The sequence below is a fragment of the Pyrus communis genome, chromosome 9 (assembly GCF_963583255.1).
Source record: "Pyrus communis chromosome 9, drPyrComm1.1, whole genome shotgun sequence".
Classification (NCBI taxonomy): domain Eukaryota; kingdom Viridiplantae; phylum Streptophyta; class Magnoliopsida; order Rosales; family Rosaceae; genus Pyrus; species Pyrus communis.
In genome coordinates, this window is record NC_084811.1 from 3,059,058 (window position 1) to 3,196,061 (window position 137,004).

Sequence of the window (137,004 nt, forward strand, 5' to 3'; positions counted from 1 at the left end):
AGTGGGCCCAGAATCTGGTGAGTGGTGGCCATGTCATTTTCGAAGCGTAGCGTCTTGATGGCGCTTCGATCAATGAAATCCTTGCACTTGTTGCACTCGTCGGAAAGCTTTGAAATGAAGGAGGCCATTGGTAGAGAATAGAGAAAGTGGTTTTGAAAAAGGAGAGATTGCAGGAAGATGAACTTGAAGGCGTTGCTTGAACAAACAGGAATGATAAAAGGAAGATTTCGAAATTTCTAAAGGCGTGGGATGCGAATGGCAGAAGTTTGGGTATTTATAGGCTTTTCAGAATGAAGATCAAACGTTTGGTATTCGAAAAGCACTGGTTCGAATTGGGGGGAAATTTAACCGGGAAAGGGTCCCCAATCATTTCGAATATTTTGGGAACCTGCGAGGATAGGATCGAGGTTTCGAGGATCCAGGACGCACGATTGCGTGCGGCGGCGGTTTTAATGCATTAATGAGGAAGAGACGCTTCGGTGGGTGCACATTTTCGAGGGCCATGATTGAAAGCTGTTAAGATCGGCGGAGAATCGACACGTGGCTGTACGTTGGGGGTAACGAGGAGAGTGCAATCATGTCTCATAAATGTGCATAAGTAATGGTCATCAAGGAAAATAAAGTCCGAAAAGCAATAGGCGTTTCCACTTCTTCAAGGTCGAGGCCCGACCAAAGGTTGACAGTCGGTGACCTCAGAAGTAAGGGGGCAATGTTTGGGCCCAAAATAATATTGTTGGGCCGAGCAGCAGGTTGTGCTCGGCCCAAGGCTGTGTCGAATGCTATGGGCCGAGTGATAAATCTCGGGCCAGTTGGCAGGGTTGGTCAAGTCCTATCCTAAGAAGTAGTCCAAATAAACAGAAAGGGTCGAGGAAGTCCTGGTGCGACCAGGATTCCCGGCCGGCAAAGAATAAAGCCTCGGAAAAGGGGAAAGTTCAAAGTCCTAGTGGGAATAGGTTTGTTCGAGGTAAAGTGCAATTCGGTCTCAAGGAATGGGGTGCTATAAATACAAGAAATCATGCAACAAAAAAAGACCTTCAATTCAGCATACAATTGCCCTGCGCAAAACCTCTCAAATACCTTGATATTTTTTTTCCTTTTCTTTTTCTGCCGACACACCTTCAATTTGGATAAACAGCACTGTGGAGGCACCCGGCGAGCACATTCAGTTTGGATAAACAGCACTGTTGCCGCAGAATCAGCCGACCGAGAAGCACCTTCAGTTTGGATAAACAGCACTGTTGCCGCAGAATCAGCCGACCGAGAAGCACCTTCAGTTTGGATAAACAGCACTGCGTCAAGGCCGACCGGTTACCTATCTAAGTCTCAGCTGAGAAGGGTTTTCGAACCCTTGTTGGTAGAGGTCACCTTGCTAGCCTTCCCGGGGTAGTCAAGTGTTACGAATTGCGTCATTCGGCGTACTGGACGCCGAATGATTTTATGATTGGATACTCACAAGTAAGTTTCAGAGTTCGGCATTCCGACGGCCGAACTACATTTACCATCAAGACATACATCACATTTGAGTACCTGTGTCCATATAGTTTGGTCTCGATTCGACGTGCTTATACTCTTACGAATATAATTACAGTGACCCAATTAGGCTCTGACGATTTGTGAACTTCGCAGAATTAGTAGCCTTGTCTTCAGGCTATAGAACCCAGAGACCGAGAGTGTTCCTTCCTTGGTCGCAATCGCAAGATAGAGAAGTCAACAACGCGCTCAACGCGACATCAACGAATTTTACTCCTCAGCCGAGCTCGGCCGACGAGTTGGCACGCCCCGCATTCAACCGAAGGACGTAGTTAGCTTATTAGTTACTCGGCCTGCGCGCCACATAGGTTTTGTAATTTTTAAAGTCAACATTATCCTAAAGAAATAGAAGAGATGATAACAACTATATCAGAACTAACTTTTGTATGCAAAGCAGGTATAACATTGAAAAAAAATGAGAGCAAAAATCTTTATATTTTCCAGACCTTTGTGATAGGCGACTAACTTCACCATTATGAGTGACAGAATTATGACCACAGATTACTATGTCAAATCAATAACTAGCATAAACTAGTCAGTGTTTTTGTGATTTATTTGCTTTTGGATTGTGGTTTTGGTTCAATTTTTTTGTGGATTTGGGTTGCTTTTTAGAAGCAACTCATAGGTGCGTTGTATAGGTTAGCCGTATACTTATTTTTTATAAACTGTGCATAGTATTTGTTAAATACTGTGGCATTTTAAAGTCTTTACTTCTGTAACACTTATATGATACTGTGTATTCGCTTTATTTAATTACAATTTAGGTATGATGGAAAATTTTAAATTTGATTTATGCGTGTTTCATTTTTCTTCTTCTCAGATATCAATCTATCGGTTTTTGGCTGGTGTAGCTATTGATTTGTTCTTTGGATTTTACAATTTCTACACATGATGCAAAAAAGAACTAGGAATAACAAAAAGAATCAGATGCTACAAAATGAGAGTAATTTTGGCACTCCAATTAATGTTTACTGAAAATGTTTGTCATACTGATGATGAGCATACGTTGCTTGAAAGCCTTACATTTGCCGAACAAAGTTTTGTGATGTAACAAGAGTGCGATTCTCACGCTTCAGATATAGATGGCCTTAAAAAAAATTCTGAAGCCCAAAACAAAAGGCAAAAGAAGAAAAGAAAAAGAAAACGCATCCTGCAGCAATATGAATACAGCTGAAGCAACTGTTAGATGAGATCGAATTTGACAATTTTAATCAGACGGATAGGGGTAAGTAAAATGGTGTGTTGATAGCACATCCCAATTATTTTCTCAAGCTAACACACCGCGGAGTAATTACACAACCGCAAGCGAATCAATCTCTTCAAAATGCGTTGCATCGTTACATGAAAAGGAGCCAGTAGTGATCATGTTCTTGAGACGTAATTTTGACCTGAAGTACATGGGCCGCAACCACTTTGTCACCCAAATAAGAAACCGAATAGTGTGCATTACACCGGCTATGACCAGCAAAGCAATCCAAATATAAAAGAATATCAGGTAAATGGGTGTATCCACAGTAGTGTCAGGAGGGGCGATCAAGTTCAGCACAATTAGGTATGTGAGTGCCATGAATGTGAGAGTGACGCACATGGACATCGATAAGAGCCAAGTGCACAACCGACTGTGGAGAGGAAATCCACTAAAGAGCAAAAGGGTGACAGTCAAAGAAGCAAGGAACGAGATGGTATTGCATGTTATGAAACCGGGGAAGTAATTGTTGGGATCATCAGTACCGTAGCTTAACACGGCAGTTCCAGCTTTACATACACTCGTTTCATTGCAAACTGTTATATTACCAAAGGTCGTGTTTGTATCATTATGGTCCCAGACACCACCAGGTGGGTTGACTACGGCTTGAAAAGTCATGGTCGAGATCATCGTAGCCACGACCATCAGCATGCCACGTGTCTCGACCACCCAATTACTCGGATATCTCAACCATTCCATCAATTTTATCCAGCACCTCCTTGCTGGCGTTGATCCCTTTTCCGATGATGCTACTCGTTTGTGAAGCTTCTTTTTCTTCTTCACCCTTCTTGGATTTGGTGATACAACAGCAGTAGCGGCAACATCTGAGTTAGGCTTATCATTTTCATTATTTTCCCTTCTGATTAATCCTGCGTCTATCAAAATCTGTTGAATTTCTAAGCTTCTGCTAAAGTCCTCTCTGGCAACGCAACTGTACTCTAAGATATCTAACATGGTCAGAGACATCCCATTCACACCAATTGCTTCTGCTCTTATAGCATCAACGGAAAGCAGGTAACGTATCGTCTGTAAATAATATATACACTTTATTAATTTGGTGGAAATTATGCTCCTAAGGGGAGCAAACAAAAGAAAGTACACGCATAAATTTGGATTAATCTCAATTTCTTACCTTGAATTTTCTTGATTTTTAACATTTGACGCATCTAGGGGTTTTTTTTTTTTTTTAATCTCAGTTTGGTACTTAATTAAAGTCATAATTCTGTAACACTTTCACAGATTCGTTAAATTTTCCATCAGAAGTTTCGTTAACTGATGATGAAGTGATATCCATGTGGACAATAATTAAGCGCTATGTGTCAATGTGGATCCATACGGATATTAAAAAAATTTAAAAAAAAAAAACACTAAAAACCTAAAAGGGTGAAGGTCATCTAAAAGAAAAAGGAGGTCGTGCAGCTGACCATGAAGGTCTCCGACGACAACCACGGTAGATTCCAGGTCTAGCTTATCGACGTTTGCCTCTTTGTGAAGGATCTTGGATGTGCAGAGGACCAAGCTATCGACAACCTCTACGGGAAACAGGTCGGGCAATTGGGTCGGGTCCAGATTTCTAGATGCCCAATAAAAAACGAACCTGAGGTTCCTAACCCATTCGAGACTAAGCTTTCCGTCGGCCGGCCAACCAACTGGGGTTTTCAGATTAGGCTTTGGCTACGATGGGTTGTCTTCGGATTTGAAGTTGGTGATGGCCGAAGATGCCGAATCGATGACCGGCAACAGTTCTGCTGCAAATACTTCTTGCAACTTTTTGAGATGCAGATCGAAGCAATTCTCTTTTATTCCAGTTGAAAGGGAGGTAAGGTCATCTCCAACTGAAGGGTTCAGAGGATCAGAAGATTAAAAATAGTTTGAAAATCGTCTCTAATCGAAGATCAGGCTAGAGGGTTCGTTAGTCCCACGGAATCTGAAAGGACCAGAGGATTGGCTCGTTCCAACTCATCCCGGGCTGGTCAAAATTTTGCTTAAAACTATCGGATATAACTGACAGGAATAATTTTGTTTATCGCAATAGTGTCGGTTATAACAGACACGAATAGTAACGGCTACATATGAATAATTTTGATTCATCACAACCATGTCGGTTATAACCGATACATATAGTATGAAGAATTTGAATACAACAGCTAGCCATTGTATTCAAATTTTTTATTTATTTATTTTATTTTTATTAATTTAAAGCCTTTTTATTTGTATAACTTCTATTTTACAAAATTTGGTTCATATTTTTTTTAAATTCTATTTTTTTTCCTATAACTTCTATTTTACAAAATTTGATTCAAATCCAACGACTAGTTGACGTCAACTACCAATGGCTAGCTAACGTCACTTAGCCATTGGATTTGAATTTAAGTTGTAGTTTTTAAATAATAAATTATGTTTGGTCCTTTGACCCTCAGTTGAAGACGGTTTTTTGTGACATGGCTAAAACGAGTCTTTTGGCCCTCAGTTGGAGATGAAAGCAAATATAGTCTTGTACTGTTTATTAAAATATTAATATCATAGAAGGCCAGATGGGTAAAACAAGCCCTCTGGCCAGCCCTCGGTTAGAGATAACCTAAGGAAATGGAGTGGGTGGCAGATTTGCGGAAAGGAAACCTATATGCAGAACAAAAAGGAGTGGATTCATTCTACCGCTGCCCCACATGCAGTCGAAGGGAGGGAGATAGAGGCTCAAATTTGCTCATTTGCGATTCCTCCTTAATGTTTATCAGATAACTTAGTTTTTTATTTTTTTTTATTTTTTTAAAATCCACGTGTGTCATATTGACATGTAGCGCTCAATCATTATCCACGTAGATGTCATGTCATCCGTTAACGAAGGTTCTTATGAAAAACTTAACGGATGTGTTAAAATATCCTAGAGTTATAATTTTAGGTATCAAATTGAGACGAAAAATACTTGATGTATCAAATGTTAAAAACCAAAAAATTTCAGAAAACTGAGATTATTTCCATAAACTATATAAAAAGGAGAACAAACAAAAGAAAATTTGCACTTGAATATATCTAAATTACCTATTAATAGAATCTTAATTATCAATCAAAACTATATGAAATTACTATTTTAATCCACTTATAAAAACTAAACAAAAATAAAAGGGTTCATCTCAGTTTACTACCATGAAGTTTATTAGTCTTCAATATTTAGTACATCAAGTTTTTTTTTTCGTCTCAAAATGGTACATAAAGTCATAATTTATGAATAATTTCATACATCTGTTAAGGTTGCTGTTAAATCAGTCGTTAATTAGTGACGTAACAATGGAGCCCACATGAAAATTAAAAAATTAAAAAAAAAGTAGAAATTTTTCAAAAAAACCCATCGTCTTCACTCAATTCCAACCCTCCCTCCATTCTCTCCTGTATGCTCACCCAACCCTCCTTCCTTAAAATGTGCACGATCTAGAACCCTCCTGGATAGGCGAAGATGAACAGGATCGCGGTGAGATCGGTGGTCGGCGGTCTGTGCTGTGCCCAGAACTACACCGTTGCATTTCCATGGCTGTCGTTGTTAGGCTGTTGGACAGTGCTGAGTTCCTGACCCGCCACAGCAACGACGGTTTTAGCAAATCTGGGGCTGGCTTCGAAGTTTCTGGGTTTTGTCTTCTTAAAACCAAATGTGAAGGTTTGAGTTTCAATCGAAGCTCTGTCAGCGGCATGGCTAGGTTTTGTATCAAATAAATTGGAGGTTTGGTTTGTTGATTAAGGGATGTGTGGTGATTCTCAAGAGGGGAGGGGGTAAGGTAGGAGATAATGAAGGAAGGTTGGCTGGGATTGGGGTGGTTTTTTTTGGAAAGGGGGTTGGGGAAAGAGGTAGGACATGATGGTTTTTTTTTTTTTTTTTTAATTTCTACGTGAGCTCATTTTGACGCGTGACATCCAATCATTGTTCACGTATGCGTCGTGTCACCAATTAACGGATGATTTAACACTAACCTCATTAGATGTATAAAAATGTCTCAAAATTATGATTTCAGATACTATTTTGACAGTGACGGAGCTAGAAATCTATGTTAGGAGGAGCCTTTAAGCTAGATGACAGAAATTAAAAAATATATATATATAGTAATATAGTTATTGGAGAACAATTAAAAGTTAATTTTTCTAGCTTTTTAGTTAAAGTCAGAGCCTTAATATTTAGATAAAATTTAGTATTGAGATGATTATGTTATAAAAATAGAGCTTGCTTACAAGTTTCGGTAAAAAAAAAAAAGGGATTTCATATGTTAGATTCAAGTAAAAATTAAGATTATGACTAGCTCAAAAATATTGTAAGATATTTCTTTCAACATAACGTAAAAATTTAAGGTTATGACTAGCTCAAAAGTATTACAAGATATTTCCTTCAACATAACTGAATCTTATTCTTGAATGTATAAACCTTAATTTATATGAACTGATAAAAAAGATAGATGGTTTTTCGTTGTCGACATCTATTATTGGGAGCTTTGAAAATCAATGGCGTCAGCATCAAAGCTAAATTTTATATACGTACCTTAATTTGCCTTAGCATCAAAGCTAAGTGCAGGATGGTCACACTACCATCACAGCAGCCAGCTCTTGAGTTGAGGAACTCGCCATTGCTGTCGTCTCTTTCAACCAACAGTTTCAAGCACTCTAACTGGTTGTGTATAATACACAAGTGCAAAACTGTTTCTTTCGATCTGTTTTCAACTTTGACATAAATGGACTCAGGATTTTTATCAATCAACTTCTGCAGCGCCTCAACTTCTCCATTCATGGCTGCATAGTGAAGAGGGATTCTTCCCTTTTCATCGCAACGCAAGCACGCATCAGCATACACAGATAACAAAGCTTCAACAGTCTCCTTGTGGCCCTCAGCAGAAGCCAAGTGCAGGGCCGTGCGTCCATCGGCGTCCACCCGCTCTGCAAGTTTGGGATTTTTAGTGCAAAGGGCTTTGGTAAACTCAGCGTGGCCGAGCAAAGCCGAAACATGCAAGGGGGTTCCGGTTTTTCTGGTCTGCAGGGATATTCTCCTTAGAATTTCTGGGTCTTTTTCAATCAATCTGTTTAAGTATTCCACATCCCCACTCCGTGATGAATCGTACATTTCTTCTTCATCATGCCGTGTGATCTCCATTGTTTTTTTTTCTCTCTCTTTCTGAACCTTGCTTCACTTAGAAAAATTTTCTGAGAGCGATCGATTATTTGTAATAGCGAACAAAATGCGCGTATATCAAAAACACTCTTATAAGGTTAAATATAAAAGCAATTACAAAACGACTTTAAGGTGATTCGTGCATGGAATGATTCAAACCGTTGAAGCTTGTGTGGAGCTCGCAAATTATCGACGACCAGGACCAGTCCCCATCCTGCATGCAAGTGGCTAAATGTGATACGTATACGTAGCAAAATTATTTTTGTGGAGAAATTTGAATGGAAAACAATAAAGGTTATCCCGAAGTAGTTGATGAACCAATATTTATACTATCTATTTCGTTCTTTTATATTTCCTTTCTTGTAGAGTTTAGTTGGACGTTTTAAGTATTTGTGATAATTTTACCATATTGTGTTTCTATGAGTAGCAAGATCAAATTTGGTAGAAAAGTATGCAAACGATGAAATTTTTGAGTGATTTCAGTTGGAGATGAAAAATACGCAAGGAAACTGTTCGATGAGAGATCAAGAAAAGTAAGGAACAAATGTAATCTACCAATAACAGTAGCAAGAGGTCCGTTATGTTGTGTTTGGTTTGATAGTGTAACTTTCTGAATGCTACAAGGAAATGGCAGCAGCCATTTGTGACTTTGTGTGTGGCTTTCGTTTGTGATAAGGAAGTCTTTGTTAGATTAATGGCCAAGTGGCCAAAACCAACTTTGCTAATAGTGAAAGACAAAAAGAAGGTGGACAACATTATTGTGTCAGCTTTTTAGTTAAAATGGTCTTTGAGATATGCATAACTCCTCATTTTGGTCCTTGAGATTTTAAATCAATAAAAGTGGTCCCTGAGATTGTCCACCATCCATCATTTTGGTCCTTCCGTTAAAAACTCCGTTAAGTGTCCCGAAACTTTTGGCCAGAAGTTTGGGCAATTTTCAAGGGAGAGAACATAGAAGTATCCAAGGGGGAGGGCATCTGGCTCTCCCATGGGAAAAGTTGAACATGGGTTGACAGAAAATCAAGAGAGCTAGAGTGAAAAGTATCCTAGTGAAAGAATTCTTGGGGTAGAGTGAGGCTCTTGGGAAAATTCTGTGAGTGGGTGTACAAGGGATTTGGGACTGGGTTATGTCGATTTAACTCATATGTAGTGAAGAGCAAAATCTCTCCGAGGACGAAGGCAGGATTTTGCCGAGCCTCATAATTTTTTTGGTGTCTTTATTTCTTGTATTTTATTATGTTCAACTGTGGATCTGTATCTTGGTAAGGTAATCTGAATCTTGTTTCTGCACTAGCGAACGGGCCAAGGCACAGCACGTTAAGCATGTTGCTTGAAAGATCTAGGCCTGTTAAGCTTGTGCAGTTCGCTACACCCTGAGGAAACTGGCCCTAGAGTCCCAATTCCAAAAGCTTGATATTTAAAACTTTGCTCTCGTGAGGGTGCCACGAGATGGTGTTGTATCTTATGAAATTGACGAATTTCTCTTGCCAAAGGTAGCCTAACACTGCAGTTCCAGCTATACATTTATTCTCTTCACTGCAAACTATTTCCGAATGAATGGTAGAGTTGGTATTATTACTTTCCCAAACACCACGAGGTGGGTTAACTACGGCTTGAAAAGTCATGGTCGAGATCATCGTAGCCACAACCATCAGCATGCCATGTGTCTCGACCACCCAATTACTCGGATATCTCAAGCGTTTCTTCAATTTTATCCACTACTACCTTGCTGGCATTGATCCCTTTTCCGATGGCTCTACTTGTTTGTGAAGCTTCTTTTTCTTCTTTATCCTTCTTGGTTTTGGTGATTCAACAACAGCAGCAGCGGCAACAGCTGATTTAGGATTTTCATTTTCATTGTGTTCTCTTCTGATTAATCCAGCGTCTATAAAAAATCTGTTGAATTTCTATAAGCTTCTGCTAAAGTCTTCTCTTGCATTGCTACTGTACTCTAAGATATCTGACATGGTCAGAGACATCCCATTCGCACCAATTGCTTCGCCTCTTATAGCATCAACGGAAAGCAGGTAACGTATAGTCTGTAAATAATATATATACATTATTAATTTGGTGAAAATTTTGCTCCTTGGGGAACAAACAAAAGAAAGTTTACACATGAACGTATATTAATGCACGCACCTTAATTTGCCTTCGCATCAAAGCTAAGTGCAGGATGGTCACACCACCATCACAGCCGGCTCTTGAGTTGAGGAACTCACCATTGCTGTCATCTCTTTCAACCAACAGTTTCAAGCACTCTAACTGGTTGTGTATAATACACAAGTGCAAAACTGTTTCTTTCGATCTGTTTTCAACTTTGACATAAATGGACTCAGGATTTTTATCAATCAACTTCTGGAGCACCTCAACTTCTCCTCTCATGGCTGCATAGTGAAGAGGGATTCTTCCTTTCTCGTCACAACGCAAGCAAGCATCAGCATAAACAGATAACAAAGCTTCAACGGTCTCATTGTGGCCCTCAGCAGAAGCCAAGTGCAGAGGCGTGCGTCCATTGGCGTCCACCCGCTCTGCAAGTTTGTGATTGTTAGTGCAAAGGGCTTTGGTAAACTCCGAGTGGCCAAGCAAAGCCGAAACATGCAAGGGGGTTCCGGTTTTTCCGGTCTGGAGGGATATTCCCCTTGGAATGTCTGGGTCTTTTTTGATCGATCTGTTCAAGTATTCTACACCCCCAATCCGTGATGCCTCATACACTTCATCTTCATCATGCCGTCTGATCTCCTTTATTCTCTTTCTCTCTCTCTCTCTCTCTCTCTCTAAACTTTGCTTAACCTAGAAAAAAGTTCAGAGAGTGATTATTTATAACAGCGAACAAAACGCGTTTTTGGTCGTTAGAACAACACCCTCCAATAATACTAGTTAAATTTTTGTTATTGTAGCTAACTAAAGGGCTCAAATTCTAATTTGGCTAGCCACCACTTCCAAGAACACTAGCTATTTTAGCTTAAGTTAAAATATTTTCAAATCTTTGGGTAATACTAGGGAGATCAACTAAAATCTAAAAAGGGTGACCCCGAGCCAACAAGGCTCCCTACTTTGCGAGGGTCCAGGGGGAGGGGGGAAACGTCTATCGTACACAATCTTATCCTTGTTTTGCAAATATGTTGTTTCTACGACCTGAACACATAACCTTTCAGTCACAAACGAGCAACATTTCCACTGCGCCAAGGCTCGCCCTCTACAGAGACTAATTATTTAGACCAAGTTTTGTAAACCATATGACATGGTTGTTGGTGATTGGTTTATCATTTAAGTGTTAATTAACGTGTTTATTTCCTATTGGTAACACATCACAGAGTTTACAAATTTGGTCTAAAAAATTGGTATACCTATATTACAATCTTATAATATATAATTAATAATAATATTCTTTAATAATTATTTATAATATATAATCCGAAATACTTTCATATTTAATTAATAAATAATTTTATTTAGAATTATTTCTTCCTTCCTACCTGTTGTTTCTTGCTCGGTGCTTGTCGCTTCTTCTTGTTTGTTGCTTTGCTTGCTCCTTCTTTCTGCAAGTAAGGAGCTCGGTGGGGAAGGAGAGTGAATGCAGCTGCCAGTTTAGCTTCTTTCGGTTGAATGAGTAGACTACCTTTCCTTTTAAATCACTCGAGTAAACTTCCTAGCTTCTTGCTCTTGTGTTTTAGCTATTATCCATCAATAAAGCAGGTTTCGTCTCATTTTCCGAAAAATCAGTCATACTATTTCACTATAGCTAAGCTAATGATGATACAGGATCTGGATTTGTCTACAGATGATGATGATGTCCATTCCTGGCTTCGATTTATCTATCTCTAGACTTGAAATGGGAGCAAGTTTGAAAAAAGGATCTTAGAGTGTCTAGAGTTGGGTCAGGAGGGTCTCTTAACGCCTTCTTTTTTCTTCTCATCGAAATTATTTCACAAAGACTTACTATGGTACCTAAAATCGGGGCAAGTTTAACCCTAAACTTAGAAACCCAAATTCATCTTCTTCACTTGAAGTCCACAAACAATTCAATTTTATAGTTTTTAATGTTTATCAAAAATTTACCTCTCTCTTTCCTCTTAGCTAAATTTAGATACTCATTTAGCTAGCTCCATAAAGGTTGTTTTTTCTGCATTTTTTGTTAAATTAGCCAAAAAAATCTCATTTAGCTAAGTCGTCGGAGATACTGTCACCCTTCCAAAAGCAGTTTTTTTATAAACACCCAGCCTAAGGTGATTCCCAAATGTCGACATGACTTAATGTGTCTAGATCTTTCAAAGTCAATTAAAAAGGGACAGTTTAAAGAGATTCGCGTGTTTCTGCGTGGACCCCTAAAAATAACCCACTCTTTCACATTTTAAATCCTAGCAACTTGGGCTTTATGTTTGAAAAAATCATTCGAGTCTAGATTGAGCAAAATTAGATGAGCTCTTTTTTAGTTTAATTCTAACTTGAAAGTTGGTTTGAAAGTACTTTTAAAGTAACTCAAAGCGGCTTTCAACTAATTAATTTAAATACAATTCCAAACAAGTCCTGATATTATTTTAGCTATGCTTGAACTTGGTACTCAACTTAGTTTGGCTCAACTCATTTATAACTGGAGTTCATCGTAATTGAACCCATTAGCAAGCTCAACCATCATATTTTTCAAACCTAACAACAATTTGGGGCTGAAATGCAGTTGTACAACTTGGAAATGCTTCTTCTCCAAGACCCAATCCAATCAACGAACTTAGCCACGGACAATCGTGTACAGAGCCAGCTGCTAAGCCAGAAGCTAGTCGCAACCAAAGAGCACAACCCTCTACGGCGGTGGTACAGGAGGCTGGCCTACTTCATGGAGGACAATTGGAGGAGGATTTGGGTCATTGCCCTATGGATTTCAATCTGTTTGGGCTTGTACACTTGGAAATTTGTCCAGTATAAGAATCGGGCCGTCTTTGATGTAATGGGCTATTGTGTGTCCACTGCTAAGGGTGGAGCTGGGACCCTCAAGTTCAACACGGCCCTAATTCTTCTACCAGTTTCTAGAAATTCAATTACTTGGCTAAGAAGCAATACGGTAATACCAATTTAGGGGTTGTCCCCTTTGATGACAATATCAATTTTCATAAGGTAAGATGCTAAAAATTACTATATAGGTGTCCTCGATTAATGTGATCAACAAATATGATACATGTCGACATATTTTAGTGGTTACAATGATATTGACGCATTATCGATAACACTTGCAACATGTTCTTTAATAAGACAAAATGTTTATTTCATAGTATGACTAATACAGTTGGTCTTAAATTATTAGGTGATTGCATTTGGTATCCTGGTTGGAGTAGGGCTACATGCCGATTCACATTTGACATGCGACTTTCCAAGACTATTACACTTTACTGACAATGAATACAAGCCGATGAAGCCGTTTTTCGGGACCAAACGGCCAGACGACTACTGGTGGTTCGTGAGAGGCACTGAGGGCTAGACTGGGGTGGTGATGGTGGTGCTAATGCTTGTGATCTACATGTTAGCAAAACCATGGTTCCGTCGCAACAGGCTTACCCTCCCTAAAACCCTAAAGAAACTAACTGGGTTCAACGCCTTTTGGTACTCCCACCATCTATTTGTCATAGTCTACATCCTCTTTATCATCCATGGATACCTTCTGTATTTATCCAAGAATTGAGAGAAGAAGACGGTAAGTGACTCATAAGTTACAAGTGTACTACCACTCAAATAACAACAACCATAGTATGAGTATATTGTCACTGTGACATTTTGTACCAGTGATCTATTGACACGGATGGTACAATGGCGGTATAATCATGCAATGTCCATGTCTAGCTAGCGCATGAATTGAATTGTAGTCTGCAGGCTTTTGCTTTTTCATTGATGATTTATAACCTTGCTATGTTCATGTATTGTCACAGACGTGGATGTATTTGGCTGTTCCAATCCTACTCTACGCATGTGAGCGCTTAATTCGTGCATTCAGGTCTCGCTATGAAACTGTTAAAATTTCGAAGTTACGTTCGAAAGTTGATCAACTTCTTTCCCACCACGAACATTTTTATGAAAAGATAAATACACACCTACTTCAATCTAAGATCACAATTTATTGTTTGTGTCAAATCTTGGATTGTGTTGGTGGAGATATTTTTAAGTGTCTACGGAACACGACATGCTATATTAAAACCATCTCCAACCTTTGGCTTAAAACCTAAAATTTTTAGCCCAGAAAATTTAGGTTTTAACTCAGAAATAGTTTTTCTACTCTAACCATTTTGGCCTAAAATTTTAGCCATAGATTATTAAAGAATGAATTTAGGCTAAATTTTTTTTTTAAATTTACTTTAAAAAGAATTATGTAGACTATCCTAAATTAATTTTATGAATATTTTAACCTAAAAATATTTAAATTCCGATAAACATTGAAAAAAACACTAAACCAACACATGAAACTCATGAAACAGTATAGAAGAATATAAAACACATGAAACACATAATTTTAACCGTTGAATTTAAATTTGGACCATTAGATCTTTCTTTTACCGTTAGATTTGATCATATTCGATCTCAATCATTGGATTCAATAAATATATAAATATAAAACAAAAATATTAACTAAATTAAATGTAAACCGTTGGATAACCAACGACCCATTTAAATGTGTGCCGTTAGGCTCAATTTTATTGGCAGACAAGTGGGAGAGTGGGTGGGGGCTTCACTACTAATCTTGGTCTAAATCTGGCTTTTTTTTAGGTTTTAGGTTTTAGGTCCAAATTAGAACTTGGGGTGGAATGGATTGGAGGAGGAATAAAAGGGGAATTATAGGTTTTAGGTCATGGGTTAGAGTTGGTAAGTGCTATAATTTAAGTGGGGGTAATGCAGGAAATCAAAAGTTTAAACTAAATTTGTAAACCAAATAACGTACGTCACCAATAAGAAGCAAACACGTTGATCGTTACTTTGTTAATAACCCTATCATCTACAACCACATCATTTGATTTGCAAATTTGGTTAAAAAAAATTTTGTCTTCCTAGCATTACCCTTTCAATGATTGGATATTTGAAAAATAAAATTTCCAACTACTTCTATTTATGACACTTTATGTATTAAGCTGTGTTTCCAACACACAAAAATTTCTCTGTGTTGGTGAAGAATTCATATCTTTGATTAATGTTTCAGGTTGCAGTTTATCCGGGGAATGTTTTGGCCCTGCATCACTACTGGGGAATATATCTATGTGAAGATATCTCCCCATTTCAATGGTAATTTTCGGTACATATAGTTTTCGTCATCGTTAATATTTAGTCTTCCAGTACTTAATTAGTTTCAAAATTTTTAGAGGAAATTTTAAGCTCAAATCTTATGAACGATAATTGTTGATAAAAAACATAAAGCTGACTATTGTGAGAATTGACGTGTGTTTTATAGGCATCCCTTCTCGGTTACTTCGGCTCCTGGAGACGACTACATAAGCATTCATATTCGAACAAATTTTCTCTAAGGTAATTTCATGTGTATAAACATCACTGATTTGGTTGATTTCTTGTACATATTGTTAGAAAATACTAGTATTTTAGGTATTATATTGTTTGGGTTTTCTTATAAGTTTAGTTTGGGCCTAACCTGTTAGTATTAGGATTAGGTTTGTTCGTTATAAATAGCATGCTTGTTATTCAGTTGAGAATAAATTAGTCAAGATGTAGCCTATTGCGGTTTTGTAACCGTTTTGACATTCTTGTTTATTAATATATTCTTATTATTTTGTAATCTTATTTGTAGCACACTTTGATATTCAACTTGGTATGTTTGATCCTTTGGAGTTGAATCTGTTCTTGGTGGCTAGTTTGTTTTTTAGTTTGCTCGGTATCAGTTTTGTTTTAAAAAAAAATGGTTTGCGTCTGTTTGCCCCAGCCTGCTAGTACCATCGGTGCTGCTCAACCGGCACCAGCCTGACCACTACCAGATCGACCCACCTCTGACCTACACTGTCGCCCGCCTCATCTATTCTTGCCTGTACCACCGCTGCTGCTCGACAACCACGAACCAGCACTTGTTTTTGACGAAGTCCAGACCCGAGAACCACAAACTCGGATCGAGTTCGTCTTCGCCCTGCACTTTGCCGTAGTCTCGTACCCGCAGTCGACTCCCATGAGTCGGATCTGTCGAACCACTGCAATCCTACCGCTGCTAGTTTGAAAACCTTCTTCTTGCTGTTTTTGTTGGTCCGATGATTGCTGCACTAGTTTGCAGTTGCACAGAAGAGAAGCGAAGAAGGATACAGAAAAAAGAGCAAAAAAAAAAAAAAAAAAAAAAGTAGAAAAGAAAAAGGGAAAAAATGGTTAAGTTTGTTTTATGGTCACACAAGTTGTTGGCTTGTTTGATATTGTTTTGTGACCGTAACTCGAGTGCTTGGAATTGTGATCACTTGAGTGATAGTGTTTGTGTTTATTCGTTCATTGCTAATATTGAGATATGAATATTGTATTTTTTAGGTGTGTCAGCTTCCATCTATTGAAAGCAATATCAAACCTAGATAATTTTGCAGTACTTGTATTTAGTGAATAATAAAGTTTGTCGTTCATGAACACATAAATTTCAGAATTTTATCTGTATATTATATCAACAACTGACAACTGCACACAATGACTATCAATTTTGTTGTCGGATTTAACTTAAGCATGTATTAGCAGGATGCCTGGACTCCTGATTGATGCTCCATATGTTGCATCAGCACAAGACTACAAAAAATACGAAGCCCTCCTACTTGTAGGCCTTGGCATTGGTGCCACTCCACTAATAAGCATTCTCAAAGACGTGCTTGGCAACAATATTAAGCACCAAAAGGAAGTTGAAGATAATCAAGGGATCAAATACAACAAAAGGACTTTTGTCACCCAAAGAGCTTACTTCTACTGCATGGATCACGAGAGAGCAAGGCTCGTTTGAGTGGTTTAGGGTGTGATGAATGAGGTGGCTGGAACTCATATAGATGGTGTGATTGAGCTCCATAACTACTGCACAAGAGTGTATGAAGAAGGAGATGCTCGATCGGCTCTTACCACAATGCTTCAATCTCTTAATCATGCCAAAAACGGCATCAACGTAGTTTCGGGTACAAGGGTTAAGACTCATTTTCCTAAATCGAATTGGCGTGACATTTTTAAGCGTGTCGCAATTAAGCACACTGATCAACGAGTTGGTAAGTACATTTAATATAACTTTAATGGAACGTTGTCTGGTTAGACTATCTGCTAATCATGGGGTTTAAGTGAATTGAGATCATTAATTATATTAGTTCATGCTAAAACGTATGGTTTTACCTAACATGTGTGTTACTTAAGCATTGTCTTTTTATTAAAATTTAACAAAAACAAGGTTAAAAATTGTTTTTCTTGCTTTGCTTTTAGAAAAGTGATTTCCGCATATTTCATATTCTCAATTTATCCTTCTGCAAGTCCGTGTGTATCTTTTAACTTTTAGATTGAACAAATAAAAGAAAATTGTATCTTTTAACTTTTAGATTGAACAAATGAAAGAAAAATTAACATAAAAAAAATAGCAAATACGAATAGAACGAGAAAAAACGTGTGTAACTCTCCCTCTTTACTGTAAATATTCGAAGTATTAAGTTCGTTTTCATGTGTCCTTTTGCTGAAGGAGTATTTTACTGTGGTGCACATGGATCAGTAGGGGAGTTAAAGAGGTTAGCTCAGGATTTTTCCAGAAAAACCGAGACCAAGTTTGATTTCCATGAAGAAAACTTTTAAATTAACTTCCTTATTGAACTTCCCCTTTTGGGTATAAATGTAATGGCCAAGCAATTAAGTAATGATCTCAGATTCATATAAATTAATTCTATATTTTTATTATTTTTAATTTCAATTTTCCAATTGTATGGTTGCATTTTGGGCGTAACGATCCTCACCCATTCGGAGGAAGGTAGGTGCTTCACACGTGACCATTATTAAAGAGCTAATCTCACCTAATTTTTTTTAAGTTCATTTGAAAGATAATAATAATAATATTACGCATGATGAAGTTTTGTTTAAGTTTTATACTTGTAAGTGAAAGGTCTTAAATTCAATTCTCGTCAAAGATGAATTTGAACCAAATTATTGCTAGCATATTGTGATGCTTAGCTGACTCCCACCCCCTCAATGTATATAATATCTCATCTGTTAAAAAATGCCTAATTCTTGCATTATTATGATAAACCGTTGGCAAATTAACTCTAAACAAATGTTTTGGAAAAGCAGATTTAAAAGGCATTCTCAGTGCCTTCTAATTGGAAAGCTGTTCCTACAGCCCATAGGTACCAAATTAAGCAATTCATGTTAAAAAGCTTCTTGTTTTATTTATTTGTTTGTAAAAAAATAGTATCCTTTTCTTCAAGCTAACCAATGGACCACTAAAATATGAGATAATGATTTATATGTAAAGAGTTTACTGTCACCGTGATATCTGATCAATCCAATAGTAAAATATTATGTGTGAATTTATCTTCTTATGACATTGCATTTTTTTAATCGAGACGCTACATGACAATAAATGCGTTTAATATAAGTTTCTTTCCAAATCTAAGGAGTTTGTTGTAATCGAGAGATAACTCCGATAATATAGTATAATCTCTTTAAAAAAAAAGACTTGCATGAAACAAGAACGTCGATATAACTTGGTCTCAAACCTGTCAAGGTGGTTATGTATATGTTAAAACACATTGTGACACCAACACGTGAAAGATTAGAACAATATCACATTGACAGTCATGTTTTATATATATAATCCACCCTACTCTTAGAAGCTAGTGTTGAATAAGAAGAGTATCCAAGATAACTCTAATGATCCCAAGAAGAAGAAAATAGAACACACTCTTAAAGAAAGCTCACAAAACAAACTAATTAGCAAAGCTTTTCTTATTTAGCTCTAGGCTTTGTTTTTCCTTGGATGATTTACAATGCTTGAGAACTTAGGTATTTATAGCAAACCAAATGATTAAACTAAGATTATTTATTACCACACAAAACACATTAATTGCACCTAATAATTTTTATTCAACCATACCTAACATTGCCTAACTTTGACATTGATTTTCAACACTCCCCCTCAATGTCAGCTCTCATTCTTTGCACTGTGCTGAGCAGACAGCGAAAATTTTCGAGCTTGCCTGTACTTAAACTTTTTGTGAACAAGTCCGCAACTTGATCATTCGTCTTGACTTGTCTCATCTCAATCTTTTCTTGTAGAACCTTTTCTCTGATAAAGTGGTAGTGCACTTCCACATGTTTAGTTCTTGCATGAAAGACTGGATTTTCCGCCAAGCGAATGGCCGATTGGTTATCACAGTACAATGGTACTGGATAATATACTGGTTGATGTAGATCACTCATCAACTGTACCAGCCATGCATTCTCTTTAGCTGCCATTGCTGCTGCTCTATACTCTGCTTCTGTGGTTGACAAAGATACCGTTGGCTGTCTCTTGCTACACCAAGAGATGGTTCCAGAACCAAGCTTAAACACATACCCATTTGTTGATCTCCTGGTGTCATGATCTCCCGCATAGTCAGCATCACAGTAACCAACTAACTTGCAGTCTTCACCTTTCTTGTACAAAAGACCATAGTCAATTGTACTCTTCACATATCTCAGTATTCGTCGAACTGCTTCCAAGTGAGGCTTCTTTGGATTTTGCATGTACCGACTCATCACACCAACTGCATAAGAAATGTCAGGTCGAGTCAAGGTTAAGTAGATCAGACTACCTACCAATTGTCGATACATCGTCGCATCTTCCAAATCTTTTCCTTCATGTGCACTCATTTTGACATTTGGCTCCATCGGCGTAGAGATCAGCTTGCATTCGAGCATTCCGAACCTCTTCAATAAATCTTTGGAATACTTCTATTGACAGAGAAATATTCCTTCTTGTGTGCGATCAACCTCTAGACCAAGGAAGTGCTTGAGTTGGCCAAGTTCCTTCATCTGGAAACGGACTGATAAATTCTCCTTCGTCTGAAGAATTTCTGCCCCATCATCACCGGTTATCATTAAGTCATCCACATACACTAGCACAATAGCTAGCTTTCCTTCATTGGTTTTGACAAACAAGCTGGAATCTGCAGGTGTTACTGAATAACCACTTTGTGTTAGAAACTCTGCAATCTTACCGTACCACGCTCTTGGTGCTTGTTTCAAACCGTAGAGTGCTTTCCTTAACTTGCACACGTACTTAGGATGAGCTTCGCTTTTAAAGCCCATTGGCTGCATCATGTAGATCTCCCGATCCAGCTCTCCATGAAGAAAAGCATTCTTTACATCCATCTGCCACATATTCCAGTCTTTGTTGGCTGCAAGTGCAAGTAAGACTCGTACTGTTGTAAGCTTCGCCACTGGACTAAACGTTTCATCATAGTCTAGTCCGTACTGTTGAGAGAAACCACGAGCTACCAATCGTGCCTTGTACCTCTCGATTGACCCATCTGGACGACGCTTTATCTTGTAAACCCACTTGTAGGATATGGGTTTCACATCTCTTGACTTTGGCACGAGATCCCAAGTCTGATTTTGCTGAAGTGCATCAAGCTCTTCTTTCATAGCTGTCATCCACTCAGAACTCTGTGATGCTTCTTCGAACATCTCAGGTTCTGTTGCTTCTTCAATTATGGCTGCATTGGCGTATTTGGGATTTGGTCTCCGTGCTCTTGTTGACCTCCTTAGTTGTGATCGTGGAGTTGATACTTCCACTTCACTAGGTCTATCTTCTTCTGGTTGTTGATATATGTTAGCTTGGCAAGGGTTTTGGGGCACTGCTTGCTTAACATCATCACCATCAAGCAAATCTTCAGACTCATCAGGTCTCGACTGGATTCGAACAATTTGCTCCCCTATCTTTTGCTGCAACTTATCTTTTATCTCTCTTGAATCAGGCAACGCCTCCTTTTCTGAGCACCACCAAGAAGATGCTTCAGCATCCCATTCTTCATCCATAGCTAGATATGCTATGGCGTCCCAATCATCTTCACTTTTCTTCTCTAAGTTGACAACATTACTTTCTGCAGGCCTTTTGAACCAGCAATCCTTCGCCATGTGGCCATTCTTTCCACAATTGTAACACTTGCCCTCAAATCTTTTATTATTCTGGGACTGACCACGGTTGCCGTGATACTTCGGAGCTCCCCCTGGCCGAGAACTCCCTCCTCCTTGATGACCTTTTTCCTTGTCACCATTTCTTTTAGATCCACCACCAGCACGCTGCTTAAAGTTGCCTTTACTTTTGGTGTAGAGCGCTTCCTCCTCACCTTTTAACGAGACCCCTCCCATTTGCTTTGCCAAAGCTTCTTGATCGGCAAGCAAATTCTCGAACTCAACAAGCGATGGTTGTGTCGGCCATCCTTGTATAGCGGCAATGAACCCTCGATATTCGGGTCTCAAACCATGGATAATTATTCTCTTCATCCTGGTTTCCCCAATAGGAGTTGTTGGATCTAATTCTGAAATTTCGCGGCATATCGACTTCACCTTGTGAAAGTACTGGGCAATCGTCATATCGCGTTGTACCATCGATAGCAGCTCATTCTCGAGAAGTTGCAATTTTGTATCGTTCCTCTTCGAAAAGAGTGTAACAAAAGTGTCCCATGCTTCCTTTGGCGTTTTAGCATCCCGAATGTGCTCCATCATTTCTTCTTCTATTGTGGTCTTTAAGACAAACATTGATTTGCCTGCTTTAATTTTCCACTTCCGCAAGACGCCGTTAGCATCTTCCGCTGCCGGTTGTGTAACTTCACTACCACCGACAACTTCCCACAAGTCTTGACCTTGAAGGTAAGACTCTATACACGTTGCCCACGTGTTATAGTTTTGGTTGTTGAGCTTCTTGATTCCTCCAACAACTTGAAGATCACCCATCGTATCGGCAAGACTTTGACTACACCGAACAAGCTTGAGTGACTACCGTGCAGAGTAATACACTACTCTCGACACAAAGAAGCTCCCTCTCAAGGTTTGTGATAACCCCAGCAATAATCTCAAGAAATCTTTTCTGATGTGGAAGATCAGTCAAAACTGCAACCACAGAGCATACTCGGGATTTCAAGAGACTTTACAACCAATGCTCTACCAAGAACGATCCCTGACCGACTTGGCTCTGATACCAATTGTTGAATAAGAAGAGTATCCAAGATAACTCTAATGATCCCAAGAAGAAGAAAATAGAACACACTCTTAAAGAAAGCTCACAAAACAAACTAATTAGCAAAGCTTTTCTTATTTAGCTCTAGGCTTTGTTTTTCCTTGGATGATTTACAATGCTTGAGAACTTAGGTATTTATAGCAAACCAAATGATTAAACTAAGATTATTTATTACCACACAAAACACATTAATTGCACCTAATAATTTTTATTCAACCATACCTAACATTGCCTAACTTTCCTTGCCTAACTTTGACATTGATTTTCAACAGCTAGATCATCAAGAAACATTTCACTATAAAATTATACTAAACTGTATCTCTATTCTATCGCGCGTGTTGTATGAAAAGAAGTTAAAACCCATAACCTAATTAACACAAAATTTTGTAGGACACTTTGCCAATGGCCATGGAGAATCAAGCTTCTACCCAGAAGAAAAAAGCATGCAATTGACCTCCATCATTGGCACCAAAAAGTGTAACTTGGGTTAATGATGATTTTTGCTAGTTATCTCCAGTCCAGCATGATGGTTCAGATACTTCTCCCCAAAAACCAAGACCCAATGATAGAATCTTCGCAACCGAGCCAAATCACTCCATTCTTAATATCTGATTAAAGTTTTAATTGCAAAAAAGAAAGATTTGGTAAGAACATTGAATGTTTTATTATTCTGAACCTTCCTCATTTCAATGACAAGTAATATGATTTGGTATTAAAAAATGGACAAGTACTAACTAGTCAGTACCTATTATACTCACTATAATTTGTGACCCAATAAGATAGTATTTTCCCAAACCTTTTGCTATGTTGATAACCAAACACCTGCCTTTCTCCTACCATTACCCCTGCCTTGGCAAATCTGCAAACTCGAAGCCCTTCGTCGATCCCATCGCAGCCTTCTCCTCCAACCTCCTCCGTCGAATCCATCCTCGTCGTCTCCACCCAACCTTCTCCCTCATCTCTCTTCCTCTGAAAATCCGACACCTTCGTCTGCAAATCCCGACCAAACCAGCACCTGACCCTCGATTTGCCGCGGAGAGGGGCTGGTGGAAATATTCGGGCTATAATCGACGGAAAGCTTGCAGGAAGGAGTATGTGTGCCTTCACGGAGGAGAGACGAAAAGGAGTCTGAGGTCTGTAGCGTTGGCAGGGAGGAAGAAGAAAGGTTGTGTTTGGCCACAGGTTTAAGAGAAAAGTTTGTGTTTGGTTACAGTGATGTGAGAAAGTATAAATAAACAGGTGTTGTAATTTTATTTGGCCACATGTTATGATGAGTAAATTGGTTACTGACTAATCAGTATCTAAGTACTTTTTAAAAAAAATTAAATTCGACCAAAAAAGTTTAAAAATTTTAAAATTACAGTGACACCCCACCGACTCGCACCGAGCACCAACTTCAAGGGATCACACTGTAATTTCCAATGTGCGACTCAATTCCCCCTCAGCTACTCGATCTTTCCCTCCATCATAAATCCCCGTCACTTCCTTCTGAAGCATTATCAGTTGCCACACTCATTGCAAACCCCCACCCCACCCCTCTCTCTCTCTCTCTCCTCTCTCTCTCTCTCCAAAAACCAAGAGATCTCTCTCAAAAAACCAAGAGTTGCTTACTCTTTCTGATTCTGTCCAATGCCTACAGCTGAAGCTAAACCAGAACAACCGAAAGGAAGTGAAGAAGTTTCCCAACGCCCTCTCAACTACAAGGTAATTAGAAATTCTAAGAACACCAGCTCTGTTATTTTTCAGAAAAAGGTTTCAACTTCCAGATTTTTCTAACTTCTTTTCTGTTTTGCAGATTTGGGTTTTGAAAGTCCCTATCCACTGTGAAGGCTGCAAGAAAAAGGTCGCAAAAATCTTGAAAAAAATCGATGGTAAAAACCTTAAAAATCCCTCTGATGTTATTAACCTATTTTTGTAGTTTTTTAATCGTACGGTTCTTATTGATTCGATGGTTTCTGATTTGCATGTCTCGTTTCATCAATTTTTTCAGTTACAGACTTACACTTCAGCTCAAATTTCTCAATTTTTTCAACATGGGTTTTGATTTTTATTGTGTTTTTATTGCTTTAATTTAAAATATATGTGATTTTTTATGATTTTTTTTGGTGGGTTTTCAGGGGTTTACAAAACAGAGTTTGACGGGAACATCGGAAAGGAAAACAAAGTTACAGTGACTGGAAACGTGGAGCCGGAGATTTTGATCAGGAAACTGGCTAAGGGAGGGAAATATGCAGAGATGTGGCCTTGTCAGAAGGCTAACAACAGCAATAATTCAAATGACAAGAAGAAAAATAAGGAGAAACAGCAAGGCGAAGATACCCAAGGGTCCGAGGACGGCAACTATGGCGGAACTGGAGGCGGCGGTAATTGTGATGATGAAAGGGAGACGGTTGAGGCTGAAGTTGTTCAAGTTCAGGATAATAGTGGTAAGAAGAAAAATAAAGGTGGTAGCGGCGCGGGTGGGAGTAAGACCGCTGAGGGGGTTAATGCTGTGAAAGTGAATGAGGGGGGTGGTGTACCGGCGAAATCCGGCGGCGGTGGAAAGGGTAAAGAGGTGAAGGTTGAGGTGGTGAAGCAGGGGAAGCCTGTGAACATGTCTGAACAGCCGGCTGCGGTGAAGAAGTGTTTTGGTGGGGATGACGATGAAGATGACAGTAATTGTGAGGTTGATAAAAGTGGAGGCGGCGGCGGCGCTAGTAGCAGTGGAACTAAGAAGAACAAGAAGGGGCCAAGTGGGAAGGCCAATCCTGATGATTCAGATGAGGTTGAACAATGTGGTGATGCTGCTCCACGCACTGGATCACCACCAAATCATGGTAATGTACCACGTGGGCCTCCTATGCCTCAGGGGCCTTACCCTTACATGCTTCCATCTGGTACTCAAGGCCCTAATTTTGCTCCAGCTCTTGCTCCGGCTCCGGCTTCAGCACCAGCTCCAGCCAATCACATGGCTCCACATCAGCAGATCTATGAGTACCAGTACCCCAGGCAGAACTACAACGGGCTTCCCCTCCAAGCTATGAACTTCAATACGGCCTACCCCGCCAGGAGCTACGGTGCATCCCAGTATGCTGCCCCACTACCTCACGCACACTCTTACACTTATGCGTCTCAAAGTGTGGCAGCTGAGAGTGAGCTCAGGTCCTATCATTCGGACTCGTATCCGCAGTATTACCCGTCGTCGCCGGAGTATAATTCGCCGCAGCAATCCGATTCCTTCGTGCTGTTCAGCGACGAGAATCCGAACGGGTGCAGCATTATGTGAAGCATTGTGTGGCAGCGGCAGCATTCTGGCAGCGTTCTGACAGCATGGTGTTGGAAGTGTTATACTACTTGTACAAGTGCTTTTGGAGAAGACTCTTGTAGTGGGTTAGTGGGGAAGGATAAATGGGTTGTTAATTAAAACAACAATATTACTTTCACTTCGGTATCCTATCACGGAAATATACATTATTGTGAATATATAGAAAGAAAAAAATAAAATAAAGATGCAATAAATTACAGGAGATATGAAGTCATACTCTAACAAGAAGTAGAAAATTATTAGGAACAAAAATCAATTAATGCAACTCCTAAGATAAACAAAAGTTTGAAAGCTCCGAAAGATTATGTGCAAAAGCTGCAACTGTAAAAGGCAGACAAAAATTTTGCCCAATGTGAGAAAAACGAAAATATATGGAAGAGAGAATGGTACAATAATTTGTCCAATCAACTGATAAACGTCAAGGCACCTTTGAAGGTTCGTTTGAAAGAAAATGCAATGCCAAAGAAGAATTACACTCAATATAAAGAGAATGTCAGCCTTTCTTCAAAGCTGTATAAACAGCATGAATTATAGCTCTAGTGGTTCGTCTATTAGGGTTTTACTGGTAGTTGGTCTTTATATCCAACTCTAGTTTAGTTATCTACTAGGGTTTCAGTATCCATATTAAAAAAGCTGTTAACTTGCAGATAATGTTTTACCTTAGCAGTAGAAAATAATTATGCGTATGTATCCTGGTTCAAGTTTAATTTTCATCGATTTCTTTCCTAACAACTTAATTCACTAACTTTATTGTTTATAAAAAAATAGTTGTTAACTTTGTAATATTCGGTTTAATTAATTAAGAAGGGTCTCTAATTGTGTCTCAACTCTGCTTTCTGATGTGTAGAGTATTTGACAATTTGGCTTATTATGCAGTTGTTAGTTTAATCACGCATGAAGAGAAAGAGGTAAAATGAATTTTGACCATTCGAAATTGAAACAAACTTACTTTGACCTGTCCAGTTGCAACAAGAACCCTTTCTAGGTTTCTTTGAAGCAACGGCTACAGCACGTTCGAGGAGAACTTATCATGTCATTGTAGTGATTGATATGTTTTAAGCCTATAATGTATTTACGTGTTTTAACATTTTTGCATGATAGCATATGATTAGAATGGAATAATATAAGCAACATTCTTTTTGTAAGTTATATCACGTATTGACATTAATTTTAACATTTTCATATGGATAAATATGATTAGTTTTGAATATGATCATAGTGATATTTTTTGTTGCATGGAAGTCCTTGGGTCAACCTTTTCAAGCAAAATCCATGGTCATGGGCTGTTTTATAGAGGGACAAGGGTAGTTGCGGGAGCACCTGAGGTATTGGAAAAACACAAATGGACTCATAAATTGAGTGAACATATATATATATATATATATATTTTTTTTATATAAATGACCTTACTAAAAAAGGGCCTACGATTTAGACTTTGTAACTTATAATATTATTTTTGAACCTTTTACATTAAACTTCTTGACCTTAAAATTCTGAATTCATCATTGTCCATGAGGCACTTTTTCTTGGTTAGTTTGTAGGACCATTTCAATCTTTCAATCTTTGGAAATACTCTCTTAATGATTCGTAAAGCGAAAATTTATAATGGAGAAAGTGGAAAGATTAGTTAAAACTATTTATTAGAGATGTCCTTTAAAGGGAGAGATTTTTCAATGTGATCGGTACAAAGGTTGTACATCAAGTGTCATTATACAAATAATAGGATATGTGTGCTAAAAAGTTAATAACTTAAAAAATAAAAATTTTCACCATTCCTATTAAAACATATGATGTACTACTTGCATTCTCAATACAGCTAAAAATTTCTTCTTAAAAGGATGCCAATCACATTGTTAACTGGAAAGAAATAATTTACAATTGTGTAATGTCCTAGATTAATTTTGTCTCTTTCTAAGTTGTGGAAACCCATTTCTAGATTCCAATAAAATATCCAAAATATCCAAAATATCGAGCTAGGGTTTTATAGATTTTCTTAGCTGGTTTTGTGAAGGAAGAAAATGTTTAAATTGAAAAAGTCTCTTGTTCTTTAATTACTATAAAACTTGAGATATTAAAATAATTTATCTCCTTTGAAAGTTTGTACTTTAAAAAGCAATCTCTTACTTCCATTAATCCTTTGGAGTTTGTGGTGGACTGTCCTCTTTATTTTAGTTTTCATTTTTTTTATTTCCTTCTTTTAATCTGTAGACTACTGCTTTTGGATTAAAAGCACTTTTTTTCAGATTAATTTAAAAGCAGATTTGTACGAGTAGCATGTAGGCCTTTTCTTTAATTATTGCTTTTGAGACATGCCTCCTAGGGCAAGCAACCCCACAAGCAAGCAAATCATGTTCAGGATCGAGTCGGAAACAGGAGCACGATGCTTTTGCTTATTAGCGTAAAAATATTTAAACGTCTTTTTAGCTAAAATAGATTAAGGGATTCGTATAATTATTTATTTTGATTTTTAAGATTTAAAATCGATAGATTTGGTATATGAGTTTGTTCACAATAAATTATTTTAGTTTTTTCATAAAACCTCTTCATAAAATAAGGATAAAATAATATAAATATCCTTAATTTTTGTCAAATCATTTTGACCTATTATTTATTATATTAAGGGTCATTTTGTCATTTTGATTCATATTTAACATAATTTTTCACCGAGCGACCAAAATGATTGATGATGAACAATATCATGGACCATTTCTATTAATTTCAAATCTCATGGACCAAAGTGAAAAGGTAGGCAAATTTAAAGGATCATTTTGGCTAAAAAACCTATTTAAACACGTAAAATTAATCACATTGTTAACAAATTCTCTAATACACGTAGATTTTTACATAAACTGATGGAGTTTACTTGTGAAAAATTTTGCTTTAGCAATGTGATTAGTTTTAGTAATGTTATTTGAACACGTAAAATTGAAACTCACCACATTGATGACATGCCTTAGTTTTACATGCAATGATGAGGCTAGTAGGTAGAGCATCAACAGTGTCTCTTTAAAAGGGAACTATGTCCCATACACTTTGCATTATATGGGATTTGAGCCACATGGTATAAGTTGGTGTAAAGTTATAAGAGTAGTTAGCCATGACAAAGACATTCACTTCGGATTTTTGTGTCCGGAGTTCAAATTTGGATCGTTCAAGAGAGAGAGAAAGAGATCTAGGCCATTAAATATTCAGGTTTTCATGAAGTAGACTAGTGAGATGAACTAATAAGCATGGTGAGATTGAAATTAAGTAGCCTAAATCTTTTCTAGAGCTTTGGACACAAAGATCCGGAGTATAAAACGCAAAAAAACATCATTAAAAAATGATATAAAACGAAAAAATATATATAATGAAAAGTTGCACCTTTCACAACCTGAGACACTAGTTCAAAAGAAGCAAGTAGCTCGAAATGAATGGAGGTTGTAACTCTAAGTACATATTTAACTAATGCAAGGTTAGTATCATTATGCCTGCGACAAGTTTGATGGATATCGATTCTAGCTAGTGCCTACATATTACAAGTGTTTTGCTGCCGGTAGTTGTTTGCACGCGAGGACATGACGTTAACATTGAATTTATATTAACTTGTCACGAACTCACTGTAAAGCATGAAGCTAATAAAGGGCCAGAAATTTATAATTGTGCTAGTTTTATGTGCACGAACAATTGATGCTAATATATCTTTCGTAAAATCAAATAACATAATTAAACCCTACCCAACAAATTGTTTGATAATATTCATATGTTTGTAGCCTAACAAGCAAAAGAAAATTTGTCTAGTAAAACACAAAACGTAAAATTGCCATAAAAACGTCAAACAACACGCCGTAGTACAGAATTTGTGTGGAGAGCGACCCGAAGTTAGTGATTGATATTGTTTCATGATCGTGCAGTGTTCATTGGCGCCTCATGTCTATCGTTGATAATATCAAAGATATTGCAAAATTCTTTGATTTTATTTTTAGGACGCATGTGTTTTAAGAAGCGAATTTTTTTTACGGACGCTGTTACAAGTAATGGCTTTCGTCATAATAGCCTTCATATTTGGAATAGATCTCTTTTGAGTGTGGCTCACAAAACCGTTATATTTGATTGTATAAAAACTAGTTGTAATCGTCATCACTCTATTTAATTTAATAGTTGTTTTGCATATAAATAAATAAGTAGTTGGAGGCTTGCGTTTGCTTGCTGTGTTGAGAAATGAGATGTACGCAAAGGTAATGGACCACTGCGGAGTTGACACAGCAGCCTCATCACATTCAGAATCACATAAACGCAAAGGTCAGGAATCAAACGGGTCAGCTTCCAAGTTAATAACAAATCGTAATCACGGATCCGCATCATTGTTACGAGTAACTTATATAAAATGAATTTACTATTATTGTATTGACATGTAAAGAAAAACTAAGTTATAAGATTGATATATCATGTGACGGAAAACTGTTTTATATAAGTCTTCTATGACAAGTTTTAAGTATAAATAATTCATTATTGGGTGGGTTAGTTCTGTATCGCCGTCCCCCAATTATTTTCGTGATTTAGGCTACTTTTAATCGTTTTTACTTTCTTTCTTCTAGCTACTAAGATGTTTAAGTTGCAAACCGTTAAACAGTTTAGTCTCAAGATGATTACTGAAGTTTGTCGATTTCAACTCATACGATTAAAATTTAAAAGGTATGCTACAGTCAGTCGCTTACGCGTGTAAGAGTGACTTTCAATACTTAAACTTTAACGGTTGATACATGTGGAACCCTTGATGCATCAATGAATATAGGTCGCGGGTGCAAAATTTTTGAAAAATTCTAAAAACTATTCTATAGGTTTCTAAGAACTATTCTCCTTCTAAGAATTATAAGGATTTTAATTAAATCTAAGCTTGTAAAGTTTGTTTTTTATTTCTTTCAAAATCAAATGCAAGCTTTATAAAGTGAGAGGGGCCTATAACCCAACAAACCCAACTAAGTAAATTCCCACCTGGGCCTAGTAACTCCCACCCAGTTCTCTTAATCAAGGTCAACGTCTCCTGCTTTTGGTTTGTTTGACCTCAATGTTTGTAGATAATAACAGGTCAGTGTTTTGAGTTGCTTCTTGTAGATAATAACAGGTGTTTCTTTTGAAAATCACTCACAGTGTTTTGAGTTGCTTCTTCATTAAAGCCCTTATGCTAGAAGTGATTTTGTCGTAAACAGAGTCATTGCATGATGAAATATGATTCTTCATTTGATTCAAAATCATTCTCTTGACTCGTCATTCTAGCTTCCACCCTGAAGAAAATGATCACATGGAAGAACCTAGAGGTATGTAAGAAAATATTTAGGTTAATCTTGCTTGTTTTATACAACTGTACTAACTAAAGCTTGCGCAGTTTGGTGCTTCCAGAAGGTCACAAACGGCGGTGGTTTTCACACCATTCTAGTAACTGGGTAGATGCAGATGAAGACGACAGCGATGAGGACGAAGGGAATGACCTTTGTAGCAACACCACCGTACTATGAAGAACAGTAGGATTCGTGGCTGCAGTGATGGTTGGCCAAATTTCTTTTCTTTCTCATGTTCTAAGTTCATCTTTCTCCTTCAACGACATGCTTTATTGGCTTTACTTATTGAGCAAGGCTGCTTTGTGCTTTTCTTTGAGTGAATATCCATGTAAATAATATGAAGTCATCCACAATTAGATCAGAAACGGAAATGTCATTCTATTCAAACTGTGAAACGATTTCTTGGTGTCAAAGTTACCGAACTTGTACGAAATAGGTCATAGAATTGGTGGGGTTGGAACAAGAATTCACGCACGGGGACTTTGATCCATCACTATCACGCAGCAGCTTATAGGACCCCTAATGAATTTCTGTCTGTCTTGAGATGGTTTTTCCGGACGAGTGGTAACGAAAACGATAGGAAAGACTCAGTTGCAGTGATTTCCTTTCTTTTAACTGCAATATTGCTGAGACAGCCAATAGAAATGCCAAGTGGGAATATCTGATTCATTATTCATTTTACTCATGGCCATGAATCCATAGAGGACACACAATGCGTGATGTAGAAACTCGGTTTAAGAAGTTTATTATTAGTTTGGAATACTGTCACCATGACATCTAAGAAGTCCGTCTCCAATTTAGGACCTTTCTTTAGATTGCTTATTCACTTTAGGACCTTTCAAGTTGTTGATAGTGAAATCTTAAAAACCTGCAGGTAGGACACACTTACACCTAGTTGGCTAGTTATCTCAAGGAGTTTGGGGCAATTTGTGTTTTTCTCGTTAATGTCAGCATGATGCCTGAACATATAGCTTACATTAGGGTTGGGCAAACGAGCCTAGGACCCGCGGGATGGGCCGAGTTCAGTCAGTTCGGGGCGGGTACAAATTTTGTAAACTCAAAACGGGGCGGGGCGGGGAGAGTCCATGTAATTGGCGGGGTGGGCCGGTTTTAGATTTCGGAAAAAAAGGGCCCCCGGCCCGGACCGTTGGTACCGTCCATTATATGGAGATTAAATCTCCACCATTGATTTAAAACAAATCTTACTCTCGGTCTCTCACCCCACTATCGATATTTCCTAAGTCAGTGGACTCTTCTGTTTTGATCTCAAATCCCCAACTCAAGCATCAATTTGAAGGTCTCTCTGCGGACTTCGACTACCACCATTCGTCGTCGTGACTCTGGCAAAGATGATCAAGAAGGATGAGGACAACACCACCTCCCTCGACGGCCTCACGGAGAAAGAGATCGGTGTCCTCGCCAACTGGGAGAAAAATTTCAAAGCTTACCCAGTTATTGAGGTCTTCCATTGGTGGCTTGAACCACATCGCGGCACGCGCTTCCATGGCCTCCGCCATAGCTCGGCTCATATAGCAGTTGTCGGCGACATCATAAGTCTCTCTCTCTCTCTCTCTCTCTCCCCTTCTCTTCCTCCCTCTGTGAATTTCGAAAACCGTCGCGAGTCGATTGAATTAAATTTTGTATTTATATTCTCTAAATTTTCAATTTTTTTGTTTTGGGTTTGTGAAGCATGATCAGTGGAATTTAGGGTTTCTGATTTAGGAATTTTGCAAGTTTTTTATTTGGTTTTGATTCGATGTAATTTGTAATGGCGAGGGTGGAGGTCTTGGATCCGTGAGGAAGGTGACGTATCTAGTTCGATTTGTGCGTCAGGGTCAGCGAGAAATGCTTGAAGACAATGTCTCTGGTTCTCATATGGATTCAATTTTATTTTATTTTTTGATGAATTCGAAATTGTATTTGAAGATTTTGTATAGGAGGTGCTTGATGGAAGTGGCAGGGATCTCCGGGGTTGTGAATGTTAGGGTTATGGTTTTGCCCTCCAAAAGGGTCACGAATAGGTTCTAGGTGTTGGATTTGGCGATGGTGGATACTGGGAAGAATCTGGATACTGAAAATTAGCGGAAAAAAAAAAAAAAAAAAAAGTTTGTACCCATTGGACCTGTAGGAACCATCCCGTTTTATACGGGCCGAGTTAGGTCCGTTTTATTATTAGTTTGGAATACTGTCAACGTGACATCTGAGAAGTCCGTCTCCAATTTAGGACCTTTCTTTAGATTGCTCATTCACTTTAGGACTTTTCAAGTTGTTGATTGTGAAATCTTAAAAACCTGCAGGTAGGACACACTTACACCTAGTTGGCTAGTTATCTCGAGGAGTTTGGGGCAATTTGTGTTTTTCTTGTTAATGTCAGCATGATGCCTAAACATATAGCTTACATGCCAGGATGTTATTATTTGCTCTTTCCCTTTGATCTTTCGGCGTGCATGGACTGCGGGTTGTGGATTTCTCATGTGCTTTTTAGCACCTGGACCTGGACCTAATTTTAGATATTAATTAAAAAAAATAAAACTTTAACAAAAAACTTTCGATACTGTTTATTTTAATAAAAAAACCAAATTTTTACACTAAAAATTCAATCATAATACTATTCACTCTATCCTTTATTTTGTCTTTATCGTTAAAACTTAAAATTTTTAAACATTTTGCATTAGTTATCCTTTAAAAATACCATTGATAATAATTTGGGGTTTTCATCTCTGTGTGGGTCAAAAAATATCAGGATTCTTGAGGGCACTTCTGTCCATCCGTGAGAACGTCCCTTGTCCTTTAGAGCAAGTCCAGCCCGTGGAGGATGGCCCGGCACCAAGTGAAGAAAATGGTCCGGCACTGAGTCCATCAGCTCCAGCCCGTGCCAGTCAAGAGGCCAGCCCAAAATGGACAGACCCAAAGGCCGGTCCGTTTCTTGGCGCGTGCACAACACGCGGTGGAGATGGCGAGTAGCCGATAGCGTCTGCAGGCAGTGGGGCCCGCGGTGCAGGGCAAGTGGACTGAGTCTGTCAAAGGGCTACGTGGCCCTCCTCAGAGCCGTTGGATTTCCAACAGTAAAAAAAATTTAAATTTCACTTTTAAATTGGACCGTCCGATCACAGATCAACGGTCCACGTTTTTTTCACCAAAAATTAAAAAAAAAAATAAAAAAAAAAGGCCCAACGGTCAGAAATTTGACCGTTGGCCACGTGGCGGCGTGTTGGCTGTTGGATTTGATTATTTTTCAAATCCAACGGTCCAGATTAATTACAACATTAAAATTTATTAAAAAATGTCAAAATTTTTTTAAAAAATACAGAAAAATTTTAAAAAATTAATTTTTTTTTTCTATAAATACCTAACCCTCATCTTCCACCTTACACCACATTTCAATATTTTCTACACTTTCTACACTTTCTACACTTTCTACATTTGAATATTTTGTACACTTTGAGAGAAAAATCTTATCGAAATCTTGCCTAAATTATTGTAAACAGGAAGTGACATGTGGGTTGTCGGGATTGGTTGAAAATCTTAGCAGAAATTTATTCAAAAAATAGTACGTTCGGATAATGACACGTGGCGTGACGAGATTGGTTAAAAATCCTATCCAAAATTATAACTATTTTTTTATTTATTATTTTATAAAAAAATTATTTAATATTTTAAATGGACTGGGTGCCAGCGCATTTTGTAGGGGTGGAGATCGTTTGTGCTAGCGCATTTTTAGACTAGGTGCCAACACATTTTTTTTGGGGTGGAGATGCTTTAGCCTATTACTGTTCATTGGGTCTATTACTGTTCAATTAAGTGGATAAATGGGCTGGGTGCTGGCGCAAAGTGGATAGGGGTGAAGTTGCTCTTACAACCTTTTAATTTGTTTATTAAAAAAATGTCACTTCAACAACTACAAAGTCTTACTTTATTAAACGTGGTCGGCTGTGTGGATGTTAAATCCTATTAAGTTAATTTTGTGTTCGGTTTTCTGTTAACTTCAAGTACTTCATGTCTTTTTTTAAAATCTTTTTTCAAGTCTTTTATGGTCTTCTTTGCCCTGAGACTTTACCTTATAATCGCATTTTTAACCAAAAACTCTATAAGTTCTCATTTCACATGTTCAAACCACCTTAACCTATTTTTTCCCATATTATTGTTATTTACAGTCACTCTTACTTTATTCTAAATATCCTCATCTTATCTTTAATTACAACTTTTGAATTTGTTTACTAAAAAATGTTTACTTCCAGAAACAAAATTAAAAAATGACGAGGGAAGATTCATGAATCATTAGAAAAGACGGCTTTAATTATAAAATTGCATAAATTATTTATTAGAAAAAAAAAGTAGAATATAATAGTATACTTTGGGGAAAGAAATTAAAAATATTTGTAGGGGGAAGAGATTGTTAAGGGACCAGCTGGCTTGAGGGGAACTGAGGATCTGGTATTGGGACGCGCAAACACCGTCCTCGCGATCTGCGGCGGGCCCACGACCTATTTAACGGCTAACGCCGCTTATTTAAACACACTATCCGTTGCTCCTTTCAAATCCCGTAGCTCTATAATAAAAAAGCGCGGGTATTTAATTTAAAACAATAACAAACATAGAATCGAATCTGCATAGCTTTATCGAAAAGAAAGGAAATAGTGCTTAAATCAACTTTATTGTGCTATTTGATCCTCTCTGGACATAATTGTTTCGAGTACATGGATCATAAAATACGGACTTTTGGTTTGTGTGGAGGGAGTTCAGAAACTTTGTTTTGAATAAGAAGAATTAGCGTAATGAGTTAATGAAAATCGTCAGTTTTGATTAACTAGTCCTTGTGCTCTGGACAGTGAGACCCAAAGAAGACCTATGCCCTTTATTTTGAACAATAAACTTAAGAGTACGGATTGAATGTATATTCTTATAAATTAGAAAACAAACAAGATGCAGTTGAACACAAAACCTTTGATGCATAATTAAATATTCTTAATCAACTGAGTTGCAATCCGCTCGAGTAATAGCTTTCACTTTACAAATGTCAATGGCATAAGCATGAAGAAAAACTATTTCAACCTTTGTGCGTGGATCCAACCCAAATTTCTTTTTTCCTTTTTCCTTTATGTTGGAAGGATTCAACTGACATATTGGATTTGGTAAATTAAATAATGGAGTAAAAACATGAAGAGTAAAATGGGGGACGGTTATGTTAGAACCAAAAAGTAGTACAAACTCAGAAAGAGCAAAATAATGAAGGATGACGCTTATGTTGAAAAAAAAGAAGGATGACGCCAATGGGATGGAGGAAGAAGACTAGCTATTACTCACTGAAAAAATAATAAATAAATTAACTATCAAATAAATAAAAGGGTGTAGGATATGTGATATCATTTTTTTAATACAATTTTGACACAATCTTTTGTGAGACTCATTTTATAATGTATTATAACGATTCAAACAGTTTATCTTTAGAACATCATTCATAAATCGTCTTTGCAAAAAATTAGACGTATCAAAAACCGCTAAACATTCATTCGTAGTGAAAAAATTAAACGAATACGATTATAGAAAGAAATCCTAAGCCCTTACTCTAATTGTAATATGATTTTAGATTTGAATATCGTAATCTTTAAGAGAAGACTTAAAACATAAATAATTCAAATCGTCAAAATACATTACAGAATAAATCAAACAAAAAATTGTGTAAAAAAATATTATAAATCTGCGATGCCACAAATCCGTCCTATAAATAAATTATCAAGTAAATAAATAAATAAAGGAGAGAAACAGGTAGGATAGGAAGGAGAAAACGTGTATAGGTTAACGATTCTTTGATGGAGTTGGCCACTTGGGATAGGTGTAATATAAACCCTAGATGCCGTGTTCCCTCTTCCATATTATATTTTATTAAGACACACACAGTCTCTGTAATCTCCATTTTTTAAGAGAGAGATGGAGACAGTGGCACAACCAGTCAACTAAGGTTGAATGTTAATTAGTAGGTTGGGTTATGAATGTGCATATGATTTTACTTGTAATTACTATATTTGCCATTGGTTTTATGGATTTGGTTTAAAATGAATTATTAATATTCTTGTCCTGCAGCTCAGTATTTATCTCCACTTGTAAATGAGAGTTCTTAGATTCAAATTTCGTAGATGACGAATTTGATACCGAATTAAGTTACCTATTGTATGACTTAGTTAAACTCTCACTCTCCATATAGCCTAAAGAAAGGTTGTGCTACAAACCTACAACTACTGTCTAGTCAATCAATTAGCTTAAATTATTATGGTTGTTTCTATTGTGGTTAGAGTTAGTATGTTTTCTGTCTCGCAAATGGCTTTTAATTCAACGCTGAATTCGAAAAAAGTATACATGAAGGTAGCCACATGGGTCAGGACGCGGGGTGTCTGTACACCCGAATTGGAATTCTCTCCCGCAGTTTAGTTAAATGCAAGCTTGACATTTTACCGGGAGCAAAAATAAATAAATAAAAAATAGAGTTTTAACGAAAAACTTACCGAATTGTTTATTTTAACGAAAAGTCATATTTTTACACTAAAAAGTCAAATCTGATATTATTTACTTTACCATTTATTTTGTCCTTATCGTTAAAATTCAAAATTTTCAAACCCTTTTCATTAGTTTTCCTAATAAAAAAATCTTCAAAGGGGCACCGCTGTAAATAAGAACCAATACCAATGTCATTTTGTTGGTAACTGCCCGCTTATAAGTTCTTAACTGAGGTTTAGTCATTGTCTAGTTTGTTTTGTCCATTCTCTCTCCTCTTCTCTCTCACTCTCTCTCTCTCTCTCGGCTCACTGGTGAAGAGAATCAACAACCAAAACGCAAACACGGATCAAGAAATTTAAAATTAAAATACAGAGATTATTAAGAAGCTGAATCAGAAAGCATTCAACTTTGAATAGAAGCAACAAAGAAATAGTGAGAGTGAAAAGCTTCTTATTTGGGCAGCAATGGCTAGTCTGCACAGTTTCTCTCTCCTCCTCCTGATCTGCGCCTCAATAATGGTGGTGGGTTCGTCAAGTGAGGACCACCACCACCTCTCCTGGATACCCACCGCCGCCGCCAAGTCAGCCTGCAAGGGCTCCATAGCCGAGTGCGCCTTAGCTGCAGGGAACGATGAGGTGGAGTTTGACATGGACTCAGAGATCAGCCGTCGCATCTTAGCCACCAGCAAATACATCAGCTACGGTGCGCTGCAGAGGAACACCGTGCCTTGCTCCAGGCGCGGCGCCTCCTACTACAATTGCCAGCCCGGGGCCCAGTCCAACCCCTACAGCCGCGGCTGCAGCGCCATCACGAGGTGCAGGGGTTAATTTTTAACCTTTTTTTGTTTTTAATTTTGGTTCATTTGGAATTGGAGGGGATGTGTCATTGTTTTTTTTATTAATTAATGGAAATATTGATGTTATCACATCATATTTTGCAATGTCTCTTGTAAAATTGGACAATTTGGTATTCTTTTTCTTCAAATTTTATAGATTTTGGCTATCGAATGAACCCTTATTGATATATTAGTCACTCTTGGAGGATGATGTGGTGAACAATTCAAACTTAAATTAGTTTTCTAAAATACCATATGGTTTAGATAGTCTGGCTATGGAACGAACTTCTGTACAGAGAATTTGGGATGATTTAAATTGGAGTTAGTTGTCAAACACAGTGTTGCTTGATTATTCCCCCTATCACATGTTTCATGTCCAACAAATCCTTGTCTCTACAGAAAATTATTCAAGATGATGGATCATATTTGTTCATAAAGTTTGCATCTTTTGGGAACTTGTGTTTGATTGGATGTAGTGCTAAGAGTGTAAGCGCTTATTCGGGGGAATGCTTTTAAGATGACTAAAAGCACTTATAAAAAAAAAAAAAAATGGGCTTCAAATGTTTTTAAGATGATTGAAACATCAGTTACGTACTTTATTTAGAAATTGCTTTCAATTATTCTAAAAGCAATTCTAAAAGAATCTTAGTTATAATAAAAAATCTCTTTTCAATCTCACTGCTGGCTTCTTCTCCTTTAGTTCTCAAACAAGAAAAAGGAAAACCAAATAATGGGGGGTTATATTGAGACATAAACCAAAACAATTGACAAAGTAAATTTGCAAAAGGGAAAAAAATTCATAGATAGGTTCAATCTAATAGTGGAGAATTTTTTTTTGTTCTCTGCTTGCCTCTGGCCCCTTTTGCAGGATCTCTTTTGATTTAAAGTTGTTTTTATGAAGTATTAATAACTTAGATATTGCACACTGTTTTCCTTATTCTTTCGAGTTCTTTGCTTTGAATGGTATTCAAATATCAACGCGTGATAGGTTTAAAATGCTTCCATAAAGTTCTCAAATTTCATACACGTATTGCATAAGCTCTTTCGGTTCAAACTTACCAACCACAACGGTGGAGATATAAGTCATTTACGCATTGCTATTTGTTATAGTTTTATTTCATTACGATATGTTGTTGACTTGAAATATCATCGCTTTAGGGTTATCTTTGATTGCATTGATAAAGTAGATTTTGTATTTGAGTACGGATTAAGATTCTCTCCCCTTCTCTTTCCATCACCTTCCATCCCCTCCTCTTACATTCTCTATTTTTTTCTTTTTCTTTTTATAAAAAAATTAATATAAGATATTGACGTGTCTTAACCATGACCATTCAAATAGGAGGAGAGGGAAAATGAGGAAAAAAAAAGGAGAGATAATCTTATTCCCTTGAGTACAAGGTCTGCAATCTTGTCCAACCAATTGAAAATTTTAGCTTAATTGTTATGGGAGCTATGTCATCAAAAGATGATATGATCCCCCATGATTTAAAATTTATGTTTTGTAGGTGTATTTGTGTTCTGTTGGGTTGTCAAATGATTTTAGGTCCTCCATCACATCCCTCAGGAGAAAATTTTCAATGTGTTTGGAATATTGTCAGCAGTTTTAAATTTTTTTTTGTCAAATATTCAACCACTTGTGTTATAATATTTGTGTATCGAATCGTGTTCCCAGCACATTGAAAAAACCTTCAATAAGACAGATGATATCTTTTTTTACCTGTACACGGTCGAAAAAGGGGATTCTGTGGGGACAAATTGAATAGAACAAGTCTCCAAAGTTTTATTTTGAATTGTAAATGAAATGATAAATAGGTTTCTTTTGTTTTTGTTACACCTACACCCAACTTATGACATGTTTACGTACTTGAAATGAGGAAACTTTAAATTGAGAAATTCGGGAATAAAAGAGAGAATGAAATCAACTACTCTTGGGTTTTCAAGTTTTGAATTACAGACTGTAGGCATACTTTTTCAAAAAGTAAAAATGGAAATAAATCTGTGGGTGTTAACACTCACGATTTTTAGTTGGTTTTGCAAATTCGTACATAAATCACCGTTCAATCTATTTATTTTCATCTTCGCCTCGATGTGAAGTTTTGAAAATGAAGGCAAGACTTTCCATTGAGATTCCTGAGGTGGAACTCCATTTGACAATGTTTTGGGCCTCACTATTGTATTTTTCACTTATTTTTTAAGTTTTAGGCTTAAATATTCTACTAAGTATACATTTGTTGCTCAATAAATCATAAAACCGCTTCCAAACACCTTATAAAGTTTTCCTTAATGCTCGTGGAAAATATTTTGCAAAAATAATTTTTTTCATTTTTGACCCAAAAAACGTCAGTTAACACTCACGATTTTTTATCGGTTTTATAAATTCGTACATAAATCATCGTTCAATCTATTTGTTTTCACAATCGCCTCACCATGTAGTTTTGAAAATTAAGGTAAGACTTTCTATTGAGATTCTTGAGGGTGGAACCCCATTTGACAACGTTTTGGTCCTCAGTATTGTATTTTTCACTTTTTTTTTTCTTCAGTTTTTGGTTTAAATATTCTACTAAGTATACATTTGTAGTTCAATAAATCATCAAACCAATTCCAAACACCTTAAAAAGTTTTCCATAATGCTCGCGGAAAATATTTCACAAAAATAAAAATTTGCATTTTTGACCAAAAAAACATGGGTTAACATTCACGATTTTTAGTCATTTTACAAATGCGTACATAAATCTTTGTCCAATTTATATGTTTTCACCTTCGCCATACCATGAAATTTTGAAAATTAAGATAAGACTTTTCTTTAAGATTCTTGAGGGTGGAACCCCATTTGACAATGTTTTGGTCCTCACTATTGTATTTTTCACTTATTTTTTCAGTTTTCGGCTTAAATATTCTACTAAGTATAAATTTGTTGCTCAATAAATCATAAAACTGCTTCAAAACTGTCACATCCCAGCCCGGGCCAGTCACGCCTTGATTTTCGGTCGGGGTGTGTCACAAACACCTTATAAAATTTTCCTCAATGCTCGCAGAAAATATTTTGTAAAAATAAAAATTTTCATTTTTGACCAAAAAATGTGGGTTAACACTCACGGTTTTTAGTTGGATTTGCAAATTCGTACATAAATCACCATTCAATCTATTTATTTTCACCTTCACCTCAATGTGAAGTTTTGAAAATTAAGGGGAGACTTTCCATAGAGATTCTTCAAGGTGGAACCCCACTTGACAATGTTTTGGTCTTCACTATTTTATATTTCACTTATTTTTTCAGTTTTTGGCTTAAATATTATACTAAGAATACATTTGTTGCTCAATAAATCATAAAACCATTTCCAAACACTTGAAAAAGTTTTCCTTAATGCTCGCGGAAAATATTTACAAAAATAAAAATTTTCATTTTTGAACAAAAATTTTCATCGTTCAACCTATTTGTTTTCACCTTTGCCTCATCGTGAAATTTTGAAAATTAAGATAAGACTTTCCATTGAGAATCTTGAGGTTGGAACCCCACTTGACAATGTTTTGATCCTCACTATTGTATTTTCACTTATTCTTTAAGTTTTCAGCTTAAATATTCTACTAGCTATACATGTTGCTCAATAAATCATAAAATCGCTTCCAAACAACTTATAAACTTTTCCTTAATGCCCGAGGAAAATATTTCAGAAAAATAAAAAATTCTTTTTTGACTGAAAAAATGTAGGTTAACACTTACGACTTTTAGTCGGTTTTGCAAATTTGTACATAAATCACCATTCAATCTATTTATTTTCAACTTCACCTCAATGTGAAGTTTTGAAAATTAAGGTGATACTTTCCACTGAGATTCTGGAGGGTGGAACCCCATCTGACAATGTTTTGGTCCTCACTATTGTATTTTTCACTTATTTTTTCAATTTTCGGTTTAAATATTCTACTAAGTATACATTTGTAGCTCAATAAATCATCAAACCAATTCCAAACACCTTACAAAGTTTTCGATAATGCTCGTGGAAAACATTTCGTAAAAATAAAAATTTACATTTTTGACCAAAAAACCATGGGTTAACACTCATGATTTTTTAGTCGTTTTACAAATTTGTACATAAATCTCCGTTCAATCTATATGTTTTCACCTTTGCCACACTGTGAAATTTTGAAAATTAAGATAAGACTTTTCGTTGAGATTCTTGACGGTGGAACCCCATTTGACAATGTTTTGGTCTTCACTATTGTATTTTTCACTTATTTTTGTTTTTCAGCTTTTGGTTTACATATTTTACTAAGTATACATTTGTTGCTCAATAAATCATCAAACCGCTTCCAAACACCTTACAAAGTTTTCCTTAATGCTTGCAAAAAATATTACTCAAAAATAAAAATTTGCATTTTTGACCAAAAAAATGTGGGTAACACTCATGTTTTTTAGTCGGTTTTATAAATTCACACATAAATCATCGTTCAATCTATATTTTTTCACCTTCACCTCACCATGAAATTTTGAAAATTAAGGTAAGACTTTCCATTGAGATTCTTGACGATGGAACCCATTTGACAATATTTTGTTCTTCACTATTGTATTTTTCACTTATTTTTTTTCAATTTTCGGCTTAAATATTCTACTAAGTATACATTTGTTGCACAATAAATCATAAAACCACTTCCAAACAAGTTATAAAGTTTTCCTTAATGCTCGCAGAAAATATTTCGCAAAAATAAAAATTTACATTTTTGACAAAAAAAACGTGAGTTAACACTCATGATTTTTAGTCGTTTTACAAATTCGTACATAAATCATCGTTCAATCTATTTTTTTTCATATTCGCCTCACCGTGAAATTTTGAAAATTAAGGTAAGACTTTCTGCTGAGATTCTTGAGGGTAGAACTCCATTTGACAATGCTTTGTTCCTCGCTATTGTATTTTTCACTTATTTTTTCAATTTTCGGCTTCAACATTCTACTAAGTATACATTTGTTGTTCAATAAATCATAAAACCACTTCCAAACACTTTATAAATTTTTCCTTAATGCTCGCGGAAAATATTGCCCAAAAATAAAAATTTGCATTTTTGACCAAAAAAACGTGGGTTAACACTCACGATTTTTAGTCGGTTTTACAAATTCGTACATAAATCATTGTTCAATCTATTTGTTTTCACCTTTGCCTCATCGTGAAATTTTGAAAATTAAGATAAGACTTTCCGTTGAGATTCTTGAGGGTGGAACCCCATTTTACAATGTTTTGGTCCTCACTATTGTATTTTTCACTTATTTTTTCAATTTTTGGCTTAAATATTCTACTAAGTATACATTTGTTGCTCAATAAATCATAAAACCGCTTCCAAACACCTTATAAAGTTTTCCATAATGCTCGCAGAAAATATTTGCAAAAATAAAAATTTTCATTTTTGACCAAAAAAACATGGGTTAACATTCACTACTTTTAGTCGATTTTGCAAATTCGTACATAAATCACCGTTCAATCTATTTATTTTTAGCTTCACCTCAATGTGGAGTTTTGAAAATTAAGGTGAGACTTTCCATTGAGATTCTTGAGGGTGGAACCCCATTTGACAATGTTTTGGTCCACATTATTGTATTTTTCACATTTTTTTTTCTTTTCAGTTTTCGGCTTAAATATTCTACTAAGTATACATTTGTTGTTCAATAAATCATACAACCACTTTCAAACACCTTATAAAGTTTTCCTTAATGCTCGCGAAAAATATTTTGCAAAAATAAAAATTTGCATTTTTAACCAAAAAAAAATGTTGGTTAACACTCACAGTTTTTAGTTAGTTTTTACAATTCGTACATAAATCATCATTCAAACTATTTCCTTTCAACTTCGCCTCACCGTGATGTTTGAAAATTATAGTAATACTTTCCGTTATATTCTTGAGGGTTCAACGCAATTTTAACAATATTTTGGGCTTTCGACTTAAGTAGTGTACTAAATATACATTTGTTGCTAAAAAAAATCTTAAGTCCGCTTCCAGCTGCCTTATAAATTTTCCCTAATTCTCACGGAAAATGTTTCATGAAAATATAATATTTGCATAAAAAAAAGGGTTAACACTCATGGTTTTTTGTCGGTTTTTACAAATTTGTACATAAATCATCGTTCAAACTATTCACCTTCGCCTCACCGTGAATTTTGAAAATTATAGTAATACTTTTTGTTATATTCTTGAGGGTGGAACCCCATTTTAACAATATTTTGGGCCTCCCTACTACACTTTTCACTCATTTTTTTAGTTTTCGACTTAAATAGTCTACTAAATATGCACAATAAATCGTAAATCCGCTTCTAAATGCCTTATGATAATTTTTCTTAATGCTCATGGAAAATATTTCGCAAAAATAAAAAATTTGCATTTTTGACAAAAAAGTGGGTTAACACTCACGCTTTTTTGTCAATTTTTACAAATTCGTACATAAATCATCGTTCAAACTCTTTATCTTCACCTTCGCCTCACTGTGAAGTTTGAAAATTAAATTAATACTTTCCGTTAATATTGTTGAGGGCGGAACCCCATTTTAACAATATTTTGGGCTCACTACTATATTTTTCACTTATTTTTTTAGTTTTCGACGTAAATAGTGTGACAACCCGTTCCGAAAATTTTTAAAACGTACGTGTGAAAGGATGATTTTGCCCCTAGTGTGATTTTTACGTTGTGTGGTTGCTTTGAGCTTGGTGTGGCTGGTTGTGGACCACACACATTTCCCCACACATTTCCTTCACCCTTTCCCTGCCCTGCACCCTGTCCCGTGCCCTTTCCCTTCCCCATTTTCTATCCCATTTGTACGGACATACCCCAAAACCATTGTAATCTTCACAGATCGAAGAAATAAAGTACATATCGATGCTCGTGAGGTCCGTAGAAGTTCAACCATACCCATTTCAGGTAAGGATACCTTCATTTTCACGTCGAACTCGGGATACCCGATTTTTGTTACTGTTCATGCACACGTTAATTCTTGTGTTTTTGGGAATTTCAAGCTTGTAGGAAGCTTGGTGAGGTCCTTAGGAGGCTCGGGGTGGTTCGTTTGAAGGTTTTGGACGTCGGGATCGTGAGTTTCGAGGTTGGCCGGAGTTGGTGGTGTTTTCCCGATGAGATTCCGTGGATTTTAACACTTGAAAGTTGTATGAAATTGTTCCTCTCATTGTAAGCTTCAAATTGGTACCAATTTTGTGAAATTTGGTTGAAAAACAAAGAAGATATGACAGTTTGAAAATTTTGCGATTTTCCGGTGCCGGCGACGGCACAGGAGAATACGACAGAATATTCCGTCAGTTTGGACGGAATATTCCTAACGGCGTTAACGGAATCCGTTAAAGTTAACGGAATATTCCTGACGGCGTTAACTGACGCCGTCAGCGTGCCAGGCACGTGCCTGCGCGTGAGGGTGCGTGCGGCGGTGGAAATTTTTTCTAAAAATATAGGGATGTTCCTGAGGTTGAGTAGATCACGTTGGTGTATTCATACACCCCATTTGAGCATTGTATGAGAAGTTATTTCATAAGGTTGGTTATGTGTTTTAAAATTAAAGTTTTTATAGTTGTGTCGCATATAGGTGATACCTATCCCGAGGACGAGTGCGGTCACTCGAGGCAAGAGGGTTACGACCCTTCCACATACCAGTGAGTGGGATTTTGGTTTTCCATATATACCTATATACTTATATTTTTCCCAGAAAGTGAAATGAAACGTTTATTCGTTTATATGTCATGCTTATAGTTTGTCATTTAATTACGCTTTATGAATCGCATATGTTTATATATGTTTGGTGCTGCAGATGCACAGGTAAGTGTCAGGTGAGTTATGATTTATGTTTACGTTCAGTAGTGATTTGAGATGCTTAGAGATAGCTCATAACCTGCACCCCCGGTGTTAGTGTTCACGCCCAGAGTCGGGCACAGTCCTTCACGTGATATTCACCTCCCGCACCACACGCTCATCTTGGATCCAAGTTAGGTGCACAGTACTGTCGTACATACCACTTTAGGTGGTTCCGACTCGTAGGTGACCCGCGATTATTTGCCTAGCCTTCACGTGATCGTAGCACTTGAGCGTACTTATATTACACCCAGGCTTGTCGTACAGACCACTTTAGGTGGTTCCGACTCGTGTGCAGGTACAGTTAGTGAGATGGAGATTTGAGCTCTAGATTCAGCCGTACAGGTCACGTTAGGTGACTCCGGCTGACATATTATATGGCATTGAGGTGATATTACCTGAGCACTTGCATTTTACTTCGAGGTTTTGGCATAGCATATTTTCCGAGCATGATTTATATATATGTATATTATATTTTCTGGGAAGTATACAGGTTTTACGGCGAGGGGTTAGAACTTGTTTATGAAATGGTTTTTGAAAAGCTTTGTTTTTGCCCACTCGCACTTTTTGTTTTGCGCCCCTCCAGGTTCTAGTTGGCTAGCACGTTTGGTAGGTTCCCGGAGGATTTCCCTGACATATCTGACAGACTATCACCAGTGTAGGACCACCTTCGGGTGTGCTTTTGTTGTGTCGTTTTCTCCCGGACTGCATTAGGTCTTCGTGCTTTGAACTTTGTGTTCACACTTACACTTGCACATGTTTGTTATTACTTGTGTAAAGCTGGTTTTTATTTATTCGTACTATTTTTATTATTATTTTATTAGCTTCCGCACTGTGCACATGGTTACGTCACTTCCACGTGACGGCCAGCATTCCCTGATCTCGATCGGGGTGTGTCAAATAGTCTACTAAATATACATTTGTTGCTCAATAAATCGTAAATCTACTTCCAAATGGCTTGTAAATCTACTTCGTACAAAAATTGTCCTTAAAACTATTTATTTTCACCTTCGCCTTACCGTGAAATTTGAAAAGTATAGTAATACTTTTTGTTATATTCTTGATGGTGGAACCCCATTTTAACAATGTTTTGGGCCTTACTACTATATTTTTCACTCATTTTTTTATTTATTTAAATAGTCTACTAAATATACAGTTGTTACTCAATAAGTCGTAAAACCACTTCCAAATGCCTTCTAAATTTTACTTAATGCTCACAAAAAATATTTTGCGAAAATAAAAAATTTTGCATTTTTGATAAAAAAAGTGGGTTAACACTCATAGTTTTTAGTCGATTTTTACAGATTCGTACATAAATCGTCATTCAAACTATTTATTTTCACCTTCGCCCCACTATGAAGTTTGAAAAATAAAGTAATACTTTCCGTTTATATTCTGGAGTTAGAAACCAAATTTTAACAATATTTTAGGCCTCACTCCTATATTTTTCACTTATTTTTTTTAGTTTTTGCCTTAAATAGTCTACTAAATATCCATTTGTTGCTCAATAAATCGTAAATCCGCTACCAACTACCTTATAAATTTTTCCTTATATCGTCGTTCAAACTATTTATTCAATTTACCTTATAAAATTTTACAAAAAACGTGGGTTAACAATCACAATTTTTAGTCGATTTTTACAAATTCGTACATAAATCGTCGTTCAAACTATTTATTTTCACCTTCGCCTAATCGTGAAGTTTGAAAATTATAGCAGTACTTCTTGTTATATTCTTGAGGGTGGAACCCCATTTTAACAATGTTTTAGGACTCACTACTATATTTTTCACTTTTTTTTTAGTTTTCAACTTAAATAATCTACTAAATATCCATTTGTTGCTCAATAAATTGTAAATAAGCATTCAAATGCCTTATAAAATTTTCCTTAATGCTCTCGAAATTTTTTTCGAGAAAATAAAAAATTTGCATTTTTGACAAAAAAACGTGTGTTAACATTCATTGTTTTTTGTCAGTTTTTACAAATTCGTACATAAATCGTCATTCAAACTATGTATTTTTACATTCACCTCACCGTGATGTTCAAAAATTGTAGTAATTTTATTGTTGTATTCTTGAGGGTGGAACCCAATTTTAACAATGTTGTGGGCCTCACAACTACATTTTTCACTTATTTTTTTAGTTTTCAACACAAATAATCTACTAAATATACATTTGTTGCTCAATAAATCGTAAATCCGCTTCCAAATGCCTTATAAATTTTCCTTAATGCTCATGGAAAATGTTTCGTGAAAATAAAAAATTTGCCTTTTTGGCAAAAAACATGGGTGTTACACTTATGGTTTTTGGTCAGTTTTTATAAATTCGTACATAAATCGTTGTTCAAACTATTTATTTTCACCTTCGCCCCAGCGTAAAGTTTGAAAATTAAAGTAATACTTTCTGTTAACATTCTTGAGGGTGGAACCTTATTTTAACAATGTTTTAGGCCTCACAATTATATTTTTCACTTATTTTTTAAAATTTTGACTTAAATACTCTACTAAATATACATTTGTTGCTCAATAAATCGTAAATCCACTTCCAAATGCTTTATAAAATTTTCCTTAATGCTCACAGAGAATATTTAGCAAAAATAAAAAATTTGCATTTTTAACAAAAAACGTGGGTAAACACTGATTGGTTTTAGTCAGTTTTTACAAATTTGTACATAAATCGTCGTACAAACTATTTATTTTTACCTTCACCTCACCGTGACGTTTGAAAATTATATTAATACTTTATGCTGTATTCTTGTGGGTGGAACACAATTTTAACAATGTTTTCGGCCTCACTACAATATTTTTCCTTTATTTTTTTTGTTTTCGATTTAAATAGTCTACTAAATATACATTTGTTGCTCAATAAATCGTAAATCCGCTTCCAAATACCTTACAAATTTTGGTTAACGCTCGCAAATAATATTTCGCGAAAATAAAAAATTTGCATTTTTGACAAAAAACGTGGGTTAACACTGACGGTTTTTAGTCGGTTTTTACAAATTCGTATATAAATCATCGTTCGAACTATTTATTTTCACCTTCACCTCACCGTGAAATTTGAAAATTAAATTAATATTTTCCGTTAATATTCTTGAGGGTGGAACCGTATTTTAACAATGTTTTCGGCCTTACTACTATAATTTTCACTTATTTTTTTAGTTTTTGACATAAATACTCTAATAAATATACATTTGTTGCTCAATGAATTGTAAATCCGCTTCCCAATGCCTTATAAACTTTTCCTTAATGGTTATTGAAAATATTTCGCGAAAATAAAAATATTGCAATTTTGACAAAAAACAGTTTTTAGTCAGTTTCTACAACTTTGTACATAAATCGTTGTTAAATTTTCACCTTCAATGTCACATCCCGGCCCGGGGCGGGTCATTTCCCAGGCCTGCTCCACCACCGTAGCACGATATTGTCCGCTTTGGACTTACCATTCCCTCACGGTTTTGTTTATGGGAACTCACGAGCAACTTCCCAGTGGGTCACCCATCATGGGATTGCTCAAGCCCCTTTCTCGCTTAACTTCGGAGTTCCTACAGAACCCGAAACCAGTGAGCTCCCAAAATGCCTCGTGCTAGGTAAGGATGAGAATATACATATAAGGATTACTCCCCTGGGCGATGTAGGATGTTACAATCCACCCCCCTTAGGGGCCCGACGCCCTCGTCGGCACACACGTGGCCAGGGTTAGGCTCTGATACCAAATGTCACATCCCGGCCAGGGGCGGACACTTCTCGGGCCTGCTCCACCACCGTAGCACTATATTGTCCGCTTTGGACCCCGACCACGCCCTAACGGTTTTGTTTCTAGGAACTCACACGAGAACTTCCCGATGGGTTACCCATCCTGGGAATGCTTTTGCGCGCTACTCGCTTAACTTCGGAGTTCCCATGGAACCCGAAGCCAGTGAGCTCCCAAAAGGCCTCGTGCTAGGTAGGGATGAGAATATACATATAAGGATCACTCCCCTGGGCGATGTGGGATGTTACATTCAACACACCATGAAGTTTTAAGATTATAGTAACACTTTTTGTTATATTCTTGAGGGTGGAATGCCATTTTAACAATGTTTCGGGCCTCCCTACTATATTTTTCACTTATTTTTTTAGTTTTTGACTTAAATAGTCTACCAAATAAACATTTGTTACTCAATAAATCGTAAACTTGCTTCCAAATAAATAAATGAAATAGAAAAGGATACGATCAGTACTTATCTACCGACTGTTCAGAACAACTGTCGCTATCTTGTTAGCAACAGTTCCTTGAATGAATCGCTATTTTCATACCGAACCACTCTTTTCAATTTTTTCTTTTTAGTTTTTTAGTTTTTGTTTTTTGCTTATGTTTGTTTTAGTTCTCTTATCATAACAACAAACTATCAAACTCCTGTTCTTCAAAATATATTTTTTCATGCAAAATCTATTATCGTACATATTTAAACACTTGTAATCAACGATTTAAAACCTAAATTTAAAGATATTTGAATTTAATAGTGGTTACTCAGATAAAGTAATGTACGAAGAAAAAACTTAAAGGAATAAACAAAAAAGCCGAAAATAAATATAAAAAAAAGGAATTGGGAAAGATCAGTACCACGCTATCGATCATCGCCCAGTCGTATTTAAATTATCGTTTAATCTATTTATTTTCACCTTCACCTAATCGTGAAGTTTGAAGATTATAGTAATACTTTTTGTTATATTCTTGAGGGTGGAACGTCATTTTAACAATGTTTTGGGCCTCCCTACTATATTTTTCACTTATTTTTTTAGTTTTCGACTTAAATAGTCTACTAAATATACATTTGTTGCTCAATAAATCGTAAACTTGCTTCCAAATAAATAAATGAAATAGAAAAGGATACGATCAGTACTTACCTACCGATTGTCCACATAATTGTCGCTAGCAAGTTTGTCACATCTCGGCCCGGGACGGACCACTTCCCGGGCCCGTTCCACCACCGTAGCACGATATTGTCCGCTTTGGGCTTACCATTCCCTCACGGTTTTGTTTTTGGGAACTCACGAACAACTTCTCAGTGGGTCATCCATCATGGGATTGCTCTAGCCCCCTTCTCGCTTAACTTCGGAGTTCCTACAGAACCCGAAGCCAGTGAGCTCCTAAAAGGCCTCGTGCTAGGTAGGGATGAGAATATACATTTAAGGATCACTTCCCTGGACGATGTGGGATGTCACAGTGTTAGCAAAAGTTCTAGGTATGAATCGCTATTTACATACCGAACCCCTCTTTTCAATTTTTTCCTTTTAGTTTTTCAGTTTTTTTTTTTTTTTTTTTTTTTTTTTTTTGCTTATGTTTGTTTTAGTTCTCTTACCATAACAATAAATTATCAAACTCCTATTCTTCAAAATATATTTTTTCATGTAAAATCTATTATCGTACATATTTAAACACTTGTAATCAACGATTTAAAATCTAAATTTAAAGATATTTGAATTTAATAGTGGTAACTCAGATAAAGTAATGTACAAAGAAAAAAACTCAAAGGAATAAACAAAAAAAGCAGAAAATAAATAAATAATAAAATGAATTGGGAACGATCGGTACCACGCTACCGATCCTTGCCCAGTTGTATTTAAATCATCATTCAATCTATTTATTTTCACCTTCACCTAATCGTGAAGTTTGAAGATTATAGTAATACTTTTTGTTATATTCTTGAGGGTGGAACGCGATTTTAACAATGTTTTGGGATACCTTACTATATTTTTCACTTATTTTTGTTGTTTTCGATTTAAATAGTCTATTAAATAAACATTTGTTGCCCAATAAATGGTAAACTTGCTTCCAAATAAATAAATGAAATAGAAAAGGATACGATCAGTACTTACCTACCGATTGTCCAGAAGAACTGTCGCTATGTTGTTAGCAACAGTTCTAAGAATGAATAACTATTTTCATACCAAATCCCTCTTTTCAATTTTTTCTTTTTAGTTTTTTAGTTTTTGTTTTTTTCTTATGTTTGTTTTAGTTCTTTTATCATAACAACAAACTATCAAACTCCTATCCTTCAAAATATATTTTTTCATATAAAATCTATTATCGTACATATTTAAACACTTGTAATCAACGATTTAAAACCTAAATGTAAAGATATTTGAATTTAATAGTGGTTACTCAGATAAAGTAATGTACGAAGAAAAAACTCAAAGGAATAAACAAAAAAGCAGAAAATAAATAAATAAATAAATGAACTGGGAAAGATCGGTACCACGCTACCGATCCTTGCCCAGTCGTATTTAAATTATTGTTCAATCTATTTATTTTCACCTTCGCCTAATCGTGAAGTTTGAAGATTATGGTAATATTTTTTGTTATATTCTTGAGTGTGGAACGTCATTTTAACAATGTTTTGGGCCTCCCTACTATATTTTTCACTTATTTTTTTAGTTTTCGACTTAAATAGTCTATTAAATATACATTTGTTGCTCAATAAATCGTAAACTTGTTTCCAAATAAATAAATCAAATAGAAAAGGATATGATCAGTACTTTGATACCGATTGTTCCCAATAACTGTCGCTAGATTCTTAGCAACGGTGCATATTAAGAATCGTTACCTTCATACCGAACCCCTCTTTTCAATTATTATTATTTTTTTTTTGCTTATGTTTGTTTTAGTTCTCTTAGCATAACAACAAACTATCAAACTCCTATTCTTCAAAATATATTTTTTCATGCAAAATCTATTATCGTACATATTTAAACAATTGTAATCAACGATTTAAAACCTAAATTTAAAGATATTTGAATTTAATATTGGTTACTCAGATAAAGTAATGTACGAAGAAAAAACTCAAAGGAAGAAACAAAAAAGCAGAAAATAAATAAATAAAAAAATAAACTGGGAAAGATCGGTACCACGCTACCGATCCTTGCCCAGTCGTATTTAAATTATTGTTCAATCTATTTATTTTCACCTTCGCCTAATCGTGAAGTTTGAAGATTATAGTAATACTTTTTGTTATATTCTTGAGTGTGGAACGTCATTTTAACAATGTTTTGGGCCTCCCTACTATATTTTTCACTTATTTTTTTAGTTTTCGACTTAAATAGTCTATTAAATATACATTTGTTGCTCAATAAATCGTAAACTTGCTTTCAAATGAAATAGAAAAGGATACGATCGGTACTTTGATACCGATTGTACCCACAAACTGTCGCTAGCATTTTAGCAACGGTTTCCGACAAGAATCGCTAGCTACATACCGAAACCCTTTTTTCAATTTTTTTTTTTTTGGCTTATGTTTGTTTTATTTCTCTTACAATAACAACAAACTATCAAACTCCTATTCTTCAAAATATATTTTTTCATGCAAAATCTATTATAGTACATATTTAAACACTTGTAATCAACGATTTAAAACCTAAATTTAAAGATATTTGAATTTAATATTGGTTACTCAGATAAAGTAATGTACGAAAAAAAAACTCAAAGGAAGAAACAAAAAAGCAGAAAATAAAAAAATGAACTGGGAAAGATCGGTACCACGCTACCCATCCTTGCCCAGTCGTATTTAAATTATTGTTCAATCTATTTATTTTCACCTTCGCCTAATCGTGAAGTTTGAAAATTATTGTAATACTTTTTGTTATATTCTTGAGTGTGGAACGTCATTTTAACAATGTTTTGGGTCTCCCTACTATATTTTTCACTTATTTTTTTAGTTTTTGACTTAAATAGTCTATTAAATATACATTTGTTGCTTAATAAATCGTAAACTTGCTTCCAAATAAATAAATGAAATAGAAAAGTATACGATCGGTACTTTGTACCGATTGTTCCCGATAACTGTCGCTACATTTTTAGCAACGGTACCACATAAGAATCGCTATCTTCATACCAAACCCCTCTTTTCAATTTTTTTTTTTTTTTTTTTTTTTGCTTTTGTTTGTTTTATTTCTCTTACCATAACAACAAACTATCAAACTCCTAGTCTTCAAAATATATTTTTTCATGCAAAATATATTTTTTCATGCAAAATCTATTATCGTACATATTTAAACACTTGTAATCAACGATTTAAAACATAAATGTAAAGATATTTGAATTTAATAGTGGTTACTCAGATAAAGTAATGTACGAAGAAAAAACTCAAGGGAATAAACAAAAAAGCAGAAAATAAATAAATAAAAAAATAAATGAACTGGGAAAGATCGGTACCACGCTACCGATCCTTGCCCAGTCCTATTTACATTATTGTTCAATCTATTTATTTTCACTTTCGCCTAATCGTGAAGTTTGAAGATTATAGTAATACTTTTTGTTATATTCTTGAGTGTGGAACGTCATTTTAACAATGTTTTGGGCCTCCCTACTATATTTTTCACTTATTTTTTTAGTTTTCGACTTAAATAGTCTATTAAATATACATTTGTTGCTCAATAAATCGTAAACTTGCTTTCAAATGAAATAGAAAAGGATACGATCGGTACTTTGATACCGATTGTAACCACAAACTGTCGCTAGCTTTTTAGCAACGGTCTCCAGAAAGAATCGCTAGCTACATACCGAACCCATTTTTTCAATTTTTTTTTTTTTTTTTTTTTTTTTTGCTTATGTTTGTTTTATTTCTCTTACAATAACAACAAACTATCAAACTCCTATTCTTCAAAATATATTTTTTCATGCAAAATCTATTATAGTACATATTTAAACACTTGTAATCAACGATTTAAAACCTAAATTTAAAGATATTTGAATTTAATATTGGTTACTCAGATAAAGTAATGTACGAAAAAAAAACTCAAAGCAAGAAACAAAAAAGCAGAAAATAAAAAAATGAACTGGGAAAGATCGGTACCACGCTACCGATCCTTGCCCAGTCGTATTTAAATTATTGTTCAATCTATTTATTTTCACCTTCGCCTAATCGTGAAGTTTGAAAATTATTGTAATACTTTTTGTTATATTCTTGAGTGTGGAACGTCATTTTAACAATGTTTTGGGCCTCCCTACTATATTTTCACTTATTTTTTTAGTTTTTGACTTAAATAGTCTATTAAATATACATTTGTTGCTCAATAAATCGTAAACTTGCTTCCAAATAAATAAATGAAATAGAAAAGGATAGGATCGGTACTTTGATACCGATTGTCCCCAATAACTATCGCTAGATTTTTAGCAACGGTACCACTTAAGAATCGCTATCTTCATACCAAACCCCTCTTTTCAATTTTTTTTTTTTTTTTTTTGCTTTTGTTTGTTTTATTTCTCTTACCATAACAACAAACTATCAAACTCCTAGTCTTCAAAATATATTTTTTCATGCAAAATCTATTATCATACATATTTAAACACTTGTAATCAACGATTTAAAACATAAATGTAAAGATATTTGAATTTAATAGTGGTTACTCAGATAAAGTAATGTACGAAGAAAAAACTCAAGGGAATAAACAAAAAAGCAGAAAATAAATAAATAAATAAATAAATGAACTGGGAAAGATCGGTACCACGCTACCGATCCTTGCCCAGTCGTATTTCAATTATTGTTCAATCTATTTATTTTCACCTTCGCCTAATCGTGAAGTTTGAAGATTATAGTAATACTTTTTGTTATATTCTTGAGTGTGGAACGTCATTTTAACAATGTTTTGGGCCTCCCTACTATATTTTTTACTTATTTTTTTTAGTTTTCGACTTAAATAGTCTATTAAATATACATTTGTTGCTCAATAAATCGTAAACTTGCTTTCAAATGAAATAGAAAAGGATACGATCGGTACTTTGATACCGATTGTACCCACAAACTGTCGCTAGCTTTTTAGCAACGGTTTCCGAAAAGAATCGCTCGCTACATACCAAACCCCTTTTTTCAATTTTTTTTTTTTTTTTTGCTTATGTGTGGTTTTATTTGTCTTACAATAACAACAAACTATCAAACTCCTATTCTTCAAAATATATTTTTTCATGCAAAATCTATTATAGTACATATTTAAACACTTGTAATCAACGATTTAAAACCTAAATTTAAAGATATTTGAATTTAATATTGGTTACTCAGATAAAGTAATGTACGAAAAAAAAACTCAAAGGAAGAAACAAAAAAGCAGAAAATAAAAAAATGAACTGGGAAAGATCGGTACCACGCTACCGATCCTTGCCCAGTCGTATTTAAATTATTGTTCAATCTATTTATTTTCACCTTCGCCTAATCGTGAAGTTTGAAGATTATAGTAATACTTTATGTTATATTCTTGAGTGTGGAACGTCATTTTAACAATGTTTTGGGCCTCCCTACTATATTTTTCACTTATTTTTTTATTTTTCGACTTAAATAGTCTATTAAATATACATTTGTTGCTCAATAAATCGTAAACTTGCTTTCAAATGAAATAGAAAAGGATACGATCGGTACGTTGATACCGATTGTACCCACAAACTGTCGCTAGCTTTTTAGCAACGGTTCCCCAAAAGAATCGCTAGCTACATACCGAATCCCTTTTTTCAATTTTTTTTTTTTTTTTTTTTGCTTTTGTTTGTTTTATTTCTCTTACAATAACAACAAACTATCAAACTCCTATTCTTCAAAATATATTTTTTCATGCAAAATCTATTATAGTACATATTTAAACACTTGTAATCAACGATTTAAAACCTAAATTTAAAGATATTTGAATTTAATATTGGTTACTCAGATAAAGTAATGTACGAAAAAAAAACTCAAAGGAAGAAACAAAAAAACAGAAAATAAAAAAATGAACTGGGAAAGATCGGTACCACGCTACCGATCCTTGCCCAGTCGTATTTAAATTATTGTTCAATCTATTTATTTTCACCTTCGCCTAATCGTGAAGTTTGAAGATTATAGTAATACTTTTTGTTATATTCTTGAGTGTGGAACGTCATTTTAACAATGTTTTGGGCCTCCCTACTATATTTTTCAATTTTTTTTTTAGTTTTCGACTTAAATAGTCTATTAAATATACATTTGTTGCTCAATAAATCGTAAACTTGCTTTCAAATGAAATAGAAAAGGATACGATCGGTACTTTGATACCGATTGTACCCAAAAACTGTCGCTAGCTTTTTAGCAACGGTTATCGAAAAGAATCGCTAGCTACATACCGAACCCATTTTTTCAATTTTTTTTGTTTTTTTTTTTTTTTTTTTTGCTTATGTTTGTTTTATTTCTCTTACAATAACAACAAATTATCAAACTCCTATTCTTCAAAATATATTTTTTCATGCAAAATCTATTATAGTACATATTTAAACACTTGTAATCAATGATTTAAAACCTAAATTTAAAGATATTTGAATTTAATATTGGTTACTCAGATAAAGTAATGTACGAAAAAAAAACTCAAAGGAAGAAACAAAAAAGCAGAAAATAAAAAAATGAACTGGGAAAGATCGGTACCACGCTACCGATCCTTGCCCGGTCGTATTTAAATTATTGTTCAATCTATTTATTTTCACCTTCGCCTAATCGTGAAGTTTGAAAATTATTGTAATACTTTTTGTTATATTCTTGAGTGTGGAACGTCATTTTAACAAGGTTTTGGGCCTCCCTACTATATTTTTCACTTATTTTTTTAGTTTTTGACTTAAATAGTCTATTAAATATACATTTGTTGCTCAATAAATCGTAAACTTGCTTCCAAATAAATAAATGAAATAGAAAAGGATACGATCGGTACTTTGATACCGATTGTCCCCAATAACTATCGCTAGATTTTTAGCAACGGTAACACTTAAGAATCGCTATCTTCATACCAAACCCTTCTTTTCAATTTTTTTTTTTTTTTTTTTTTTTTTTGCTTTTGTTTGTTTCATTTCTCTTACCATAACAACAAACTATCAAACTTCTAGTCTTCAAAATATATTTTTTCATGCAAAATCTATTATCGTACATATTTAAACACTTGTAATCAACGATTTAAAACATAAATGTAAAGATATTTGAATTTAATAGTGGTTACTCAGATAAAGTAATGTACGAAGAAATAGTCTATTACATATTTGAATTTAATACTTTTTGTTATATTCTTTGAGTGTGGAACGTCATTTTAACAATGTTTTGGGCCTCCCTACTATAATTTTCACTTATGTTTTTAGTTTTCGACTTAAATAGTCTATTAAATATATATTTGTTGCTCAATAAATCGTAAACTTGCTTCCAAATAAATAAATGAAATAGAAAAGGATACGATCAGTACTTTGATACCGATTGTCCCCAATAACTGTCGCTAGATTTTTAGCAACGGTACCACTTAAGAATCGCTATCTTTACACTAAAAAGTCAATACTGGTACTATTCACTTTATACTTTATTTTATCTTTATCGTTAAAACTTAAAGTTTTCAAGTCTTTTTTATTAGTTTTTTTATAATAATTCTTCATTTAAAAAAAATGTATATTTTCAAATAATTTGGGCCTCGTATGATATTGGACCTTGACACCTAATCCACCTAGACTCAGTGGGCCATTTAAGTAAGATCCAAGAACCTTCTCGAACTCGCCCCACCGCCGAAACATCCAAAACGTCTATCTCCCCGTCTCCGTTACCCATCACACGAAAACCAAAAAATCCTCTCACGGCGTTCCCGTTCACCCGTTAACGGCTTTAGTTCCCGCATCGTATTCGCCGACTAGTCAACGGCGCAACGTTCACGGAATCCTTCCCCGCCAACACATAACAAACTTTCACACGGAGTTGGCAGTTGGTTGGCTTCGCCACCGATCATTTCTTAAGCGCTAAGAATTAATATTCGGTTTTCTTCCTCCTATAAAACCCTAGTCGTCGTCCTCCAAATCTCCAACAAAATTACAGCGAAACCCAATCATTACCTTCAATTTTCAATTCCAACCAACGAGACAGAAAAGTATTCGATTATGGCCCAGGAAGATTTGAGCGTGCAGGTGCAGCAACAGATGGTATGGACCATCAAAATTCTTCCTTTCTGTTTTGTTGTCATGTTATTTCTTTTTTGGTTTTTGGTAGAGATTTGTAGTGTTTGGATGCCCAGAAAATTTTGGAATTGAAAACATCATGGGGTTTTGAGATATGTTTTTGAGAAATACCCAAGTTCTGTAATGTCCCCCCTTTGTTGTTATAAGCAATTTCTTTGTTCAGTTTTGGTAGAGTTTGATAGTGTTTGGCTGCACAGAAAGTTTTGGAACTTATAATATCATGGGGTTGGGTTTTAAGAAATAACCATGTTTTGTAATTTCTTGTTCATTTTTGTTTGGGGTTTGGTAGTGTTTGGCTGCCCAGAAATTTGATAGTGTTCAAATTATTTAGGCTGAGTAGCAGTTGCCATAAGCCTTCATGTTATTGCTTTGTTCATTTGTGCTTGGGATTGGGAGTGTTTGGCTGCCTAGAAAGTTTGGAACAGAAAATATATGCGGATTTTAAGAAATAGTGATTTATCCAAGTTTTGTAATTTGCTCCCTTTGTTCTTATCAATTTCTTAAATAGTCAAACAATGAATTACGTGTTAATATTTATTGATATGTGTTTGTAATTTTTTAGACTGCGGAGGAGGAACAGAGGCTCAAGTACTTCCAATTTGTTCAAGTGGCTGCAGCTTATGCCGAGGTTTGCTTCACAAACCTGTACGGTTATGCCAAGGAAAGGTCAGGGCCTTTGAAGCCTGGCGTTGAGTCCATGGAGGGAACAGTGAAGACCGTTGTTGGACCTGTCTACAACAAGTACCATGATGTCGCTGCTCACCTCCTCACCTTTGTGGATCGCAAGGTACTTTGATTTTTTCACGTTTCAAGGTTTTTTCGCGCTATTGTGGCTCTTCAGTTATGTAGGAATTCTTGAACCCAAGAGTTAAGAATAACAATGTTTGTCATTACCTAGAATAGAATAACCACCTGGAGTAACAGAACATATTACGTTTGTCAAAAAATGTTAATCGTATGGATGCGATCCTCATTGTGCATCTTGATCAATTGGATCGTGTCTTTGTAGATTTGAACATGTCTTATGGTATTCGGATTATTGTGTGGCATCTTAGTTTTGTTCGTTGATAGGATCAATGGTTGCATCTAATTTTCAGTTTCATACTAGCTTAGTTAAATTGGTGGTTGCATTACAAATGTGCGAAGCTTTGTTGTGCAAGTTGCTAATTACGTTGGAATTTCTTCAGGTTGATCAGTCTGTTACCAAGCTGGACAGCCGTGTGCCACCAGTGGTTAAGCAGGCCTCATCCAAAGCTCTATCCGCTGCTCAAAAGGCCCCAGAGGCAGCACAAGCGGTTGCCTCTGAGCTTAAGCGTGCTGGGGTTGTAGACACTGCCTCAGGCTGTGCTAAGTCTGTCTACTCAAAGTGCGAACCCACGGCCAAAGACCTGTATGCTAAGTACGAACCAAAAGCCGAGCAGTGTGCTGTTTCTGCATGGCGAAAGGTGAATCAAGTCCTCCCAAAGGTGGTTGATGTCGTTGTACCAACCGCAGCATATTGTTCCGAAAAGTACAACCAGACCGTGCAGAGCACTGCGGAGAAGGGCTACCGGGTCTCCTCCTACCTGCCTTTGGTTCCCACAGAGAAAATCGCCATGGTTTTCGCCGAGAAAGTGCCTGAAGCGGAGCCTTTGGTTGCAAGCCACGGTGAAGCTGATGTTGCCATTCATTGATGGATTTTCAGTGTTGATGTTGTTTTACCCTTTGGGTTTGTGATTTTATGTAAGAATTTGGGCCATCCTTTAGGCATGGTTTTCGACTCTCTGTCAAATATTTAATACGTATTACGTGTTTACTTATTATTTTCTGTATAAAATGTCACTAATACGCAAAAATAGTTATTCTGCATTGATATAAGTGCAGGTTACTTAAAAGGACGTTAACTTCCAACAAATTTTCTTCAAAATTTATAACTCGAGGCGATTGATCCAAACATAATTCTGATTAGTAGGCTATTGATCCTTGACCTGGAAACGTAATGTCTAGGTTTGGGTTGTAATCACCAACATAATGGTAAACTGTAACATTTTAAAAATTTTATACGTTCGGATGATTAATCGAAACGCAACTTGAGTACATGGATTGCAAACTATAATCTTTCCTTTTCTTTTATTTGATCGAGAATTCGAACTTAAACCCCTTCTGACTATATAAAAAAAGAACAATTTTACTCGACTAACATGCTCGTTTGAAAGTACTCATAAAATGACTAAAACCATTTTTGGTGAAAATGTTTTTTAAACCAATCTTTAGTAAAAACGCGAATGAATCTTAAAAAAGCACTTCAAGTCTTTCAGAATCTAAAAACATTTTCTCTAAAAACGTTTTGAATCATTTTAGAAACATTTTTAAACAATCCCTAGTCCGTGCATTGGCCACGCCACCTTGAGGTGAAAAATACACGTCAAAAAGCATGTGAGGTGTTCATGGTGCCAAGTATTTTTCTTTTTGGGCCATTTAAACACCAAATTTGTCTGGGCCTGAAAGGGACCCACAAGTCCACAACAGCATCCCCAACTTCTTCTCCACAGTTACCAGCCGAAGCTTGAAGCCCTTCTTCCTTCAACTTCAACGAACCAATCTCAAAACTTCCACTCCACCAAGTTTCCTCATAGAAAACCCAGAAAAACCCAGAAAAATACTCTAATGGCGAGCAGTTTACAGCTGCCAATCTCCATATCGTCAGCTTCTACGTCGTCTTTTAGACCCAGAAATGCTCGGAAGTTCACAGCTTTTTGTTCCGTTAACGCGAAAGCAACGGCCAAAATCCCGATTCCTCCGATAAACCCCAAGGACCCCTTTCTTTCGAGGCTCGCTGCGGTGGCTGCCAAGTCCCCGGAAACCTTGCTTAACCGGCCGCCTCAAAATTCCGACTCTCTCCCGTACTTGGATGTGTTTGATGAACCTATTCTCATGGCCACTCCTGCCCAAGTACCTCTCTCTCTCTCTCTCTCTCTCTCTCTCTCTAAGTTTTTACTTCAAGTATGAATTGTTTCTGTTTTTGAAGGATTGAAGTGAAATTTATAGATTAATTTGATGGGTACCATTGATATTATGGAAAGAATCTTAGTTTTGTATTGGTTAAGCAGGTTTTTGTTCAAAAATTTTAATTTTCAATTAGTTTTTTTCATAAGTTTTAATGATATGGTAGTGCTAGTAGAATTTTCAGGTTTTTTCACTGTAAATTTGACTTGTTATTCTCGGTTAATCGGTGTTCTTTTTGTTTGGTTATTTGGTAATCTTGTGCTGTTCTCTGCTTGAACTAGGTGGAAAGATCGGTTTCTTACAACGAGCATAGGCCCAGGAAGCCACCTCCAGACCTGCCCTCATTGTTACTCCACGGAAGAATAGTTTATATTGGCATGCCTGTGAGTTTTTGAATCCAATATTTATATTGTTGTAGGTGCCATCTTATGGAAGTATCAAATTCTGCTGTCTTATCATACATATCGTGCTTTTGGGGTGAGAATTGGGAGGCCGGAGCATGTCTTCGGGGCTGATACAAAAACAAAATGGGGAAGTGTTTTTCTTGGTAAAGTAGTGTGGTTCTGAGTGTACACTTTGAGGGTGTTCTCTGGGTAATTCAAAAGGGGAAGATATGACTAGAATTATATGGGAATAATGGCGAAACTATTCATAATAGGTTTCAATCAATCTTATTGTCACTCTGTTCGTGCATTTTGTGAAATCTGTTGAAAATTGCTCTTATGTTTCAGTTAGTGCCAGCAGTAACAGAGCTTATTGTTGCGGAATTGATGTATCTGCAATGGATGGATCCTAAACAACCAATATATATTTATATTAATTCGACAGGAACCACCCGTGATGATGGTGAAACCGTAAGTCTGGTGTTTCTGTTCAAAGTAAGATGCACCAATTATCTATATCATGTATTCCAAATGCATATTTTTCAGGTTGGCATGGAGTCAGAGGGATTTGCTATCTATGATGCTATGATGCAGTTGAAAAATGAGGTGATTCTCTTTAAGAATTGTTGTACTTTGCATAATTATTTGCTCTAACTTGGTAGTGGCCATGATGTTAGTGTTTTGGGTGTGGGTTTGGAGCTACATGGGGTGTTTCTTGTTTAAGTTGGAGATAATGCCATATGCAAGTGGTGGCACCTTAGCAGTGATGCGATGTGATGCTTTAGTAATTGGTGCTTGTTGTGATTATTTGGGAGCGAAACAGTTGGGATGCAGTGACAGTGAAAATTGTGGGGATGGTTTATAAAATTCTATGTAGTAGTGTATATCGAGTTTTATATACAGAGTTATTGACATTTTTATGTTCCTCTTCCTACTCTCCAAACTACATGTGCGAAGGGATTTCGACATTGGAAAGTAGGGAAATGATTTGCTTTCGGTTATGATATGAATGCTGTACGTTTTACCTTATTACATACTTGTTCTTGCTTATTCAGATACATACGGTTGCTGTTGGGGCTGCTATAGGTCAAGCTTGTCTATTGCTTTCAGCAGGAACTGAGGGCAAACGATTTATGATGCCACATGCCAAAGGTATGACACATTTTTCTTTAAAAGGTTGCAATCTCAGATCTTTAAAACTTTCATTAATTTCCTTCAATCCTGCTTCAGCAATGATCCAGCAACCTCGTGTTCCATCATCTGGACTGATGCCTGCTAGTGACGTTCTTATTCGTGCAAAAGAGGTGAATTCCTCTTTCATTTCTTTCCACCATTTAATTGTTCTAGTCCTAATCATGTATTTGTGCATCACCTGTTTATTTCCTTGGCCTCTGAACTTATTTGGAGGATTCAAAATAGAAAGGTTTCTTTCACATCGTTTTTATCTTTTTCATTATGCAAAATATAATGATAGAAACTTTGTGGGGGCTGTGAATTAAGCTTTCATTTCATTTATACTGTCACAATCTTTTGAATTTAATTTATTCTGTGCATTTTGTGGAAACATTAACATTGTGTGAAGTACTTTTCAGGTAATCACAAATAGGGACATTCTCGTAAAGCTTCTGGCCAAACACACAGGAAATGTAAGCTCTATTTATAAGATTTAATCAGCGTACGAGCAAAAATTAGGGAACTTATGTTATCGTGATATTTTGTATTAGTCAGAGGAGGCTGTTGCTAAGGTGATGAGAAGACCATTTTATATGGATTCTACAACTGCTAAACAATTTGGGGTGATTGACAAGGTAAGTCCTTCGACATAGTCTTCATGAACCCTTTTTCTTCAATATTTGTGGAAAGTTGACTGTTCTAGGGCGGCAATACCTGGTGCAGATCCTTTGGCGTGGTCAAGAAAAGATAATGGCAGATGTAGCCTCCCCTGAGGAATGGGATAAGACAGCTGGCGTCAAAGTTGTAGATGAACTTGGTGGTCTGTAAGGGAAGCAATGTGGTCATTATAGGTGAGTTAACCTTTTCTTCAGTATTTAACAACTGTCATTCATGGCTCATTAATAATTAGGTGCACGGGCATGGCAGGTCGGTCAGTGTTTATTTTAAGTGGGAGATTAGTATACGTTGTAGAGTTTCTCCATTTGTTTAGGGGTAATGGTATGAAGTTATGAACGTCCATGTATTGATTAGAAACCTGAGTCATGATTAGAAGAATGTTGCATTTATGCATACATTTTTCTGGGAGTGATCCAAACAGAATTTCCACAGCAGAGATTATACAAAAGGCACAGGCTACAAAGCCATTACCTAGTTGTATCTGGGTATGATTGTTGACGAGATATGCATGGCAGGCTGTTTTGCATTTGAATAAAACAACATGAACAACAGATTAAAACATGGTTATAATAGAAAGTTGCAAGACACAGTGCAGATTGTTTCGGTTCCTGTTTGTTCATAATGTTTATGGTAGCAAGATGCTTTCGGCCAGATTTCTGATCGGAATGCTTTTCTTGGTGTAGGAGTTATCACATGGATACTGTAGGAATTGTTACATGGTTGGCTGCTTGTCAGGGGCTCTTTGGTTATGGGTCGAAGCATTAATGTAAAGAGCGCTAAATTGTCTAGCGGGGAGTATAAAGATGGAAGGAACCAGACAACGACCTGTTTATGTGTAAGGAAGTGGATGGGAGAGATTGAACAGTGATGCCAAATTGAATTGCCCCTAGAACAAATCTGAAGGGTGCAAAAAACATGTACTTTTTGAGAGTTGAAGAATGACAACACTTTCTTACGTTCTATATTATCTTGGTGATGAATCGTCGTCTTTTTTTCCCCTATCAAAAAGAAGAAAGCTGAGTTTCTATGTTTGATGTCTTGGTGATGGATAACCTAGTGAAAAATTCAACGGACAAAACGCTTGGCAATCCAATTTGTACCGAGTATAATGTGTCACTGCCAAACGAAGTTTCACATCGAAGAAACTTAAGATGGTGAAAAATTGAAGTTATACAAACCGAAGTCTTTTTGATGTGAAACTTCCAGTTAAATTTGTTTTGTTTCCGGTCTTCTACTTACTCATCCAGAATTTTCTGGAAGATATGGTGGTGGAAAACCTGTAGAGGCTGCCTCCAAAATCCCTAATGCAATTCAAACGCGTTCAGAAGTCATGGCACAATTTGATCAATTGGTTGTAAGCCATCTCTGGCGATGAATTAATAATTCGAAGTACCTTGCTTTCGTATTCTTGATAAACCAGCGTTTATATATAGATGTAGGAAGATCCGTTAATAGCCTAGCTTCGTGGCCAAACACCTTTCCAATTCCTCGATGTCCAGCATCATGTCAAGCAAACTGTCCTCAACACCACCAACATTAGCGATGCACGGGAAATACGTTTAATCCTAGGCCACACATGCAGTAAGGCGAAGGAAGTCAGATTTTCGTTACGTAATCTTTGCAACGATACGAACTTGTGTTGATGAGGTTGTGGAACAGCTTCATGTTCAGCAATTTCGGATGAGTAATCATCCTTCTAATATTCAAATTTCAGGTCATTTTTGTGATGGGATCGTTTGCCTATATGATTTACTTAGGGAGGACTGTGTTGTTTTATGCAATCCAGCCATCAAGGAATTTAAGCTTCTTCCCAAGTCCGGTCTTCTTCTCCCTCAACCAGATCTAGATGACGATGATGGAGTAGATACCGTGATCAATGTCATCGGATGTGGCTATGATTCTAAAACAAACAGTACAAGGTTGTTAGAACTGTAGAATTTTGGCAGCTGGGATCAAGAAAACGATGTCCTCCTTTCGTTTGATATGGGTGACGAGGTATTTCATAATATACCATTGCCAGATATTTTCCATGGGAGAAAGCACTGGTGTAAGAGCATTTTGGTGTGGAATGAAACCATTGCTTTTATTTTTATATAAATTTGAAGCAGAAAGTGGAGTTTCTATGTTTGATATAAAGGTTCGTGGATAAAACGCTAACCATGGAATTTGTACCAGATATTTGGATTCCGTTGGTATTTTTGAAGAGTGACGAGCTTCTTATGGCTGCCACTGATGGACGTGTTGTCTGCTATAACATCGATACACGAAAGCTCAGGTATCTTCCTGTTCGTGGCGCGGAAAGTCCAGATCTAATGCTAGCTTCTGTTTATGTGAACAGTATTGTTTCAGTTAAGGGAGACAACAAGCTTGAGGGCATTGATGTATAATTCCTCCAGATATTGATGAATGCGATATGCAGCGGATTGATGTCCGATAAGGATGATATGCTGTATCTCGATGTTCTCCATGGGGTCTCTTTCTAGTTCTCATTTTGTATTACATTTAACCTTCCAAGTGTATAATCAGTGCGTGTAAACGCACACAAAGTTTCACAGTTCCAACATATTTACATGGAATAAAACATATGGAAGCCGATGGCTTGGCTAAATCGAGTCTCTCCTTTGATTTGGATGCGGTTGGTTTGAGCATATCCACCCCTTGCATCTACTCTATTTTTTTCACATATGATGTTTCTGAGATTTTTGGACATAGAGCTACGTTTCTGTACGTTCTCTCGGTTAAGCTGTGAATGAGAGAGTGAGTGATGGCATCAGCTCTCGAACGGTCACAGAGCAGTGGGAAGGTTCCTATGAGCACAGCCAAGTTAACATTCTAATTTACTTAGGAACCAAAGAATTGCTGGTTTGTCATGTATGCGATTGCTTTTTGTGCTTAAATTTGGAGAAAAATTGTAACTTTTGTGTACCATGTTGATAAATTGTTGCAGAGTGATTGCCAACTGTTCCAAAATCAGTCTTCATTGTGTTTGATTTTAGTTAATCTGGAGACGGAACTGAGATTATGATGAATTTAAGTAGTGGTGGATTGTCTTGCTGTTTTCTGTACACTAGTTGTAACTGGGGGATGTTTAGTTTAATATGTATTAGGCACTTGATGTTGAAGGATCGAAAGAGGACCGATGCGAGCTTACTAGAACCCCATATGGGAAACGATTCATAAGTGAGGTTTGAATCGAAAAGAATGGAACTTCAACTTCTGTCTTTCATAGTGACTAATCAAAAAATAGAAAAATTAATGAAGAAATAAGCTTAAAGAGAAATCCTCCTTTGAGGATTACTAACTTGTTCCTCAAAATTTTAGTTCCTCACTCATATCAAGCAATTATAATTGGCGACATAATATCGTTATACGTTGCAGCGAAGCATTTATGTTACACCTGTTGTTCGAATATCACCTCTTTTAGGGTCGAATGTGACTTATGACGATTCAATGAACTCGCCAAACATCGTCTGGCTGGCTCCATTGCCAAGCAATTCAACTAAAGCTGGGCAGCACCAGGTAACTTCGCATAACCAGTTTAAAGAAACTAGCTTCAGTGGTTATCGTAAAGTTATGTAATGCAGCTTGTCCATTTTCAGGTGTTCTAGTAGCGCTCGATGCCAGTCCAGACGGAATCACAACCAAATATGTAAATACGCAAGGGCTACATGCGAAGGTGCGAAGATTTAACTTATGAGATGCCAAGTTCCAGAAGATTATTCGTCGTCAGATGATCTTGGGGAAGTTGCAGTTGATGTCAACTACTTGGATGTGTCGAATGTGGAATCAACGTTCCAGATTTTCATTTGCCGATGCTCATTTAAAGGTTCTTAATCTTACCACATGCTTTCCTTTGGTCGCCTTGTCTGTTCTACAGTGCCAAGTAACCATGTCTTACTTTGCTTTGTTCCGCACAACATTTTACCATAAGTTTTCCTTGGTCGTCTTCTTTTTATCGGAACAGCGCTAGTAAGGCATGCAAGAAATTGTTTTGGTATAATTTCAGAGAGTAAGATCCGAGTTTACGCAAGAGATTGCTTTGGTTTCTTTCAGTGGCAGATTGCAAGGCATGCAACCCGAATTTGCCACTGTTGGAGTAGTACCATTTTCAAGCATTTCAATAGTACCCTGGTTTCAACGCTTTTGGTTTACATGCTTGTGTAGTAAGAAATCCCTTAAAAGTGCAGCATTTTACCGTTGTGCAAGTAACGAGAATTGAACTCTTGCCTCGCCCTCGGTGCCCGCTTAAAGCAAATGCTAAATTATAAAAGTGCAAGTTCGAGATTTTGTTCGTATAAAATTTAGAAGTCATGCAACAATCACTCTTTGATGGCGAAGTGAAATATTTTATTTTCATGAAAAACACTTTTAATTTTTGGTTAAAAGTTTTAGAAGTGATTTTCAGCCTCTTTCACGAGAGAAAAATTTACATGAAATGAGTTCACCGCGGTTTATTCAAATAAAACAATGATATATATAAGTTTCTCAACATATAAATTTTACTATTGAATTGAGATGCCACATGATAATGAATTCACAGTCACACCCAAATGCCTTGTAATTCAAATTAAATTACATTTCACCGTCGGGTTCTATCCGGACTCCCAGCCTAAACCCCGGCATAAAAGAGGAGAAAAAGCCCATAGGGGTTTATTCGGATTCACCAGTCCACCATTTTTCTCGCCCATTTTTGCACTTTCCTAGCCACCAAACACATCAAAAATCTCCAGTCACCTGATCGAAATCTGTTTAGTGTTTCGTCGGCAAGATTTAATTTTCGAGGTAATTAGTTAACTTTCTCTTCCTCTCAATTTTCTCAGCAACCAAACACAAACTTGCACTTTAAATTAGCCGAGTGACATTTTTTTTTATTGCTGTGATCTTGAAATGCATAGACCCACGACTTTGATTTGGGAAATTTTCGTTTTTTCTTACTCGGGTGCTCTTTTTTTTATTTTTCCGATTTGTTTAATTGTGATGCAGTATTTGGTGTTCTAGGGCTTGATTTTGGGATTATTGTCTATTTATTTGCTCCAATAATTTCTTTTTTTTGGTGAAATTTCCAAATTTAAGATTTTTTCTGCATATTTTTTAGAAAGCATTGGATGATATTATGGATTGAAGAAATGTTTTGTTTATGGCTTTGGCCGATGATAAGTGGGATTAGGCATTGATGCACTTGATCAAGTTTTAAACTTTTTCATTTCTTTCATATTTTGTGGTTAATTTTCTAGTGGATTTCTAATTTACCAGTGTTTTTTTGGTTGGCGTACGACGTTCAAATTCAAGGTTGTGCAAGCTCTAAAGTGTGCTAGTTTACAGTCATGGCCTCCGAAGAGCCAAGGGACCCGTTCAAAGGGGTGGATTGGAAAGCTGTTGGCAATGACATGCAGAAGGACCCCGGTGTTAAACCGGGGATTAAGAAGCGGCTTCCCAGGAAGATTAGGCAGATTCCGGATTGCTATTTTCTTCCTCGAAGATCCATGCCCTATAACATTGCCTTTTTTGGAGCATGCATTGCTGGTGGAATTGGTGCTGGCATGCTGTTGGAGGTCTGGATAAACAAGAAAGTTAGAGGTATGCCCTGTAATTCCGATGTTGGTTTTCTTTCCTTAAGGTAGGGGTTCGACCTCTAGGGCCGAAAACAAGTGTAGGATTGAACACCTCGTGTTCTGCATAGTGATCACAAGTTCTGGTCTGGTCAAGACAACTATGACATCCACCTTTGCAAGTTTAGTAAGGCTTTTGGTTAGCTGCAATGCTAACATTAGACACTGTATCTTTGAGCCTTTTCCATGATGCGGAATTATGCACTTATGGGTTCTTGGTTTATATTGGACATCTGAACATTAGGAAATCACGAACGATGTTAAAGTAAGAAATATGTGATCAGACTGCTGACATTCACGGCATTGTTTGTTGTAATACATTACTAAGACATGTACAAGCATTTCTTGTTGTATATACCAACACGTTCGATCGCTTTTGATCTGTGCTATCAGTTTTGGCTAATCTTGGTTGTTCTGAACCGGCTTATACATTTCTGATTGTTTTCAGTTTCATCATTTGGTTTCTAATCATTTCATTTCGTTTATAGAGCTTATGCTAATATGTTCCTGCTTCGGTGTTGCAGAGGATGGAGGCGTTGTATGGGAGTTCGACAAAAAATAGCCTTAGATGGATGGAATTGTGAATGTGACGGCATTAAAAATGCCCCACTTTCCTTCTGTGCCTCTTTTCTCTTTCGGAATTTGCTTAACGAGTCGTAGGCTGTAAAGACATCGGAATTCGGTTTCTACGCTGATCGGCTGACGTTTGCTTGACATTTTTGTGTCATGTTAATGAGCATACGATGTTGTTCTCACATCTTCTTACGGTTTGTTTTACACAACGTTCTGCATACAATGATTCAGATTTATATAACGTTGAATGAACCGAGGGGCAATATACTTGGGCCTGAAATGGGCCGAGTCTTAGGTTAGTTTGATGCTGTACACCCCCAAGCACTAGGCGGAAGGCCGTGTGTGAGTTTGTGCCATGTTTTGGGCTATGATTCTGTAAGCATTGGCTCATGTACTAGTTGATCTGGCGACACAATCTGAATTTGATTAAGCGATTTTGAGTTCAAAATCTTCCCACATTATTTGATTGGTTAGAAATATGCATCAATACAATTTTCAATGATAATTGTCGTTTCAAAATTACTAAATTGGCGTGAGTGAGTTTATATAAGGGTTAATAAGCCGTTATTCTAAGTTACTTTAATCTATCCGCGATTAACTAGCCTGATACATTTGCTTAGAGCACATATTGTTCATTTAAAAGCAATCTTAGAGTTTGAATTCAAAACACCTTAAATTAAAAATAAATATCTTATTCACCCAGACAATCCGTCTCTTGGGAATAATTTTTTTTCTGTTTAAAAAAAAAAAAAAAAACCTATTTTATTTAGACTTGGAGAGAAATTTTTGGGCTAATGCATAGTTTAGGTGCGTGCTGCGCACCCGGCCACATCGTACAATCCAAACACAAAACAAGCTTTGCCGCATGCTGCTTTCCTAACTCTATTTACTCCCTCTTTCTCTCGTCCGGTTCTCTCTCAATCTCTCTTCGATTTCTAATTCAATCTCTGCAATTCATTCTGCGTGCGTGTGTGGATTGTAATGGCTGCTGTGAGGGTTGAGCGTGGGGATCTATGGAAGAGCAAGGCACTATCCGTACAGCTCCGGCTCAGGCAGCGGTTCAGGGTGGAGGTGGATCGCCGCCTCCGTCACCACCCCATTTTTTCCAACGAAGGTTACTTCTCCTCCACGTTCCAGCGCTGGCTCCAGCGCTTTCGCGACTTCCGCCGTGACTCCCTCCCTTCTTCCACCGCCTTCTATCTCAAACGAGGTCCTTTCCTCCTCTCCTTCCTTGAATTAATCAACTTTTTATTTTTTTTCGTTTTCGATTGATTGAAATTTTGATTGATATGTTTCTGTGAAGGAATTTCAGTTTCTTAATTCTATTTATTAAAACATTGTGTCTTACTGTTAAAAAAATGTTAATTAGCTAACATAAGTGGCAAGATTAGTTATGTTTCAAATTAGAGAAATTTAAAGTTGCAGATTGAGGACAATTTCGAGCTTGTATCAGTATTGGCTTGCATTTCGTTACGAAATTTTACTACTTTTCTATTTTTTTTTTTGTTAGTGAACTGAAAACCTTTGAGCTTGAAGAATTTGCAAATGCTTTTAGGGGTAGTTGATTAGTTTGTGCTTTTATAATCTACCCATGTGAAAATTTGTGGCGGGTTTTCGGAGAGGACTGTAGTAAAAGGGGGATTTTTGTTTTTTTGGTGCCTGCAGTGGGTAAGGAATTCAATGCTGAAGAAGAATCAATCCTTCTTCGCATGCTTCAAGCTGTGGCTGTTCCGGTCATTGGCAATGTTTGTCATGTGTTTATGAATGGATTGAATCAGGTTCAGGTAGGTGACATTGTGTGGAACTGATGATAACCCCAAGATGTTTCTTGATTTGTATTTTGAGGGCTGCAAGAATAATGTGGGCTTTCGGTATCATAGGTGTATGGTGTAGAAAAATTACATGATGCTGTGCTACGCAGACCCAAAGGAAAGCCTCTTATAACGGTGTAGCCTTGTGATCCTATTTATTGTCTAAAACTTAATGCATATGAATCTGTTGGCATCACAACCATTTGCTCCTCCACTATTTTTGATTTCCCGTTGGTTATGGCTACTTTTTTATCTGTTCTCATTGCAGGTGAGCAATCATGTTGCTTCTATGGATGATCCGCTTGTTCTCTCTGCGTTGCTTCCTCGACATGTTCTTCTGGATGCTCAGAACTTGAGGTGGACGCTTTGCGCGTCTGATCGTTGCTTTGCAAACCCTGTAACTTCAGCATTTTTCCGATCTGTCAAAGTCCTGCCAGTTTCTCGTGGTGATGGGATTTATCAAAACGTAATCTTTTAAAATGTCACTAAGTTTGTTGAAAGTGTTGGGTAGTTTATTAGTAGTGCTGTCATACTCGTATAATTGCAAATAAAACCAAACGTCTGCAGCTTGTGAGTAGTGCTTTGATGTTTATATTCTTCTTTTCGCCTGTTTTTAGAAATGGGTTTTTTTCTTGTCATAGTATGATAAGTTAAAGATAGGATGCTCTATCCTTACTTGTTTTGAACATTTCTTATGTACCTTGGGTCTATGGAAGGGCTGAAAGCTATGACAGTGTGTGATAACCATGCCACGTTCTCATTTTATGCTTTATTGATTCAGGGAATGGACTTGGCTATTTCAAAGTTGAATCAAGGTGGTTGGGTTCACATCTTCCCAGAAGGTAGTCGTTCTCGAGATGGTGGAAAAACCATGGGGTCTTCCAAGAGAGGTGTTGGGAGGTGAGGGTCTCATCCTCCTTTTCTTGAAACATATGTTTCCAAGCGAGGTGTTGAAATGATTGATATTTGGTTGTTGGATAGGAGGAGGGGGAGGGAGGGGGAGGGAGGGGGAGGGGGAGGGAGAGAGAAAAAAAGGGGGAAAGGGGGGATGCTCCCATGGTTTTGGCTGTAAGCTTTTTGGGTAAAGTGAGTAGTGTTCTTTCCATTGAAACACTTTTTTGAAACTATTGCATATTCTTACTTGGCAGGTTGGTCCTTGACGCGGACAATATTCCCATGGTTGTTCCATTTGTGCATAGTGGGATGCAGGACATCATGCCTATCGGTGCTAGCATCCCAAGGATTGGCAATACAGTAAGTCCAATACTTGTTACTGTCAATACATGTTCAGTTTTGAGCGGCTCAGTGTCCTTTCAATAGGCTGTAATCCTTCCAGTTAGATACTTTTGATACTGTAGCAACTATATGAGTGATCAGATAGACCTTCTTACCCAGTCTTATCTGACGTAGGATTTGATTGTTGTATTTATCATTTTAGTCCATGACGCACTGATGCCCTTCACACTTTATGCAGTGTTTTGTTCTTTTATGATATGTATTGTCCAGCTTACTGTTTTTGGAAAATGTAGGTGACGGTGGTTATTGGCGATCCAATCTACTTTGATGATTTGTTGAATTCTGAAGGAGCTAAGCATGTATCAAGAGGAAAGTTGTACGATGCTGTATCTTCAAGGATTGGTCATAGACTACGCGAACTGAAAGTTCAGGTCGACAAGTTGGCTCAAGTGACTCAGCCACAATATCTTCCTGCACAGGACACAGACCGAGCTACAGTGATTCTGCAGCAGGTTGATTGGGAATCATTCGGAATGGGGAACCTTACATATTCCGAAGATGATGGTTCACCGGTGCAAGAAACTGAGATCCAACTTGCTGCTCCTCCCTGTACAGAAGAACCCCGGTCTGCTGATTGGAGTTACAGAGTGGGTTTCTCTCGTGAAGGTGGCATTGCATCACGGATGCGTAGTTTCATGGACCAGAGTGAGTTTATGGGTTTCGCGGCCAGAGGCATATTTATGAACCGTAGAGCCGAAGAACCCTCTCCGAGCCGTAGAGGGGTTGTTCCCTTGAAAGCGTGGAGACGATACTTGGAGGCCAATGTATTACCACAATGGAATTAGTTCTAACATAAATCTTGCAGAGGCTTATGTAAATTAAAATTTTGGTGTTCATCATATATGAACTGAAATTTTGGTTGAGATTCTTCCTTTTATTTTAATGTATACACGGAAGATTCTATGATAATTTTACTTGACCTCCATTTTCTTTGATATTCATCTTTTTGACACACAAATTGTAATAAAAGGTTACGGGTTTAGGTCGTGGAAACCACCTCTTAGTTTACTTTAGACACTTCAATTCAAATTCTCGTCTTCAAAAAATATATTTCAAATAAACTCTTGTTAAAATAAAAATTAGAGAAGCATATGGTTCCTTTCTTCACGTTCAGCCTAAAACAACTCATGTTTCTTTCTCTCACTGAGTAGGTATTTTAAACCACTAATTACTATATTTAGTTTTTCTTCTTCCGCAAAATTTCATTTCTTGCAACAAACCAGCTGACTTCCTCACTACAAGCAATCGCCTTCATTTCGCAGTATCGAAAGAACCTGTGAATGCAATCTCGAATCTACACGAAAAAAACAAGGTAATTGCTTTTTTCGGGTTTTTAGATCTTCGTCTGTTGTTTTATTATCACGTTGTTATGATTCATTTTGTTTCATTTCACAGTAAGTAATTACAATGCTTGTTATGAATGCATAGAGAGGAGAGGAGCAGAAAATGGCAGGGTTTTGCGAAATGCCAGAAGCAATGGTGCTGCAGATCTTGTCATGGCTGCCTCCGAAATCTCTGATGCGATTCAGATGCGTCCGCAAGTCGTGGTACAAGTTCATCAACAACCCTAGCTTTGTGGACGTGCACCTCTCCAAATCCATCGACAACAGTTTCCAATCCTCCACATGCATCCTTTTCAAGCGTTACGTCCTCAACGATACAGACAATGGCTCGACGAAAATTTTGCTGTCACTTATAGATCTTTGCAACGACAACAACAGTGATGTCTATTACCTTCAAGATCTCAACCTCAAAGTTCCAATTTCTCTAGGGCTAAGGCATGAGTTTTTAGACATCGCAGGCCACTGTCACGGAATTATTTGCTTAACTGATTACTCCGAGAATGTTTTTCTATGCAATCCGGCTCTGAAGGAATCGAAGCTTCTTCCCAAGTCGTGCCTTCGTCTACCTCCCCCGAAAGAAATAAACATATTGCAGTCCACAAGAATCGCAGTGGGATTTGGCTACGATCGCAAAGCGAAAGATTACAAAGTCGTTAGAATCGCAATGCATTTCGAGGGTTTTTGGATTTTGTTTCACCCTCACATGGCAGAAGTATACACCATGAGTTCTAACTCTTGGAGAGAGATCAAAGTTGATATACCTAGCAGTGTGGTTTGGTCTCCTTCTTCCCAAATGTACTTCAAGGGTTTTTACTATTGGTTTGCCATAGAGCTGGACAAGCAAACCCTAGACGAAAACAAGAAGGTCATCCTTTCGTTCGACATGGATGACGAATTATTTTGTGACATACCCGTGCCGGAAAGTTTACAGGATACAAAAGAATGTTACGGAAGCCTTGCAGTGTGGAATGGATCTGTCGCTCTTTTTTCTTTTCAGATAGAAAGCGGGATTCGTAAATCGATTGGTATATGGGAAATGAATGATTTGGAGGGTTCTTGGACGAAACACTTAACCATCGTACCGATTGCAGGATTTGGAATGCCATTGACGTTTTGGAACAGTGACGAACTTCTCGTGGTTGCCGCAGATGGACGTGTAGTTTCCCACAATTTCGATACCAAGATGCTTAAAGAGCTTCCTGTTAGTGGTGTGTTTTTAGAACGTTTCCAAGCGTCTGTGTATGTGTATAGTCTCGTTTCAGTTAAATGAGAGCTCATTCTTCTGTTTTATTCTTAAAACTATCAATTCAAATGCAACTCATCGTAATTAGACTTTTGGACCACGCGACATGCATCACATGTATTGGTAATTGATATCTCAACCACATAACTCGACATGGATAACGAAAGTTTAGGTAGAAAGTAAATTATGACAGAGTGAAAATTTTAATGGGTAGTCAAACAAGATAGGAAATCAAACATCATGATTCAAGACTTATACATAAATTTGTATTTCAGATTAATAATGCATCATATGCAAATAAACGAAATTCATCGATTGCCACATGTAAAAGTTAAAAAAAAATTTAACATTGCTTTATTGGTCATTTATCTTGATAAGGTCTAATGATCGGACGGACCAGATCATATGAATCATTGACCCCACCAAGTTTTAGTGGTTACAAACCCATCCCCACCACTCAAAGTCGGTTCGGACTCACAGTCACCACCTCACACCTCCCAAAGCCCCACAAGCGAACCTTCACAGAGCACACCTCAAACGCTATCCTCTACGGTGCGTTCCGGTTCTATCAAATCTTGACTTTCAATTTATGTAGGGCCCGTTAAAACGAACGGCTAAGATCCATCCAGTTCTTCGTGCTTCGCGGAAATCACGTTTCCCCCTGTACACCAGTTCATTTCCCATTAAAATCTCAGAGGAGAGAGAGAGTGAAAACAGAAAAATGGCGGACGAAGAAGAAGCAGAGCTAAGCGAGAAGCAGAAGAAGGAGATAGCAAAGTGGTTCCTCCTCAACTCTCCTCCCGGCGAAATCCAATTCGTCGCCAAAGGTCTCACCTTTCACCCCAATAACTTCACATTTTTCTCTAATTTCTATAGAATTTCGTAAAATTTCAAATTTTGATCGATCGCGCGAATCACATTCTGTATTTGATTTCATCTTCTGGGTTGGCAGATGTGAAGGCGGTCATCAACGACGACGTTTTGTACAAGGAGGCTGCGTCGGAGGCGTTCCCACTGTACAACAAATCCCACTTGATTTCTATCGAAATGCCGGGCCGAATCGGAGACGTAAGTTTTCTTTTTCTGACGAAATATCGGCATTTCGATGAATTTCTCGGGTTCCCAATTGTGAAATTTGCAAACTTTCATTGCTTCTTGTTGTACTTTTTGTTCTGGAATCTGACAATGTATGGGGTTTTGCTTCTGTTTGTGTGAGTAGGTTATAGTTACATCATATGGTGAACTCGCTGAGACCGAGTTCATTGATCCCAGAACAGCCCAAGTTGCTGTAGTTGACCACATCAAACAGGCAAGTGCTTTATTTTTCTTCTACTATATGAATCCGATGATACCGAAAATGGTGGTGAAGAAGAGAGTTTCTTTTATTTTATTTTTAGAAGATTGGTAATTGCTGATACAAGCTATAGTAGGGGAGGGTCGAATTGAACTGGGGAACCTCGGGTGCGAGGGTGAACACTCTTGACCAACTGAGCTACGAGACCCTTTCTAGGATAGTGGTAATTAAGTATTAGCAAAGTATGAACCTTGAAAAGGGACTAGGCTGATCTTCTTTACGGGGAACACGCTGATGATAGAAATCAAGCATCCGTGCATTTGTTCCATTACGATATTTTGAGACAATTGATGGGCAAGCACATGAGTGCATTCTTTTCATGTATACTATTTTTCTCAGTCATTCACCATCTGGACTTGTCCATGCATGTATGAAATGACGTGTGTGCAGCATGCCTGTTATTTTCCTTGATTGTTACCCTTTATTAGCATTTTCATTTAAATTGTTAATTTGTTACCAATTATTTCATTAAAATGTGCTAAAATTGGTTCAGGTTTGTACAGAGGTGAGACCTGCACTGGATGAGGAACTTCCATCTGCATATGTTGAGGACTTTCGGTATGCCTTATTTGCCATGAAACTTTGCATACGTTTTTTCACTCCTACTGAAATGAGCATTTGCTTGCTCCAAGATATTTGGCTTAATATTAGGGGTTTTAAGTGTCACACAGGAAAAGTTTCACATTAGCTTCTCTTGAGTAAACTTTTCAGCCCTGTAGGATTTACTTTATCTGTTAATTTTAATGTAACAAACCAGTATTTACTTTACTACAGAATGTTGATATTTAAGAATGCTCTTTCCATAATGGCCGAGAGAGAACGATGAAATAAACGTGTCACTTCTCGTCTAGTTATCTTTTGAGGATGCTCGTTTAGGAACCATACAAGACAGAAAATCATTGGCAGCTTGCGGAAGCACCACACAAGTAGAATTACGGTTGTTTTATATATGTGCAATGCATACATTTGTGTGTTTGTGTCTGTGGGAGTTTGTGGGGCTTGTGTGGGGGGCTTGTGTATAAGTCAATATTCTTTCCTTTCAGGTGTGCTTTGGATGCAGAAATACTTAAATATGTTGGTGAAGCTTATCCAAAGGGAGTCTGCTCAGTGTACTGTGGCAATGGTAAAGATGTGGAGGGCCCAGGATTTGACTTTGAGCTTGTAGTGGTGATATCAGCTGCTAGACATAGCCCACAAAATTTCTGGTATGTGAAGTTAGTTTTGTGCCCTACCCACGAGCTTGTTTATTGCTCCTGAGCATTGTATTTCAGTTGGAACAGATGTATATATAGTGTATATACCATCCAAAAACCTGTCCTGTTATTATACCGGGTCCTTTCTTAGCTGCTTAAAAGAAGAAAAAGTTGATTTTCTTTTTCTTGCCTCTTTTTATGTGGGCATCTTGTGATATAAGTTAATTTTTCATGTTGCATAGCAACGGTAGTTGGCGTTCTGTATGGAGCATTGAGTTCAAAGATGAAATACAAATGCTGGAATTAAAAGGCAAACTGCAGGTATTTCTTATGTACTCCGCATTCATTATGGAGCATTGAGTTCATAATATAAGAACCTAATCAAGAAGTAACTGTTTCTCATCCATGTCCTCCTGTTCTTCACATTCTTTCAGGTGGGTGCCCACTATTTCGAGGAGGGCAATGTGCAGTTAGATGCCAAGCATGAATGCAAAGATACAACAATTTTTCAGGTTGATGTTACGATAGGACTATCTCCATTTATTATCATTTTTATTTTGGTATTGCATAGGGTGATCTATCATGCAAGATCATTGTACCTTCTCTTATTTAGACCCTTAGGCCGCGTTTGATAGAGAGGATTGGCTGGGGTAGGACTTTTCACTATATTGAAGGCATTTTAAAGGAAGAAATGGATGACAAATTCCTTACTTTGTCCAAGATGAAGGTTACTCATGAAGAAAAGATTCCCCTACCAATGCTCACAAAAATGGTAGGATTAAAAGGGACGACTATTCTTCATAAGTAACCTTCAACTTGAACAAAATAAGGAATTTTCATTCATTTCTTTCTTTAAAATACCTTTAATATAGTGAATAGTCTTATCTAAGCCAATCTTTTCCATCAAACGAGGCCTTAATATATTGATTTTAGTATAACTTTCTACATAAACTTTTAAAATGAGGGTATTAATCATAACATGTGAACATAGGCACATATGGCTTTTTTTCTTTCTAGTAGGCATAGCTAAAGTTGGTAAATAGTAAAAAGTTTATGTATTGGTTAGCTAAGTTTTCGGTGTGATATTCTTAGTCATCTGACACTTTTTGTGTTTAGAAACAGAAGGGCTATAGTTGAATCTTACGAGTTCCTGTGTCATGCTAATGATACATTATCGATAAAACATTTCCTGTGGCTGTTTGAACTTTCTTGTTTTTGGTATCTTAACATTGCCTATGATTCACATTTGTTGCAGTCCTCTGAAGATAGTGCGATTGCCATTAGCAATATTATTCGTCAACATGAGACGGAGTACTTAGCATCTCTTGAGGTTCAAAATACATCAATTTCTCTAGTTAATAGCTGATGTTTTTTTCACTTTCTGAGCTCTTCACTAACAAATTTACTTCTGCAGGCATCTTATTCAAATTTGCCTGATACCACTTTTAAGGTACTATTGACTTCCATCGAGAATTGAACTTTTGTGTATTTGTACAGTTCAACATATTCGAACATGTTCAATATAAACATGAAACACATTTGCAGAAGAAAATTGTTTCTTTACTATGCTTAACCCGAACCCAATCCAGTTTTTCACTTTGTTGAATTATTATTATTCTTGATTCCGGTACTAACCTTCAAAACTTAATGAATGTGATACAGGATCTTCGAAGAAAGCTTCCAGTTACTCGCACCCTATTTCCGTGGCAGAATACCTTGCAGTTTAGCTTGACAAGAGACATTACAAAAGAACTTGGGATCGGAAAGTGAATTCACTCATTCAACCGAAGGTGTTCAGCCAAGAAAGAGTTTCTTCCCATGTGACCCATAGCTTGAGTATGCCACTTGTACTTGGGGTCGACTTTCTGTGGTTCTTCCCCTTTGCTCGTTTCCATTCTGAGTCAGGTCTCCGCCATTGGAGCTTCTCTCCCTCAGTTTTGGTGCACTGTAATATAATCGCTGTTTATGTTGTGTATAGTAAAAGGGTTGTGGCTGCTTCTCATTGTGTTATAAACTTGTCACCGTGGACGACATTGCGGAGTTTGTATTTGTATGTGTTATGAAGAGTGGCTTAATTTGTGCCTTGGCGTCTTTTTATCAAATCAAAGATGTTCGTTTCAACGGTACCTCAAAGATGTGTACAAGAATCTCGATAGGACTGTTAAAGCAACAGCCTGAAAAGGAAAAACTAAAACGGACAAAAGCTGCACAAATCACATCACGAAATCTAACATAATATCTATTCAAGTTCACGTAGTCACGATTCTCACATGGAATGCAATTCTTAGTAAAAATTCAAATGGATTCTGAAAAGCACTTTAAGTACTACCTACAAGAAGGACCAGATCACATATCTAAGCACTTAAAAATATTTCTGGAACCAAAAATCAATTTTATCAAAATCGTTTTCAGTTGTTTTGAAAGTACTAATCATTTTAAAAGTATTTCCAAATAAACGCATAGTCTACTGCTCGAGAAGCACAAAAAATTCATATGGAAGCTCTCACACAAAATGACACTAGCATGGGTCGGTGGGACCATAATGCAAGAGTTTATAGTTGTGAGAGGTGTCTTACGAATTATATAATCTGATGTCATTACTCAAGTTTTTCTCGTTAAGTCGTTAAGTAATTATCGAGTCGCATCTAGACACATTGAGCAATATCTCATAATTTATAAGAAGTTTTTCTCCTCTCTTTTAGGAGAACAACTTACATAAAATGAGTTTACCATCACGTGATGTCTCAATCTATTAGAACAATGATATGTGTTTGAAAAAAACTTGTACATTTCATTATTTTATTGAAACAGAATGTCAATCCGTTATTTTCCTGGACGCAAACCAGCTCTCTATAAAATCATCACTTACTAGTTGTTAGTGAGCATTTGAAAACAATTTCTCGCCGCAAAGCTTTTCTTGTTCATAAACTTCCCCTGTGAGTATTCTCTCTGATGAATGGTGGTGGATGACGATTGGGTTGCAGGGCAGTTTGCATTTCCTAGCCTTTCTCACTTTATGGCGTAGAAATTGGTATGCGAGTATTTGCTCTGATTTTAGGGTTAGGGTTTTGTATTTGATTCTCTATATTCTCACTCAAATTTTGAAACTTTCGTCGTATTTGTTCTGATACTGTAGTAGCTGTTTTGTTGGTTTGATTGCAGCTTCCATTTTTCTCTGCTTAAATTAGTGCAGGGCCATCGTGTGGTTAGTAAAGTCAAGATCTTTCTGTCCATTTCTGTTTGGTTGCTGAGAAAATGTAGGGGGGGAAAGAGAAATCAGGTGCATTTCATTGTTTTGAAGCACTACAGATAAATACAATATACAATCAAATTAGGAAATGATAAAGGAATATACTTGCTGACTGATTGGTTTAGCTGAGTTTAGTGTTAGACATCATATAGATTTCAGAACAAGATTCATCATATATACATATACACATTTATATGTAGCAATTAACTAGCATTCAGTTTTACTGCAAGGTTTTTGTCAAGAAGCGAAAACCACAGGGGATTACGGTTTAGTTGGCGGATTGGTAGTCTTATTTGTGCTGTAGAACAAGGTTTTTATGTCTTACAATTAGTGGTTGTACTTTAGGGTAGATAGATGATAATGTTGGATGGAGATAGTTTCTGGAGAATGCTGGAGTTACATTCGTAGGAGTACATTCAAGTGGTGTTTTTGTCCCTGATGAGGTATTTGGTATTCCTCATAGTTTCGTTCTTTACCATACTATTCATCGATAAAATGTTTCCTTCGGTATCTTCTTTGAGTGTCATTTATGTTTGATCCAGTTTTGACTTTCCCTAGTTTTGTGTACATGTACTGGTTTGAATTTATGTCTTTTTGTGTATGCGTGATTTCTTTCTCTGGGATGATGCAAATTAGCCAAATCATATGTCGATGTGCTCCATGAGGCAATTTTTCCGAAGCACTTTACCAGTCTCGTCTATAGACTTGGCAAGGTTTTCGATGAATTTGCCTTTCGTAGAAGCGTGTCTATCTGATGATACAATAGAGATAGGGTTCCCTGCTAACCAGAATTTTCCTCTCTTTCTTTGTATTCTGTTTGTTTTGTGTTCAATGTTTTTTAGTTTTCCTTTTGCCAGTTTAAGTGCTTAAAACAACTGTATCTATCGGTCGTGCAGTCTGAACTAGAGCTTGTCGCCATCACCATAGCCATCGGATCTGCTCTTTGAAACGAGGCAGAAGTTGACGCGTTGAAGATTCAAAAGCTTTGATCGTTGTTTGAGAGATGGTGCCACTGAAGGACATAGTGCCAGCAGCACAGAACAACATAAACACGAGGTTCATACTTTTGGACAAAGGCATCGTCAAGACTACAACTACTACTTTATCACAAGCCCAAAACAAGACGTGCTTGGCCCTGGTGGCGGATGAAACAGCGGCGGTTCACTTCCAGCTGTGGGGGAACGAGTGTGACGCCTTCGAGCCTGGGGACATCGTGGAGTTGAGCAATGGCATATTCTCTTACTGCAGGAACAACCTTTTGCTCAGGGCTGGCAAGAGAGGCAAAATTGAGAAGGTTGGGGAATTTATGATGGCGTACGTTGAGACCCCAAATTTGAGTGAGATTCGTTGGGCTCCTGACCCTAACAATCCCAAGAAGTACATTCAGGAGGCTGTGATTTCCCCACATTCTCGTATATTTCCACCCAAATACTGATCCAGGAAGATGAAGTTGGCGCGAGCGTAGTCACATTGATTCCCTTCGGGTTTACTTGTATTAACGAAAAAAGTATAAGAGTTATCGTTTTGATGTGCTGATGTGAAACTGCTGAAAATATTAGAACTCGTTGTCCTTCTTTAACAGAAACAATATTAATCTGCACTATCTGAAATGGAGTTTCTGTGAATACAGATGAAATTACAAGCAAACAACTAAGCACCGTGACTTTTCGTTTTCTTGTTAACGTTTTTATTACCACCCCTCAATTTTTTCGTCTTACTCTCACTTTTGATGCAAGGAGTTTCTAGCTGGGTTAAGAGCTAATTTTTCATTGCACTCGGGGTCTCAAGTTCGATTATGATTTCCTCATCCCGTACATCTTTAGTTTAAAGGAAAAAACAACAAAATTGAACATCAAGTGGCATCAGAGTTATTGATCGGTGATGGAGCTTGAGCTACTTAGAGCATCTTTAATGAAGTAGGCAAGTAGGTGGTCAAACCCATCGTGATGAGTTATGTAAGCAAAAACTTGCTCCAATGGTGTAGTCAATTCAGTAGACAAAGTTTCCCTATACCTACAAAGTAGGCAATATTGTCTGCTTTCAACATTATAGGCAAATGGGGTCTCACGTCTCTATTTATAATAAAATATTCCATGTAGAGGAAGAAAACAAAATTAAAGGATAAAAGTAAATGTTAAAGATGAAAATTTGCCTACTTGGTTTTTGTATTTCATCGATGTGACACACTTTTTTTACGAGACAATTGCGTAGACAACTTGTCACGTCAATCATTATAGTATAATTTTGCCTACTTTTTTCGCCTACACCATTAAAGATGCTCTAAATAAGTATTTCGATTGAAATATGTTCCCACCGTTTGGTGTCTTCCCCCTCCACGGGGGGATCAACTCTTCAAAGCTATCTGAGTATTTTAGTTTGCTGACCTATCGCACAATTGCATTATTTGTCTTGTTTTTGAACCGGACTAGGATTAGAATTATGAAGCAGTGGAATCGTACTAAAATTTATCAGGTTTCCTGAGGCCTAACAAGGACTGACCACACTATAAATTAATCAATTTCTTGAATTCAATCATCTTGATTCCGGCCACTCAGTGCTCGGTCTAGTGGTATTTTTCTTCACTTGGAAATAAGATATCTTATATTCGAATCTTGTGGATGGGGAATTCGATATCAAATTAGGTTGCCCATTATATGGCTTAGCCGAACTCCCCCTCCCTTAGTATAAAAATATCGATACATTCAAAAAAAAAAAAAAAAAAAAAAAAAAAACCATCTTCGTTCCGACTTCGATCCCATTGCTTCATCAATCTCTTCTTGTTTTGGGCCGGGCCCAACAGCTTTTGAAGCCCAACATTACATAAACAAAAACCTTTCTTTTTTCTCAAGAACCTTTCTTTAAGAACAAGCAGAGAAGCATTCTTCCTTCCACCAGCACTCCTGCAGCTGAAAACTGTTGGTTTCTGAGAAGAAAAAGTAGGACTAAACGGAATCCGATGGCGAACGTCATGGTAGAAGACACGACCTTTGAAGATGATCAGCTCGCCGCGATGACCACCGAAGACATCGTCAGAGCCACTCGTCTTCTTGACAACGAGATCCGAATACTTAAGGTCCCTTCTTTTTCTCTTACGCAGTTTATGGTTGCGTACTACTAATCGGCGCACAATTGGGAAGAAAGACTTGATTTTGATTATAGGGTTTATTTGTGATTTGAGGTTCGGATTGATTTGCTTGGGAAATTTTGAATTTTTAGTTCTGTACGTTATTTGATGCCTTTGTTAGTGTGTGGGTTTTTCGGAATTTTGGGGATTTGGGATTTTAATATGTGAATGTTTGTGTTTTTTCTGATTTTTGTTTGTGGGATTGAAGGAAGAAATGTCAAGAACGAATTTGGAACTGGACTCGTACAAGGAGAAGATTAAGGAGAATCAGGAAAAGATTAAGCTCAATAAGCAGTTGCCTTACTTGGTGGGCAACATTGTTGAGGTATGTGTGTTTTCATGTATTCTTAATTGTTTTCGATCGAAAAGTCCATTGCATAAACAAAATTTTGGAGAAAAGTATTGATTTCGTTTTGTTAGAGTGAAGTTGAGGTCAGTAAAGTAACTCTCTTTAGTGAAAAATAAAATTTGCTGATTATGAGAATCGAAATTAGCGTAAGATCTTGTATTATAGTTTGGGTTTTGCCTTGTTTGAGTTCAGAGTTTGTGGTGCAAGCAAGTTTGATAAGGGAATCACCCTGCCTTAATATCTCAGAAACAGAAGTACTGATGATGACTGTTACTAAAGTGCGTTGAATTGGAGGACTTGGCTCCTTATGCTTGCCATTTAAACAACACACCTATTTATGGGGAACCCTTATTTTCTAATTTTAGTAATATGATGAGTCTACGAAGATGTGATTTAGATTGTTAGTAGTTGCTCTGTCGCTATGTTTTATTAATGTCAATAGACGATATTGAGAACTTTAGTTGTTGATGGTGTGTGGACTTAGTTGTTCTGCTAGCCTTATGTTCTTATTGGCTTTTTCTATTTTGTCTCATTCAGATTCTTGAAATGAACCCAGAAGATGAGGCCGAGGAGGATGGTGCAAATATTGATCTTGACTCCCAAAGAAAGGGAAAATGTGTTGTGTTAAAAACATCTACTCGCCAGGTAAGCCAGCAACTAATGCTATGCACTCATTCTCTTATATCACCAGCAAAGCAAATGACTACAGTTATCTGCATCGTTGCTTTTCTTTTATATTCACGAATTTTAATTTTGTGATATATGTCATATATGTGTCTACGGCTAAAAGAGACTAGTGTGAGAATCATATTTGATGCATTATTCAAAAGCCAAATTATGGGGTTTTGCTTTACTGCAGACTATCTTTCTGCCAGTTGTTGGGCTTGTTGATCCTGATAACTTGAAACCTGGGGATCTTGTTGGTGTGAACAAAGATAGTTACCTGATCTTGGATACTTTGCCGTCTGAGTATGATTCTCGGGTGAAGGCTATGGAGGTTGATGAAAAGCCAACTGAAGACTACAATGACATTGGAGGGCTGGAGAAGCAGGCAAGTTTCATACTTTGGACATGCTCTTTGAGGCATTCATGGTTGTTCTTAGATACCAAACACTTGGATTTAGTACCCTAATTTGTTTTTAATGCAACAGATTCAAGAACTAGTTGAGGCAATTGTTTTACCCATGACCCACAAGGAGCGTTTTCAGAAATTGGGGGTTCGTCCACCAAAGGGAGTGCTATTGTATGGACCTCCGGGAACTGGTAAAACTTTGATGGCTCGGGCTTGTGCTGCGCAGACAAATGCCACTTTTCTGAAATTAGCTGGTCCGCAACTGGTCCAGGTATAGCATAATTCGATTTGATTATTACTGATACCATTTTTTTTTTCTTTCAATTAAGAATGTATGTACAATTTGAGCATGAGTAGGTGTTTTTCTAATGATTTTGAGAATTGCTCTAACGCACTCTCTTAATTTTGACATACTAGTGCATAATAAATTTGTTTGTAAACTTTGGGGTTCGTTGATTTAAATTAGTTGTTCCACCTGTTTCTGATTAGGAGGAACTGATCCTTTTTGGGAGAGAAAATAGTCTCTGTATTAACAAGCTTTCTATGTATAATTATGCTCAATGATTGTAACTTCAGATTTATGACTGCATCCTTAATAAAGTAATTGTACTTGGAATGGATGTAGATGTTCATTGGGGATGGAGCAAAACTTGTCCGTGATGCCTTTCAGCTCGCAAAAGAGAAATCCCCCTGCATCATTTTCATAGATGAAATTGATGCAATTGGCACAAAGCGGTTTGATAGGTATGCTGTACTTCTTGAATTCAATTTCATTGTGGATATCCAATTTGATCATTGCACTCTTTCTTGATTGAAATATATCCTCTCATTTATGGTTACAGTGAAGTGAGTGGAGATAGGGAGGTGCAGCGTACAATGCTTGAGTTGCTTAATCAGCTTGATGGCTTTAGTAGCGATGATCGAATTAAGGTTCGTTTCCTTGTCTGCAAGTCTTTTTGCTTTTCCTGCAACTATGATGGATTTGGAAATACATAGTAGATGTTCCAGTTCCATTACTTGGTTGGAATCTTAAATGCAGGTGATAGCAACAACCAATCGTGCTGACATAACCAACTTTATTGTCTTAAATGCAGGTGATAGCAGCTACCAATCGAGCTGACATCCTCGACCCTGCTCTTATGCGTTCTGGTCGGTTGGATCGAAAAATTGAGTTTCCACATCCCACTGAAGAAGCAAGAGCTCGAATTTTGCAGGTTTTTCTCTTACAATTGCATGGGTTTTGTGATTACTTTTGCACTACAACATTCTAATCTGTTAATATTTTTTTCTTAATTTTGTAGATTCACTCAAGAAAGATGAATGTTCATCCGGATGTCAATTTCGAAGAATTAGCTCGCTCAACCGATGACTTCAACGGGGCACAGCTAAAAGCTGTATGCGTAGAGGCAGGCATGCTTGCCCTTCGTCGTGATGCCACAGAGGTGCTTCTCTCTCTCTCTCTCTCTCTCTCTCTTGAACTGTTCATACTCAAAAAGGGTTTTCACTCCTGTTTTCTCCTTTTGCACTCCGTTTGTTTCTGTGCCTTTAATTTCACATTATTGCTAACCCATTGTGAGGCTTAGCCCAATCCCTCATCCCCTTACTGTATATAATATCGTTTGTGAACAAATAAAAACAAACCAGGAGAAAAATAGAGTGCAGGGGAAGGAAATAGGAGTTTGAAAATCACTCCCGTAGACGATTTTAGCTCAGTCTACTAATTAACGTTGTGTGTATGCTAAGAAATGTTGTAGGAAGTGTACTAATCTTGAGTATTTGTTTTGATTCTACTCCAGGTGAACCACGAGGACTTTAACGAGGGCATTATCCAAGTTCAGGCAAAGAAAAAAGCCAGCCTCAATTATTATGCCTAGATTGAATCACGGCAAGTTTTCCATCAGAAAATCGACCATCTGTAATTTGTTTCTCATTTTTCGTCGACAGACTTGTATAATTTGTATTTTGAGTCGTCGTATTTCTACATTTTTTTTTTTTCCTATCTGTATCAAGTAACGGATAGGCCACTGCACCAAGGCGTTCAGCAGTGATTACTTGAAATTTAGTGAAAAGATGTTACATCCTTTTTTCTCGACTCTCTCTCCCGGTATCAAGCTTCTTCCCTAGCCTCGTCTTCCTTTCCGTCTCCTGTATCGCGATGATGATGCAGTAACAGCAAGAACAACTGACGTGGGATTTGGCTACCAACTTGAAGGGAATTTGATATTGGTCTGCATTTGATCTACGAGGAAACGATGAAAGGAGAATCGATGCCGTCCTTTCGTTTGATATGGGTGAGGAGGTGTTTCATGATATACCATTTCCAGGCAACTCCCAAGAGAGAAGGGATTGGCATAAGAGCCTTAAGGTTTGGGATGAATCGATTGCTCTTTGTTATCATATATAACCTACTCACAAAGAAAATCAAGTCCTTTCCTATTGATGATTCAAGTATACATAGTATACTATGTATTCAAAGAGTTGGGTATGTACATAGCATTGCCCTAGGACCAAACTTAGTCTGATTATTTTAGTCCGATTCTCCTTCGGTTGGAGACTGATTTTGTCAAATTTAGGGCAAATATGGCATGTAGCCGTTAACTGGATATGACGTTGGTCTTTCAAAATTAATATTTTAGACCACTTTAGGTTAAAAATTTTCAACTTCAATCACATAGGGCTTTATTTTTCTTCATATTTTATTACTTTTTGGGGCCGAACTTAATTTAACCTGGAGCTACATTTTGCCTACCCTAAGCTAAACGTAGCTAATTCTTTTGATTGAAGATTAATTTGAGAATGGATCATCTCCAGAGCTAAACAGCCAGAACCTTCTTATCAAACAATATGGGTCGCATAAATTGAATCCAACGGTTTTTATTAATTTATTTTCCTAACCTATCACACATAACTGATAACCCTGATTTGATTTACACATCAACGGCTCAGATTGTTTGATGAAAAAACTCTGGCTGCTTAGCTCCTGAAAGGATCCGTTCTCAATTAATTTAGTCAATTTTAAGACCAAATGTGACTTTAACCCTTGACTGGAGATGGTAAACTTGGTACGATCAGGAGTCAAATTGACTGACATCGAGAAGGGTTCCAAGATTCTGAGTGTCAGGGAAATGTTCATATGCTGTTGCGTTGGATCAGATGACGTCCTTATCTGGGCCCCTCGTGTGCTCATGTAGATTGATCACAGCCGTTCACTGGAGCATTTCCATGATATGATAAGTGGTGGTCCTCATCTTGAGCCACAGATCATGGGGCTGCAGTCCCCCAGGTAACTTCAGTATTTTGGCTAGGATGGTAAGAGTGGTTTGAGGGAAGATTTTCATACACTTCTTTATTTTTAGTTTTTAAGTTTTGATCACTAGATGAAATAAATTAAAACAGAAACAACGGTTAAGTTTATACATTATTGTATTAAGTTTATACATTATTGTATATGAAGATTTAGATACTACAAGTTAGAACCGTATGCGATTCATGAAAAATTACTCATGCCTACACATATCCGTTTTAGTGTCTTCACCATATAAAAATCATTTCAGCACAAAACAATAAAAATCAAGATCATTTAATCAATTAATTATATCAAATAAATAATTCGAAATGCTTTTACAAATTTCGACCAAATTTGTTTGAAAATATAGTTTGCTGACTAAATACACTGAAACTTTACTTTTACATTTTGTTTTTTTTTTTTTTTTTTTTTTTGACAGAGATGACAATTTGGTTGAATATAGTTGGGTAGCACAGATCTTGACAAGTTGATGCAGACAGATAAGAACAAGAACAGTCGGGGTTGCAATGATAGGACTGATGACAATATAATATGTGTGTGTGTGTGTGTGTGTATATATTAGTGCAGAGGCAACAGCAGCATTATGATTTGTAATTGGCATGATGCACAACGCGTGTTGTTTTCTGAGCAATTTAGGTAACGCGTGCTATGACAAATCATCCACTTGGCAATTGCAGGGTTTATCGATGCAAGCAAGTAACACAATGTCAACATTAAGTTAAGTTTAGGAGATAATTTTTTTTATATATATATATATATATAATACTTGAGCTAGCTAGCTGTATCTGCCAGCTACCTCAATTGTTTATTATTTCATTAACCATGGAAAAGGTTTAAGATGAAGCATCAGTACCAACTTTTAACCAAATTTTTACATTTTTTCTTTTTTCTTTTAGAATGAGGATTAATTGATGGTTTCATTATAGTAGTCTACTTTTATAGGATTTAGAAGACTCATAAAAGCATCTCTTTGATCACCCTCGTATGATTAACACACGCCAAGATCAAATTCATAATGTGTCATGTGAAATACGAGTTAAAATTCGTTTCCGACTACTAGATCACTATCTGGTAGTTTAACCAAATTCTTACTTAGATTTACGCATTTTATAGGCATCACCAATTTAATTTCAAGGTTTCCATTGTTTTTCTTTTTATTGCAAAATTCATTGAGATTTTAATTAATTTCTTATCAACTTGCCACTTAGAACTACGACCTAATGATATTCTTCTTCACTTGTAAGTGAAAAACCTTATGTTCGATTCTCGCCAAAGATAAACTTGAACAACATTATTTTTAGCTCATTGTAAGTCTTAGCCCACCCCTCATCTCTTAATGTAAATAAATATCGTTGTTAAAAAAAAAAAATTCTTATCAACTCAGTTATAAACATGAAAGATCATCACCTAACCTTTAAAAACGTTACAAATGGAAAAGCAAACCCTTCTTCACTGTAAGAGAATTTATTTTAAAAAACGTCACGCAACCAAATATTATGAAAGATCATCACCTAACCTTTAAAAAGGTTACAAGTATTAGATTTTGTCAATATTTTAGAGAAACAATTCAATGACCCACTGCTAATCGTACTTACATTGATTGTCAACTTTCATCTTATATTACGTGCACATAACGGAACGTGCAAGAATTTTATCATAAAAAGTCTTATGATATTAAAAGTACAATCATTTCTTGTATATTGTATTTCAATTTTTTAACGTGAGATTTTTAAATTTTTTCAGTAAATTTGTGATGACTCGAAAGGCGTGAGTATAAACATTATGCATGTGCAATGTATAAAGTCATAAGGGTGGCAGAATAGCATCAAATGTTATGCATGCATGTGCATATTTATACAATTTGTGAAGTGCATGCATCAAATCCTAATGTACCAAAAATAATACATTCATCAAACATAGTGCACACCACCTGCACAAACTCACACGGAAGTTTTTTCAACAAGAAAATGTACATTTTAGGCAATGCATTGATTGTGAATGAGTTGTAAAAAGCATGCAAGAAAAAAATTGAGTTATATTTCTCCAAAGCTGACGCATTCGAAGATTAGAACATTCATTTTAAATCATGTGATCTTTAATAGCTACTTCGGTCAAATCAATAAGTCGGATCTCTTTTTCTCTCTTCAACAATTCAGACCTCCAAGTCTTTGCACTCCAAATACAGAAATTTAGAGAAGATCTCCACTCGTACTTCTAAATAGCAATAGCATCTTTCCTAACTTAAAGCTCAAGAAATATGAATCGAAACATGGTATTTAATGGAGATTAGTTTGTTGAGTTTTTTAATCTCAATTGTTTTGTTTTAATGCATTATGTGCACTGGAACATAATAAAATTTTAAATGAATTGGACCGTTATGATGGCTCAATACAAAGTTTACCAACCTTTTTTTTGTCCACAATTACCAAACCTTTTTCCAACCGACAAAGTAGAAACAAAATCTTATCTAACACCAAAACATAAAAAATAATGGCGTTCAAAAAAAAATAAAAAAATAAAAAAATAAAAAAACATAAAAAATAAAAAATAAAAAAAAATAAAGAAATAAAGAAATTGAGACAAAACAACAATCGAACCGCAGAAGATCTCGAGAGTGAATATGAGCCGTTGATTTGGTTTTATTTGGACAGCGGTTAATTCGCGAAGTCCAACCTCTCCCTAATCCAACGGCCCGTGACGCACGACATGTAGATAGAGAGCTGAGCGACAGCAGATCTTCATTTCTCGATTGTCCGTCAAAAATCAAAACTTTTTCTCTTCCCAGAACACCATCTCCGACGACTGACCGTCTTCCTCCGTCTCTGCTTCGATCCTAACGACGTCGTCTTGGTCTCGTCGTGATTCGCCAAACCAAAACGCTGTGTTCTGCCGGATTTACTTCGCCTCGGTCTTTATACGTGAGAAAAAAACAGAGAGAAAGAGAGGGGAATTGACCGTTGAAACGCCGGCGTATCGGGATTTGGGGCTTTGAGGGCTCGATTTGGGGGTTTCTATGGGGCTCGGCAGCGATGGAGAGGTTGGGGTTGAAGAAAGCGATGGTGTTGGCTGTGGCGGTGGTTGTGGAGGCAAATCGTACGGAGGTTCTGTTTCCTGCTCGATTTGCCTTGAAGTCGTCGCCGATAATGGGGATAGATCTTGGGCCAAGCTGCAATGCGGGCATGAATTTCATCTAGGTGAGTTTTGAATCTAATTTGGGTTGGAAGTTTCAATTTTTCCCGACTGCAATTTCAAAGGTCCGGGTTCAAATTTGGTTTCTGATTTTGCAATTCTGTTGGATTTTGATTTTCCGGTGATGGGTTGTTTGATTGGTCAAGACAATGACGAAAGATAAGAAATTGAAGAAATAAATTACGAAATTTAAACTGAATTATGCTTCATTTAATTAAAGCTTTGGTTTTGTTGGGTTGTCATCGTTTTAGACTCACACACACACACACACACATATTGTTTCACTTCAACTACATTAATAATCTGTTGCTTATGCAAGATATGATGATTAGATCTTTCATGTAGTTGGATGTCTACATTTCGCTTTGTTGTAGTTGTTTGATTCAATGGATAGAATCATAATTTGTACTGGAAGGTGCGAAATTTGATAGAACCTATCAATGAAAACGAAGAATTTCTGTGCTTGAGGGTTTCTTGAATCATTTTTTTTTCCTCAAAACCAGAGGACGGCATTGAAAGTGAATACTTTTGGAGATTTGGAATCTCTGTGAGTCATCAATTAAGTGAAATATATATAATAGGTTTCTGCACTCCCAGTGTCGAAAGTGCGGTGTTGACAGCCCGAACTTGTACAGCATTGAGACCCTATGAGGTCTAAATTTAGTCAAGGTTCAGTAGATCATTCTTCAGATTACTTTGATAAAATTTGTCGTCAGTAAATTATTCCGAATATAGTACTATTTGATTTTAAATCATCTCATATCAGTAAATGGAGTTGCATGTTTACTGAGGCATAGTTATATGGTTCTTATAAGGGCATAAGTTTAGTTATGCCTTTTCACTAAAGATGATACCGAGCTTTCATGTTCCTTTATTTTTTTTGTTTTCATTCTTTCAGATTGCATTGGTTCAGCCTTCAATATAAAGGGGGCAATGCAATGCCCTAATTGTCGGAAAATCGAGAAAGGTCAATGGCTTTATTCTAATGGATGCCGTTCATATCCGGAATTGAACATGGAAGACTGGACACATGATGAGGATCTCTCTGATTTAAGTTATTCTGAAATGGTATATAGTTTACATACTTGTTGAATTTTAACTTCTATTTTTCAGCTTCTTTTTGTGAATATTCAAATTTTGTAGTCAAATGCAAACTCTGGTTAATGGTTTTCTATATTCTGACACTATGGTTAAGGCCGTTTGTTCCTGTTTAGGTATGTCTGTGTGGGTTCAACTTGTGACATATTTTAAGGTTGTAAACAATAAATAAAGTTAACTTACCAAAATGGAATCAATATAGCACCAAAAGGAAGTTCTGCTTCAAAGGCTAGGATAACCCATTCCTTATTAGAGAGTGCATTCCCTTCTAGCCAAAAGCCATGTGTCTAGATTTTCCTTTTATGTATGATATTTATTGCTACTCTTAACACGTGGGCAAAATCTCAGTTTTCTCTCTTGCTAGTGGTGAACCCATCACCTCAGCTTATAGGTGCAGGTAATCTACTTTCTGCCTCAGGATATGAATTTCTATTTTGAGTGTAAGCATAATTGGTTGGCTGGTGTGGATGATTTTTGTCAAATGTAAGTTAATGATGATATTTAGGAGCACACCCTAAAATTGATTCATAGGTAGAGCCCAGTAAGCTGACAATTATTGAGGAGAAAGAGCCTGAACAGATTATTGTTTGGTATGTAGTACTGTCATTAAAAGATTAAGTTGAAGGGTCTATGTAATTATAAGGCTCTCCATTACCTTCAAATTTGGAAAGGAACAAAGTGGAATGGAAGAGAACCAAAGGCGGCCCTTATTGTTTGTCGGCTGTTTATTTTTCTTCCCATTACATTTCATTTGAAGAGTGGAACCTTATGAAGAGTAAATGGATGAATAATTGTAGGTAAAACCTAACTAGAGTCCTTCATGTGAAGTAGTAGTACGAATGAAGTAGTTTGGTACTACGGTATTTATTTCGTCTCATGAGTAGCTTCCCATATAATTACAAGGACAATGTAATGTCTTCTGCATGTTATTCTGTGTTGGATAGTATTAAATCGAAGTGACACATTATGACTTTGAACTTCTATGTCATGTGTGTGTGTGTAGATAATGACTTAGATAAACTGATGTGCTCTATAGACTACAATTTAGAAAAATGTTTGTCATTTTGATATATTGTTTGTATATAAATGATTTTTGCAGTCCTTTGGTGTGCACTGGTGTCCATTTGGTAGCTTAGCACGACTTCCTTCATCATTTGAGTAAGTGATTTCATTTGCTAAAGCTCGTGCTTAAATTATGTTTGCTGTAGTTAGCGTCTAGTGTCTTGGGTTCAAAAGATAACCAGTTACCTTAGGCTTTTAGGCTATTAATAAAAGTGATTTTGGCCTATGTCAATAGCTTGCCAAAATTGAGATTGAGTTGAGATATGGGTTGAGACGGGGATTCAAGATCTCAACCCACATCTTGATTCACATAGACCACAGCTTGGTCCTTTCAAGTTTAAAGCAGGTGAAGTTTTCAAGTTTGTTTAGAAGGGGTGAGTTTTCCAATGGACCCCTCCAAAGGGGTATCTTGATCGCAACTTCTTTTATGTTTGTTAAATTTGCAAGTTTGAATAGAAAAACATTCGTATTGGTTTTCACAATAAATTATCCCTCCTGATATGTGCAAGGAGAGGATATTTTCAAAAAATTAAAACCAAAGTGATTATAAAGAGATAGAAAGAAGTAGCATGTGGCTAAGTGGTTCTTTTCTTAATAATTTAACTTCAGTGATGCTGCTAATTTTGCCTAGTGGCTGGGTTAAGCAAATCGTGTGGGATCTTATTGACATAAAGTTTTAGTGCCAGTGGACCTTTATTGATCTTTTGCACACTTTTGGGCGCAGTTGCATTTTCCTGGGAAGTTACAAGAAAGCTCTGAGCACCATCATCTGACTATTTTCTATCTATAAACAGTCTTTTATTATCCTTCTCCTGCGGTCACAGTTATGTGTGGTTACTCTATTTATATTTTTCTTCCCTATTCCTATATGTTTATAAGTTTCCGAAAAAAATTGAGAATTTGGTATTCGACTGGGTGCTTGCTATTTGGACTTCATAATGTATTTGTTTCATCATTTTACTCTTTCATCTTTATGTCTTTCAAAATTTTAAATGAAGGTTAAATTTTCCAGAAAAAATAAAGTAGAAAAATTACAAGCAAATGTTGGATTTCAAATAGAATCACCTCTAATCAACTTTTTATTGCATGCAGACTTTTGTTTTTCATTTTACTTGCGATTCAAGTTTAATACTTTCTCCTATGCGTTGAACTTTTTTTTTCTTCACAATTAACAGGGAAGGGGAGTTTTCACCAACCTCGTGTAAGACTTTCTTCTTTTCATTTAAGTTGTGATATTCTATTCTGGCTTTGTGGAGGATTATAATATAATGTGTGGTATTCATATGATTAATGTTGTCCTGCAGATCACGAAATACTTGGACAGCATGCTATCTTTGCTGAGCATACAGCTGTATCGTCTGCTGCCCATCCTTGCCCATATATCGCTTACTTTGGGCCAATTCACTCTTCATCCTCAAACTCCAGTGGAACTGTGTCGGAAGCTTCCAACTTCAACCATCATTGGAGTGGCACATCCGTACCGAGTGAAATGCCCAACTCCTATGCTTTTCCTGCCATGGATCTCCATTATCACAGTTGGGAGCACCATTCCCCGCCTTCATTCTCTACAACCAACAATCATATTGGTGGTGTTGACCAGGCTTCAATTCCATCTGTTACTCAAAGATCTGCCAGGCCGAGCGCAGAAATAGCAAGATCGGGATCTTTTATGCATCCATTCCTTGTCGGTCACAGGTATGCCTTGACAAAATTTCAAGGTGGTTTTTAGATAGTTTCCATCCTTGCTTATACTTTTAATTTCTAGAAAAGTTATCACACCAGCAAAATCATCCATGGTTCTCGTAATTTTCATTGAATTTGTTTAATGATACGAGAGTACAAAACTCTCTCTCGATGCGGTGGTTGATGACAAGCTGCATAACTTGCTTATAGATAACAGAAGTGTTATGTTTATTGAATCATTAGTGTTTGCTATCTGCAGCTCTAGTGCTAGAGCTGGCAGCTCAATGACATCGTCAATGATTCCTCCTTATCCTGGCAGCAATGCACGGACCCGCGACAGAGTCCAAGCTCTTCAGGCATACTATCAACAGCAACAGCCTAGTAATTCACCAACCATGCGTTCGCCCATAGTTCCAGGAGCCCGAAGATCCACCAGTCAAAGAGGGGTGGCTCAAGTAGGGCCGGTGGCTTCATCATCAGACCAAAATGGTGGTTTTTATATTTTCCCATTCGGTTCATCAGGTCGTAACTACCAAGAAGCTGAAAATCCGTTACCTAGTCGTTTTCATCCATGGGAAAGAGATCATTTGCCTTCATTCCCGATGAATCAGGTTGACCGAGATCAAGGTTGGCCTGCCTTTAACCAAGGTGGCAGTGGGTCAGACTCGGTGATCAGAGGGAGCAGCTTCCGGCAAAGACATGGGTCTGAGAGGTCATCTTCACAAAACCGGTTATAGGCTTTTCTCCCCATAATTTTGTTGGTGAAGCAAACAACCACTATCTATAACTGAAATCAAAAGTTGTGTATGCTTGAAAACGATATAGAACGCTGGGCGTCTTGTAATCATGACAAGACGCCAAAATACTCTGTCGAGTGGCTCTGAAAACGGTCTTTTCGCAGCCACAGGGTGGTGTGATGGACATAACATTCGTCTAGTTTCTTCGCCTTTTGGGGTATGAAAATAGGCTCTTTGTGGATGGCAAAGTTAAAATATGAGCGCCTGCTAGGCCGTGTTTTATGATTTTTGGGTCATCCGCAAATGTCCCGGTTTTTATCCGGATGACAAAAACCAACTGTTCTGGAGGATAAGTAATCTGTGGGTCATTTATTTATGTCCAGAAACATGTATTCTTGCAGTGCTTGGTTTCCTTTCCAACAATTTGTTGGATATACAAGACATCACATCTTTTAACAATTAAACCAAATTATTCTGTTTCGCACCGCAGATAAAAGTACGTTAATTATATGTTTGCTATAGCGGATAGATTTGGAATGAAAAACTTCCTGAGTTCAAGGCATATTGAAAGTAGATGAGAACGATTTTTCATTTTCAAGGGAGCTTCTCTGTCTAATCCATCATTTTTGTGAGTATTAGAATGATTCGATTTTCTATGAGTAATGCTAGAAAGATTAACTGTTTAAATTGAATTTTGCAAATTATATGACGGGAGTTATTTAGATTATTATGTAATTATTAGTTAACATGCTTATTTTACTAATGATACATTATATAATTTGTAAATTTAATTTAAAAGATTTGTCTACCTAACACTGCTCTTTTCATGTTTATCGAGTAATTCACCTTTTACCTACCGAGTTTTGTCACAAATTTCGAAGAACGTGTGAAGCACAATAAATGATCAGACTAATTCCAAAAGGTTTACAACAATTTTTCTTAATATCCACACTAAAATTACTGTGAGGGATCGATCATTTATCGCCAAGTCTAGGAGTTTTACTCTTTTCTTTTTGTTGAATTTGAAATTCTAGAAGAGTCAAAACATATTTTCTTGCTATATTCACTGCACCAAAAGCTTGCCAAATTTCGGGCACGACGAGAAAAGATGACTGCAAGCGTACTAAATTTCGGGCACCAAGCCCATTGTATCGCAACGCAACCGTGCTACAAATGCAAACCAATTCAGCAGGAGACAACATTGGTTAAGATCACTTTTAATACATCATACTAAATTTAACGTCACTGACTTCATCGATGCAATACTAGACCGTTCAAGGAATGTCCTAAACCGAACGCATAGCACACAAGTTCCTAATTTCCTTCCGTCTACGAGAGAAAGGCAATAGGAAATGATAATGACGGCCCTGGAATCTACAGAGACGCGTCCTTCCTTCGGATCTCACCTGGAAATCGCAGCCTTTGTTAATACCTCATTAATATTTGGTAAAAAGTGCCGATAACACTTGCTGGATGAAAAAACTGAAATGCAACAATCATCAGTGAAAATTTAAGCAGTACCAGGCAGGAAGCGAAGGAGACCGAGATATGCTTCTGGACCTTGACCTTGATCTGCTCAGAGTCCTGCGACGAGGCTGCGTAGCACCAATTTCAGATGTATTGATGGAATGCAATTCCATGAGATTCTCCTTGTTTTTCATATTATTGCTCTTTCAACCAAGAAAAGGTGAAACAGAGTGAAAATGGAACTTACAATATAATTTGGAGACCTAGATAGTGTCCGAGATCTGCAATATTTCCAATAATCCAAAATTAATATCAACAACATTATTCTTTTCTATTGACGCTCTGACACGACTTCCAAGAGCATACTTACCGTAATTGAAAGTGTAGAAAATAGTAAAAATCATAAACCTTTTATCCTCAGATGCTCTACACCAAGCACCCCATGATCTTTCCAGCATGTCTTAAATATAAACCAATTAATAAAAGTAAGAAATCAAAATACCAGCATCACACAACATCTAATCCTAGATGAAAAGAGGAGAAAATCCACGCATCCTTATCGCAAGTTAGTGAATGTAGTAGTTTGTGAGCTTTATGCGTCCCCACCGCTGATTTGTGGGTTTGATAGCTATAGCGTGCGTTCAACAGTAATCCATCTTTAGAAGTGATTAAAATTATTTTCATTGAGTTTTTTTTTTTTTTTTTTTTGGAGGTGCTCATCAACAAAATCGCGTTACCTCAACTAAGAGTTGCAGGCATGAGCACCACATCCCATCAAGGTCCTAAGATCCAGTCCCCAGATCTCCACAAATGCCTGATCTAGCAAGAAACAAGGAAACCTTCATAAACAGATTAGGATAACCTGCTAACCCTTCTTAATAACCCATTAACCCCTTACACCATCGAAAATTTAGACAAATGATTTTGTACACCAAATTTGTGGGAGTGTAAACGAATTTCAAAGATGTGGTAGTAAGATCCCCATGTTGGAAAAGACTAGAAACAAGACAAAACTTCAAAATAGACCCGAACCTTCTTATTTTTCAAAACATACTCAGATTTGTTAAAAGAATCAAAAGATGAACAACCACCTCGTACCCTTTTCCAAAAAACATTAGTCATAAAGGTTTAAAAAGTAAAAGAGACGGGAAATACTTGAATCCTGTAGAACAAATCTAAAGGATTGATAGCTTGAACTATAGCGCACATATGGGTAACTAAGCAACCAGATAGGAAACAAAAAGGTACGGCTGCCCTGTACGCCAGAAGCTTCCTAGATTGAGAACCCATCATGAACAAAATTTAATTTGAAGTTTTCTTCACATTTATAAACACAATTACGCGTATGACTCGCAATAAAGTAAAAGCTTAAGCACTTGGCCAGTACACCACAGCTACTAAGTTGCAATGAGTAACCCAAACCTATTGGTAGCCGTTTTGAAAATTTAAGCTAGAGCTCAATGATGACTAAAACCTAAAGGTTATGGATGCCCATATACATACTACTCGGCTACCAGAGAACGGAAAGAAAATGTAGGAGAAACACTAATTTGATGGTGAGAAAAAAACCTAGAAAGCAACTACTAGAGAAAAAGGAAAGCAAGAGGCAGAACATATTTGAATTTCAATCTAACAACGAGAAAAGAAAGAAATACCATGAGCAATAGTTTGTGTGCCCAAAAAATAAGATCCTCATCAAAATGGTATACTCGTTGATTATACGAAGAAGTAAAAGTTAAGAACTTTTAGGTAGCATGTAGGTACCTTGAGCGGGAACGTGAGACAGACCTTCGGTAAGATACTGATGGAGAGCGGCGTGAATATGTTGCCTCCGGTGATATGCTGCAACAAGAGAATCTTTGTCAAAACTGCACTGTCCAAAAGTATAATACCTACCTAATGTGAACAGAAAACCACTGTCGACCTTCTGCTCCGGCCCCCATAGCTATAGCTGCGGCTGACACTTGGACTTCTTGACATATATGGAGTACGGCTGGGGCTTCTAGAGTAGCTCCGTCTATAGTCATAACCAGGGCTTCTGGAATAGCTATGCCTAGAATCATACTCCCTCACCTGGACATAGAAGAAGAATATCCAAAATGGCATAAGTGGAATCTCAAATTCAGCACAACGTGCACATCATAGTATACCCAAACATAAGTCAAAGTTAAAATAATACCCGTATGTAAGAGCGAGCAAAGGCATTTCTGAATTCAGAGTCATCAAGTTTTCTGATCTGCAGATCACGCCGAATCAGACAATTTCAAAAGAACAATGCAATTGTATCATCTTTTCATTACTTTAACTTACAGCATATTTCATATCCTCGTAGTTTGTGTAATCTACAATTCCCGTCATGCCTACAAGAATATCGTTATGAAATCTATTAAAAACAACGACCATACCATTTCAACAAAATAAAAGTACATAAAAAGGAAAAAGTACACGCTCCAAGCCAATGAATCTGGAAAAAGTACATGCTCCAAGCCAATTAATCAACTCACCATCACGATCACGGAACACTTGAGAAAAGCAGACATCGCCAGCTCGGCGCATGTGATCCTGATCATTAAATACAATTAACTAATAGTTAAGTCATATACAGAAAACTTTTCAAGTATCTCTTCTAATATTTAATTGCAATGCCAGAAAACAAATGTATAGGAAGAGAACACATTTACAGAATAAAATAACATTCTTACTTTCAGATCCTGCCACGAAGCAGCAGGAGGCAATCCAGTAACCAGCACTGCGCATGGGAGTGACAAACAATAAGTTAAACAAATTCAACTCCAGAAAGCTCCAACAAAAATACTTTTGAACTCCCTTCATACCACGATAGTCAGAGCGCCGAGAAGCACCACGGCTGCTGCTACTACGACTGTAACTGCTGGAACGATGTGATGAGGAGTGCCGTCCACCATGTGCTAGTTCAACCTACAAAGCCAGATGCCAAAAACATACAAAGAAGGAATAAAGTAATTCGCACGTACTCTCAAATACAAGATGCATTCGAAGAAGGATATATACAAGTATGACTAACCCGTAAACGAAACCCATCAAAGTCGTACCCATCCCGGCCATAAATTGCATCATCAGCATCACGAGGATCTTCAAACTGCAATTAAGCATCGAATTTGAAAGTATAACACAGATATCAGCCAACAAAACACAACTAACAAATTCATCAACACTCAGATTTAACACTTACCTCAACAAAAGCATAACCTGGCGGTCTTGGAGGGATTTTGAGATCAATGTCAACAATAGGCCCATACTGCAATTTACATAGAAATATTAAAATTAAACCCATTTTTCAGCGTAAAATATAAATCATGATCATCCATGCAAAACCTAGCAAACAACACTAAATATCTCATTAAATCTTTTTTTTTTTTTTATCAATATATCTCATTAAATCTAACAAATTGTTCACCTAATTCAGAAACAAAAAAAATGGCAGAGATAAAATTTGATTTTTACAAATAAATATATCAAAAAAAAAAAAAAACTCCGCAGAAAATAATTAATTTCAATTAAATTGTGAAAAAAATTAAGAAAAAAATGCGACCTTCAGGAACAAATCTTCAACTTCTCTCATACGAATATCTCCAGGCAGATTACCGACGTAGATAGTGCAACTCGATCGACTACTCATCTTTTTACTCCCCTGAAAAACACAATCAGGATATCATAAAACCATTAAGAATAAAATAAAATTCAAACTTTACAGTTTCAAAACAACGAATTTCCGTACCCCAAAAGAAAAACTAGGAATTTACTTACTAGGGCTTATTAACTTTTCGGAAAATTATAGGGCTTTACCTTTAATTCACAGAGATTGCAGGGGAGAGAGAGAGAGGAGAGAGATGGTTCAGTTGGGGTCTGATAGAGTTGGGAGATTCTGGAGAGTTTTGGGAGCTTCTGGAAGGATGAAGGGGTGGATTAATGCGGTTATATATTCTGTGTTTCCAGTGTTTGTACGGCTAACACGTGGCGTTAGATCAACGGCCGGAACGAGATGCGTGTATGGTTAGCGATCTATCAGCACCGTCACATGGCATGCACCCTTTTTTTTGGTCAAACTCACATGGCATGTACCTATGGCGATAATACTGAGCTACTTCACTTTATTTCGATATAATAATATTTTAACACATATTTATTGTTTCAAAAAATAACAGACATGTTAATTAATTTTTAAGTTGAAAAAAATAAGGAACACGCAACTCTTTAATTGGATCAAGTTAAAAAATGCGCAAATAAAATATTCACTAGTAAGTACCTAAATGTTATCTAATCGCAAGAAAAATTATATTTATGAGAAATGCACGAGTTTTTTTGAGTATCATCACTTAGAATTGATAGTTTCTGTTGTTTAAAATCAATGAGGAGTTCATGGGTTCATAATACTATGTTTGTTTATTTACTTTCTAATTTTTAATTCATAGAAGTATATATTTATAAATTTTTGTCAAATGATAAAAAAAAAATTATTAGAAATGGTGGTTTATATGGTTTAAAATTAACTAGGAGATCCCAAGTTTGAAATGTTATGTGTGTTTGTTTACTTTATAATTTTACAAATTTCTTTTAATAAGAATATAAATTTATAAAATTTGATTAATTAATTATTGTTTAAAATTAACAAGAGGGCTCCACCACATTTCAGGCTCAGCTCGTAGCACGATATTGTTCGCTTTGGCCCTTGACCACGCTCTCACAATTTTGTTTCTCGTAACTCACACGAGAACTTCTCAGTGGGTCACCCATCCTAGCAATGCTCTCACCCGAATTCGCCTAACTTCGAAGTTCCGATAGAATCCAAAGTCATTCAGTTCCCAAAAAGCCTCGTGCTAATGGAGATGAGCATGTACATATAAGACACATCATCCCCTCTCCGTTGGTCGATGTGAGATGCTACAATTGTGGGTCGCAATTTTTAAACGGTCATTCCAATTCAAGTCTAACCTTCAAATTTTTAGATCAAATTTACAAATCTTATGATGTGTCACCAATATGTTTAACTTGGTGCTCATTTATTTCATATCTATTCAATTAAAGACTCGAATATGATTATTTTTTTTGTCCCATATTGACAAGGTTAGTAAATAAGAAAAAAAAACATCTCACAATTTATATAAAACCACTTTAAAACTTTAGATAGAAGGGAACACAACTCATTATTTATCTACTTGTAAGTTTGGGATTTCTTGGTTCCCTTCTCTAAGTACAAAATAAATTAGTTTTTTTGTGTTCATAGATTATTGAGTTTGGTTTGTTTTTCTAAGTACAATTTATCGAAATCTTAAATGTGAAAATAAATAATTTTTTACATGAAGTTACGACACATTTTTGATGGCATACCGGGACTCAGAAATTTCAACACCAACTTTACATTGGATCAATAAGAACAAAATGATCACGAATTGTCCCAGAACAAAAAAATGTTGTTTGTATAATGATATATGTCATATGCATCATGTTGAGACACATTAAAAAACCTCTCCTAACTTAAACAGAAAATATACGTCTTGTGAGACCGGGGAGGCGGAAATGTTTTTTTATAGACTTTAAGAAGGTAGCTATCATTTTTTAAAGAAATAAAAAAAGGACAGAAAATATATGAAAAATACGGAACACGTGTAATCTTACTGCCGCCCACCGATTCGCAGGTACACCACTTTGGTTTTACCATTTTGCTTCCGAGTCCTCACCAAAGCCACCACCACAACTTCAGAACCGCTTCAATTATTCTCTATCTGCAAAAAAACTTCAAAAGAAAAAAAAGGAGAAAATCTGTCTCAATAATGTCGGAACCCAAGAGCAAGGTCGATTCTCTCAGGGAATGGGTTGTCGAGCACAAGCTTCGAGCTGTTGGTAAATTTCCCTGCTTGTTTATCTTTGATTTTGCTCTCTAATTTTGTTTCCTTTTTCCATGGTTTTAGTTGGTAAATGCAAGATATTATATTTTTCTTGGATTTAAGTAACATTTAGTGATGAAATACATGTTTTATGATCTGGGTTTTAGGTTTTGATTGATTTTGGCATCCATTTTATAATATTGGCGGAAATATCTATCCTTTGGCTTTATCATCAAATTAAGGAAAAATTTATTTGAACTCATCTAACATTTTTCTACAATAAAAGAGGGTGTATTCAATTAGGATTTTGAGGGATTTTAATTCTTTTAATGAATCTATGGGTATTCAATAGGATTTTAATTGATTTTCTGAAATTAAGGTGTATTCAATTAGAATTTTAAGATAGATTATTAAAATCCTTAGAAATTCGGTGTATTCAATTAGGATTTTAAAGAAATTTATAACATTCTAGGTGTATTCAATTAGAAATTGATTTTAAAGAATTTGAGAAAGTTGAAGAATTAGAAGGAATTTGAGAAATTTTGTAATGTATTTTAAGCATCTACAAATCTCACATTTCCTCATGAGATTTCAAGAGAATTGAATCAAAATTTTATATAGAATCTTTACAAATCAATTAAACTCTATAAAAATCCATCAAATTCTTTCAAATTCTCAATTGAATACATCCCTAAACTTACTTTTTTCATCCATATTTTTTTTAATTAAAAAATTAATATCTTTTTAAATCTAAATTTATTATCTAAACTACCATTTCAAACCCAATTGAAAATGTAAAGTTAACTTTACATCCATTTCTTTTATAAAATAACATTTCTATCTGAATGTTTTTTTTTTTTTTGAAGAGGCTTCCTTTGCCGCTGTATAATTGCATATGACTAGCATTTCGATGGCTTATTTTCTTTCTGCTACCAAACCCATCCATAGATTTGAAATTGCTAGAGAATGCGATGCAAGCTCCAGTTCAGTCCATCACTTTGCCAGAAAAACATTTGACCTTGATGCTTTGGATTTGGATGGAGACATGCCACCTGCAAGTCAGTGGTTAAGGTTTATGAGGTTGGGTAATCGTTATTTGCACCAAGAATCAAATTATATGTCTTTGCATTACTGATCAAAAGTGTTTTGAGGCAGACAGATGGCAGAGAAAAACAAATACAATATAATATAATAGGTATGAAATTTAATCCAAAGAATCAAACAAACAAAATATCTATAAATCGAGTTATACCTTAGTTGGAGGATTCAAAACTTCAAAATCACTATCCATCAATAAAAATCCTTGTTTTTCTCTATCAGAACTGTTAGGGTTTTCTAGGGTTTAATTATAGTGTTTGGGTTTATCGAGAAATTTGAGTTTTATTATTAATTTCATTTTGTACTTAATAATAATTATGTAATAGGGTAAAATAGACAATTAACATTTAAAATTTAAGTTGGATGCAGAAAAGAGGTTACATGGATTTAAATAAAATTTCCCATTAATTTTTTAGATATTGTTCTTCAATTACTGCCCTTGGTTTTTTATTTTGGTATTTTAGATTATTGGAAACAATGGTATTTAGTTGCCAGATTGCTGCATAATTGTGTGTATGTGGATCCTTACATTGCTGCATAATTGTGTGTATGTGGATCCTTACATTGTAGTTCTGGTTTTTGACAGTTTTTTGCTTTTGTTTCCATGACTTAGGTCTTCTATGGCTCAGTGGAATTACGGGTTCGATAGCTTATAACTGGTCTCAGCCCGGCATGAAGACCAGTGTGAGGATCATCCACGCCAGGTACTTTTGCTATTTGTGGATTCTCGGTGTCTTTTTTGACAGATAGTGATGTGCGGATGTGCTTACCACATTTTGTAAATATATGCATTTCCTTAGTTATATAACTTTACGCGAAACAGGTAGGTCGATCTTTTCACTAAATTTTGTTGAGTTGAGAGTTTTAGAGTTACATACGAGTTGAAAGAATATTAGGTCGACGGGAGCTTATGACATTTTCTGATGATTAAATGATACTATCTTGTTTGGCATTTGGCTCTCTCTCTTTGAACTGGATGTCAGTTTGTGGTTACTGAATATCTATGCCGAAAACTATGCCCGTCCCGGTATTCCCTACCCTGCCAGTGCTAGTTGCCTCTTAAGTCCTATCCATAGGTTGCCCTGGTATGAAAGTTGATGCCTTGGTATGGATTTTATTATGACTGGTGTAATGGAATTAGTGATTTTCTCTTCCCAAACAAAGCCAGTCGATGGAATACCAAAAATATTGGACCTTCATTTTTAATATAATTTATGTGAGAATATATATTCCTACGTGCAGATACCATTGTTCCTGAATTTGACAGAAAAACCATGACTTTGGTGCGAAATTTTCGGAGTTCTTGAACTCCTGCTAATTCATTGTGGCTGTTTACTAATCTTTTAGCTACTTGAGCAATCATATGCATATAATACTGAATGATCCCAATTTGTACAAGGCATTTGATTCTTAGGTTAGAAGTGATTCTGAGATTTGATCGGGTTTACAATTTTTGCAATAGCCACTTAATGGGATATTTGATGCGTAAGATGGCATTCAATTTGTTAATTTAGCATATGGCAGCAGCCTCTGAATTCGCTGGAAGCAGTGTTATCATAGCAATGATATTTCTTTTCCCCATCATCTTATACCTTCTCTTTTTATTATTTCAGATTAGCATGTTGTTGTTAGGGAAATTGTATCGTGAAATTTAGTCTCTTGGATCCATAGCCTAAACCCGGAGATTGCTTCAAACATGCGATTAGTCCAACATGTGAGATAAAGGGATAAAATCCTTGATATACAAAATCCTAAGAGAAAATGCTTAAACACACTTGTGGTATATAGGGAGTGTGGAGGTCCAAATTGAATTCCCATTGTGAGTGATTCTGGGTATAAATTTTCTTCCCTATGTCGACCGGGAATGCTTCTCCCCTTTTCTTCCATCTGATTCGTCTGTTTAACTTCCAATTTGTGCATCTCACTTATCCTTCATTTTCTAATTTTTCTTGTTTGCATTCACATTGAGTACCTGTGTATTATTCCCGACTTCTTACTCCTTGATGTTTTTCAGGTTGCATGCACAGGCTCTGACGCTTGCCGCATTAGCTGGTGCAGCAGTGGTGGAGTACTATGACCACAAAACTGGAGCAAAACATGACAAATACGCCAAGTACTTCCCAGTTGAGGACTTTAACAAGGATTCCAATTGAGAACTTTAACGAGGATTAAGCATCGCGTTCGACGACCCTGCTTGGGCAAACGTTTAACCCCACATAGCACGGCATGGCCTTGCGCAAGTTTTTCTAGAAAATAGTTGGAGGATGATAAGAAAAATAACTGTGTGAACAGTCTTTCTTCAACCATTATTTTGTTTGTTTGTATTAACTCCGATTGTAATCAGGCTCGGGATTTCTGTGCTACTGATTTGCAAGTATGCAGTAATTAGGCCTCGGCCTTTCGTGAATTCAACTACATTTTTTCTGCTTCCTTTTGCACAATCTAAATCTCTCTTTTGAGTCCATTTACTTTGGTTATGTGGATTGACCGAATATTCGTGACGCATAGGGTTGTAGGTTTTCAAGTCAATCGTGCACTGCTACGTGTTTTTAACTGTTATATATAGTGGGGCATGATTGGTTAGGACACTGTCACCGTGATATTTTTGTTGCTTAAGGTTTCTTCTCTATCTGTATTGGTTTAAGTGGAAGTATGCCCATAACTTGAGACATATATTGAACATGAAAGTTTGAATATTACGTTTTTGTTTTGATGAAATTCGTAATCTCAAAACTGCTCCGAGCTTTAGTGTAAATTATCTTATTGTTAGTCGAAATAACAAGGTCCCGAACAATTTAATCTAAAATATGAAATGAAATAGTGAATGAGAATCTCTGAAATTACACAACATCATAAACTGCACTTACAATATTCAGTCACAATATAGATCTCTCGACTCTCGACCATATACCAAGAAATTAATCAGAGTGGAAAAACTGAACAAACGACGTAGTTTCCAATTAAAAATCAAGACCAGAAATTGGAAACTCAACAAACAACTAATTGGCACTCAAATATTTAAACAGATGCGATGTTGACTCTCAACTTGTTCTTGCAATATCTTAAGCTCGAGTAATAATTAATGTCTAGTAAAAATGCCAAACTCTTTTTATTTTTTATTTTAGATGCCAATGATGTTCAAATATCACCAGTATCAACCATCTCGCTTGCTCTTAATTTTCAAAAGTGTGATGTTATTTGAACATACAAAACTGACACACTTATTGACACGACCTCTAATATAAGGTGAGGTTTACATACAATTGACACAAGCAATAGCTTGAAAATCTCCTCGAGACACAATAAACAGGAATATGCATAAGATCTTTGATAGTGAAGTTATAGTTGGCTAAGCGTCCATCTTTGTCAACCAAAAGAACCTCCTACCTCTTCTAAAGTATCAATGGATGTCTACCTCTTGATCCAATTCGGGAAAAACAGACAAGTGTTTTGTCCAACCGTCGTCAAATTCATCCATCACCCAAATTTCAAGGGTTTCTTCATATCCGCCGTGGTAAAAGCCAGAAAGAGCAACAGATCCAGTTCGGACAAAATTGTTAGCGTCATATTCAGTTACCAACTACATATCATGTTGTTCCTGCACCTCTTACTTTCATACATACCTTTTGAAAATTTTATGAGCCTTTAGGGATTAAACTTCCCACTTTGTTTGGGGTGAGAAAATTTCACCTTCCTGTTCAACCTCTTAGGGTTAAAACTTCCACTGGGTAATGTGGTCATGCTCCCCTCATAGAACACCTAAGGATGGATGAACAAGCATTACTAGGGGAGCTAGGGCTTGCGGGAAATGACCACTTTAAGTCCTTGCTGTTGAGTGATCTTTGTGACGTTTCTTGAATAAATGGTTTGATTGGGACTCAAGAAAGGATCAGGATCCTCTCCTGACCTTAGAAGACTGAGCATGTTGAGCAGACAATCGTGACCATTGAAATTTGATACAACAGTTACAATTATTATAACTTTTAGAGGATCCCCCTGTTTTCAACGGCCACGATTGTCTGTTCAGCAGACTTAGTTTTTTAAGGTCAGGAGAGGATCCTAGTCCCTCAAGAAATTCAATCAAACATTGTAAAACTGATGAACACATTGTACTTAACCATCTTAAATATGAGCATGGGAGGGAATAGTTCCTCGACTGATGAAGATATTTTTGTAAGAAGCCTACGATAATGGTATGACGCACTCAAGAAACTGTGGAGCCTCTGAAACCATAAAAATTGGAAAATGCTAAGAAGAAAAAGCAAAATTTGCTTTTGCGTATTCACCATGATATGTGAATTATTGTAGACCAACGCATATGTTTTGGTGTATCTAGAACACCGTTATACAATGTTATTATTTCATTTTAATGATAACATATGTGTGTATTATTTTTTATGTTTATATAATTAACAAGTGAGACATATTAATCATATTTTTTTATCTATATCATTACACGTGAACATGGTGAATTTGCTAAAAGACCAGAGTGGCCTTGCCACCGAAGATCAGAAAAATGACTAGGAAAGTCCTCGAGGGATTCTGCAAATGGTTGGTACAGGACCTAAGAGTCCCCACGAAGCATTCGATGAAATGTCCGCCCAACAACATGCATCGATGACGCTTGGCAATACACGTTGACACCACTCGCTAGTATGTGTTGATAAAACTTGATATGACTCATTCATCATCTTTAGATATTTGTTTACCGATGAGCAACATAGCTCGACAAATGATTATATGCTAATTAAGTGCTTGATAAAATGACCAACACTTTAAGAGTAAAGAGTATTTTGCACGTTATACGCATTGTTTCAGTCTAAAAAAAATAGCTTCAATCTTTTACTATAACATCCTCTGAAGTTAAATCATAAATCTATTATGTATAAAACGATACACCACTTGACACTTACTTTGCAACTGCAAAAATTTCTCCCAACAACCAAACATAAATAACCAAACACGAATCATGATGATTGTTGTTTTTACAAGCTTTGACATTTGTGCATTGCGTGTACAAGCACTCCCACATACGACATGTTCCTTCTCGTCCTCTTTTCCCTCTCTCCTCTTTAAAGCATTGCTTGCGATTTAAGGTTCGTTCATCAATATATGGCAGGGCAGCACTGCATGTCTTTCTTTCTTGTCCCCTTCCCTCACTTCAATTTCCAACGCTCCAAAGCCCCATCAGAAATCAAAAGATCAGAGTCCCCCACTTTCTTAGGCAAAGTGCAAGAGCCACCCCTTTGCTTACAAACCCTTCTTTTTGACTGTCAAATTTATATAACCTTACGCCATCTTCCTGTCAAAACTGGTCAGTCTCAAACCTACATAGCGTTTAATTTAGAATAGTGTGGTCAATGGAAGAGAGGACTTGGAAAGCCTTTGCTGTTTGCATAAATTAGTTTAGCTCGTCAACAAACGATAAAATGCGACTTATAATGTAGTTTACTTCTGATAATTATGGTTGAAAGTTATTTTCCAAAAATCCTGCATATCACACATTAGAGTTTACAAAAGACTTGATGAAAAATCGAACGTAATAATTAACATTTAAAAATTTCTACCCCGACCTCACTTACTGGAAGAGGGCTTGGTTGTTGTTGACATGCATATCACACATTTTAATTTATATTCTATTAAAAATATAATTTGCTAAAAAATAATAATAAGTAATAATAATACTAATTTGTGGTTCAGGATAGTTCTTAAGTATATGTTTCGGAAATTTTAAACATAAATCATTAAATCCAATCGAAATAGCATCACTCAACCTGTGCTCATTAGTTATTACTTGACAAGCTTCTTGAGTCAAGGATCTTTAGCATGATGCATGGCTACAATGTTTTTACAGTTTTCTCCGCCTGGTTAATTACTTTCTAGTTACGAGTACTTTCTTCTTGTCAAGCTTTGGTTTCGTCATGGTATCCCTTCTCATGTGACTTGCATCTTAAAAAGCATAATTCAATACAAGTTCTTCTTTTAGCTAAATCAAACGAACGAAGAAAATGCTAAGAAGACCAAATTTATTAATCTTGATAATTTTGCCAATTGAAAGAGATTTTTCAACATGACCGGCATACGGGATGGTACACCATGTATCAATGTACAAATGGTGAAATATGTGTGTTAAAAAATTAATAACTTAAAAATAAAATTTTCAACCATTTACAAAAACACGTGATGTATCATCCGTGTTTCCGTCGTAATGAAAAATTTCTCCAAGATTATAATTGCGGCAGAAATGTATACAAATGTCATAGGAGAACTTAAAAAAACAACTATTTAGGGCTTGCAAATGGATACAACTGCCCATAGATATTGGATTGAGATTCTCTGTAGATCTCATACATTAGAGCTTGTGGACCGTGCAACCTGGATTTCAGTTTGGTTCCATTAATTAGTTTATTAATTTTGACCCACCTCACATACAATCTCTATCCAACGCCCAGATATTCTCTGCTCCAAATTGCTCGGTCCACGAGCTTCAGAATGTAAGATCCGGAGAGTATTTCAATCGCATAATATTGACATCCTCTTCTTACATGCAGAATTCTGTGTCTTTGTGATCATGAGCCAACGTCCCATACTTGAACTTCTCATGCTACGCAGAGAGAGAGAGAGAGAGAGAGAGAGAGAGAGAGAGAGAGAGAGAGAGAGAGAGAGAGAGAGATGTCTACAAATAAAAAAACCAAAGCATATGGGTTAAATATCTCAAAGAAACAAATTAAACGAAACATGTGATATGTGGCAGTGGAAATCCAAGACACTGTGAAGAGAAGATAATCGAAAGTTCTACGTTTACTTTCCTTAACTTTACCATCCTACGCACGAACAGCGTTCACACGGCTTTGTTGATCGAGCTAGTGATGCAGAAATGGGGCGTGGAAGAAAGAGAGGTGAGAAACTTGTGTTGGAGAAGGGGAGCACGTGCAAAGTTCTGGTAAAGCTCAAGCTCCCAATGAAAGAGTACTTGAGCTAGAATTTGCACGTGCCCTGCTTCTCCAACACGAACTACTCACCCATGCACCATGCATGCCCGTCATAACTCCTAAAGACCCCCATAACCCTGGCCACTCTTTACCCATTTGGTTTTGTTTCAACCCAAGAGTGAATCAGAAATGTGAAGGAGCCCATGCATTTATATATAAATTTTTCTAGGAGAGAGAGAGAAACTCAAACAGAAATAGGAGAAATTTTTAATTGTAACAGGAATACGGATAGTACATTACGTGTTTTTATGTAAGTGGTGCGAAATTTTATTTTTTAAGTTATCAATTTTTTAACACACATATTCCACTATTTTTATAGCGATACGTGATGTACCATCCCGTGTGACAGACATGTTGAAAAATCTCTCCAGAAATAGAGTAATTAAAAGCATTGAGTCTTGGAGTGTCTATTCTGTAAAGACCTTATTTGATTTCACAAGCAACGAGCAAAACTGATTGATTAAAAGGAAAACTAATGAAAATGATTTAAAAATTTTGAGTTTTAATGATAAGGACAAAATAAAGGGTAAAGTGAATAGTATCAAAATTGATTTTTTAGTGTAAAAATGTGATTTTTCGTTAAAGTGAACAGTACCGTGAACTTTTCATTAAAACTCCCTTGATTAAATTTTGAATTGAAAGGCATTTCAATTGTTTTTTTTATTTTTAACAAAAAATATTACCACTTTTAAGTTACACTATAAAAAATAAAAAAATTAAAAACAATGAGTTAAAAGTTAACATTTTATTCGCCCGAATAATTCATCAGCTGCATCCAATTAAATTTTAACTATTAAAAAGGAACAAAAGAATTCAAGGTCTTTGATGTATATATTTACTCAGAGACGGTGGACACACACAAGTCCCTCCCCTGTTTCCATTAAGAGCAGCTCTAGCGATAACCCAAAAGTTCAGGCAATTGAGTTGGATTGCCCCCATCCCTTTTGCCCTTGCTTTATTTTTAAAGAAAACTAATGAAAAATGTTTGAAAACTTTGAGTTTTAACGATAAGGAAAAAAAATAAAAGGTAAAGTGAACAGTATCGTAGATTTTTCATTAAAACTCCCTTATTTTTACCCTGTTGAAACAGGTGGATTTGTTCTAAAATAATAAGGTAGGTTTTCCACACAATTATATGAAAAGTTGATGGCATGACATTATAATATATTTGACCCTGTTTTTGACATTGGCTCACTGAATCTTACTCTCACCTGTTTGATTAAGTAGTGCTCTATATTATGTATGTTGAAGTCCCGTGGTGCTCTATATCACGTATGTTAAAGTCATCTTGAGATATTTTCAGCTAACAGTAAACGTCACTTTGTGGGGTAACGTACCGCCTGCCGCCAATTTGCAAACACTAGGGTAAAATCTTGGGTACACCACTGGAAGATAATTCCCATGAAAAATGATTATCGTCCGATTCTTTTTTTAAGGATTTTAAAGATTTTGTGATAGTTACCGTTTATCGTGTATTGTACGATCAGAAATTATTTCAAAATTTAAAATTTAAAATTAAATATAAATAGTATCTAACGAAAACTGACCGCATGATGTACAATGAACAGTCACGATCACAAGATCCTAAGGATCTCCAGAAAAAGGATCCGGTTCCAGTCCCCATAACTATATATCCTTTAAATACAACAAAGGGGTTTTAACGAAATAGAGCTCGTCAAAGTATCTAAATGTATAGAAACTGGTCGGATATTTCAAAATGATCTTCTCATGTGGGGACTGAGTTGGGTGAGATCCTATCCAATTTTTAGTGGAAAAAGGCACACTAAGTTGAGTGAGATCCCATCCAAATTTTTAACACATATATCTCACTATTTATACAATGACATGTGATGTACCGTTCTATGTTCAGATTACACTGAAAAATCTCTCAATGTGCTACAAAAAAAATATTTAACCGCTGAAGAAATCAACAGTCCATATTTATTTTTGGGTTTTTTTTTCCTTTTTACCATTTGAGGTCAATGGAGGAAATCAAATAAACTTCAAATTTAAGGTTTGTACTATAAGAATTATCTTATTGTAGGCAATATTATTTTAGTGACACAAAGACTCTTTTAAGTCCTTAAATGAATTTTTAAAGGAGTTTGCATACGTTTTTAAGTAGGGATTTCCATTAAAAATACTCTCAAGTCGCATTATCCAGTTCTATCTACCAAAAAGATGCGAACATTGCCTGCATTTCCCATCTCTAAGAATTGTTTTCTACTATAACTACAAGTTGCCAAATTGGAACGTTTAGTTGATGACATTTTTGACCAAGAAATGATCACGATCACATTGATTAGATGAAGAGTGAAAGCCGGGTGAAAATTGTACAAAGTGAAACTCAACACCGCATGGCAACAGAAGGAGAACAGTGAGTGAATGACAGCATGACGCTGGCTGTTGAGGGTTTGCGTGTTGGAAGCAAAAGAGATGATTAAAGGAACTTTAACGAAAAGATATTAGTACTATTTATTTTGACGAAAAATCATATTTTTATATTAAAAAATCAATCTTGATACTATTTACTTTACATTAGTTTTCAAGTTATTTTTATTAGTTTTTCTTTGATTTAAGAGAGGTTTAACAAAACACTCCCGATATTGTTCACTTTTAACGAAAAACCACATTTATACATTTATCTGTTACTATTCACTATATCTTTAAAAATGGCTTTTCATTAAAAAGGAAGTTTTTTTTTTTACTTTTCGTTAGTTTTCTTTTTATTTAAATAGAAGGTGTTGTGTGTGCGCGTTTTATTCAGTACATCAATATGTTTTACACTAAAAAAATGAGAAAGATCGGCTAAACCATACAATAGACAACCTAATTTGATATAAAATTCGTCATTCAGGAGATTCGAATCTAAAACATATCATTTACAAATAAAGATGAATATTATCGCAATACTAATAACTTGTGTGTGAGAAAGATCGGCTAAACCATACAATAGACAACCTAATTTGATATAAAATTCGTCATTCAGGAGATTCGAATCTAAAACATATCATTTACAAATAAAGATGAATATTATCGCAATACTAATAACTTGTGTGTGTTGGTTTAGGAGACAGCAGGGTGAATCCCTAGGTGGATATGATTCCCCTATCTTTGCTAGGAGTAGCTCTTTTCAGTTTTCCCCTTTTCAATGATACTTCACCCCCTTTTAGTTGAAAAAAGATCCTCTCTCGATCTATTCCATCAAGTTTACCAGATTAAGTAATCCGAATTTTTTAAATTTTATCCAACAGTTCATCTGTTTTGATTATTTAAAAGTTATAATAATTTTTAATCGTTAGATAAAATTTCAAAAATCTAAATTACTTGATCCGATGATATTGGTCAAAGAAATATCTTTTCCTTTTAGTTTATGGTGGAATTTTTTAGTACTGACCCCAATATGTCTCTATCATATATACTCCAATCACCAACATCACATTTCAATAATGGTGGCTTTTGGGAGCAAAGATTTTTGCCTGTCATCTTATTTATCATCATTGTAAAAGCTTAAATTTTAAGATGTATGTATTAAATAAGCATAAATTTTAAAATTTATACTTTTCCAACTATGATAAATAGGATGCTACTCACCCTCAAACAAAAATGCAACCTTTTGCTACAATGATTCACTTCTTGAATTTTCAATGCACTCCCCATTTATAAGGAGATTTTTATAAAGCGAGTAAAGAAAAGACAAAAGTTTAGTAACATCTTAGTTGAAGCATACAGAACACGAGGATGGATGACTAAATGTTTAGCAAGAAAGGTATGTAAAACCCTCCCTTGAATAATCATAAAATTGCAGATGAGTGTGTATAAAGGTCCTGTAAACCTATGTTATTTGGATGTTATTCCAAATCCGAACCCGTCCATATTCAACCCGACTTTAAATCCGAACAAGTGGTTCTTTTAGTTATAATCCGTTCATTGATTGGGTTGAGTTGGGTTGATCATTTGCCCGTTCATCCCCAACCCAACTCGACTAACCAAATCCAATCTAACCATATTGTAACCCATATCAATTAATGCTCATATTACACCCAAGTAAGCCAAGTCCAAAAACCAACGCGCTTTCTAATATATTTTTTAATAAATTACCCTTTATAATTACTTAAGCTTTTTAAGGCTTTGATTAGTCAACTCATATTTGTAGTCTCTAAATCCTAAAGTTTTATAGTAGATGGATTTCTGAAATTAAAGTTAGCTAGCTTTGATGCTACTTGGCTTAATTTTTTCATGAATTCATGAAAACTAAGTTATTACAAGATTAAACTGAAAAAAGTTGGACAACCCGAACCCAACCCAAGTAAACCATAACCCAATTAAACCCGAGCCCAAATGAATCCGAATGAAACCCAACCGGAACCCGAACCTGAATTGTAAAAGTTGGATTAGGATTGGGTTGACCTTCCAACCCGCCCTAGTTGCACCCCTAACAACGGTAAGTTTCAAATGAAAAAGTCTCAAACAGGCGACAAGCCTTAAAAAGGCCCAAGCTCTAATACCGGCTAAAAAGGCCCAATGATCATTCCCTTATTTTCTTCCCTTCAGATAAAAATAGAAAACAAAAGAAAGAAAAAACACACTGAAACCTCTACTGTTTCGTTTTGGCAGATTGAACCATTTCGAAAGCTCTGAACTTTGAGCACTTCAGTGAGTTCCGAACCCATCGCTTCAAGCTTTCTTTGCAAGACATCCAATTTGGTAAGCAACTCTTAGACTTACTTCTCTCTTGGTCCTATTTTCGGAACTTAAATGCTCTGTTTGGTTCCCCAGAAAATTCAGGAAAAATTGAAATCGAAATCCTGTATATTTCCAACTTTCAGTCGATTAAACCCAAATATCATTTGTGCCAATTTCATGGGATAAATTGTCTCTTTGTTACGATAATTTATTTTTGCTTGGTTAAATTTCAATTCCCATTTCATTTTGCTTTTTAGTTTAAATTCCTGGTGAGATGTATATAATGTAAAGGTTCGTTCTTTGTTTACTATGTGTTAAATTAGGAAGAACCCATGTCTTGAAATCGATTATTTTTAGCGCAGTTGGTGTGAGTTTGGAGGTTAAGAAGTTGTACACCAATTGTTTGATAGAAGAATCAACCATTGGGCAATCACTTTCAATCGCTCCCTTAGAGCTTTTATTTCTCTTCCTTTGATCTGATACATGCCACATGGTGTGGTTTGAATCCAATACAATCATGGGGTTCACATACTCTGTGTAGTTACTATAGGGGCTTAGGGATAGAGAGTATATTCAGGTTTGAAAGTTTGAAAAGGAGATCTTCCCTAAATATATTTTTTTTGTTCGGAGTAGCCGAATTGAAGGAAAGATGAGAGAAAATCGGTTATGGTGGTTTGGGCATGTGAAACGAAGGCCTATAGACGCTCCGGTTAGAACATGCGATTACGACACAGAGGTCTAGGGCCAAAGAGGTAGAGGAAGACCTAGGAAGATTTTGGAAGAGACTCTAAGAAAAGACTTGGAGTACTTAGATCTAACGGAAGACGTGGTACATAACCGAGCGCAATGGCGTTTTTGGATTCATATATCCGACCCCACTTAGTAGGAAAAGACTTTGTTGTTGTGGAGTTTTGGTTTGATTGACTGAATCGTAGAACGGTGGAAATCAAGGACTTCCATTCTATCGCTGCCTAAGTAGCTTTGGTTTATTCTTTGATGTTTTGCTGCATTGTGGGAGTTATATATATGATGGTAATACTGCACTGATGCTTCATTTTTCTTCATGTAGTACTTGTCTGTACATAATTCCGCTGTTTTTCTTCATGTTTCATTATTCGAGCACCCAATTGTGGTCCATAGATTGTCAAAAATTTCAGTTAAAACTTTTATGATTGAAGTTCTGAATTATATTCCACTGTTTTTCTTCATGTTTCATTTTTCGAGCAGCTAATCGTGGTCCATTGATAGTCAAAATTTTCGGTTAAACTTGTATGATTGAAGTTCTGACTTATGTGCAAACAGAAATGGGTATCCCTCCTGTCAGGCCACCTAGTATTACAAAGTATCTAAAGCCCTATGTCCTGAAGATGCACTTCACAAACAAATACGTAAGCGCCCAGGTGATCCACACACCAACTGCCACAGTGGCATCTTCTGCAAGCTCCCAAGAAAAGGCCTTGAGAGAAATCATGGAGATACGTCGTGATGTTGCTGCTGCTGCAAAGATTGGGAAGATATTAGGGGAGCGCCTGCTGCTCAAGAACATTCCCGCTGTATCTGTCCACTTGAAGAAGGAACAGAAATATCACGGTAAAGTTAAAGCTGTCATTGATAGTGTGGTTGAAGCAGGTGTCAAACTACTCTGAACAATCACTTGAGTGTACTTGCATTATGGTAGTCAGTATCAGTTGTCCTTGTTCTAGACGGGCTGCCGGGGAATGTAAACCGAAGGATTGTGTGGTAGGATATGTCTTTCAATTGCTATGCTACCATGATCATGAACACTGGTGGAACTTTTGATTTTTCGATGTAATGTTCTGGTTGGATGTTGATTTTGATTTCAACGATATTATTCATCGGATTGCAACTTATGAAATGCAATCACGAGAATCAGCATATCATCAGCTTGGTTTAGGGCCTATTTGGGGTTGAAAGCGCTTTCGAGAAAAACATGAGCGATTTTTGGCGGTGATTGACAAAAATAACTGAAAGTGCTCATGGTTATGATTGAGAACGTCACATGTTTGAAGGATTACACATATTCAATTACATTTTTCTTTTGGTAGGAAGGTTGGATCAAGCTGGAAATTCATAGAAAAGCCCGGCCCAAACCGGAAAACCATACCCAAATCCAAGTTGCAGGCCTAGAAGCCAGTGACCCAAAATAGCAAACAAACAAAGCAAGCCCAATTGGATGGGATTGTGCAACCCGGATGTCCAGGTAGCGGTACCAAAACCTACTCAAATATGTCATATGTTTTAACTTACTCACATAAATTACGTAATTCGTTTTTCCAATATCGTCATCTTACTAACCAAGCCGGATGTACTTCAAGGTTTTGAATAATCATCTTAACCAATTTACCTAAATGCAAATAAGATGAGGGCATTATAGTATCTCACTCTTACTTATTGAAGAGATTTTTCAGTGTAATCGAAACATAAACACATGAACGATATGTCATTATACATATAAAAAAACACTTAAATAAAATCATTTTCATCTATTTATATAAGAACATATGGTGTTACGCCATAAAATATCCTATTAACCTTTACCAAAAAAATAAAATAAAAATAAAAAATCCTATTAGCCTGGGGTCCGCTTTAGTCACCTCGATCTTATCGCCAACTACGTGCTCCCCGATCTACATGCCACGTCAGCACTCCCTCTGGATCCGACGAACGTTCCAGATATCTCTCGATCTGAAAACTTGTTCGACCTTTAACGCCTCCGCCGTCAATAAATAACCATTCCCTCAGTAGTCCAATCCCACTACCAATATTTAAAGTGCGGCAGTTCTGCTACCGTTCGGGGATCCTGCAGTAACATGGGACTTCGCCTACTTGACCAGCTTTGGGACGACACCGTCGCCGGGCCGCAGCCCGACAGCGGTCTCGGGAAACTACGGAAGCACAAAACCTTCAGTTTCCGGTCCAGCTCTGCCACTGGTGCGTCGTCGTTTTAGTACTTGTTAGTCGCCGTGTATTAGCATACGCGATGAACACAACTAACTGCTAAACCTTTTTCCAAATTTACATTAAATTTCCAGGAATAAAAGCTTTTAATCGATAATCTCAGATCATTTGCAAATAGATCAAACGGTTGAAAATGAAATTGCAACATGAAATTTTTACATCACGCGGCTGATACTAATTACGAGTGGGAATCTCGCCGGAAGTTTAATTGTTTGTTTTGGTTTGGTTGAATTAGGATCGTCAGATGGCGGGAACGTACGATCGTACGGTGAGAATTCGACGGAGGAGGCGAAAGTTACGAGGAGTATCATGATTATTAAGCCCCCAGGTTATGGGAGCGGTAACGGCGGATCAGCTCCTGTTTCGCCAGCTGGGTTCACGCCTCCGGCTTCGCCAGCCGGGTCTACGCCGCCGGTGTCCCCATTTTCTGGTGAGTAATTGAAATGTCAGATATACCCCTGGCTCCCTTCACGTAGGACCGAGTTTCCACAAATGGTAGTGGAGCTTCCACTCATCACGGATGTGTAGGGAAACAAGGGGTGTGGTAGTAATTTAACAGGCTGTAGTGTCAAATTTCAATGTTCTAGAATTTGGATGGATTTCTGTGTAGGTACATGCAGCTGTTCATATTGTGATAGTTATGTTTGTTTGTTAATTGACATTTATGCCCTTGTTGAGAATAGTATCAAATCTGACCACAAGAAGGAATATTATCGATATACAAGATGGTACATCGCTTATTATTATACAAATAATAGAATATGATTATTAAAATATTAATAACTTAAAAAAAAAATATTTTCCATTGCTAACATAAAAATATGTGGGTGTTCTCGTTACAATAAAAATTTCTCAACGAGTTGAGCAGTCTTTAATATTCTTAAAGAGTAGTAAGTCGACTTTAACGAGTCGAGCAGTGTTATGAGGCAAATGTTGATAGTGTTGTGTTTTTAGATGGCAGGGAGCCATTCGGGCGGTTTCGAAGAAGGTCAGCATCGGATGCATACGAGAAGGCGAGCGAGGTCGCTGGAGCAAGGAGCGCCCGTTCTCCTTACGACGTGTGACATATGAGTTCTTGTCCAATCGAAATCATCCGTGAGATTTGAGATGTGAGCCCTCCTCACGGCATGCGATGAGATGAACATGTTTTCTGTGGACGGATTAGCCATGACTGGAAGGAAAAAGAAACTGTCTAGGGTTTCCACGTAGTGTTTTGGGTGTTGTTTGTTCTGAGTTCCAATCTAGTGGATGTGCGACTGTAGAAGTGTAGTGGTTGAATCTCCGCTGTTGCTAGGGTTTGGGTGTGTTCGTTCCGAGTTGCTAGGGTTTCCATGTTGCTAAATCTGCATAATCTCTGCTGTTATTTGTAAATAGAGTGTTAAATTTTCCCTTGCAAGTTCCTGCTGTTGTATTTTGAATTAATAAAACTGGATATTAGTTCGTGCATGTGTAATGTTTTATGATGTGGTACTGGATCTATATAATCTGGTGCTTGTGTCAATATTTCTCGTTTGTATAAAGATGTCTTATCCATGGGCGCTATTCGTCGTAGTTGTAAGTGTGGACGTATGGCCGGCGGATTCAGGATTAAGAATTTCAGCGTAAAACATTCTTTCAACAGGAATACGGAATACGGGTTGCCGCGTGCAAGTGAAAGCATCCTTGCCGTCAAAGAGCACCATAAGGCTTCCGCCTTTACATCTCTGTCAGTTTCTTCAATAGTTCACTGAATTTTTTTTTTTACCGGTTACTAATCCAGTATACGTATAGTAGGCCTCCTTCGTTGGAAATAAGGAGTCTGGTATTGAAAGATAAAGTTTTAGACAGAATTGAGCAGAAAGCTACGTTTCAGCTCCCCTTGAGGGGGATCGATCTTAGAGTAAGGCTTTCCGTGAGGAAAGGGGGTTTGCATACTCGACTGCCAAGAAGAGGCGCCAAAGAGTTCTATTTAGATGAATAATGTGCGCGTAGCACGCAAAAATTTGTCGAGCATTTGGTGGACTGATCGTTATTGTGTTATGTTGACAAAGCCAAAGCAATTTGTAGAGTGATGTCGAGACCCCAGGCTGATCGTGGTTGACACGTCTTGCCCAATATTGTCGAGATATTTCTAGAAGGCATTTCATCGTAGGACTTTCACATGTGTTTTTCAGACAGTCGGGAGGGTATTGGGATCGTCCGAATCTCTATGTCGATCCGGCCATTGCCAGAAACATTGATATGAATCTAACGTCGATTGAAATTTCCGTTGGTACAACTCCGTTATTGCTTATCCATCTGGATTGTTGAAAGATGCTCTTGTTAGTATAACTTGTACAGAGAACACGAGACAAATCTTATCCATCTGGGATTCTGGGATCATGATCTAGTAAAACTTATCCTAATGCCCATCCGCGATAAGTTAACGGAGCTGTGTACGGACGTATGGGCCAAAAGGGACCATGCCGCTGCCCCTAACCTAACCTAACATTGATATGATGATATGCTTATAACAGAATCTTGTCTATATGATGAGATGCATATATCTTCATTTGAAGAGTGGAAAATACGAGAGATGAAGTTGACACTCCACTAACCTTATTAGGGTAGTGCGGTCCACCATTTCTTTTTAGGTATCACACTTCTTTTTACTTTTCATATAGTCTTTTAATTTTCGACCGTCAGATCGAATGAATTGAAGAATATTAAGAGATAAAAATCAACAAGAGGTGTGTGAGAAGTAAAAAAGAGTGTGTGGATCGCACACCCCTTCTTTTTACTTCTTATGCACTCTTCTCAATCTCCGACTGTCTAATCAAATGAACTGAGGAAATGTTATGATGCAAAATTAACAAATACGTGTGAAGGTAAAACAAATGTGTAAATAGTATTATCCTGTTATATTAAATACTAATAAAAGTTCGACTGCAATAGTACATACCATTCAAGTAGGAGTTTTATAAAAAATTTAATTGTTGCAAAGATTAATTAGAACGCAATATGAAAGATCTAACCGTTCTTTATTTTTCTTTTTGAAGCCCTCAACATGAAAGATCTAACTGTTCTTTATTTTTCTTTTTAAAGCCCTCAATGATACGTAACATGAAAATTTAAAATACATAAAGACATTAAAGCAAAATAAATGAGATAAAAATGGATACACTGAATCATGAAGACAATGCCACCAGCACCTGCTGCTTTGGGTGGGGGTCGATGGCAACCCCCTTCCCTGGCCAATTCCAACTACTTTTCCTTCTCTTTTATCTCCTTAGCTTCTCTGTATTTTACTTAGACCCCTTGTATTTTGGTTTTCTTGAGCTTTCGTCTCATTTTTTTCTGTACTTATCTCAAATTTGGACTTTTATGCTGCTTTTTTGCTCCAATATTGTTTTCCATCGCACCTCTTAAACCACTCACCTTTGTTTTTCGGCTTATCAGATGCCTTACTTTGATGCATTTTGGTGTTGTGTGGTTGTTAAAGTGCTATCAGCATAATTTGGTAAGATTATAGAAACGTTTTTAGGATAACATATTGTATGTTATTTATTATTTTTTCGTTGCATATCCAACCATTCAAATTAAATTTATTCCAAAAGTATACCCCTCATACGAAGAGCCATCCCGTGGTAGGTGGGTCCGCCACCTCCTCTTGGTGCTCTAGGGTCATAAGGATTTCAGGCGGTGCTTGACTCAGAATTTGGGAAATGGCGTCGTCCTTTTCTGAGCCACAGCTGCAGTGCACTTGTCAATTCCAGACGCAGTGGAGCGCCCAATGGCAAATCCGTTTTTGGAGAAGAATGAAGAGAAGGTGAAAGAGGGAGAATAAGAATCAAGAAAGGGTTTGGAATGGTGGGGCGGTTGAGGCGGTGGGTGATTCTTGTCTTAGGGTTATCAGATTTTTTTAGACGGGTTACTTTTGGATCTTTTTGGGTGGAATCTGGCTTTTGGACCGAGCCATTGAGAATCTTTACTCATGCGATGAATGCGTAAGTGACGTTTCATTCGTACCTACCTTAGTTATAAGGCTGTTGTCTTTGTATTGTGTCCGTTTGAACTTTGTTATAAAATTCCTAAAAACAGAAAGAGTTTGGAATGGTGCCAATTTTTATTTCTCTATTTTAAGTAGGAATAAATTAGAAATATTATAAATTTATGTGGATGTTTATAGAAATATGTAAAAATAAGTATAGAAACGAAAGGGCAACATATATGGGCCTCCAACCTGAGTCCATGTTTCCCTTCCGACCCAGTTAGCAGTTTGGTCCTTCACCACAGGCCTGAGACGTGTGCTACATCGGGTCACCGGGTACCCACCACAGCCACCGGTCTCACCAGATCAGTTTTTGTTTAGAAGTTTTAACGAAACACACTATCTATTTTTAACAAAAAAATTATATTTTTATTTTTTGATGTTATTCAATCACCTTTTTATTTATCATTTATCATTAAAATTTAAGTTTTTAAGAATTTTTTCATTAGTTTTTGTTTTGCCTCACTTCGTCAGGACTCTGATTCCGAGTCTTTCAGCAGCTCTCATATGGAAGAAACCACCGAGTGACGAAAAATGGGTTGCGCGTCTCTGATCCTGCTGCTCGTTCTCAATACACTCGTCCCCTCTTTAACTGGTAAATACATACATACATACACATACTCATATATATTAAATATCAATTTTCTTGTTTGTTTTCAGATCCTAATTGTTTGATTTTCGGGACTTTTGTGTTGAAATTAATCAGCGAACAGTTTTGGAGTTGATTTCGTAGTGTCCCAACTTTGCAGCAATCGAAAACGATCAGTTTTTTAGCAGAACAATGACATCATGGATTTGTATTCTTTTTTGGATTGTAGATGTTGGGTATTGGTCAAAATCCAGATAGGATTCAGAAAGTCCCATTCTTTTTGCACTTGATCGGTACAGTTTTAGTCTACTATATGCAGACATCACTGGATGTCTGCTCTGACACGAGAATTGCAAATTGCGGATGTAATGGATTCAGTTGAGGGAAGTTGAGGTAGGCTAGAATCAGTTTGATGTGGAGGCACTGTTTTAAAAATCCCCGCCTAGAGCCGTCTAAGCGGTTGGTAGTTGGCCACTGCCCCAATTAATGCCTAGGCGTTTGAAAATTAAAAAATGACGTTTAGACCACCTAGGCACCTGCCTAGGCCGCCCAGACCCGTCTAGATATCCGTCTAAGTTGCGACTCACTTAGATAGAAAATAGATAACTTTCATTTTGTATTTTATTTTTTTAATAAATTGGAAGAGACTTGTTGAATACTTAAATGAATACACATTATATGTTTGTTCCCCATGTTTTTATTATGTTCCAATACTTCCTAATATATATGTTATTCTATTTTGTAGTTTATAATGAAGTTATATATATTTTAGGTGTAAACAGACACTTACTTACACGAAATGTAATAGATTTACTTAAATCCGTCTAGTCCACCTAGGTGCCAGTCTAGGCCCCCACCTAGATCCTAGTTTCTTTTAGAACCTTGTGTGGAGGTCTATGTCAATTATGTCTCTGGTTGACAAGCCATGAAGGGGCATACTCTTTTTTTAAAGCTGACATAAGTTGTCTTTGGCGTGCCCCGACTGCCTTATCACATCTTACGAGTGCATGGTCATTGTTCATTTTTCATATGTAATGGAGGTGTGGAAATTGGAAGCAATCTGCTTGTTGTTTCCTTAATCATCAGAATGACATCTGCTTTCTGGATTTGCCCTCGTATCGGTGTTGCTCTTGTAATCTGATTTATGTATGTAAGCATGGTTTATTTCTTTAACTTAAAGGCAACCAGAAGAAATTCTGGTTCTTCCCAAGAATCCCAAGCAAGAATGTAATTGCATTTCTTGTGGGGCAATACGTTAGGCTTTTCCGGTTCGCAGTGACAATCATCTTCAAGAGTGTTAACAAATTATTTTGGAGAAATTCAATTCCTACGTAAAGAATTTTTTACATGGTTTTCAAATGATTTTTGCATGTACGCTAGTTGGTCATTAAACGTTATCTAAATCTGTTTTAGTTGCAGGTAAACCTGACAGTGTATGCATTTCTCAAGGCGGTCGTTTCCCACCATTCTCTTCCGAGGGTAAACCTCCAAAACGTCTGAGTAAGGGACCCAAAGATCTGACCCTTTGCAGGGTGTTCCGCAAGAAAACTTGCTGTGATGTAGCCCAGACACATCCTGCACTGGTATCCGTTAGGAAGTTGGCTTCATCAGGGGAAGCTGGCCCAGAGTGCTTGCATGTATGGGAATTACTGGAATGTTCCATATGTGATCCCCGCATTGGCGTGCAGTCAGGACCTCCAGCTATATGTGCCTCTTTCTGTGACAGGGTTTTTGAGGCTTGTGCTGAGGCTTACTACTCTACGGATGCAATAACACAGGTATGTGGGTGACCTTTAACTTCCAGTCGAGCAATTTTTTTACCGACTTATAATTTGACATAGCCAAAGAAATAGGTGATTAAACTGATCTCTTTTGGGTGCATTAGGGAATTGCATTTTCTGATTAATTACATTCTTCCAGGTTCTAGCACCATGTGGAGTAAATGATTATGTTTGCGGCAGGGCCTCTGAATGGATTCGTAATGGCACGGAGTTCTGCCATGCGGCAGGATTTGCTGTTAAAGATGATGTATCCGTGAGCAATGAAGAAGCATTTTGCTATGGCGGTAAAGGCAGTCTTGACTTGATTGCTGATTCATGGAAGGCTTCACCTTCTGAGGTGCTCCAGAAAGGTGAGAGCTTGAGGCTGCTAGAGGAATTCCGGCAGAGGTGGAGGGAAATGCCATTTAGTGAACGAGTTTCTTGGGCCGTCGGAGGATTGGTCCTTACAGCCGGCCTATTGTTTGTAAGGTATGCCCTTCTTCTGCCGCCACATTTCAATTGCCGTAATGAGATTTTGTAGTGTTGCTAACTTGGATCGTTTTTCGCTTCGCTGTTGATCTTTTCTTTGTTCATGTTTTATGCAGCAAACGAAAACGACGTAGCCAGCGCCACAATGTAGCCGCTCTACGAATCAGGAAATTTGAAGCCAAGATAAACCAGAAATCTCCTAGTAGTCCGAGAAGTAGGAAAAACAAGTAAAAGATGTATTTCTAGTACGGAAAACGTTTAGTTATAGAAAGTTTGTTGCCCCTTTGCTATTCTGCGAGCACCGAAATGTATTAGTTTTAGCATTTCTTCACTTGCATTCTTCTCAAGCGATCGATCGTCGTTGCGATCCGAACACTTTACTGGACCATTCAATCGGTAGGAGCAATGACGGTGTGTACAAAGGGTAAGGACGTAGTCAACACAAGTTGATAACTCATGCTTACTAGGAATTACTCGTTGAACACCAACAATTGCAATGATCTATCCCCATCACGATGAAATTTCAAAGAATAACCGGGCCTGTCGGCCAAGGCTATCCCGAAACTGTCCAAGAGGAAATCATAATTTTGTTCATTTATCTTCGCAAAGACGTGTAGTTCTTCACTGGAGAAGATGTCAAGAACATATGCTTGGGAGTTGAGAATTCACCTCTTACATCATATAAGAAAAATACCTCTAAATTGTATAACAAAATGGATATGACCATCTTACGATGAATTTGACAAAGATGATCACTCCACATACAAATACAAAACAAGTAAATATGGTTAGGGTATACACGTGACTCGTAAAGCTCGGACCTAACACTCCGAAAAACAGAAAAGTCAAGACCACATTGATGAAACTAACATATGTTCTTCATTTCTTGTTGATGTTACCGCGGATAGTCTTCAGTATCTTCAATCTAGATGTTCCATCTGCATAGCAAGGCAAAAGATTTAGAAATGAAACACTAGTTAAAACACCGGCGATGGCCATAAATACAAAGACACTGAACGACGTACCTTCCAAAGGCCATCGTTAAGATAGTGCATGTTGTCAACTCCGATTCCCTTGTTGATATCTCTTCTGCAAGACAAGGGGAAGACTCAACTTCGTAACTAAGACAATCAGCAACGGATAACTAGGCTAGCTTTGAAGTCGGTAATACAAGTTAGGCTCTCGTATTATATATCTTGTCCTCAATATTCTAAGGGTACCCAAGGCATTACTCGAGGAGAAGCAACGATAATGTCCTTCGAATAAGAAAATAACTTACATTTCTTTTGCTGACATTTTTGTGAAGCCAATTGCAAGAGCATGTTGTTTTCCTTCTGCCATTATTGCCTGAGCGTAATCAGTTTTACAAATCAGGGACATACAAAACAAACTTAACTTCAACATTTCCGTCTCATGACAAGACAATTATTTAAATCAACTCGACATAACATTTGAACCAAAAAAGTTCTAACATGAGTATGACGTTACATTAATTCAAAGAAAAAAAAGAGACATAAAACTCGTACCACGGGAGTTTCTGCACCAACTTCATCATCCAAAGCACCACCGGGAGAAGTTAGACCTGGACACATTATGTTTGCACCAGAGAGAACAAACCTTATGGCACCCCTATCTACTTGCAACTTTTTCATTATGTCTGGATCTGTAAAACCCAAAGGAAACCCTAAGCTTTCCCAGTTACAACTATTTGGAAGGAACATTCACCAACTATGTAGCTTTTTAGTTGAGAAAAATAAAATAATCCACTCAAAAGACGAAGCAAATCAAGGATTGTATAACTGGTTCATAGACCAGACTTAATGAGATAAGGCATTTTGGCAGTAAAAAAAAACTTTTACATTGATGAAGAAGTCTTAGGGTAGGCATATATGGTCCATCACGAATGTTGAAAAATAGTGGCACGTTGTTTACCACTACCAAATTTAGATGGTTCTGACTGCAAAAGTCGAGCATGTGGAGGACAACGTTAGATATATGGAGATAAGACAGCATGAAACAAATAGCTGAGTTAAGAAGTAAAACACAGAAGCAGGACCAACAGAGCGACAAACCATTTAGCCACAATAAGAGGAGATTTCTTTGGGATCAAATCTTCCAACACCTGTTCGAGTCCCGGGTACTGCAGTTGAAGTTAACTTTGTGTTACAGACATATGTAAAGCGTATCTTAAAGCATCCGTGAAATTCCTATGAACTTAATCATCTTACCTCATCTGCAATACTCTGCCGAATTTTGCGCTGGACAGATGCCTTAACTTGATTTTGTGCAGACACCTCTTCAGTAGAAAACCTACAACATAACACACGTATTATGCAATCATATTACGAAATATTCCCCTTACGCATCTATTGCAACAAACAAAAATTTGCTACTCCAAACCACTCCCACACAAAAACAAATATTTGAGAACCCTAACCATCCTCCCCAAATAATTAACCTCATCTTCCATAAAAATCCAAAAGAAGTGACCTTTCAAGATTCATCTTAACATCAAAACATCCCACATACAGCACAAAACCAACTTTGCTGAGAAGGATCAAGCTTTAGAACCGTTGCTTAAACCACAGAGAAGCAATGGCACAATTCAAATTTATACTTCCACAACAACGCCTTATGACTCGGCTGTATGAATTTTAGAATGCCACTGCGCTTGATTTTGCGCCCGTTAGCTCCAAGTATTCATATTTATACTTCCAATTACACAAAATAACAAATGAACTTCAGGGCATAAATCCAAAATTAAAACCCATAAAGGTATATAATCAGAAAACACAAATGAAAACAAAATTGAAACGTTGTTTAGTTTTACATCGAATTAAACCGAACCCAGAAATCATATGCCTCAATGATAAAAAAAATAAAAAAATAAAAAAGCAAACAAATAACATATATTTAAAGATAAACACCTATACATACAATATATATATAAAGCTTACTTCTTGAACATTCTGGAAATGGAGGATGAAGAAATCTAAGATCTTCAAGAGCAAGCAAAGAAAACCCTTCAACTGGTATTAAGGTCGAACAATACAACCTTGAATTCTGGTTCGAATTTTTCTTTTGGAGCAGTGACTGATGCGGAATCTAGTGAGCTCAGCCGCGCACCCCGCATCGGTGTAGCTAGTTGTAAGCCACTATTTGGGCCTTTATATGTTGGGCTAGCCTGCAAGTAAATTTAGGGTTTGGGTTGGGTTATGTATTCTTGGGCAAAGTGACTTTTCTATGAAATGAAACTGATCCATTGTAAAGGCCCACTTTCTTAAAGTGCAAAAAAGATGTTGATGTTATTAATGACTCGTTTGAAAGTGCTTTTAAATTGATTGAAAGAGTTTTTGGTGTAAATGCTTTTGGAACCAATTCTTAGTAAAAATGCAAGTGAATCGTGAAAAAGTACTTGAAATGTTTTATGAAAGAAGCACATTTAAATGTAATTGGGTGTCTGCAGGAGTTTTCAGCAGCCAAATTGCATCCTTACTCAAACCTTCCTAATTGCAATAGGTGGCAATTTAACCCAGTACAATTATTGGTGATATCTATTGTTTCATCACCTCAACTTTGGCATTTTGTTTTTTTGTTTTTTTTTTAAAGATTGTCATCTAAAAGATAAATACTTTTTGATCGAGAAACTATAAGAGGATTTTTTTAAAAGTGAGATTCTCAGTTGACTTTTTGTTGCTACATGTTTTTATTATAATATCCAATCACATTTAAACACGTGTCTACATAATTAAAAGTATAAACACAAATTGAACATGTGTTTAAATGTAATTGGGTGTCTGCAGGAGTTTACAGTAGCCAAGTTGCATCCTTACTCAAACCCAAGGACGCCCACTAATTGCAATAGGTAGCAATTTAACCCAATCCAATCAAAGAAAATTAACGAAAAGTTCAAAAAAATTTCACTTTTAATGAAAAATCATTTTTAAAGGTATAATGAATAATACTAAGAAAATGTATAAACGTGATTTTTCGTTAAAAATGAACAGTACCAAGAATGTTTTGTTAAAACTCCGATACAATTATTGATGATGTCTATTGTTTCATCACCTCCACTTTAGCATTTTGCTTTTTAAAAGATTGTCATCTAAAAGATAAATACTTTTTTATCCAGAAACTATTAAGGGTATTTTTTTTAAAGTAAGATTCTTGATGGATCTTTTGTGACGGGATGTTTTTAGTATAATATTTTATAATGTTTGTATTTGAGTTAGCGTTAAATTGTAAAGTGAGGATAAAATTATAAATATATTTTTATTTTATGAGGAATGTTTTGTTCAGTCCTAATGCGTGAGAGGATGAAATTTTGTACAGTATCAGGATCAGGGTTCCAAGTATTATAATATAAGTAGTTAAATTTTTTCATTTTCGAATATTCAACTAATTTTATTATAACACTTATTATACCAGTTCTCCGGAGGGATGAAAAAATTCCACTGTAACGGATGAGGAGCACTGACTGAGGACCAAAAATATGAGTCCACGTGTTCCACGTTGCTATCATGCGCCACCACTTGGTCGTCAACTTTGAAGGTTTCAACAAAATTGAAATTACATGGCGCTGCGAGAAAAATGTAGAGATAAAGAAACATTCACGGCAAATCCCAATTTTCTAACCCATCTTATCCCAATCATTCATTGGCTTTCACCCTCAGTTTCCTTCTGTTGCTTCTCCCACATCCAAAACTCAAATCACACCATTTTTTTTCTTTTTCTGTTATCTGTTGTTGTTTTGTCAAATTTTGCAGCTAATAAATTGAATTTCTCAGCCTATCTTTGTTGACCCAGTTGATCTTTCTTATTATTCAATTCAAAAAGTTGGGTTCTTGATTCAAATCTCTGGATTCCAGAGCAACCCATTTATCCAATCTGTCTGGTTCTTCAGAAATTTGAACAATTTCAATCTGGGTTCTTTCGAGCAGAAAAGATGATGATGATGACAATGGAGGGGATGATGGATAAGGGTGTGTTGGATGATATAATCAGGAGGTTGTTGGAAGGTAAAGGAGGGAAGCAAGTGCAGCTATCGGAGGCGGAGATCCGGCAGCTCTGCGTTAACGCCCGCCAAATCTTCCTCGCTCAGCCTAATCTTCTCGAGGTCCGAGCTCCGGTTCGCATATGCGGTCAGCTCTCTCATCCTCTCTCACAGCCTTTTTTATGGAAATTATGGTGATTTGAATTGTCCAATTTAAAAGATCATTCAGTTTTTGGTGTTTGCTTGTGGATTATGTAAATATCTGGTATTGAATAAGAATGGTGGTGAAAAATGGAAATTATACAACAACAGCAACCAAGTCTTATCCCACTAAGTGGGGTTGGCTACATGAATCCTAAAACACCATTGCGCATGGTTTTGCTCCTGTTAGCTCCAAGTGCTCCATATCTTTTCTTATGATAATTCGAATAAATTGGAGTGTGTGAATTTTTGGGTTTTCCTGTTCTGTAATGGATAATTAACTTATGTAAAATTCTGTATGAATTTTGAGGAAAATAGGATATTTCCGATGCTATGTTCATTAGATCAATTCGGAATTTATTTGAGTGATCGAGATGTGTCGACGTGTTGGCATTGTATGCCATTTTGTTCGTTCAATTTCTGCTAAATAGTGTTCATTTTCTGGTCAATAATGACAATGAAAGCCAACGAAATGGTTATTGTTTTTCGTAATGACCAGTTTATTTCGCTGGCTATAAGGATAACATAATCATGTACTTTTTTCTTAATCAGCTAACATAATTATTGTTTTTCACAATGCCGGTTTATTTTGCTGCATTTTGAGTACTCGATATCATTGAGTTTGTGTCGTTCGGATCAGTTTCTTGGTCCTGTTATCGTACCTCATGGCACAGTCCAAGATATGCTAATGTAGCTTGCATGAAACACAGGGAAATGAACTTGAAAGCAAACATTAGTACATTTATCTCCTTATATTTCTTTATGTCCTTGGTCTTCCTAATATTGCAGGCGTCTTACAGGTGATATACATGGACAATACCAAGACTTACTAAGGCTGTTCGAATACGGTGGTTACCCTCCTTCTGCAAACTACCTGTTTCTAGGAGATTATGTAGATCGAGGAAAGCAAAGTTTGGAGACAATCTGTTTGCTTCTGGCCTACAAAATAAAATATCCTGACAAAGTTTTCCTTTTGAGGGGAAACCATGAAGATGCAAAGATTAATCGAATATATGGGTTCTATGACGAGTGCAAAAGGAGGTTTAATGTTAGGCTTTGGAAAATATTTACTGAGTGCTTCAACTGTTTGCCTGTGGCTGCACTGATTGATGGGAAGATACTTTGTATGCATGGCGGGCTCTCACCAGAGTTGGAAAACTTGGACCAAATAAAGGAAATTTCAAGGCCAACTGACATTCCAGATAATGGTCTTTTGTGCGATCTGCTTTGGTCGGATCCTGATGCTAGGGTTGAGGGCTGGGCAGAGAGTGATCGAGGTGTTTCCTGTACTTTTGGAGCCGATAGAGTTACTGACTTTTTAGATAAGAATGAACTTGATCTCATTTGCCGGGGTCATCAGGTAATCCTATTTTTATTTGATGAAATTGAATCCAAGTAACAAATGACCTAATTGTATATGTCATATGTGTGTAGCCAAAACAAGCCTTCCCACCCCATCTCACTTTTTTCATTCCCTGGCACCTCTAGGCGTCCTTTGTGCAGATCGTTTTCACTATTTGCTGAATTAACTTGCATGGTCACTTAATCCTACTTGTCCTGATTAATAATTATGTAAGTGACACCGCAACACTGTAGGTGGTGGAGGATGGCTATGAGTTTTTTGCAAAACGAAGATTAGTCACAATATTTTCAGCTCCAAATTATGGCGGGGAGTTTGATAATGCCGGTGCTTTGTTGAGCGTTGATGAAGCTCTAGTGTGTTCCTTTGAGATATTGAAACCAGTTGATCATAAAGCATCCCCGAGTGGTTCAAAGCCAAATCTTAAAAAGGTATTTGTGTCGCCATTTATATTTGTTATGATAATATTCGTATGTGATATTTAATCATGAATTCATGATGTCCTTATGTTGTGCATCTTTGGGCAGACTCCTAAAACCAGAAAGAACTGATTATTTGGAGATTTATCACAGCTCAATTAGGGAAATACAACAAGTTTGACAGGTGCTAGAGTTTGGATTTCGTTTTAGAGGAGCTTGACAAGGGAGAAGCGCCTGTCTTAATCAGAGAGTTCAAGCGTTGGATCACATTGAAGACTATCAGATAATTTTATTGCACGAAAGTTTTTATGAAATTTGTAAATCGTAATTGCATGTGTTATTGCTTGTGCAGGGAAGAGGTTTTCGGTTTAGACTACGTTTTGGTTTGTTTTTTGTTGAGCATTTGTATATTATGTTTCATCACAGCATTTCAGAATCTACTTCTCTGGTTTCCTCATTAGCCTTCGCTACTTTAAATCAATGTTCATGTACAAGTGTGTTACTGCAAATAGCACGAGAAGAGGGAAAAAACGAAGAACGAAAGGAACAAAGAAGAAATGCCGGGTTTGTAGGAGCGGGGGAGATGACGATGAAATTCTTGTTGTTCGATTTGTTGATCTTCCCATCGATAACGACCTTGGTTTCGATCAACCCGAGTACTAACAAGTTAGTTAATACAACGCTAACCACTATTTTGAGTCTGCTTTACAATGTCATCTCGTGATTTGAGCCGATTAGTTTTTAGGTAATCAATGCCATTATCCATCACCCACATTTCAAACGCCACAAAGAGGAAGGGATACATTCCAAGCTACAAGATGGATAACAATAGTTTCACCTAGCCAAACGTGTAGGTCCTTCAGCGTTAAATGGTACAGAAAATGAATGGTTAAGATTAAAAGTAAAATATGCATTGAGTGTTGCATAACATTAAAGCCCCACACACACACACACAAAAAAAAAAAAAAAAAAAAAACTACTCTGACCCTTGGCGACAAATCTCATTGGGCCACTCTCGATGATGGGCTATTTTGGGTTATATGTGTACATAAATTGGGCCGAAAGCTAGGGCTCCATTTGGATCACTCCCCTACAGACCCGCCCGGCAGGTCCGGCACGAGCATCACCAATGGTAAAGTTATAAAGCTTGTCAAAACCCTAGCTTTCAGTAAGCGGTTTCCCGAGCTACCGAGCTTCAACACCAGCAGCAACAATGGTATCTCTCTCTCTTTCCCCCTTCTCTCTCTCTCTCTCTCTCTCTCTTCATTTGTATTAGCACCTGTATTGATATGTGAATAACATTGGGTGTGGTGGGTGTGGTGCGAAACAGGGGATCGATCTCGTCGCAGGAGGTAAGAGCAAGAAGACGAAGCGCACTGCGCCCAAGTCCGATGATATCTATCTCAAGCTTCTCGTCAAGGTATATAATTTCGCGTCTCTGTAAATGTCTACGTATTTGTATTTATCGGATTTTGTATCTCGATATGAAATGGTTGCAGCAAATGAAAGTTTGAATTTTGTTGATTCCGTTTTGTTAATATCCAATTTTCATTTCTGGGTTTTAATAGTTTTGGGGGTGTTGTTGTTTCTGCAATGACGATATGTGTGTATCCCAGCTCATTACGAGACCTTTTGTGGTCAAGGAATACAAATAATTCCACATCCATCTGAGCCTTTCGCAACTTCGGTTCGTTAAATCTGATTAACCAAAAACAAAAACAATGTATCTGTTGTTGGTGTAAATTGCTACCTTTTGTTCTTGTGTTATGCTGTGATTGTTTGGATTCGTAAAACCGTGCAATGTTGGTGTTGTTTTTCAATTGTTTTGTGATCAAAACATCGAAAAAGCAACTTTGTTTTGTTTCTTATCCCAAATATTGTAGCTTCCTGTTTTAATGTTGTTCAACTATGGAGAAAATGTTTCCCTGTGATGCTTTTGAACCATGCTAATCCTGATTATTTCATGATTATAGTTTTTTAAATATTCTGAGGGAACAAGCTCCTATTTTTCAAATTTGTTCGTTTGAGTTTGTTAACCAGATTTTGTTTAGCAGGGTTCATGAAATGGCCCTTATTTTTCTGTAAATTTTGGTCTTTTTAATTATGCATATAAACGTATGAATATGTAGGCTGATTGGGTTCCTGGTTTGTTCTTGGTCAGCTATACCGTTTTCTTGTCAGGAGAACTGGAAGCAAGTTCAATGCAGTCATTCTCAAACGTTTGTTCATGAGCAAAGTCAACAAGGCACCACTTTCTCTCTCAAGGTTGATCGAGTATATGCAAGGAAAGGTTAGTTAGTCTGAATCGTCATTTCCTTTTTACTCTTAAGTTACCTGCTCTTGAAATATCTGTATTTTTAATGTTCTTTTTTGTTCTAAAAAGGCTTTGATCTTATACAGGACAACAAGATTGCTGTGGTTGTGGGGACCGTGACCGATGATATTAGGGTCTATGAGGTTCCTCAATTGAAGGTTACAGCACTGAGGTTCACTGAGACTGCAAGGGCCAGGATTGAGAAGGCAGGAGGAGAGTGCTTGACATTCGATCAGCTTGCTTTGAGAGCACCATTGGGTCAGAACGTGGTATGAGTTCTTTATACCACCGAGTAGCATCAATTTAAAATCTGCTAAATTGATCCGTACCACACAATAGTATCACTGTTAAATTTAATCTCTTTTCTCAAGTTATTAAGTAAAACTTCTTTTGGCCGCCTGTGCAGGTTCTCCTCAGAGGTCCAAAGAATTCCCGTGAAGCAGTGAA

The 137,004-nt window shown here is 36.7% G+C and overlaps 19 protein-coding genes, 3 non-coding genes and 2 pseudogenes across 39 annotated transcripts in view; 20 read left to right on the top strand and 4 right to left on the bottom strand.

Moving 5' to 3' along the window:
* Window positions 1–2,368: 2,368 nt before the first annotated feature.
* LOC137744058 (ankyrin repeat-containing protein ITN1-like) lies at window positions 2,369–7,987 on the bottom strand. Its single transcript, XM_068483917.1, has 2 exons — window positions 7,296–7,987; window positions 2,369–3,802 (listed from the first exon to the last, which is right to left on the bottom strand). The coding sequence occupies exons 1-2, from the start codon at window positions 7,899–7,901 to the stop codon at window positions 2,822–2,824; spliced, it is 1,587 nt and encodes a 528-aa protein (XP_068340018.1). The 5' UTR covers window positions 7,902–7,987; the 3' UTR covers window positions 2,369–2,821.
* A 1,320-nt stretch (window positions 7,988–9,307) lies between these two features.
* Window positions 9,308–11,091, bottom strand: LOC137745489 (ankyrin repeat-containing protein ITN1-like; annotated as a pseudogene).
* Window positions 11,092–12,588: 1,497 nt separating this feature from the next.
* Window positions 12,589–17,127, top strand: LOC137745490 (respiratory burst oxidase homolog protein B-like; annotated as a pseudogene).
* A 5,748-nt stretch (window positions 17,128–22,875) lies between these two features.
* On the top strand, window positions 22,876–25,602 carry LOC137746294 (heavy metal-associated isoprenylated plant protein 36-like). The gene is made up of 3 exons (XM_068486371.1): window positions 22,876–23,805; window positions 23,897–23,972; window positions 24,219–25,602. The coding sequence occupies exons 1-3, from the start codon at window positions 23,731–23,733 to the stop codon at window positions 25,364–25,366; spliced, it is 1,299 nt and encodes a 432-aa protein (XP_068342472.1). The 5' UTR covers window positions 22,876–23,730; the 3' UTR covers window positions 25,367–25,602.
* Window positions 25,603–37,679: 12,077 nt separating this feature from the next.
* LOC137745491 (rapid alkalinization factor-like) lies at window positions 37,680–38,042 on the top strand. The gene has a single exon (XM_068485447.1). The coding sequence runs from the start codon at window positions 37,680–37,682 to the stop codon at window positions 38,040–38,042; it is 363 nt and encodes a 120-aa protein (XP_068341548.1).
* Window positions 38,043–58,419: 20,377 nt separating this feature from the next.
* Window positions 58,420–60,632, top strand: LOC137745199 (REF/SRPP-like protein At3g05500). The gene is made up of 3 exons (XM_068485111.1): window positions 58,420–58,789; window positions 59,388–59,612; window positions 60,013–60,632. Exons 1-3 carry the CDS (start codon window positions 58,748–58,750, stop codon window positions 60,496–60,498), a joined length of 753 nt encoding a protein of 250 aa, XP_068341212.1. The 5' UTR covers window positions 58,420–58,747; the 3' UTR covers window positions 60,499–60,632.
* Window positions 60,633–61,352: 720 nt separating this feature from the next.
* LOC137744823 (ATP-dependent Clp protease proteolytic subunit-related protein 3, chloroplastic-like) lies at window positions 61,353–65,028 on the top strand. 2 transcript variants are annotated; one of them, XM_068484630.1, is made up of 10 exons: window positions 61,353–61,756; window positions 62,092–62,193; window positions 62,542–62,664; window positions 62,740–62,799; window positions 63,249–63,345; window positions 63,424–63,497; window positions 63,786–63,839; window positions 63,918–64,001; window positions 64,090–64,217; window positions 64,466–64,665. In XM_068484630.1, exons 1-9 carry the CDS (start codon window positions 61,472–61,474, stop codon window positions 64,192–64,194), a joined length of 984 nt encoding a protein of 327 aa, XP_068340731.1. In that variant the 5' UTR covers window positions 61,353–61,471; the 3' UTR covers window positions 64,195–64,217; window positions 64,466–64,665. The 2 variants fall into 2 exon arrangements, with proteins under 2 accessions (XP_068340731.1, XP_068340730.1); XM_068484629.1 differs by lacking the exon at window positions 64,466–64,665 and adding an exon at window positions 64,728–65,028 and having other exon boundaries at window positions 61,355–61,756.
* Window positions 65,029–71,056: 6,028 nt separating this feature from the next.
* LOC137745827 (uncharacterized) lies at window positions 71,057–74,268 on the top strand. Its single transcript, XM_068485844.1, has 7 exons — window positions 71,057–71,436; window positions 71,892–72,010; window positions 72,107–72,172; window positions 72,306–72,503; window positions 72,819–72,937; window positions 73,186–73,291; window positions 73,567–74,268. The coding sequence occupies exons 1-7, from the start codon at window positions 71,208–71,210 to the stop codon at window positions 74,116–74,118; spliced, it is 1,389 nt and encodes a 462-aa protein (XP_068341945.1). The 5' UTR covers window positions 71,057–71,207; the 3' UTR covers window positions 74,119–74,268.
* A 511-nt stretch (window positions 74,269–74,779) lies between these two features.
* Window positions 74,780–75,946, top strand: LOC137744810 (F-box/kelch-repeat protein At3g06240-like). The gene has a single exon (XM_068484611.1). It carries the CDS (start codon window positions 74,780–74,782, stop codon window positions 75,944–75,946), a length of 1,167 nt encoding a protein of 388 aa, XP_068340712.1.
* A 644-nt stretch (window positions 75,947–76,590) lies between these two features.
* Window positions 76,591–80,545, top strand: LOC137745087 (F-actin-capping protein subunit alpha-like). Its single transcript, XM_068484960.1, has 10 exons — window positions 76,591–76,746; window positions 76,872–76,987; window positions 77,139–77,228; window positions 77,767–77,831; window positions 78,317–78,478; window positions 78,709–78,787; window positions 78,901–78,978; window positions 79,722–79,796; window positions 79,881–79,916; window positions 80,129–80,545. The coding sequence occupies exons 1-10, from the start codon at window positions 76,641–76,643 to the stop codon at window positions 80,234–80,236; spliced, it is 915 nt and encodes a 304-aa protein (XP_068341061.1). The 5' UTR covers window positions 76,591–76,640; the 3' UTR covers window positions 80,237–80,545.
* A 763-nt stretch (window positions 80,546–81,308) lies between these two features.
* LOC137746106 (uncharacterized) lies at window positions 81,309–83,319 on the top strand. 3 transcript variants are annotated; one of them, XM_068486174.1, is made up of 3 exons: window positions 81,309–81,497; window positions 81,947–82,159; window positions 82,613–83,319. In XM_068486174.1, exon 3 carries the CDS (start codon window positions 82,720–82,722, stop codon window positions 83,149–83,151), a length of 432 nt encoding a protein of 143 aa, XP_068342275.1. In that variant the 5' UTR covers window positions 81,309–81,497; window positions 81,947–82,159; window positions 82,613–82,719; the 3' UTR covers window positions 83,152–83,319. The 3 variants fall into 3 exon arrangements, 2 of the variants coding, with proteins under 2 accessions (XP_068342275.1, XP_068342274.1); XR_011069762.1 differs by lacking the exons at window positions 81,947–82,159; window positions 82,613–83,319 and adding an exon at window positions 81,629–81,918; XM_068486173.1 differs by lacking the exon at window positions 81,947–82,159.
* LOC137746372 (small nucleolar RNA snoR127) lies at window positions 82,334–82,506 on the top strand. Its single transcript, XR_011069842.1, has one exon. It is a non-coding gene; the product is annotated as a small nucleolar RNA snoR127 (small nucleolar RNA).
* A 1,268-nt stretch (window positions 83,320–84,587) lies between the features above and the next one.
* On the top strand, window positions 84,588–88,351 carry LOC137745082 (26S proteasome regulatory subunit 6A homolog). Its single transcript, XM_068484956.1, has 10 exons — window positions 84,588–84,789; window positions 85,049–85,165; window positions 85,727–85,834; window positions 86,049–86,240; window positions 86,341–86,532; window positions 86,887–87,005; window positions 87,104–87,191; window positions 87,356–87,475; window positions 87,563–87,703; window positions 88,058–88,351. The coding sequence occupies exons 1-10, from the start codon at window positions 84,673–84,675 to the stop codon at window positions 88,133–88,135; spliced, it is 1,272 nt and encodes a 423-aa protein (XP_068341057.1). The 5' UTR covers window positions 84,588–84,672; the 3' UTR covers window positions 88,136–88,351.
* A 3,921-nt stretch (window positions 88,352–92,272) lies between these two features.
* Window positions 92,273–97,536, top strand: LOC137745384 (E3 ubiquitin-protein ligase RFI2-like). 2 transcript variants are annotated; one of them, XM_068485332.1, is made up of 6 exons: window positions 92,273–92,762; window positions 93,656–93,825; window positions 94,955–95,013; window positions 96,093–96,118; window positions 96,222–96,612; window positions 96,920–97,536. In XM_068485332.1, exons 1-6 carry the CDS (start codon window positions 92,582–92,584, stop codon window positions 97,335–97,337), a joined length of 1,245 nt encoding a protein of 414 aa, XP_068341433.1. In that variant the 5' UTR covers window positions 92,273–92,581; the 3' UTR covers window positions 97,338–97,536. The 2 variants fall into 2 exon arrangements, with proteins under 2 accessions (XP_068341433.1, XP_068341432.1); XM_068485331.1 differs by having other exon boundaries at window positions 92,277–92,762; window positions 96,860–97,536.
* A 904-nt stretch (window positions 97,537–98,440) lies between these two features.
* LOC137745385 (serine/arginine-rich splicing factor SR30-like) lies at window positions 98,441–102,724 on the bottom strand. 11 transcript variants are annotated; one of them, XR_011069684.1, is made up of 16 exons: window positions 102,630–102,724; window positions 102,376–102,474; window positions 102,016–102,081; window positions 101,848–101,922; window positions 101,639–101,741; window positions 101,507–101,553; window positions 101,309–101,366; window positions 101,115–101,164; window positions 100,984–101,040; window positions 100,729–100,877; window positions 100,569–100,646; window positions 99,542–99,618; window positions 99,213–99,264; window positions 99,052–99,085; window positions 98,859–98,932; window positions 98,441–98,743 (listed from the first exon to the last, which is right to left on the bottom strand). XR_011069684.1 is itself a non-coding variant. In XM_068485333.1 (14 exons), the coding sequence occupies exons 2-14, from the start codon at window positions 102,460–102,462 to the stop codon at window positions 98,740–98,742; spliced, it is 882 nt and encodes a 293-aa protein (XP_068341434.1). In that variant the 5' UTR covers window positions 102,463–102,474; window positions 102,630–102,724; the 3' UTR covers window positions 98,441–98,739. The 11 variants fall into 11 exon arrangements, 3 of the variants coding, with proteins under 3 accessions (XP_068341434.1, XP_068341435.1, XP_068341436.1); XR_011069683.1 differs by having other exon boundaries at window positions 99,175–99,264; XR_011069688.1 differs by having other exon boundaries at window positions 99,542–99,623.
* Window positions 102,725–104,508: 1,784 nt separating this feature from the next.
* Window positions 104,509–108,194, top strand: LOC137745661 (uncharacterized). Its single transcript, XM_068485655.1, has 3 exons — window positions 104,509–104,684; window positions 106,380–106,470; window positions 107,781–108,194. The coding sequence occupies exons 1-3, from the start codon at window positions 104,615–104,617 to the stop codon at window positions 107,917–107,919; spliced, it is 300 nt and encodes a 99-aa protein (XP_068341756.1). The 5' UTR covers window positions 104,509–104,614; the 3' UTR covers window positions 107,920–108,194.
* A 9,136-nt stretch (window positions 108,195–117,330) lies between these two features.
* LOC137745660 (uncharacterized) lies at window positions 117,331–119,315 on the top strand. The gene is made up of 2 exons (XM_068485654.1): window positions 117,331–117,465; window positions 118,747–119,315. Exon 2 carries the CDS (start codon window positions 118,749–118,751, stop codon window positions 119,088–119,090), a length of 342 nt encoding a protein of 113 aa, XP_068341755.1. The 5' UTR covers window positions 117,331–117,465; window positions 118,747–118,748; the 3' UTR covers window positions 119,091–119,315.
* An 881-nt stretch (window positions 119,316–120,196) lies between these two features.
* On the top strand, window positions 120,197–121,866 carry LOC137745659 (dormancy-associated protein homolog 3-like). Its single transcript, XM_068485653.1, has 3 exons — window positions 120,197–120,396; window positions 120,659–120,853; window positions 121,378–121,866. The coding sequence occupies exons 1-3, from the start codon at window positions 120,276–120,278 to the stop codon at window positions 121,485–121,487; spliced, it is 426 nt and encodes a 141-aa protein (XP_068341754.1). The 5' UTR covers window positions 120,197–120,275; the 3' UTR covers window positions 121,488–121,866.
* Window positions 121,867–124,864: 2,998 nt separating this feature from the next.
* On the top strand, window positions 124,865–127,575 carry LOC137745656 (folate-binding protein 1-like). Of its 2 annotated transcripts, none has more exons than XM_068485648.1 (4): window positions 124,865–125,027; window positions 126,435–126,799; window positions 126,942–127,270; window positions 127,387–127,575. In XM_068485648.1, exons 1-4 carry the CDS (start codon window positions 124,967–124,969, stop codon window positions 127,499–127,501), a joined length of 870 nt encoding a protein of 289 aa, XP_068341749.1. In that variant the 5' UTR covers window positions 124,865–124,966; the 3' UTR covers window positions 127,502–127,575. The 2 variants fall into 2 exon arrangements, with proteins under 2 accessions (XP_068341749.1, XP_068341750.1); XM_068485649.1 differs by having other exon boundaries at window positions 126,441–126,799.
* A 266-nt stretch (window positions 127,576–127,841) lies between these two features.
* Window positions 127,842–130,388, bottom strand: LOC137745658 (uncharacterized). The gene is made up of 8 exons (XM_068485652.1): window positions 130,228–130,388; window positions 129,499–129,580; window positions 129,343–129,410; window positions 129,130–129,227; window positions 128,797–128,933; window positions 128,550–128,617; window positions 128,296–128,359; window positions 127,842–128,208 (listed from the first exon to the last, which is right to left on the bottom strand). Exons 1-8 carry the CDS (start codon window positions 130,236–130,238, stop codon window positions 128,191–128,193), a joined length of 546 nt encoding a protein of 181 aa, XP_068341753.1. The 5' UTR covers window positions 130,239–130,388; the 3' UTR covers window positions 127,842–128,190.
* A 1,467-nt stretch (window positions 130,389–131,855) lies between these two features.
* On the top strand, window positions 131,856–134,703 carry LOC137745653 (serine/threonine-protein phosphatase PP1). Of its 3 annotated transcripts, none has more exons than XM_068485646.1 (4): window positions 131,856–132,411; window positions 133,265–133,824; window positions 134,061–134,255; window positions 134,397–134,703. In XM_068485646.1, the coding sequence occupies exons 1-4, from the start codon at window positions 132,216–132,218 to the stop codon at window positions 134,403–134,405; spliced, it is 960 nt and encodes a 319-aa protein (XP_068341747.1). In that variant the 5' UTR covers window positions 131,856–132,215; the 3' UTR covers window positions 134,406–134,703. The 3 variants fall into 3 exon arrangements, with proteins under 3 accessions (XP_068341747.1, XP_068341746.1, XP_068341748.1); XM_068485645.1 differs by having other exon boundaries at window positions 131,857–132,411; window positions 134,352–134,703; XM_068485647.1 differs by having other exon boundaries at window positions 132,271–132,411; window positions 133,254–133,824; window positions 134,352–134,703.
* Window positions 134,704–135,324: 621 nt separating this feature from the next.
* The window catches only part of LOC137745657 (large ribosomal subunit protein eL18y-like), a 1,958-nt gene continuing 278 nt past the window's right edge, over window positions 135,325–137,004 (top strand). Inside the window, exons 1-5 of the mRNA XM_068485651.1 lie at window positions 135,325–135,459; window positions 135,574–135,663; window positions 136,405–136,533; window positions 136,644–136,826; window positions 136,964–137,004. The exon at window positions 136,964–137,004 is cut by the window's right edge and continues 278 nt beyond it. Coding sequence (XP_068341752.1) covers window positions 135,457–135,459; window positions 135,574–135,663; window positions 136,405–136,533; window positions 136,644–136,826; window positions 136,964–137,004 — 446 coding nt within the window. The 5' untranslated portion in view covers window positions 135,325–135,456. The remainder of the gene's footprint in view (window positions 135,460–135,573; window positions 135,664–136,404; window positions 136,534–136,643; window positions 136,827–136,963) is intronic.
* LOC137746366 (small nucleolar RNA snoR69Y) lies at window positions 135,827–135,922 on the top strand. Its single transcript, XR_011069836.1, has one exon. It is a non-coding gene; the product is annotated as a small nucleolar RNA snoR69Y (small nucleolar RNA).
* LOC137746370 (small nucleolar RNA snoR53Y) lies at window positions 136,164–136,240 on the top strand. Its single transcript, XR_011069840.1, has one exon. It is a non-coding gene; the product is annotated as a small nucleolar RNA snoR53Y (small nucleolar RNA).

Bases quoted from the DNA above. Each gene is read 5' to 3' on its own strand.
- LOC137744058 (XM_068483917.1), bottom strand. From the start codon at position 7,901: ATGGAGATCACACGGCATGATGAAGAAGAAATGTACGATTCATCACGG. The intron at 3,803-7,295 runs GTACGTATATAA...TATTATTTACAG, and splicing joins TGATGCTAAGGCAAATTAAG to ACGATACGTTACCTGCTTTC.
- LOC137746294 (XM_068486371.1), top strand. From the start codon at position 23,731: ATGCCTACAGCTGAAGCTAAACCAGAACAACCGAAAGGAAGTGAAGAA. The intron at 23,806-23,896 runs GTAATTAGAAAT...TCTGTTTTGCAG, and splicing joins AACGCCCTCTCAACTACAAG to ATTTGGGTTTTGAAAGTCCC. The intron at 23,973-24,218 runs GTAAAAACCTTA...GTGGGTTTTCAG, and splicing joins AATCTTGAAAAAAATCGATG to GGGTTTACAAAACAGAGTTT.
- LOC137745491 (XM_068485447.1), top strand. From the start codon at position 37,680: ATGGCTAGTCTGCACAGTTTCTCTCTCCTCCTCCTGATCTGCGCCTCA.
- LOC137745199 (XM_068485111.1), top strand. From the start codon at position 58,748: ATGGCCCAGGAAGATTTGAGCGTGCAGGTGCAGCAACAGATG. The intron at 58,790-59,387 runs GTATGGACCATC...GTAATTTTTTAG, and splicing joins TGCAGGTGCAGCAACAGATG to ACTGCGGAGGAGGAACAGAG. The intron at 59,613-60,012 runs GTACTTTGATTT...GAATTTCTTCAG, and splicing joins TCACCTTTGTGGATCGCAAG to GTTGATCAGTCTGTTACCAA.
- LOC137744823 (XM_068484630.1), top strand. From the start codon at position 61,472: ATGGCGAGCAGTTTACAGCTGCCAATCTCCATATCGTCAGCTTCTACG. The intron at 62,800-63,248 runs GTGATTCTCTTT...TTGCTTATTCAG, and splicing joins TGATGCAGTTGAAAAATGAG to ATACATACGGTTGCTGTTGG. The intron at 63,498-63,785 runs GTGAATTCCTCT...AGTACTTTTCAG, and splicing joins TTCTTATTCGTGCAAAAGAG to GTAATCACAAATAGGGACAT.
- LOC137745827 (XM_068485844.1), top strand. From the start codon at position 71,208: ATGGCTGCTGTGAGGGTTGAGCGTGGGGATCTATGGAAGAGCAAGGCA. The intron at 72,938-73,185 runs GTGAGGGTCTCA...CTTACTTGGCAG, and splicing joins TCCAAGAGAGGTGTTGGGAG to GTTGGTCCTTGACGCGGACA. The intron at 73,292-73,566 runs GTAAGTCCAATA...TGGAAAATGTAG, and splicing joins TCCCAAGGATTGGCAATACA to GTGACGGTGGTTATTGGCGA.
- LOC137744810 (XM_068484611.1), top strand. From the start codon at position 74,780: ATGGCAGGGTTTTGCGAAATGCCAGAAGCAATGGTGCTGCAGATCTTG.
- LOC137745087 (XM_068484960.1), top strand. From the start codon at position 76,641: ATGGCGGACGAAGAAGAAGCAGAGCTAAGCGAGAAGCAGAAGAAGGAG. The intron at 76,988-77,138 runs GTAAGTTTTCTT...TTGTGTGAGTAG, and splicing joins TGCCGGGCCGAATCGGAGAC to GTTATAGTTACATCATATGG. The intron at 77,229-77,766 runs GCAAGTGCTTTA...AAATTGGTTCAG, and splicing joins TAGTTGACCACATCAAACAG to GTTTGTACAGAGGTGAGACC.
- LOC137746106 (XM_068486174.1), top strand. From the start codon at position 82,720: ATGGTGCCACTGAAGGACATAGTGCCAGCAGCACAGAACAACATAAAC.
- LOC137745082 (XM_068484956.1), top strand. From the start codon at position 84,673: ATGGCGAACGTCATGGTAGAAGACACGACCTTTGAAGATGATCAGCTC. The intron at 85,835-86,048 runs GTAAGCCAGCAA...GCTTTACTGCAG, and splicing joins TAAAAACATCTACTCGCCAG to ACTATCTTTCTGCCAGTTGT. The intron at 87,192-87,355 runs GTTCGTTTCCTT...TCTTAAATGCAG, and splicing joins GTAGCGATGATCGAATTAAG to GTGATAGCAGCTACCAATCG.
- LOC137745384 (XM_068485331.1), top strand. From the start codon at position 92,582: ATGGGGCTCGGCAGCGATGGAGAGGTTGGGGTTGAAGAAAGCGATGGT. The intron at 95,014-96,092 runs GTAAGTGATTTC...CACAATTAACAG, and splicing joins CGACTTCCTTCATCATTTGA to GGAAGGGGAGTTTTCACCAA. The intron at 96,119-96,221 runs GTAAGACTTTCT...GTTGTCCTGCAG, and splicing joins GGAGTTTTCACCAACCTCGT to ATCACGAAATACTTGGACAG.
- LOC137745385 (XM_068485333.1), bottom strand. From the start codon at position 102,462: ATGAGTAGTCGATCGAGTTGCACTATCTACGTCGGTAATCTGCCTGGA. The intron at 102,082-102,375 runs GTCGCATTTTTT...TGTAAATTGCAG, and splicing joins TTGAAGATTTGTTCCTGAAG to TATGGGCCTATTGTTGACAT. The intron at 100,878-100,983 runs GTATTATTTTAA...TTCTATGTCCAG, and splicing joins TTGCTCGCTCTTACATACGG to GTGAGGGAGTATGATTCTAG.
- LOC137745661 (XM_068485655.1), top strand. From the start codon at position 104,615: ATGTCGGAACCCAAGAGCAAGGTCGATTCTCTCAGGGAATGGGTTGTC. The intron at 104,685-106,379 runs GTAAATTTCCCT...TCCATGACTTAG, and splicing joins GCACAAGCTTCGAGCTGTTG to GTCTTCTATGGCTCAGTGGA. The intron at 106,471-107,780 runs GTACTTTTGCTA...GATGTTTTTCAG, and splicing joins GTGAGGATCATCCACGCCAG to GTTGCATGCACAGGCTCTGA.
- LOC137745660 (XM_068485654.1), top strand. From the start codon at position 118,749: ATGGGTATCCCTCCTGTCAGGCCACCTAGTATTACAAAGTATCTAAAG.
- LOC137745659 (XM_068485653.1), top strand. From the start codon at position 120,276: ATGGGACTTCGCCTACTTGACCAGCTTTGGGACGACACCGTCGCCGGG. The intron at 120,397-120,658 runs GTGCGTCGTCGT...TGGTTGAATTAG, and splicing joins CCGGTCCAGCTCTGCCACTG to GATCGTCAGATGGCGGGAAC. The intron at 120,854-121,377 runs GTGAGTAATTGA...TTGTGTTTTTAG, and splicing joins GCCGGTGTCCCCATTTTCTG to ATGGCAGGGAGCCATTCGGG.
- LOC137745656 (XM_068485648.1), top strand. From the start codon at position 124,967: ATGGGTTGCGCGTCTCTGATCCTGCTGCTCGTTCTCAATACACTCGTC. The intron at 125,028-126,434 runs GTAAATACATAC...AATCTGTTTTAG, and splicing joins ACTCGTCCCCTCTTTAACTG to TTGCAGGTAAACCTGACAGT. The intron at 126,800-126,941 runs GTATGTGGGTGA...ACATTCTTCCAG, and splicing joins CTACGGATGCAATAACACAG to GTTCTAGCACCATGTGGAGT.
- LOC137745658 (XM_068485652.1), bottom strand. The intron at 129,228-129,342 runs GTTTGTCGCTCT...CGACTTTTGCAG, and splicing joins CCTCTTATTGTGGCTAAATG to TCAGAACCATCTAAATTTGG. The intron at 128,360-128,549 runs GTAAGTTATTTT...CTTGTCTTGCAG, and splicing joins AAAATGTCAGCAAAAGAAAT to AAGAGATATCAACAAGGGAA.
- LOC137745653 (XM_068485645.1), top strand. From the start codon at position 132,216: ATGATGATGATGACAATGGAGGGGATGATGGATAAGGGTGTGTTGGAT. The intron at 133,825-134,060 runs GTAATCCTATTT...GCAACACTGTAG, and splicing joins TCATTTGCCGGGGTCATCAG to GTGGTGGAGGATGGCTATGA. The intron at 134,256-134,351 runs GTATTTGTGTCG...ATCTTTGGGCAG, and splicing joins CAAAGCCAAATCTTAAAAAG to ACTCCTAAAACCAGAAAGAA.